We start from the raw sequence: 144179 nt of genomic DNA on the forward strand, positions 1-144179 counted from the left end.
AGAAGGTAACAGACCTGAAAGCACATAAGACGACAACAGTCCTGCCAGAGAGCAAGATTGAGCCATCTGAGTAACATAACATGAAAACTGTCCTACTAGAGGGCAGCATGCGTATTCTGGACTAAGATAATATGGCAACAATTCTGACAAAGAACAGAGCTTCCATTTTGCAAGAAAATAAAAGACAGCAGAGAAACAGCATGGTAAATCATTCACAGACATGAAAAATTGTCAGTCCCCAGGGAACATACTTGATCAGAGACAGACTGACAGCCCCCCTAGAGAGCCAGAATGCCCCCCCCCCCCCCCCCCCCGGGAGAAAGAAAGCTGTAATGTCAAGAGACAACATGCAAGCCCTGGAAGCAAACGCATGCCAGCAGCAATGCCTCATCCTGCAGCGATGCCAAAGTTATGTATAAGACAATGACAGCAGTCTCAGGCGAAAAAACAAAACGTGAGCTGACATCCAAAGGGCCTGCCCCATAAGTCTCACGCAAAGGAAACACTGACAAATAAGACTGCAATGCTTCATAGCTCAATGAGAAACAGAACTCAGCCAGAACACGCCGCAACCCCTGAGAGGGAAACGAGGATCAGCCCGTTAAGCGCCTACCGTGGCTGAAAAACCCTCACAGTTCCCCTCCCTTCACCGGAACAGTCGGGGAGAAAGTCGGGCCGGGAAGAACCTACCGCCCCGAACCCGCACCCCTCCCCTCGCTCTCCAAGCAAAAGAACCGCGAAAATGAAAGGAGCCAACAGCGTTGCGCTGAACAGGGAACTCTAGCACAAAATGGCGCCCGCAACAGCGAAATCGCACCAAACTAAACCTGGAATGTTCTACCATCGGAGTCCTAAAAATACGCTCCCCTGCCATTTCCAACCAGCAAAACAAAACAGCAAAACTCCAGACTTCGCGCCTTCTGTCTCGCTGCACCCTACGCCTGGAATAAACTTCCTGAGCCCCTACGTCTTGCCCATCCTTGGCCACCTTTAAATCTAGACTGAAAGCCCACCTACTTTAACATTGCTTTTCACTCGTAACCACTTGTAACCACTCGCCTCCACCTACCCTCCTTCCCGTTCACATTAATTGATTTGATTTGCTTACTTTATTTATTTTTTGTCTATTAGATTGTAAGCTCTTTGAGCAGGGACTGTCTTTCTTCTATGTTTGTGCAGCGCTGCGTATGCCTTGTAGCGCTATAGAAATGCTAAATAGTAGTAGTAGTAGTAGTAGTACATCCGTGGCGAGGGCCCCCCAACACGTTCCCCGCAGCGCTCCAACAGCAAGGAAAAACTGACACCCAATAGTAAGGAACAAACAGAGCCCAAAGTAAAGGTTACCGCGGTGTTAGAGCTGAACAGCCCTAACTTCCTCTGCTCTGCTGATGTCCGTTTCTTCTCTGCTCCTCTTCTGTCTCATCTTTTCTTTTTTTTTTTTTTTTTTAAAGGCAGGAGTTGCAACGATAAGCAGCATCTGAGCGCCCAGGAGACCAGGAGAGTTGCCAAGCCTGGCGACATACAGGGGTTAGGGGAGGGACCTAGCACCACCAGGTTTACCCCTTACTGGTTCAACCTTGCCACGAACCCCTAGCTCAACTAATCCTGAGGGAACAGGCTACGAGCAAATCTCAATCAGCTCAACTAATCCTGAGGGAACAGGCTAGGAGCACATCTCAATCCAGAGAGCTGCACAGAATATGTCTATCCACCTGCTGAGATAGAGAGAATACTGAGACTAAGCTGGCTGCACAGATCTACATATACCAAGAGTATGAGGTTCTCTCTATCTCCGCCTGCTGGTAGGGGGGACATAACCACTCGTCTTTGGATTGATCTGTGGGATGCTATGGAAGCTTCAATTTTACAATTTTTCCAGATAATCTCTTTTTGCTGCCTGGCTTGGCCAAAATTTTTTCCTTCAAGGGGAAATCTGCAAAACACACCACAATGTCTCTCTGACGAGATTCCCGCTGCGGTCCGGCCACTCTATGCGCTCTCTGGATATGAAAGTCTGGCAATTGACTTCCATCTTCAGAATTCAAAATAACCCACACAGTTCTTGCATCACTGCTGTACAATTGCCGACCCCATCCAACTCAGGGACTCCCTTAAATTGTAGATTATTGCGGCGTGACCTATTCTCCAGGTCCTCCACCTGCTCCCTGAGTTGTTGCAATTCCCGCATCTCCTCATTCACCACTTTATGCAGTTTCCCCAAGTCCTGCTTGTAGTTTTCCATCCCTTCCTCCATCTCACCAACACGAGTTCCCAAATCGCAAATGTCAGCCCTAATTTCTCTGAGGGCATTTTGTATATCCAGTCACACCCCTACCAAATCAGCCTTCAGTTCTTGAAACCAAGTCTCCATCTCCCTTTTCACGATTTCACCAAGCTCTGAGCTCCCCTCAGCATGTTCCTCCCCCGGCCGCTGCCGGACTTGCCGCCCATCTTTGCTTCGCTCCCCTCCGTCCCCTTCAATGCCACCGGAGTTTTTCTCCCTTGCTCTGTTGAAAACGGAAGGGCTCCAATCTCTTCTTTGGTGGCGTCCCTCAGAGACCTTTCCCCTTCAATGCACAGCTCAGGATGCCACTCACTTCTATGGGATATATTCACTCCGTTCAACCGCCACAACTGAGCTTTACAACAGATGATATTATTTTTAATGCTGTCCTTTAAGTAGCAACTCACTGTCCTTAGCACTCCACAACTCCTCTCCCTGCAGTGTCTTGGCCTCACACTTCACAAAATCGGCGATTCTTCTCTTCCCTCAGCGCTGCAGCCCAGACTGGGCTTTCACTTTCTCCCCTTAGAAAGCACACAACACCGCCGGGGCCTTAGTCAGTCTCCAGCACCGGCTACCGCCCTCCGATGGCGCCTCACGTTCCTCCTATCTCCGCTGCGGCTGACTTCCCCTTCGCCGACTCTCCGCTTTTGCCACTCGAAGTTCGCCAGTCCACTGCACCCGCCACGTGAAGGCGCGGTTCCTCATTCCCAAACCTCGCCACTCCACGCTGATGGCTTCTTCAACTTGACCTCTCCCAACCACTAACCACAGCGTCCATCATCGCCCAGCTCTCAGGGGGGTAAGTGCGGTCTGACCCCGCTATTATTTTTATCGCATGACTCTGGAGGGACTAGAAACACGTCCTCCTATTCCGGCGCCATCTTGGATTCCTCCTTCACCTCACTTTTAACGATGCCGGCTGTCGTTTGGTCTTCCGTCCTCCTTTTTTTAAATATGCGGAATATATTTGGCCTGGGCTTCCGAGGATGGTGTTTTTGAACAGCATCTACGCCTGATGTAAATTTTTGACCCTCAAAGCCGCTCCTCTTTTTCTTTTCACCATTCTCCTCATTTATCATAGTCTCCTTTTTAAAGTTAAATGTCAACATATTGGATTCCTGTGTATATTTATTTATTTGTTACATTTGTATCCCACATTTTCCCACTTATTTGTAGGCTCAATGTGGCTTACATAGTACCGGAGAGGCTTTTGCAGGCTCCGGTGTGAACAAATACAGGGTGATGTTGTGGTAAGATCAAGTTCATGTGGCACAGCCACATTAGGGAATCGGAGAACGAAAGAGTTGTGTTAAGTCATTACGTGCTTTAGTTTGGTTGTGTTGCAGAGATTAGGCATTAAGCTGGATTGGTAGGGTATGCCTTTTTAAACAGGTTGGTTTTTAGTGATTTCCGGAAGTTTAGGTGGTCGTACATCATTTTCAAGGCTTTTGGTAATGTGTCCCACAGTTGTGTGCTTATGTAGGACAAACTAGATGCGTAAGTTGTTTTGTATTTAAGTCCTTTGCAGCTTGGGTAGTGCAGATTTAGATAAGCGTGACGATTCGGATGTATTTCTAATCGTAAGTCGATCAAGTCTGTCATGTAACTCGGGGCGTCAATGTAGATGATTGTGAACTATGGTGCAGATTTTGAAGACAATGCGTTCTTTTTCGCGGGTTTTGCACTTTCAAATCACGTTTTACCAAATATAAGCCTAGCTGCCGTGTTTTGAGCATTCTGACGTTTCTTTAAGGTTTGTTCTTTATATCCCGCATAAATTCCATTTCAGTAATCTAAGTGGCTTAGTACCATTGATTGTATCAGGTTGCAAAATGTTTCCCCCGGGAAGAATTGCTTCACGCGTTTGAGTTTCCACATTGAGTTGAACATTTTCTTTGTTGTGGATGCCACTTGGCTCTCTAGTGTTAAGTTACGGTCCATTGTAACGCCGAGGATTTTCAAGCTGTCTGAGATAGGAAGGGTGTGATCTGGGGTGTTGATACTTGTAGGGATGTACACGCTGTATTGGGATGAGAGGATGAGACAATGAGTTTTTTTCGTTATTGAGTTTAGTTGAAATGCATTTGCCCATGAATCCATGATGTTCAGGCCAAGCTTGATTTCGTTGGTGATTTCTGTCAGTTTGGTTTTGTAAGGAATGTATATTGTGACATCGTCTGCATATATAAAAGGGTTAAGGCCATGGTTGGATAAGGACTTGGCAAGTGGGGTCATCATTAAGTTGAATAGGATCGGTGATAGCGGTGATCCTTGCGGTACTTCACAGTCTGCTTTCCACGGTGATGATATGTTTGAATTTGATTTTACTTGATATGTTCTTGTGGTTAGGAAGCCCTTGATCCAGTTAAGTATGTTTCCACCAATCCCGAACTTATCTAGTAATCTTATTAATATACTAGTAAAAAAGGCCGTTTCTGAAAGAAATGAAACGGGCGTTAGCAAGGTTTCCTCCGTAGTGTGTATGTTTGTGAGAGTGACTGTGAGAGAGAGAGAGAAAGTGAATGTGCGAGTGTGTATGTGTGTGTGACAGAGAGAGTGAGACTGGGTGCGAGTGTGTGTGCGAGAGAGAGAGAGAGACTGGGTGCGAGTGTGTCTAAGAGAGAGAGAATGTGTGTGTGCGATTGAGAGTGTGTGCCAGGGGCGCCCCTCCCTCCCAGTTTCCAGGGTCGTCCCCCCCCTCCGAGTTTCAGGCCCCCTCCCTCCTCCAGTGTCCCCCTCCCTACGAATTTTAAAAGTCATCTTGACTTACCTCGTTGGGGTTACGGCGGCCGCCAGCAGCGGTAAAAGGTGTGCAGGCTCGGTCCTTCTCTCTCTCTCAGCTGTGGTCCCGCCCTCATTTCCTGTTTCCGCAAGGGCGGGACCAAAGCTGAGAGAGAGAAAAGGGTCGAGGCTGCACGCGATTTACCGCTGCTGCCGGCCAACGTAACCCTGACTTGGTAAGTGAAGATGTGGTCCTGCCCTCATTTCCTGTTTCTGCAAGGGCGGGACCACAGCTGAGAGACAGAAAAAGGCCGAGGCTGCACGCGTTTTACCGCTGCTGCCGGCTGTTGTAACCCTGACTTGGTAAGTGAAGATGACTTAAAAATCGGAGGGAGGGGGCCTGGAACTGGAAGGGAGGGAGGTACAATGACACCCTCATGTTTGTGACGTTGCGTTGCTTTGCATGGCAACTATGCTGCGTCCCCTTCCCTCTCAGTGTTCAGCCCTCGACGTCATAACGTTATGACGCGAGGGTGGGACAGTGAGCAAGAAGGTTTAAGGCAGCATGAACCCTACGAACCCTTCAGTGCCACGGGAGTCAGCTTCAGAACGTTGGAGTTGGAAATTATTATATAGGATTATGGTTTACCATGTCGAATGCACTATACGTCGAATTGGAGGAGAAGGATGTTTTGGCCTGTTGTTATTTCCTGCTTGAATTTGGCTAGAAGAGTGAGTAATACTGTTTCCGTGCTGTGAAGGGAGCAAAAGCCTGACTGTGATTCGTGTAATATTGAGAATTTGTAATATGTAAGTTGTTTGGTTACCATGCTTTCCATCAGTTTGACCACCAACAGGATAGATGCTACTGGACGGTAGTTAGTGATATCGTTTGTTTTTATCTTGGAATCTTTTGGTATTAGGGTGAGTAGGATATGCCATTTCCTTAGGGAAGAGGCCTTGCTGAAGCATGTAATTTAGGTGGGATGTGAGGTCTGCTATGAAGCGGTCAGGGGCGGATTTCATTAGGTAGCTGGGACAGGTATCTAGTTTACAGTGAGTGTTGGAAACCTGCTAATCGCCTGGGTAAGAAGGGCGGTTTAACCAGGTCCGATCTGCCGGGTATTCTCCAATGGTTGGGTCCAATTCATTAAGGAAGTTTCAATGTCGGTGTTGTTCTGAGGTAGCATGTTGCATAGGTTTACAATTTTTTCATTGAAGTACTTTGCAAGTTTATCTGCAGATGGGATGTCTGTATTGTTGTGGTAGTGACCAAGTTGGTGTCTAGGAGTTTGTTCACGATTTGTATAATTTCTTCATGTCTTACTTCAAAGCTAATATCAAAATTGATGTTATGATCACTGTTATCAAGCAGCCCCAGCACCATTACCTCCCACACCAGATCATGCGCTCCACTAAGGACTAGGCCTAGAATTTTTCCTTCTCTCGTTGGCTCCTGTACCAGCTGCTCCATAAAGCAGTCCTTGATTTCGTCAAGGAATTTTACCTCCTAGTGGGCCCCAATGTTATATTTACCCAGTCAAATCGGGGTAATTGAAATCACCCATTATTACTGTGTTGCCCCAGTTTGTTTGCGTCCCTAATTTTCTTTAACATTTCTACATCCGTCTGTTCATCCTGCCAGGCGGACGGTGTACACCTTATCACTATCCTTTTCCCCTTTGCACATGGAATTCAATCCATAGGGATTCCAAGATGTGTTTTGTTTCCCTGCAGAATTTTCAATCTATTTGATTCAAGGCTCTCCTTAACATACAATGCTACCCTCCACCAATTCATCCACCCTATCACTACTATATAATTTGTACCCCATTATGACAGTGTCCCACGGTTATTTTTCCTTCCATCAGGCTCAGAGATGTCTATTATATCTAATTTTTCATTTAGTGCAATATATTCTAACTCTCCCATCTTATTTCTTAGGCTTCCGGCATTTGACTATAGACATTTCAAACTATGTTTGTTGGTCCTATTTACATCATGCTCAGTATTTGACAGTATTAATTTGCAATCTTTTGTCTGATTTTTATTTAAGGACACCTGCCAGCTTATTTTCGAAAGTCAAAGGCGTCCAAAAAGCGACCGAAAAAGGCATATATGCGTCTCCCGTAACCAAAGTGCGCCCAAACCAAATAATCGAAACACGACTTTAAAGATGCTCTCTGCGCGCAAACGCCCATCGACGGGCGACGTCATAAGGGGCGTGTTAGGGGCAGCGTTACCAGATAGACGTTTCAAAGGTATAACAGATAGCGAAATGGTTTGGCATGGGTGGGGACATGGGCATTCGTAGTGGACCTGAAATAAAACGCGACCAGAGTAAGGGCGAAATCGTCTTTAGACCCATTAGCGATTGTGTGGAGTTGGAGAGTGGCGAGATCCGTTGTTGGGAGAGCTGAATTGTTGTTTGGAGAGAAAGCTGAGAGTTTGTTGAGTACCTGTTACCTTTGTCTGTGTGCCCTAGTCCAAACGTTTTCACCCTCACCTGCGTCTTCTATGTTTTACCTTTTGAGCTTTCTCTAACCCCTTCCAGCCCCCAAACCAGATACCACTACTCCTTCCTCTATCTCCCACATCCTCTCCTCCTCTCCATTCACTGTTCTCAAGTTACTATTTGTATTCCCTTACTTCTGTAGTGCTGCAGCTGTGTGTGGGTCAGTGAAAGTGCCTTGCAATTCCTGCGTGTTTGTCGGTGGCCGGAGTGAGGCTCTGTTTGTTTGTCGTTGTTTTCAAGTGAAGTCGGTAGGGAGAGCTGAACACTGGTGGGGAAATGGAGGCACTAAATTCACTGGTGGCTTGCATGGTGGAGGAAGAGGACACACACCACAGGACGTACTTATGCCCCGAGTGTTCAGGGCCCGCACCACTTTCCTAGACCTCACTGACCAGCAGTGTCTCACAAGGTTCCAGTTCGTAGGGCGACCATTCAGCAGCTTGTGAGCAGCTGCAACCCCTCCTTCAGCTCAGGACCCGTAGGAATAACCCCATCCCTGTCACACCTCAAAGTCACTGCCTCTCTCTCTGCTCTGGCCACTGGGAGTTTCCAGTCTGTACTAGCTATTAACACAGGTCTCACCCAGGCTTCTATTCAAACTGTCTCAACCAGTTCCTTGCTGCTTTCCTTACCCACACTTCTCAATACATCACCTTCCCCAGCACTCCCCAGGCCCTGCAGAACAACATGGCTGCCTTCTACGCTGTAGCTCACTTCCCCTCAATCATAGGTGTGATAGACTGCACACGTTGCACTGAGAGCCCCCGGCACGAGAGGCCACTTACAGAAACTGCAAAGCATGAATATGCAAGTGGTGTGTGATGCCCAGGGGGAGATCATAGATGTATGTGCCCGCTACCCAGGGTCCACTCGGGCATCTTCCAGAGGTTTGAGCGAGGGAGTTCACATGGTGGATGGCTACTAGGTAAGTGCAGCATGGATCTGGCCAAACTATACCTCCTGCACAACCCACTATAACCCCCCCACCACCACAACCACAAGGTACCTGCTCCAAACAACACACACTCATCTTTCTCATTCTGCTTCTCCCCAAAGGTGACAGAGGCTACCCACAGAGGACGTGGCTCATGACCCCCATGGTGAACCCACAACCAGGGTCAGAAGAGACATACAACGCCAGACATCGCAGCACCCGCGGGATCATTGAGCGGACATTTGGACTACTCAAGAACCGTTTTCGCTGTCTGGACCGGTCTGGAGGGGAGCTCCTCTACAGCCCCCAAAAGGTGACAAACATCTTCATGTTACACAATTTGGCCTAGCGCAAAGGACAGACCCTCCCAGAGGAGCCACAGCCACCAGAGGAGCAGGCCCCAGATGAGCCGGATGAGGAGCCCCCTCCACCTCCCGCCCACAAAGCAGAGCTCACTGCTCACCAGCTGAGGGTCAGAGCCAAGACTCATCGAAACAAGTTTTCTGTGACAGTGCGCATCTATTTCTATCAATCACATAAGTATTTACAGAACACCACCCCCACCACCACCCCACCACCCCTCCCACCAACCCTCAACCTCCAGCATGTCCCATCACTTTCCCCATCCCCTCCCCCATCCCCTCCTACCCCTCCCACTGTGTTCCTTTGCAGCTAGTGCTGCAGGGGAAGTCTGTTCACACTCTCTGATGTGCTGCTCCCACTGTCCTCCTCTGTATCCACACAGCAGCCTGCTGCCTCGGCTGCCCTGTGAAAGTCCGGCCACCTTGTGGGCTGCAACCTGTGCACAGGACCCAGAATGGGAGCTGGTGGGGTGGGTGCTGCAACAGTGGCTGAGGAGGCAGACGATCTCAAGGTCCTCCTCTTAGCCAGTGGTTGCTGTGCATTGCAGGAAGTGGACGCCAGTTCTTGTGCTGCATCAGGGCTGGAGTTGGTGGTATGAGGTCACGGTGCAGGCTCTCGATGCTATGCTCCAGCCGTTGGAGTTGCTGGAGTATAGCATGTTGGGCCTGTACCGCTTCCTGGTGGGCCTTCCCTCTGAGCCTGGAGTGCCTCTTGGTGGGCTTCCCTCTGAGCCTGGAGTGACTCCTGGTGTGCCTCCCTCTGAGCCTGGAGGGCCTCCTGGTGTGCCTCCCTCTGAGCCTGGAGGGCGTCCCGCTGCAACTGTAATTTTGGCCGCCTAGTACTTGTGCATGTGTACATTGTGCCACAGCAATTCAGTGGCCATACGCAGTAGTTGCCTCCTCTGGTGGATGGCCTGTGCCGATGAGGTGCCTCCCTTTATGCATCTTCATCAGCAGAGGCTACAGGTGGTGCAGGTACACCCCTCTATTGCTGCTGGTGCACGTGGTGGAGGTAGAGCCTCTACTGGTGTTTCTGCTGCTTCTGCAGGTGGTGAAGGTAGAGCCTCTACTGCTGCTATAGTGCTTTGCTGGGACTGGAGGCCACTAGGGCCAGCCTCATCAGAGTCATCACCTGAATAGCAAAAGGAGTGGAAGTGTGTTGGTGAAAATAACCTTCTTTTGTTTTCAGCATTCATATACATTGCCCCACACTTGATGAACCAACAAAGAGATGGTGAGGAGGAATTGGATTGGCGCCGATGTGAAAGAGAGCCACACAGGCAGCTGGGTAGAGATGGTAGACAGAGACCTAAGAGAAGGACACCGCTCACAAATTGTGGACAAGCTTTTTGTTGTATATTTGTTTAAGTGAAGGACATTTGTGCATGTCTCTTTTACTACTGACTTGTTAGACTGCCTAGAACTGCTTATGACCAGGTTGCTGGCTCCTTTACTTAATGCATGTAGGCCACAGTGGCTACAGCACAGAGGTGTGGGAAGGAAATATGCAGAGTTTGAAGATGGGAAAAGAGGAGGAAGTGGGGAAGGGTCCCCAAGCTGTGAAGCAATGGTAACCTACACACACTACTACTACTAATCAAATAGAGCTTACAATCTAATGAAGACAGACAGACAGACAGGACAAGTAAGAGGTAAGGGAATGACTAAGGTGGGGATAGTGAGTAAGGGTACTGAGCAAGTGAGTAGTGGTTAGGAGTTAAAGGCAGCATCATAAAGGTGGCCTTTTAGTCTACATTTCAACACATTCAGAGACACACATTGCTGAAACTCCAACCCCCACCTCCCTTCCTCCTGTCCCCCATTTGTGTAACACAGTGTAGAGCAGCACAACAGATACCCCAGCTTCATAATGGTCAACCTACCTGAGCCCTCAGGCTGTCTTGAGGTGTCAAGGGCCCCGATCCCATGGATCCCCTCCTGGGGTAAGAGGCCGTGAATCCTGCGCTCCAAGGGGGTGAGGTTACCAGTGTCATCTGCTGGGGGGTTGGCACCAGCCTTCCCTCCTCACATCCCGCCTCAGCTTCCACCACTTGCGCTTGCAGTCTTCCCCGTCTCACCCACAATGAAAGACTTCTTTTAGCTGGTCCTTTACCGCCTCCCATTCCCGCTGCTTTGTAGTGGCAGCGAGCCTCTGGCCTGTGGGAGCGAAGAGATTGGTGTGTCTTCGCTCGATCTCCTGCACCAGTAGCTCCACTTCACCATCACTGAAATTACCCTTTCGGGTCGGGGGCTGACGTGGTGCCATTGTACCAATGCGATTCGAAAATACAGGGAGAGGGCGCCTAAATACTCGCCAGGGACGCCCATGTAGGAACGGGATAGGCGGGCCTGAGATGGGCGGACTAATTTCGATTATACACAAAATCCCTAAACATCCCAGCTGCTCTAGCAATTTGGGTCGCCTCATTTCAATTATGGGTGGAGAACTATGGGCGTTCACAGCTGCATACCCTTTATTGATGGCCCTTTAAAACACCATTCTCTGTGCTTGCACCTTTCCGGTTTTTCGTTACATTATGCGGTGGTATTTCAAAGTGTTTTAGCTTCACTTATTGTTTGCCACTGTATGCTGTTGTACACCTGCTTATTTTGGGGGTTCTTAATTTTGGCGGCGGCCACCATTTCTGTTTGCACTCTTCCACATCCCTTGAGCTGCTCCCTTACTGTCTCCCATTCTCTGTGCCTAGCTGTAGCAGCCAGTCTGTGGGAACGAAGAGATTGGTACAATGGCACCAAAGCAGGCGCCTACCAGTAAGGGTCATTTCACTGCTCCAGAAATCTAGCTACTGCTCCGGGAGACAAAAGACACACCAATCATCTACACAGTCTTGAATCAGAAGTTCAAGGTAAGCTCATACGTCTCAGCCACCTCTTCTCTTTCTCCTCATGATCAAGGACTCTCCATTCACTGTATGTACTGTGCATTCAACTGTTACCTCTCTTTTCACCAGGTTGCTGTGCAGTGGTTGTAGCAGTGATGGTTGGAGACCATCAGGGCTGTACTGTGTGGTTTAGCCGTAGGTCCTCAATGCTGTGGGCCAGCTGTTGGAGCTGTTGTACTGCTTTCCGGTAGGTTCCATCCTTCTTTATGTGGTGAACCCCAGTCCCCATTTATGAAGTGCCCACCCATTCTGAAGTTTGTTGCGAGGGGGAGGGGGAAATAATATATGCAATGAATGTCTTTACCACATTATCACAGTCCTACAATCCTCCATAGTTATGGAACAACATGTCTTTTTTTTTTTATTAGTATTTTCCATTACAGAACATCAACTCAGGTTAACAGACAATCTAAACATTTCGCATATAGGCAACATCAACCCCCACCCTCCCTCAGGGTATCTCAAACCTATATGTTTTCATTTCCAGCACCATAGACCCCTTGGGTTTATATGCGTCATCTAGTAAGGCCCCGCCATTCTACACAGGAGGACCATGTTCTAAGAAATCTCACCATTCCCCCTCGCCTCAGGGTTGTAAGTTTGTCCATTAGACAGCAATAGTCCACTTTAGCCAGCACTTGATCCACGGTGGGTATCGCCTGTTGTTTCCAATATTTTGCAATTAGAGTCCTGGCTGCTGGTGACAATATAGGCTAAAAGTCCATGACGAGAGCCACAGCCCTCTCTGATATGTTCAGTAAACACAAGCCAGGATCGAACACTATCTCAGGCCCCAACCCGTTTTGTAGTCTGTTCTGTAAGTCCTTCCAGAACTGCTGTATCACTGGGCAATCCCACCACACATGCCAAAAATGTTGCCCTCTGCCCCGCACTTGCGCCAGCAGGCTGCCGATCCATTTTTTAAAATGCGGGCCAGCCGACTAGGGTCAAATACCACTGATACAGCATTTTATATCTATTTTCCAGCAAAGGAGTAGCCACTGAGAATGTCAATAATCGTTTAAATATCCTTTTCCTATCCCTGGTTCATATGTAGTACCCAGTAAAGCCTCCCATTTATTCATGCATTTGTCCAATGGCTGAGTCTTATGTAACAAAGCTCTATAGATACGTCATATCCCCCCCTTTACCTTCCCCAGTTCTCATAGCTAATTCAAGCTCCATGACCTCTAGAGACAGGTCCTCTCTCGCTTTCTTCTGAACAAAATTCCTGATCTGCATATAGAAAAACCTGTCCCTGTCCCCCAATCCAAACTCCTCTTTTAAAGTGTTAAACGAATGAAAATTCCCATCTTCCCATATTTGGCCTAGCAAGCGTAGGGAAGTCGCTGACCACTGCCCATACACCCCTTCGACCCGGCCAGGCATGAAATCTGTTGCATAAATGATAGGTGTAGTCAAATGATATTTGCGCCCTGGAAACCAGGCTGCTCTACATCGTGCCCACTCCCCCAGAACCACCCTCACCTGACCCCTCAGGCCTGATATGAGGCCTCTCAACACCGGTAGTGGAAGCCATGCTACAGCCCATATTGGCACCCCCTTCAATCCCCACTGCACTGCATAAGTCCATAGCTTAGTCAGGCCCCTCTGTACAGTGGATAGCATTTGGAATAGGGCAGCTTTGTAACATAGGCTGAGGTTAGGTACTCCCATGCCCCCATCTTTCCTAAGCTGAAATAGTATACTACGTGTCACTCGAGGGGGCCTTTTACGTCATATAAAGGCAAACATTTTCTTGTTAAGTGTGCGAAAAAAGGTATGCAGAATGGGAACTGGCATGGCCATGGAATAGGTATAACAGCTTAGGAAGCAATGTCATCTTTACGGCTGCTATTCTGCCCATCCACATGTGCAGCCCTCCACATCTCGCCAACTCTTGCAAGAGCTCTCGTAGTTTAGGGATAAAGTTTTCCCCGGAATAGATCCCCAGTATCTGAGTCCAAGTTCACCCCCAGGTATCTAATATATCTAGAGGACCACTTAAAAGGGAAAGAAGATTGTAGTTTCTCTTGCTGCTCATCAGGGCATTGTATTGGCACGATCTCAGACTTTTGAATATTGATTTTAAGACCTGCAACCTGGCCATACCCCTGAATTATCTGCATCACAGCTTGCAACGAACTCTCAGGCTACAACAGCGTCAGCAGAACATCATCTGCATAAAGCATTAGTTTTGTTTCATATCTCCCTATTCGTATACCTTGTACCATGGGATCTTCTCGAATCAGAATTGCTAAAGGCTCCATAGCTAGTGCAAACAAGAGCGGGGACAAGGCACAACCCTGACTTGTACCCCTAAGCAGTTCAAAAGGTTCAGTGGTTGTGCCATTTATCCGCATCGACACAAAGGCTGTTGGTAGAGCGCTGCGACCCCGCAGAGGTACTGTCCTCTTATTCCCACCCTCCCAACAATTCAAACAAAAAGGGCCACAGCACGCTATCAAACGCCTTTTCGACATCCAATGACACAAAAAACCGCCGGATGTCCCACCTGTTTGATTCTGTCCAGTATATATTGTGCTCGTCTGGTATTATCAAGGTTTGCCTATTCGCAATAAACCCTGACTGGTCTTCACGGACCAGACGCGGCAGCACCTTATAGTCAGTCCCCAGCAGAGATACTGGCCGATAAGAGCCACAGCTCTGAGGGGTCTTTATGTGGTTTAAGTATTAATACCACCGCCGCCAATCGCCAGGACCGTGGGAGCCCTGAAATCGGCTTGAATAACATTAAACACTCTATGTAGAATGGGTGCTAAGAGGGAGTTAAAACATTTATAGAATCGATTGCTGTACCCGTCTGCTCCCAGGGCCTTTCCACTGGGCAAACCCTTGATTGCTGCAGTCACTTCCTCCAATTCTATGGGTGCTGATAGCATCTCCTGCTCTGTCCCCCCTCAAAGTTGGCATATCTATTTTGTTCAGATAAGTCTGTATAACTTCCTCATCCACGCTCTCTTCTGGCTGATAAAGCTTCTGATAATATTCAACAAAAATTCTCCTAATATCTTCTATTTGACCCCAGATCTGTCCATCTTCCGTTCTCACTCTACCAATAACATTTCGACTCCTAAGCTGCCGTAATTTATATGCTAATATTTTACTCGCCTTATTGTTAAATTCATAGTATTCCTGTTGTGTCCGCTGCATCTGCTCCTTAATAATCTTAAGATCCAGATCTAAGAGCTGCACTGTGGATCTATGCAGTTCCTCTTGCTGACTGGGCGTAGCCTGATTTTGCTTAACCAGCAGCTCTAGATGTTGTACCATTTGTCTCAGAGCTGTTTCTTTTTCCCTATGGTCTTTCTGCAAAAAAGACTGCAGTAATATCATGGTCCCTCTGATCACTACCTTCAAACTTTCCCATAAAATCTCTGGTGATGTTCCCGGGGTATCATTAAACCGCAGGAACTCCCTAAGCTCTTCTGTGATTCGTTGAACATTTTTTGGATCATCCAACACTCCATCAGGGAATTGCCATCTCTTATGCCTAGCAGCCACAGGGAATCCCCGTAGTGTTATAGAAATGGAAGCATGGTCCGACCAGGACCTTGTATGTATCTCTGAGGACTCTGGGATCAACAACATTTCTAACATGTAGCCTGCAAACTAGTTTCAAGGTGGCCACAGGTACTGCCTACTGAGCCCTTAAGTCATGGTGAGGGAGAGGGTTTGTGGTTACAGGCCCCAGCCCAAATTACTTGCAGGTGGCCACAACCTGGTGGCTGCAGTGGCCTAGTGGTTAGAGCACCAGCCTTGTAATCCAAAGGCTGCCGGTTCAATTCCCACTGCTGCTCCTTGTGATCTTGGCCAAGTCACTTAACCCAGAAAGCAACAAGGCAAACGACCTGCAAAATCCAACGTGGAGAACAAACCAGCAGATCAGTATAATATCCAAAATACTTTATTGAAGATACCATATGTTAGATAAATGCCCAACAAAGGGGCTGCGTCAGGGGCTATAATGAACAAACAAATTTAAAAATATGAGAAATTATAAAATATATCTATAAAATATATAAAACATCAATGTGAATGATAATCTACATGTAAACCATAGACATGAATTATAAACATTGAGAGTCTCTTTTGATTCAAAAATAATATAAACATTTAAAGGTATATTAAAATGAACATATAAAATTACATTAGACATTAATATTTATATATATTTTAAGCATTTCTATGTTATATTTTTAAATATATCAAAAAACCTCTACACTGTAAATTAAAAACATATACATTATAAATTACCAACAAAGAAAGAGCACCAGCATTTAATATGTAATGCACAAGGTACAGACACACACACCCTGTTATATGCAATATATACATTGTATATTTATTGACAAATGGGGACACATTTCCCCCCCCCCCCCCCCCCAACCCTACTAATCCCCCCCAACCAAGTCTTTCAAGGGCAGCCACGCCATGTGTGTAATGCCCTTTGTAGCAGGGTAATCAGCAGCACCACAAGCACCCTCAGTGGCCTATGGAGCTGCTCATTACCCTGCCTTATGGCTGCGAGCTCCTGCAGCACCTGGTTCTGGCCATCTACCAGCTGCTGCAGGAGGCGCAGGGCTGGAGCTGGCCCAGGGACTGGCACTACAGGTGGTGAGGTCTCCTCCATAATGGCCTCCTCCTCCTGCTGGCCCTCCTCGGCCTCCTCCTCCTCCTGGCCCTCCTCCTCCTCCTGCTGCTGCTGGAGACCTGTGTATGTAAAAGGATTGTGGTTGAGATAAGCACATCCAACATGGCTTGCATAGTGCAAGAGCTGGGTGGCCTGAGGCGGGGGATGGGGAAAGGTGTGGTGAGGCATGGCCTATACCCATGGGGACTGAGATGCATCAGATGACATGACAGGGAACCCTGGAAGCTGGTCTGACACAGAACACACAGGACATGTTGGCAGACCACACTCATTGGTCACCAGCATGTTTGCATTATGATATGTGACTAGGGTTGGCTGACCTGTGCTTGTTCTTTGTATTTTTTTTTTGGGGGGGGGAGGGGGTTTACCACATAACTTTAATATGAGGCAATGACATCCACTAAGAGTAGGACCTCAGGCAGGACTACCAGGAAACAGTATCCACCCACCCCAGAAAGGGAGATACTAAAGTGAGGCATGTCATCTCATTCATCTCGAAGGAGGTTCGTTGGAAGTTGCAGCCACACTCATGGGAGGGCACCTGCAACCTGAGGCCTTGATCTGGGACAGAGGTGTTATGACTTACTAGTTGCCTATTAGCCACACGGAAACTGATATTGTACAGTACATTTGCATTATTCAATAAATACATTTACAAATGAGTACAGGTGTCCTGTTTTGAAGACTTACGTTGAGCCCTCAGGTGCTGTCGCACTGCCCTGATGTCAGGGCTCTCCCATCTTACAGGCCGGAACCTCCTGCGCAGGGACTCTAAATCCCTGTGAATGCCGAACCGTCTGTAAGAAATACGTTTGTACAGCAGGAGTCAGGGGATGGTCCTTCTTGCATTCAGCACACAAATTCATTTGTACATCAAATAGCAGAGAGGCACAACACTGTGGGGGGGGGGGGGGGGGGGGGGGGGGGGGGGGGGGGGGGGGGGGGGTGGGAGGACATTCCATTGGTACAGATGATGTCATAGAGGTGGCCATGAGGCCAGAAAGTACCGTTTGTATGCATTATTGTAGGGAACCACGAGAACCTGTAGCTTAACCATAACACTTCACCACCCACCCCAACTTAAACGACGCCTTTCTTCAGATGTTTACTTGGTTCTTCTCTGTGGTCCATGATCTCGTTGTAACACCAATTTGTATCTGTTAACCTGAATTGGCGATGCCATAACAGATCTTTGTAAGCCACATTGAGCCTGCAACTAGGTGGGAAAATGTGGGATACAAGTGCAATAAATAATAAATAATAATGTGGGAATGGTTTTCCTTTGTAGTACATACATTTTATTACTGATTGTGCATGTACTCATTATCCTTGAATGCAGACTCCAGTTAGTGCTTACATTGATGACGGAGCTCTAATATGTGTAGCTACAGGAGGGGCACCTGATGGGGTGGGGGGGCACACACTTACCTTTCCAGCCTGTCCCTTATGCGGGACCAGGCTCTCTTTGCCTGTATCCTGGGGGGCAGGTGGTGGTGGTGAATGAATAGCCTGTGCCGGTGCCTAAGGCACAGCCGCACCAGCAGCAGGCTCTCGGCCTCACTGTAGTTTGGCTCTCTACGGAGCTCCTCCATATTTCTTAGTGAATAAGCGTTGCAAAACCCGGCATCGCCTTATATGGACGCCCTTGCATGACGGACGTCGTTTTGTGCACAGCGCCATATATGGATTACCATCCCATATACGGCAGAGTGAGCACGTGGACGCCGTTGTAAGCATAGACGTCCCTGACCTGCATGAATGGTTGTCATGCGTGCAGGCCCTTGATGCGTGCAGAGCTTGCCTTATATAGATCAGTATGAAGAATGCGAACGTTTTCACATATACACAATATGCATGTAGCTGCATGTTCCGTAGGTACAGTGCATGCAGTTCCGGACATCCAGATACGGGAAATATGAGGAACATTGGGTGGAGCAGCATGATCCTCCTGTATTTTATGCTTATGAACGTTCCTCATATTTCCCGTACCTGGATGTCCAGACCTGCATGCACTGTACTTGCGGAACAATGTACATTCTTTTACTACTAGTAAAAAAGGCCCGTTTCTGTTAGAAATGAAAAGGGCGCTAGCAAGGTTTTCCTTGGAGTGTATGTTTCAGAAAGAGCGTGTGTGAGAGATGGAGCGTGTGTGTCAGAGAGAGAATGTGAGAGAGAGAGAGAGAGAGAGTGTATGTGTTTGTGCGAGAGAGACAGTGTTTGTGTTTGTGTGACACTGTGTGAAAGAGAGGGACAAAGACAGTGAGTGTGTGAGTGAGAGTGTATGTGGCAGACAGAGAATGAGTGACTGCGTGTGTGGTGTGAGGAACCCCCTCACCCCTCCCTCTCCCCTGCCCCCTTGCAGCCAGGCATGTGCAGCGACCCTCCTCTCCCCGTGTTCCCCCTGCAGCCACCCATGTCCAACATCCCCCTGCAGCCACCCATGCCCATCAACCCTCCTCTCCCCCTGCTGCATCCTTCCTGTCTCCCCTGCTCCCCCTGCAGCCACCCATGTGGTCTCAGGCCCACCCCCCCCCAGCATCCCTCCTGTCCCCCTGCAGGCACGCATGTGCAGCGTCCCTCCTCTCTCCCCTGTCCCCCCTGCAGCCAGCCATGTCCAGCGACCTTTCAGTCCCCCTGCCCCCCCTGCAGCTACCCATGTCCAGCGACCCTCCTCTCCTGTGCAGCCACCCATGTCTGAGGACACTCCTCTCCTTTTTCCCTGTTCCTCCCCTGTGGCCAGCCATGTCCATCGACCCACCTGTCCCCCCCTGATGACCACCAACCCTTGTCCCCCTGCCCGCCCTGCAGTGTCCGTCCTGTATCCCCTGTCCCCCTTGCAGGCACCCATGTGGTGTGTGGAGCCCCATCCCTATCTCCCTGTTCCCTGCCCCCCCTGCAGCCACCCATGTGCAGCGACCCTCCCCTCCCCCTGCTTCCTTCCAGCCACCATGTCCAGCGAGACCCCCCTTCCCCCCCCAGCCGCGCAGCACCCAAAGAAAGCCCTTGTCCCCCCCTTCGCGCATCACCCGACCCCCCCACCGTGGCACATCACCAAGCCCCTCCCCCCCTCATCAACCCCCTCGCCACCCGCAACTGCTAATACAAACTGTGTCCGGCGGCTGCTGCTTCTGCTATTCAGCAGCAGCAGCCCGTACATAAAGAAAAAGAAAAAACCTCCTAAAACGCACCTCCGTTGAGAAGCATCTCACATTGGCTGAAGTCTCACCATGCGCTCCTCCTCTCCCCTCTGACGTCTCGGCGTTTCTCCGGGGTCTTCCGGCAGGGGCACCGACGTTGAGGGGAGAGGAGGAGCGGCTGCAGAGACGTCAGCCAATGTGAGATGGTTCTCCACGGAGGTGCGTTTTAGGAGGTTGTTTTTTGTTTGTTTGTTTTCTTTATGTACGGGCTGCTGCTTGCTGAATAGAAGCAGCAGCAGCCGCCGGACAGAGTTTGTATTAGCGGTCGCGGGTGGCAAGGCGGTCGATGTGGGGGGGAGGGGCTTGGTGAAGCGGCGGGGGAGGGGTTGGTGATGCGTCGAGGAGGGAAGGGGGGTAGGGCTTTCTGATGCCCCGTTGCACGGGTTTGTTGTGGCGATGCAGCGGGGGGGGGGGGGGGGGCACTTAGAGGTGCACCGTCGAGGCTGTTTGTGTGTTTCTGTGTGTGTGCGTTTGCGTGTGTGTGTTTGCATGTGTGTGTGTGCGTTTGCGTGTGTGTTTGCGTGTGTGCGTTTGCATGTGTGCGTGTTTATGTGTGTTTGTGTGTGTGTGGGGGGGGGGTTGCGGGTGGCTTTTGTGGTCGTGTGGTTGGGGAGTTTGCCAGCAGTCTGTAGCGATTCCTAGGCAGGGGGAGGAGTACGGAAACACTCCCCCTGCCTGGGTCGTTGTTTGTTAGAGGGGGTTGCCAGTTGGTAGGGGTGCCTTTATGGATCCCTTTACTCTCTGGGTTCCGCCCTCGAGGGCGGGGCAGAGAGACATGGTGAGTTGGATGGCTTCACCACCACGAACTTACGAACTGTTTAGGGATTTTGCAGATGCCTTCAGCAGGTTGTCTTCAGAATGTTGAGGTAGCGTTTTATGTACAGATGGGGCGTGGCTGAGGGCGGGTCTATGAGTGAGGGTGACTGGTCCTAGCCTATGAAGACTACAGGATTTTTGTGCTTCTCTGCCTTGGAGTGAGCTTCAGAACGTTCAAGGTGGGATTTATTAATATAGATACTTTCTGATTTGGTCATTTTCACCTGCGATAATCGAATGTGTAAGGGCGCCCTTTTTACTAACCTTTGTGCGCCCCTCGTTTGGAACTGCGATAATCGAATGTCGAAGAACGTCCATAGTATTTTTCGATTATACCTGCCTGATTTTGCACGATTTCGTGAGGACGTCCTAATTCGTACTTGGACGACCTTTCTATTATGCCCCTCCTGGTCTACTACAGTCTCTTTTGCAACCTCACTATTGGGATACCCTATCTTCCCTGTTTGGTGATATCTTTGAAAGATACCTTATCCCAAACCATGCGCTTTTGAGCGACTGTCGGCCTTCCCCCAATTTCTAAGGCAGAGATTGAAATTGGTAATGGTACCCAAGAACACAGAAGTGAAGACAAAGCCTATGATGGACTCCGATGGGAACGTGCAGATATCCATGGACCTCACAGAGGTCTATCAGGAACTCACCCGGAAGAACAAGGTGATCACAGACACGAGGGTTTCCATTTCGCTGAACCCGCAGGCAGGCACTGTTCCCCTTCAATTCCAATATGAGACAAGAGGAGCCACCCTTCTTTGGGACCACAAAGTAAATGGAATAACGCCCCACACTGTAGTCTTTGTGAGGCACCGGCTCCGCAGCATTGCGCTCCAACAGATGCTGGAGAGTAACTGCGACAGCCTGGCACTTTTGCCATGAGAAAGACATCAGGAATGGAGTGGGTAAGTCCAGGGAGTATCCCTTTACAACCACCTCCAGAACCCACTGGTCTGATATGATGTGGGCCCACTCGTTAAAAGGGACAACCTCTCCCCTCCCCCCCCAGCTCACACCACCAAAGGACCCGCGCTGTAACTCTGCCTGCATGGCCTGAAGGATTGGTTCTCCTATGGCCCTGAAAGGAGCCCGACTGAAAGGGCCTCCTTGAAGTGACATAACAAGAGCGTCCACCTTAGTGTACGCCCAGTACTTCTCCACCTCCTCAGGGAGGAAAATGCTTCGGGAGCTCCGCAAGGCCCTCTGAGAGAGAATCCCTCCTCCGAGGGGTCTGCAGCAGATGACTGGCACATCCCCTCTCTCGTCTCATTAATGAGGTTACATAAGTACATAAGCACCGCCATACCGGGAAAAGACCAAGGGTCCATCAAGCCCAGCATCCTGTCTCCGACAGTGGCCACTCCAGGCTTCAAGTACCCGGCAACCCCCCCCCCCCCCCCAAAAAAAAAAAAAAAAAAAAAAAAAAAACCAATTCTTAATAATGTTGAATGGACTTTTCCCTCAGGAATCTGTCCAAACCCCCTTTAAATTCCGCAAGGCCAGCTGCTGTCACTACATTTTCCGGCAACGAGTTCCAGAGTCTAACTACAGAGCTCCTCATAACAGAAGAGGCAGATCACACGGGATCGCTCCTCCTCCTCTTCCCATAGGGAATGTCTAAATCTGGAGAGCGACTGAGGATCAGAAAGGGCCTCCAGGTCTTCCCACGATATCCTGGAGCTGCTCAGGTCATCCACAACCCACTGATCAACCCTGCAGCTCTTGGCCCCCACAAGGGGGCCCTGGCAGGAAGTATCTGGGTCCCTAGGGGACACACCACTAGCCAAGGGGCCGGCTTCCTCCCGCAGGCTTGTTTGACCATTTTGGTCAAGTTCTGGAGTTAAAAAAAAAATCCCTGGGCCCCCCTTGCAGGTGGACCTGGGGTGGGTTGGGTGGGAAGGCTAGGCCCCCCTATCCACCTAAGCCCCCCACAAAACGGCTTCCATTCCTTTCTGGGTCATCAGGACTAGGGAAAAGCAGCAGCAGCTCTGGTGGCCCCTCCACCTCTCCCCCCCCCCCCCCCCCAGGGCCACCTCCAAAGTCAGAATTGGCCCATCACAGGAGGGGCAGACACTGCAGCATCTGCTTGCAGTTATGCCCGGCAATGTGAACAGGGCATGCAGGCCTGCCTAGTCACTCGAGCCAACTTGGGCCTGGGACTCTGACACCTCCACCAACCCCCTGCTCTCTTGGGTGCACTGTTCTGTTTTGCTTTGCAAAAGCTTTATCCCTGCACCCAGGAATAAAGCTAAGCCAAGCAAATCAATTAGGAGTCTTTTTTATGCCCAGTAGCTGGCGGGGGAGCCTGGGGGAAGAGCACCCAAACAGGGTGAGTGGGCAAGGACAGTTGGAGGAGGGAGATGGGGACCCGCACCCCTCTGGCAGAGTCCCATAGGACTCACAAGGCTCACCCAGTAGATGCAAAGAAGCACAACTGGGGGGCAGCGGAGTCAAGCTCCACACTCAATCAGGTCCAATCCAGAGCTTGAATAACCTGAGAGCAGCCTTTAGACTTAACCAGGTTGTGCAGCCATGGTAAGCCAGGGACAAGAGTACCAGACAGCACGACCTACCACCTGCTGAGGCAGAGAAAATACTGGATCTTTCCAAGGAGTACCACCAGTTAATACTGGTGAGGTCACTGGTAAAACTCAGTTTTCTGTACCTCCATCAAGGCCCACTTGTGCAGAACAGAACAGCGAGTGAGTGTGCGTACGTGTGCGTTTGAACAGGAGAGGAGAAGAGAGGGGACTACAGTATGTATGCAATTGCTTAATCACCATATGTATATTGTATGTATTTTGCTGCTGTTGGAACTGCTTCTCCCACAGAAAAGCATTAGGGCAGTGTTTCCCAAACTGTGCACCACAGTAATCTCTCTGGGGTGCTGCGGCAAATCCAAACCTCCCTCCTGCCCAAACCACTACTGCACACAGCAGCACAGCAGCGACAGAAAAACAAACAAACAAAAAAAAAGACAAGCATGGGATTGCAGCCGCCTTGAAGCATGTGCTGTCAGTTCTGCCTGTCCTCTACACCCGGAACTGGAAGTTGACGTCTGTAGGGGCAGAGGACTAGCAGAGCCGACAGCACATGCCTGAAGGCTTGTGCGGCCTTGCATTTTTTTCTTTTGTCGCAGCCAATGGGGACAGGGAGTAGACAGCGTTCGGGATTCAGAGGCAACTGCTAAGGAGGTTGGATGAAAACAGGAGACAGAATGAAGTCAAAAAATTGAAGCCAATAGGTCAGTAGTCTCTATTTCCATTCCCATTCAAAAAAAAAAAAAAAAAAGCAAGCAAACACATAAGCTGCTGCATCCGAGTTGTCATTCTTTATTGTTGATAGCATTTTTTATTTAATCTCACTTTTATTTTTAAACATGCTGGTTTATGCAGCACACAGATGTACAAAGAGGAAGTATAATAATGGAATACCTTCTCATAGGTAGAATAGTAATTTGTTATAAATAGTAATCAGTGTGTTATTTGGAGAGGCTGGCTATAGGGACACCCTAGCACTAATATATTTGTGCAGATAAAAACAAGGAAACCTGTGTGGCAGGGGGGACGGAGGTTGGGGGTGCCGCGAAAAGTTGTTCAGACATGAAGGGTGCCATGAACTGAAGTTTGGAAACCACTGCATTAGGGCATTTTTTGGAGGGGTTCATTTCTCTTCCAGCCACCCCCCACCACATGCAAGAACTTCACTTCTACAACACAGAAACTTCCTCCAGATCACCACCTCCCTTCCTCTGGCTCAATAGCATAGCCAGACCCGACATTTTAGGTAGGCCAAGTCAACATGGGAGGACACTACACATCTCTCTCTCCCAACCCTCCCCCTCCCCCAGGTCCAGGATCCATCTATCCTGACCCCACCTCCTCACTCCTTGTGGTTCAGCATCGCTCTGTTACCCTTGGTCCTCCAAATTTGCATGTATTTAGCCAGCAGCAATGAAGTCAAGCTGCCTGAGGCCAGCCTGGGGAGCTTCCCCTCTGCTGTGCCCCGCCCATAGGGCAACAAGGATTTGTATCAGAGGTACATCCATATTTTGAGTATTATGAAGACTAGACTGGCTGAGTGTGTCTCACAGAATGGATTTATCAATTCAACAGTGTAATTTAAACACACCTACACACACACATAAAATCTATTTTCCAACTTTTGACATTTCTGCCAAAAAAATCAGGCTATTTCTTTAAAAACTAACTGTTTGTCAAACCTGCCTTGGTGCTGAATTTTCAGGACATCAACAAATAGATATGCATAAAATAAACGCCCATGTACTAGTCACCAGTCAACAATGCATGCAGTGCAAATTTATGTGTACTTGTTGATAATTTGGAAAACCTAACCAGCTGTAGGGTCGCAGGGGACAGGTATGGGAAGCCCTCCAGCAACAGAACCAGGGCTTGATTAACACTACATTGTACAAGTCTCCTAAGACCTGTTACCTGAAAGTCTCAGTATCTTGCAGTTAACCTTGACATACCCGCACACCTGAAGTCTCTTTCTTTTCTGATATTTTCTTTATTGAATAACACAACAATGTACTCACAGTCAGTAGCTTAGAAGGATTGCCTCGTGGCACAGCGACTTCGTGATTCTGACAGTAGTTGCTTCAGTGGATGGAGCCAGAAATCTGAGAAACCCAGCTTTGTTGGTGAAAAAAAAACAGCTGGGTGTACAGGAGAGGATCAGAGCTGGTCTGCTGGAAAATGTTATATAAATATATGTCCAAGGTAAAAAACCAAGTTCAGAGCGTTTAACAGGACATGAGCTGACAAAGTAAAATGGAGACAGAATCATAGAGAGGGAGAAAGAGAGAGGGCCAGAAAGTAGGGCACACACAAGCCCAGAGGAGAAGAAGGTAAAGACCAATACAAACAGAGCCTGTCAATGTGGTGGCAAGAGTGGTTGCATTAACATAAACTACACTACACACAATGCCTAGCTCACATGACCTAGCAGTGAAATAATAACAAACATTAACCCATTCCAGGGTTCCACTGTAACTTAGACAAGGCTGTTAAAAGACAGAACAAGGCCCTAGGCAAACATATTTGTGGCTCCCTAACCATGCTCCCCTCCCCAAGATTTACTTCTTTTCTCACCTCACTCTGCTGCCATATTTCATTTCTCCAGAAGTAGCAGGGGAAAAGTGCAGAGCAGAGCTAAGCTGTGGGTATGATAGCAGAAAACTACAAACACTACTCTGGATACCACCAGTACCTTAGAGGGCTAAACTCTGATTTTCCAAGGTCCTCAGACAAAACAGACCAGGGTACTTGAAGAATCAGTTAGTCATCTACACACCATTCAGACCTCAAGGTCCTGCCAAGGAGCATCACTATTTGAACCCTCATCAAAGACTCTGGGCAAGTCACTTACCCTCCCCATTGCCCCATGTAAGCCGCATTGAGCCTGCCATGAGTGGGGAAAAAAAATTGCATAACATGATACTTACCAGCAAGCCTTCTCAGGAGTAACCACCACACTCTGGAGCTACGTCTAACTTGAGACTCCCTCTACTTCAGAAAGCAGGTGAAAGCCTGGCTCTTTTCCCAAGCCTTTTTAATACATGTGGTGACTGACTATACACGCACACAGACCAGCTCGCTGCACACACCTTGTAACTTTGGTCAGTTCTTCATATCTTGTATAACTGTACATAGCTACCTTGAGTTTAGCCACCCATCTGTTTATCCCAATTGACTTTGTACTACCCATTTGGTCCCCAACTATATATCTGCTCTTGGCCCTAGCTACACAGCAAGATGTTTCATTGTATTGTCGGAACAGTATTAGCATCATATCTGTTATCTGAATGTTCTAATGTGTGCTTATTAGGTGTTTTGCATTGGTATCATGCTGATAATTGTATTAATTATTTTTTATATATTTATTATAGGGGTGGGCATTTAGTGCATTATTAATGCAATTACATTTTTAACATTTTTAACTACAATTACACTTTTTAAATATGATCAAAATTTTTAACTCCTGCCTCCTGTTGTCCAGCATTGCTTTCTCTCCCCTGCCTATCCTCATTCACCTTGCCATAATGTAGCAATGGGAAGGCGTTGACGTCAGTTGCAAGTAGAACATGGGAATCACTGCCAGAGACCCTATAAAGAGCCAGATAAATGTGTGTGGGGAGGGATGCTGGTCATGTGTGTGTGTGTGTGTGGGGGGGGGGGGGGGGGGGGGGGGGGGGGGGTGTCAGCAGCAGGAGAGGAATGAAATGGGTGTCTGTGTGCCAGGGGTAACAGGTTTAATAGCAGAAGGGGAGACACTTGAATGTATGTACAGGGGAAGGATGCAGGAGAAGAGGAGAAAGGTAGGTACCTGTATGGAGGGGAGGGGGAACAATGTACTGTGGGAAGGAAGTGTGTGAATGCAACTTTTCTTTACATTCAACAGGTTTAAAAAATGCTCATGCAGTGGGAATTTATTAGTACCATGCCATCCAGCCCAGAGGTACAATTAATCATATGATTAAGATTTTTAATACCACGATTAATTTTGATTACAAATTTTAATCAATGCCCACCCCTAATTTAATAGCATGTTGTAGCCACACTGAGCATTTGTTCAAAAGGGTGTTTGGGTCAATTAAAAAAAAAATTGGAAAAGCATGTGCCCAAAATGTATGCTGTGATTAAGCGCGATTAATCGCTATTAAAATTTTTAATCATTGCCCACCACTAATTTATTAGGATTTATTTACCGCCTTTTTGAAGGAATTCACTCAAGGCAGTGTACAGCATGAATAATTTAAACATAAGTAACAGTTTTACAGGGGCAAAAGCTTCACAAATGGTAGAAACAAAATATTTAGTTTTCTTTGGTGCTTCTGAAAAGCAGTAATATGGAGTGTGACTGGAGCACTTGGGGCCATGACACATCTGGCACATTTGCAGCTTCAGACACTTCTGGTGTTCAAAGGAATTTGCCCATCTAATCTAATGTATGGGTAAATTCCCTGGCCTGAAAACTTCCCTTCACTTAGTATGCTAACTAGTACATTTGTACTAGAGGACTTCTTTCCCAGCCCAGATTTTTAAAGGAAATTCTATTTATGAGACTGTTCCCACCAGAGTCAGCAGAAACATATACAAGTGCACACACTCTCTAGCTCTTTTCTAGAACTATCCTGCTGCTAATGTGCTCATTCAGTGTCCCCAGCCCCCACCTGGGCAGGCCTGCCCACCATCATATACATTTTTTACATTTGCTGCCAGTTCTTTTCTTCAGCCTTCAGCAGATCCTCCACACTTTTCCACCATTCTTTTTAAATTCCTACTTTTTCAACAGTTCTCCCCATCCCAGACGCTTACAGGTTCCAGTGCGCCACACAGACAAGATTCAGCCTCCACCTCCTCCCAAGGCTCATGGCATATTATAAAAAGCACACTTGCTGCTCAGCCCCTCCTCCTTTGACTGTGACCAAAGCTGCTATCTCATCATCTGGATCCTACCAATGCCTCTGCACTTGAAGGGGGAGCACTGGAAACCTCAAGAGGGCTAAACTGAAAAATATTCAGACAGGTAACAAAACTTCTGGCTTTGAAACAGTTAACTTACCAATTTTAGAGTCCTGAAAAAAATACAGACAGTTGGCAATCCTAGCCTCCTAAATCCTGAGCACATCTGACAAGCCCCCCCCCCCCACCCTAAACTACTGGGCCCTAGGCACATGCCTAGTTGTGGTGGCTCTGTGCGGAACTGATAGTCATACATGCACATATACTGTATGCATTTCTTAAGTACAAAGTTGTATATAGTGAAAATACTCTTTTTCATTAATAATACTGAATGAACTACAATCATTTAACAGCTAATCTTTTTTATTCAAAATAGTGGTCTGACTCAAACCTTAAAATGAGAATAGGGTTTAAGATGCAAATCACTTTTTTTTCTTTCAGAAAACCCATGTCTACCAAGTGTCATACCAAGGCGATGGGCAATGGGCATTGCACTGGGTCTGTTAGAGGCAGGGGCAACCTGGGGGATCCAGAGCTATGTGCAGAGACTCAAACTGTGTTGCCTCATTTGCCTAAGCTAGTCACCCAATGGTAGGGCTGGCCCTGTCTGAAGCAGTTAATAGGAAGTGGAGGAATAGACTAATGGTTAGCATTAGCAAACCCAAGTCATATGCATTAGGTGTGGCATACATGCCAAGGCCTTGGAGCTCCCCAAGTGTTGTCACACCTTGAAGAACCTCAGTAAGGGCCACTGCTTGGTGGGTAGCCCCCACGTTCTCATCACCACTGCTTAGAAAATTCAAGGCTGGCCAAAAAGAGAATACCTAGTAAGGGGGTGGGGAAAATCTGGCAATGAAGACAGCCTGGAAAGGAGGGTGGATTCTGGAGGTGGCTAAATTGGGGACAGTACTGGTTGCAGGTCAGCTGGCCTTGGGACAGGGTGGGATGGAAGGGAGAGGGAATAAACAAAGGGAAAGTGATTGCTGGGAAGGAAGGTAGCCTAGAAGGAGGAGAACAAAAAGAAAGAGGATGGGATTTGACATACTGCCTTTCTGTGGTTTACTTATTAGAAACAGGTACTTATTTTGTACCTGGAGCAATAGAGGATTAAGCGACTTGCCCAGAGTCACAAAGAGCTGCAGTAGGAACTGAACGCAGTTCCCCTGGTTCTCAGGCTGTTGCACCAGCCACTAGACTACTCCTCCACTGGGAGATGATTGAATTGGGGTCCTGGTCCCTGGCCAGCCACACCTTAGAGGGGGGTGGAGGAGGCAAGAGGAACATTATTTCTGATGAGGAAGGCAGCCTGAAAGGAGCGGAGACTGGAGGTGCTTATTTTGGGGTTCTGATCTCTGGTTGTCCATCCTTAGTGATTTCCTGCAGCCTCTGCAGCTAGCGCTGAGAATGGAAAAAAGGAAGAGCTAGGGAGCTACTTAAGTCCCTGTTGTGCTTTAGTGGTTTGGTCCATGGTCTCTGCAGTTCTTAGGAATGGAGAGGGGAAGGTGGGGGATCTAGTCCCTGCCAGGGACAGCACCCAAATAGTCTTTGGCTTGCATTCATAATGGGAGATGAAGATGGAAGAGGGATAAAAATGCACAATTTGTGGTCAGTGCCTTGATAGGAGCCATAAGAGGACAAATTATAAGTTCACAGTTAGTACTAATTTCTCACTTCCATGCTACAGCAGATAATTGCACAAGAGGCAGGGGCAGGTTCCTTTGGATACAATTAAAAAAATGTCTTTTCCCTTACAAGCCTCACCTTTTACTTCTTAGGTATAGTTCTCCAAGAACTGATGGAAGAGTATTGGGTATCCTTGGCCAGTCTTTCTCAACTTGTTCAAGTCAAGTACCTCCTAAATGAAACACATTTTAACCAAGGACCCCCAAGCTCCGATCAGCAGAGTTTTTGAAACCAGGGCTTTTTTTGAGGGGGTACTGAGTACCGGCACCTTTTCCATTTTCTGCTAAAATTGACCCATGGACCCCAAGTTTTAATGAAAGAGCTCAGGCCCTACACACCAATTCTGCCTTGTCATAGATTTTGTGACTAGTTGCAGGGGGCCTGGCTATTGTGGGGTGTGTCCCTCAGTGATCACCCCACCCTGAAAGCTGGCCTAGCATTTGAGTACCTGCACCTTTTTTGCTAGAAAAAAATGCACTGTTTTGAAATAGACATTCAAAAAACTGACAAACTCTAATCACGAAATCTCTCTATATAAAACGCACCTCCAACGTTCTAATGAAGCCTCTGTTAGCCAACATTCTAAAGTGAAGGGGGTGAGATCGCATTGTGTCTGCCCCGCCCACGCGTCAAACGTGATGACGTCAAGGGCGGAGCAATGACACTCAACCAATCGCAACGCTCGGCAGCGAAGCGTCAGGGAAGGAGGCGGAGCTCTCGACGTCTAGCCTTCCCTTCGCTGTGTTCCGCCTTCTTCTGACGTCAAGGATGACGTCAAAAGAAGGCGGAACACAGCGAAGGAAAACCTAGACGTCGGGAGCACCGCCTCCTTCCCTGACGCTTCGCTGCCACGGAGGTAAATTTAAAAACAATAAAAAAAAAAAAACCAACCATGTTGGGGGGAGAGAAGAGGGTGGCCACTAAACAACAACAATGGGAGCGGGAGAAACGACAGCATGGATGCGAAGGGGGGGGGGGGGGAGAAGAGGGCGGCCCAGGCTGGGACATGGGAGAGAGAGGAGCATGGATGCAAGGGGGGGTCATGAAAGGGAGACAGGGGACTTGCTGCAAAAGGATGAATGGAGGCGGCAGGGGACAGAGGGGCATGGATTGGGATGGCAAGGCTCAGGAAGAGAGGGCAATTGCTGGAAAGGGATGAATGGAGGGGGCAGGGGACAGAGGAGCATGGATGGGCATGGATTGGGAGGGCAGGACTCAGGGACAGAGGGAAATTGCTGGATAGGGATGAATAGAGGGGACAGATGGGCATGGATGGAAATGGATTGCAGGGCAGGCCTCAGGGAGAGAGGGCAATTGCTGGATAGGGAAAAATGGAGGGGCCAGGTGACAGATGAGCATGGATGGGCATGGATTCGAAGGGCAGGACTCAGGGAGACGGGAATTGCTGGATAGGGATGAATGGAGGGGACAGATGGCCATGGATGGATATGGATTGCAGGGCAGGCCTCAGGCAGAGAGGGGAATTGCTGGATAGGGATGAATGGAGGGGCCAGGTGACAGATGAGCATGGATGGGCATGGATTGGAACGGCAGGACTCAGGGAGACGGGAATTGCTGGATAGGGATGAATGGAGGGGACAGATGGCCATGGATGCATATGGATTGCAGGGCAGGCCTCAGGCAGAGAGGGGAATTGCTGGATAGGGATGAATGGAGGGGCCAGGTGACAGAGGAGCATGGATTGGAAGGGCAGGACTCAGGGAGAGGGGAATTGCTGAATAGGGATGAATGGAGGGGACAGATGGCCATGGATGGATATGGATTGCAGGACAGGCCTCAGGCAGAGAGGGGAAATGCTGGATACGGAAAAATGGAGGGACCAGGTGACAGATGAGCATGGATGGGCATGTATTGGAAGGGCAGGACTCAGGGAGAGGGGAATTGCTGGATAGGGATGAATGGAGGGCACAGATGGCCATGGATGCATATGGATTGCAGGGCAGGCCTCAGGCAGAGAGGGGAATTGCTGGATAGGGATGAATGGAGGGGCCAGGTGACAGAGGAGCATGCATTGGAAGGGCAGGACTCAGGGAGAGGGGAATTGCTGGATAGGGATGAATGGAGGGGACAGATGGCCATGGATGGATATGGATTGCAGGGCAGGCCTCAGGCAGAGAGGGGAAATGCAGGATAGGGAAAAATGGAGGGGCCAATGACAAAGTGAAGGAGTGGAACGCCGGTACTACCTGAATACTACTGAGCAACAGGACAACCTCATGTTTTGTGCCTACTGATGGACTTTTACTTATGCACTCTACCTCTGCTTTTGGCTGTTTGGCCACACCTTATTACTGCACTGGACATTTGTGCCTTATCCAGTTTACGTTTACTAACAAGACAAGTTTGCTGTTTACTAATGTACAGACAGAATGCAGGGCTATTAGATATATAGCTTGTAACAGTAGTTTGCAAGGCCTATACAAGACCAGCTTGCACGTAGCAACGCCATCTGAATAGGCGACCTTGGAGGGTGCTGACACCCCCCTGCATTCCTGAGCCGCACCTTATCTCCTGTGCTAGAAAGGAGCATTGTGTGTGTACAGAATAAGCTGCTAAGTTTCGTTTTTCTTGCCAGTATCATTTCAGTGTTATGACGTGTGTACGTACTGGGACTACAATTTTGTACTGTAAGAACTACAAATGTTTACTGCGCATGACAGGTATGACGTGTAAGGGGCCAAATGCGCAGGCCCAGTAGGGAAGTATAAATGTAAGCGTCAGATGATTTATGACACACAGTGTCCCGAGGCTACTCGGTGCTGTTCACTTGCTAGCAATAAGTTGCCTTGTTTGGAACCAAAATTTGCCTTTCGTCTCCTGATTTCCCACCTGTTTCATTGGCGACCCAGATGGGACAGAAGTAGAAAGGGGAATCGGATTATATTCTTCCCCTCCCCCACTGCGGTCGGATCGGGTCATCGACCCCCACCTGAGAAGGTGGTGAGTGGCCACCGCTGATTTCAGCGTCCATCTCCCGGAGGAGGGCCGATCCACTCCGCCTGACTGTAGAGGGGGGCTGTGTGGTTCCGACAAGGCACCTTTTTCCATTTCAGAGAGAAGCGTACGACGGCGCAGCCTGCGACCCCGGCGGACAGGCGAGTATACTCTACGTAGTGACCGGCCCAGTAAGGACCGAAGAAGAGGCGTGATCACCCTCTTTTAGCCAGTGACTAATACGGACTATTGGTATCCGACTAGGTCCCGAAACTCACTAGGCTCCGGCGACGAAACCGAGCGGCGAACGAACGGGGGGGTTTCTTGTGGCGTATGAAAGTGTGTGAGTGGGCTTGCAGTTCCAGGCCGGGCGACCGCGTCCTGGTCAGGCCGAGTGTTGACCCTTCTGTGTCTGGTGGAACGAGACCCCTTACTCCTCCACCTCCCTTTTCCCCCTTTGTCCGTCACCTGTCCTTTGGCACTCAGGTTAGGATGGGCGGGGGTGGGTCTTCACCGTAGATTTAATGACGGAACACTTTAGCGAAGTGTTCGACCTAGATAAATGTAGCAGGGCCGGGATGATACAGAGATGTCAATTTATGTGGCCAGGGCTAGGAATTGCTGGATGGCCCCCGGAAGGGTCATTCGAGTATGAAAAAGTGGCGGCGGTCATGAATATTGTTATAATTGAGGGGAACCCAGGCTGCCCCGAGGACATTCCATACAAAGAAGCGTGGTTGGATGTAGTCCGGGATCCGCCGCTTGGGCCCAACGGAAGGTAGAAAAGGCCCGCCCTTATGTTGGTAAAGCAGAGAAAAGGCCGGAAAACCAAACTTAGAACCCTGGCCGACCATGCCTTCGCTCTCCAAAGCTCGGCAACCGCTGCCGTCCCGAAGGCCGCAGGGACCGCCCCCATACGGCTACCGCCCCTAGCACTGAAGCCACTGAGGCCACGCCCCCTGCTACCAGAGTTAAGGCAGGAACTACGCCCAGTACTACCAACACACTTTCTAGGAAAAAAACCCCCAAAGAAAACCGCAGGGAAAGTTCAGGGTTCGGCCGAGAAGAAGCCTCCAAAAGCCCCGATACTTGCTACGGCGGAAGCATACGAAGACGACATTGCGCGCCGCCCTATGCTCCTATGTACCCTGACCTACGGGCCTAGCAGAAGGCCCCGCTGACGCCGGGACTTCCGGGTCAGAGTCGGATGCCGGGGAGACGTCCCGCCCAGCCTCACCTGAGTCACCTGGCCTCGCAACCACACGGAAGAGTAAACGGGTTGTGAAGAATATTACTCGGTTCCCCCAATCGAGTCCGCAACAGGCCCTTCCGTCCAGCCGAAAAGGGGGAACCTCTCACTTATTCCCAGTCCGACAGTCCACCACCTATACCCCTAACCCGGCAGAAGGGGGGGGCCAGCCCATCGAATCAAACAGTCTATAGCCACGTTCCCTTCTCAAGTGCCGATTTGTATAACTGGAAATTCCATGGGCCGTCCTACGACCAGAAACCCGAGCAGCTGATAGAGCTGGTGGAAGGCATTATATACAGCTACAATCCAACTTGGGCCGACCTTAGGCAGTTGAGCGCCCACATCCTGACCTCTGAAGAACGCCGCCTTTTACAACAAAATATGGAGCAAGCCATCCGGGATGCGAATCCGGCCCATGCCAATTTACAGAACCTACTAGAACGGAGGCGCCCATCGCTGCCCCCACGTGGGATTACCGAACCGCCGAAGGCCAAACCTTTATCCGCCGATACCAACAGGCGTACCTGGCCGCCTTAAAGAAGGGGAAGCAGAAGGTTACCAACATGGGAAAAATCACAGTGTAGTCCACAAAAGGACGAGAGTCCAGGGGACTTCCTTGAACGACTTATGGAAGCATTCAGAAGGCACAGCCCGATAAATCCCGAAGACCCTAAGAATCTCCCAACCGTGGTTATGAGTTTTGTTAGCCAGTCAGCACCGGATATACGAAGAAAGCTACAGAGAACGGAGGGGTTCGAAGGGATGAGCCTAAGCCAACTGAAAGCTATAGCTGATCGCGTATTCGGATATCGCGACCAGGAGGAGAAGGTGGAGGCCCGGAAGGAATCGACCAGACGGATGCGGGAGAAGGCAGATGTGTTGGCCACGGTGCTGGAAGAACGAATGAGGTCTAGACCAAAGGGGAGGGCAGGAGAACAAGAGGAACGCGGTCCCCCATAGGGCGTAACCAGTGTGCAAATTGCCGACAAGAAGGACACTGGTGGGCTGATTGTCCAGAGGAGATACGGGACAACCCGAGAGAAGAGGAATCATGGGACCGGCAGAGAGAGGAGGAGACCGGCGACCGCACGGGGGCCCCTAGGCGAGGCCGTGGAAGGGGCCGAAGAGAGAGAGGACGGGATGACCGGAGGGAATGGCAGATGGCTGTGGACGCTACCCGAGACGGCACAGCATGAAGAAACCGGGAGGGCAGAGTCCCCACTGACCCTCTGGTGGAAATTCGGGTGGGGACAGAATCTATGAAGGCCTTACTAGACACAGGGGCCCAGCGATCTGTTATCACCACAGCCATAGCCCCAGCCACGAAAGAAACTATACCAATTGTGGGAGCCTCCGGGAAATCCCTTGCGGCCCCCCTCCTCAAAGAGCGCCAAGTCCAGATCGGAGGGACGATGGTGTCCCATCAGTTCATACACATCCCTGGATGCCCGGTCCCCTTGATTGGTCGAGACCTACTCTGTAAGCTCCAGGCCACCTTGAAGTTCAAGACTACGGGTGAAGTGGAAGCTCGCTTTGAAGATCAGCCAGTGACACTTATCTGTCCAGTAAGAGAAGAATGGAGACTACACGTTCCCCCAACTGTAGGACCCGGCGACTGCCGTTACGACCAGAACAACCCCTTTCGCCCAGCAGAGGCGAGCCATAATGGATGAAGTGCCTGATGTATGGGCAGAATTGAACCCCGGCGGACTGGCCGTTAACGCTATCCCCATCTGGATTTAGCTCAAACCAAATGCTCAAGTTGTCAACCAAGGACAATACCACATCCCTATGCAGCCCGGCATAGTATGCATACACATCTACAGAAAACTCCTTCAACAGGGAGTCCTTAAACCAATCAGATCCGCATGGAACACCCCATTGTTGCCCGTTAAGAAACCAGGAACATCCGAGTACAGACCCGTCCAGGACCTGAGGAAAGTCAACAACCAGGTTAGCCGACATAGTTGCCCTCGGTACCAAATCCATACTCCATCCTAGCCCAAGTGCCATCTCAGACCAAGTGGTACAGTGTCATTGATTTGAAGGACGCCTTCTTCTCCATCCCTCTTGCTGTCGACAGCCAAAAGTTGTTTGCCTTCACGTGGGAAGACTTGCAGACGGGAACCAAGCAGCAATATACATGGACCCGTCTTCCCCAGGGGTTCAAGAACTCGCCTACCTCTTCGGCGACCAACTCGCCCAGGACCTGAAGACGTATCAGGACGAGTATGGGCCGGTCGGTCCAATACGTGGATGACCTGTTGGTGGCCCGTGAAACGTACACGGACTGTGCAGAAGCTACCCTTACCTCTTGAAGACCCTGGAAGCCCAGGGGTACCGGGCCAGTCGCAAGAAGGCACAGATATGCGAGATCGAAGTCGAGTATCTGGGGTTTCGCCTCCGAGAAGGAACCCGAAGGCTCGGTATCCCCCGAACCCAAGCCATCCGCAACCAACCCACTCCTGCAAATAAGAAGGAACTACGGGCACTCCTCGGAGCCGCTGGATATTGCCGCATTTGGATTATCAATTTTGCCATCCTGACCCACAGTTTGTACGCCAAGCTGAAGGGGCCTGAACTCGAGGGCCAGGATCTCCAGTGGGAGAAAAGCGAACTGAAAGCCCTTCAGGACCTTAAGGATGCCCTTGCGGCTCCACCAGCGCTCGGACTGCCAGATGTGACTAAGCCGTTCCACTTGTTCATCGACGAAAAGAAGGGATTGGCACTTGGAGTCCTCACCCAACTGGTCGGTACCTGGCAACGCCCTGTAGCATACCTCTCCAAGAGCATGGACAACGTGGCACGAGGATGGCCGGGCTGCCTACGAAGCATTGCTGCTGCTTGTCTCCTGATACACGAGGCCAATAAACTCACATTCGGCCAAACACTTTTGTGACCACACCCCACACCATCCGCGGCCTACTCGAGAGCCACGGACCCAGATGGATGACCAACTCCCGATTGGTCAAATACCAAGCCCTCCTGTGCGAAAATCCGGAGGTGCGGATCCTGGACACGACCAACCTCAATCCTGCCACCCTCCTTCCGGCCCCTGAACCACCACTCCACGACTGTGAAGAGGTAATGGCCACTGTGCACTCGAGCAGACCTGACCTGAAGGATCAACCCTGGCAAGGGGGCATCACCCTTTTTTACCGATGGAAGCAGCCAGGTGATAGAGGGAATTCGAAGAGCTGGCTATGCGGTGGTATCTGAGGACCATGTGATCGAGGCTATGGCTCTGACACCCGGAACATCAGCCCAGAAAGCGGAGCTAATCGCCCTCACCAGAGCCCTCCTGTGGGCTGAAGGAAAAGTTGTCAACATTTACACCGACTCCAAATACGCTTTCCTCACCCTCCAGGTGCACGGAGCCTTGTACAAGGAGAGGGGATTTCTGACAGCTGAAGGGAAAGGACTTGCAAATGCCGCTGAGATCTGCCAATTACTCGAGTCGGTATGGAAGCCGAAGAAGGTGGCTGTGATGCACTGCAGGGCCCACACTGGAAGAACGGACCCTATCGCCCGGGGAAATCAGCGGGCAGACGACGCTGCAAAAAGGGCAAGTCAGCTCCCCTACTCCTCTCACCCTCCTGACCCCGTACTCGTCGTCCAGCTCCCTACGGAGACCCCTATTTACACCCCCCAAGAAACGGAATGGGCCCAACAAGAGGGTCTACAGTCACGCAATGGCTGGTGGATACTACAGGATGGGCGCATATGGATACCCGAAGTCTTGGCCTGGACGGTGGCCAAGGAGGCTCACGACCGCACCCACCTGGGAAGGGACGCCCTGGGGCGCTTACTTGAGAAGACCTACTACATCAACAAACTATCCCTGTGGACCAAAAACGCTTCCAGCCGATGCGCGACTTGTGCCCGGAACAACCCTCGAACGGGGCCCGGCCCTATGCCAGGACATGTTCTCCGAGGCACCAGCCCTTTCCACGTGTGCCAGATTGACTTCACACACATGCCCCCGGCGCGCGGCTACAAAGCTATCCTCGTCGCCGTGTGTACCTACACCGGATGGATTGAAGCCCAGCCTACTAGAACGGAAATGGCTAAAGAAGTTACCTCCCTACTGCTTCATCAAATCCTACCCAGATACGGCCTCCCAAGCAATAAACTCTGACAACGGTCCCGCCTTCGCTAGCGAAGTAACACAACAGCTCAGTACCAGACTGGGCCTCGATTGGAAGTTGCATTGTGCCTGGAGACCCCAAAGCAGTGGAGTAGTGGAGAGGGCTAACCGATCCCTGAAGAACCAGCTAGCCAAGCTATGCCAAGAAGCAAAAGCCAAATGGCCCGACCTGCTTCCACTGGCCTTGCTGCATCTTAGGTGTACCCCCAAGGCTACCGGCCTTACTCCCTACGAGATGATGTATGCTAGGCCACCACCACTACCCTCCTTTCCCGACTCCTTGCAGATACAGGGTGAGAGTTCCTTAGTGAAACAGATGAGAGCCTTACACCAGGTAGTGCAAGACATCCAGCAGTACACTGAAAGAGTAGCTCCCTTGGTCCTCACCAATCCTACGCACAGGTTCAGGGTGGGAGACGAGGTCTGGGTAAAAGAGTGGGATGAATCTGACTGCCTAAAGCCAAAATGGAAGGGGCCCTCCCTTGTTCTCCTAACGACCTCCACCGCTGTTAAAATTGCAGGAAGCCCAGTGTGGATACATTGGACCCGATTGAAGCCTGCTGCTCCCACTAGCAGCACCCTGAAGCGTTGGACTGCGCACCAACATCCTGACGCTCCATTACGGCTGACTCTAAGAAAGACGTGAACCACCAGATTCATGCCTGCCCAGCAACAGGAACTCAGTTTCTGGACCCACTGCGTTTTTGCTCTCTCTTTATCGCAGCCTTCATCGTGGGCCTCATTATCTTCTTGCTGCAAAAGCTCGGATACCTCCCACCACATATATAATGCTGACCATCTTCCTTCTCCTGTGTGCAGTTCCGAGCTATCATCCTGCCACCCTGAGCCTGAATTGCACTGAATGTTTGCGCCTCGTGCGCCACCGTATAGAGGGAGGATATCACCTAGTCACTACCCTCATTCACCAGACGCAGCCCCCGGAAGGCGATTGCCAGTTTCTCCCGACTTGTGCCCTCATCACTCCGAATGGCCTCCAACAGTTCCACAGATGCCTCCCAGGAAATCTCACTATCTGCCACAGCCCTACCAAACCAAGATACTACAATATCACCCTCAGCGTAGGACTACCTGCGTATGTAGCCGGACCTCCGGGAGTCGAGGGAGATGGCATTCTGTATTACATTAATTCTACTCGTATCCTTGTCGGTGGCATCCAAACTGTAGCAACCCTCACCTTCGACGTCTGTGCCGCCATGGACAAGCACCCTTGGTCTCGCAAGTGTGGTAGCCAGAGTTGGCGAGAGGCATACGTTAAGGACCACAAGTATGTCTGCCCCTTCAGTCCAGACATGAGATGCTGCTCCCCGTGGGTGTGGCTCCCATGCGCCGGCGACACTCGAGCCTCGGGCTGGGACCGAGTATGTGCTTATACGGGAGGAGGATATGCCGGATGCGCCGGCCTGGGCGAATTTCGTCGAGGTTCTGGTAACTATGTGTCCCTAGACTGGCCCATCCGAGGACACGACATGCCCTGGAGAGGAACGTGGGGCCTCGGCATTGACGGCGGAGGAATGGATCCGTTGACATATATTACCATATATCAGAGTCTCGAAACGAAGCCTCCTACGCACTACCAGACTACTGTTGTCGGCTACCAAGACGTATTTGATGAAATTGCTCGTGCTGAGCAGACCGAGACTAAATTCCCCATTTCCCCAGAAGCCCGAAATATGTTCCTCAATTTGGCTGAAACATCGCCCTCTCCCTCGGAATTGCCAACTGTTTCGTCTGTGGAGGCACCGACATGGGTGAACAATGGCCCTGGGAAGCGAGAGAGATCCGACAACACACATGGGATGCACTCAACACCACTAACATTACCTTTCCCCAACGGCCGAAGCCGTACGAATGGGCCCTGAGAACAAATATCATAGGTACCCTCTGCGCTAGTCGAGCGCCATCGAAGCGTTACTCTGTACCAGTGGGAGACTCTGCTTGTACGGGGGTTCTTCAGTATAATGGCAGCCGGACGACCTGGTGGCAAACGGACAACCTGCCCGCCCCGGAGCTATCTGGACAGAACCCACCTTGAACATGACATGGACATACGGAGGGAACGCCTCCCTCAAGTGGGTAGCCCCGGCGGGCTACTACTATATCTGCGGACGCAGGGCCTATGAACAACTCCCGACCCGCTGGTACGGTACCTGCCTCTTGGGCACGGTCCGACCTAGTTTTTTCCTTCTGCCCATACAAGTCGGCGAAACTTGGGAATCCCCCTATACGTGGAAAAGGGGCCTGATAACCCTACCCGACGAAAACGGTCTTTCCCAATCATCAAGCCCAAAGTCCAGATTGGAGACTGGAAGGACAACGAGTGGCCGCCTGAACGTATCATTCACTACTATGGACCGGCCACATGGGCTGAAGATGGTACATACGGGTACCGCACCCCTATCTACATGCTGAATCGCATTATTCGCCTACAGGCCGTACTCGAAATCCTTACTAACGATTCTGCCCTGGCCCTCAATATCCTAGCTCGACAGAACACTAAGCTCATTACCGCCGTCTACCAAAATCGCTTGTCTCTTGACTACCTCTTAGCCCAGGAGGGCGGGGTGTGTGGCAAGTTTAACCTCAGTAATTGCTGCTTACAGATTGATGACCAGAGCCATGTCATCAGGGAGATAACTGACCGGATGGTCAAACTAGCCCACGTCCCCGTCCAGACCTGGAACAGTGCGTGGGATTGGACTTCCTCCCTCACCAGCTGGCTCCCAACCTCCGGGAGCCTGCAAGGCCTCCTCGTCATGGGTGGCCTGTTCTTGCTGTCTTGCCTAATAATACCTTTGTCTCTCCCCTTAGTTTTCAGGTGTCTCCGCTCCACCATGGAAAGCATCGCTGACCGCCGTGCTGCTGCCCAACTTATGGCTCTCCAGATGTACTCCCTCATTCCCCAGTCTGATGAAGCTGACGATGAAGCACCTTGTGGCTGATGTGCACTTTGAACCCCCTGAGTCACTCAATGGGCCATCACCCTTGTGCCAGCAAAAGACCGGCTACAAAGGGGGGGGGATTCCACTAGGGGCCCTCCGTCTCAACCCCGGCGAAGCAACCAACGGCTGCGCAAGGGCTTAGGGCTCGCTTGTTGCCTCCCTCGCTAACTATCCTTGTCCTTTCTTTCCTTTTCAGGGTTCATGGAGGTGATACTCTCACCAGAATGGATGTTCAAGTATCAAAAGGGGGGAATGAAGGAGTGGAACGCCGGTACTTACCTGAATACTACTGAGCAACAGGACAACCTCATGTTTTGTGCCTACTGATGGACTTTACTTATGCACTCTACCTCTGCTTTGGCTGTTTGGGCCACACCTTATTACTGCACTGGACATTTGTGCCTTATCCAGTTTTACTGTTTACTAACAAGACAAGTTTGCTGTTACTATGTACAGACAGAATGCAGGGCTATTAGATATATAGCTTGTAACAGTAGTTTGCAAGGCCTATACAAGACCAGCTTGCACGTAGCAACCGCCATCTGAATAGGCGACCTTGGAGGGTGCTGACACCCCCCTGCATTCCTGAGCCGCACCTTATCTCCTGTGCTAGAAAGGAGCATTGTGTGTGTACAGAATAAGCTGCTAAGTTTCGTTTTTTCTTGCCAGTATCATTTCAGTGTTTATGACGTGTGTACGTACTGGGACTACAATTTTGTACTGTAAGAACTACAAATGTTTACTGCGCATGACAGGTATGACGTGTAAGGGGCCAAATGCGCAGGCCCAGTAGGGAAGTATAAATGTAAGCGTCAGATGATTTATGACACACAGTGTCCCGAGGCTACTCGGTGCTGTTCACTTGCTAGCAATAAAGTTGCCTTGTTTGGAACCAAAATTTGCCTTTCGTCTCCTGATTTCCACCTGTTTCAAAAGGGGCATGGATTGGAAGGGCAAGACTCAGGGAGAGGGGAATTGCTGAATAGGGATGAATGGAGGGGACAGATGGCCATGGATGCATATGGATTGCAGGGCAGGCCTCAGGGAGACAGCGGAATGCTGGATAGGGATGAATGGAGGGGCCAGGTGACAGAGGAGCATGGATTGGACTCACACTTTCACTCTGACTCTCAAACACTCACTCTCACATACACTCTCCCAAACATACACACTCCGAGGAAACCTTGCTAGCCCCCGTTTCATTTGTGTCAGAACGGGCCTTTTTTACTAGTAGAAAATAAAATTGCTTATTCTATCTTTGCTGTCTGGTCATTTTATTTTCTAATTGTGTTAGTCCACGCTCTGGTTTCTGATTCCTCCATCTCTTGTGATTTTCTCTCTCTTCTTCCTTTCACCTTTCTTCAATTTATTGTTCTGCCTCTCTGTCCAGGTTTAATTAATTCCTACTATCCAGTCTTATATTTACCTCTTTTTACTGCATCAAGCTTTCCACCTCTTTCCCTCACCCTGGCTTTCCTATTTGCATTCTTCTCACTTCCCACTCTTTCTCTCCCTAACCCTCAATCCAGAATCTCCTCTTGTATCTTTGTCACACACCGCCCCCCCCCCCCCCCCCCCCCCACTCAGCTGCTGCTGTTTCTTCAGACCACCAGTAGCAGCAACAATCTAAAGTAGTCTTGGGGCTGCAGTCTCCATGTGTGCACTGTTGGCTCTGCCAGTCCCTCATTCCCTCTGACGTCAACTTCCTGTTCTGAGGCACTGGACCGACAGCAGAGCCAACAGCACTGCAGCCCTAACACTGCTTCAGGTTGTTTTACTGTTGATGGTCTTAGAGAAGCAGCAGCAGTGGTGGTCTAATGGCCTCTTCGGGACAAGAAAGAATTCCACTCTTTCCTGCACACTGATGCTGACCTTCCCACTGCCGCTGCTTCTTGAAAATGGCTGCCGAGGCTTCAAGTGGAGGCCTCGTGAGACTTTGTGGAAGTCTTGCGAGGCCACTGCTTGAAGTCTCTGCAGCCGTTTTCAAGAAGCGGCAGCAGCGGGCAGGAAACAATGGGGTTATTTCATTCCCCCGAAGAGGCCACTAGACCACCTGGGCTACAAAGTAGGCCCGGGAGGGAAAGGGCAAGCTGCTCATGGATGGGAGAATAGAAGGGGGGCAAGCTGGTCATGGATGGGAGGGAAGGGAGGGGAGGGGAGAGAGGGACATACTGTACATGAAGGGGAGGAAAGGTAAGAGAGAAGGGGGAAATGCAATCACATAGATACAAGGGGATGAAAAAGATGAGGGGGACATGCGCTTATGAATGTTTGCTTTTTTGAAAGGTACATCTTTTCTAATTTGTATTTAGACTACAGAAGAAAATGCATTTCTGTTCTTTACCAATACTAGCCGTTAAGCCCGTTAAAACGGTGAGATTTGTGTTTTGCAAAATGTAATAATTCTCACCTCGATCCATCCATGTCCAGCAAACCTCCTCTCTCCCCTGCCCTCCCCTCCCCCGATCCATGTCCGCAACCCCTGCTCTCTCCCCTGCCCCCCCCCATGTCCAGCAGCCCTCCTGTATCCCCTGGCTCCCCCCCCCCTGTCCACCAACCATCCTCTATCCCCTGCCCTCCCCCATATCCAGCCACCCGCCTCTTTCCTTTGGCCTTCCACCCCCCCCCCCCCCCGTCCACCAACCCTGCTCTCTCCCATGCCCTCCCACCATGTCCAGCAACCCTCCTCTCTCCCCTGCCCTCCCCCCATGTCCAGCAACCCTCCTCTTCCCCTTGGCCTCCCCCCTCCTTTCTGCCCTGCTCTCTCCCCATGTCCAGCAACCCTCCTCTTTCCCCCCTGCCCTCCCCCCATGTCCAGCTACCCTCCTCGCTGCCGCACCCTCCCCCCTCCGTGCCGGGCCCCGTGCACTGACATGAGAGCACCTCTCCCCTCCATGTGAAAGCACTGCAGGCAGCAGCAGATCGCTTTGTTGCTGCCTGCAGCGCTTCCATACGGAGGTGAGAGGCGCTGTCATGTCAGTGCAGGGGGCCCGCGGAGGGGGGTGGGAGCGGTGGCGGCAAAGTCGGAGATGGGGGGGGGGAGGTTGGTGCGCCGGCGATATTGCTTTGTCTCCAGGCTCCAGCGACAGCGTCCGTTTCCCTCTCTGTTCCGCCCTCTGACATCATCACGTCTTGACGCAAGGGTGGAACAGAGAGGGAAGTCTCTACTGCGCATTTGCAGGTGAGTCGGTCACTTGTCATTTATATGATTGATTTTTCACTGTTTGTAAAATCTGGCTTTCTTGGGGAATCAAGGCAGTGGCAATCCTTGGTCGGCTGCCACCCGGGGCGGATCGCTGCTGCGTACACCCCCCCCCCACCAGTGCAGCGGGCATCCTCTCCCCCCCCCCCCCCGGGTGCATTGTTACCTGCTGGGCGCAGCCGCATAGCTGCTTCTACACACCCTCCAGCAGCGTGCCCCTGGGGCGGACCGCCCCGCCACTGGATCAAGGTACTGTGCAGCTGGGTGTGGGACGAAGGGGAGAATAAGGATAGGGACACAGAGGGGAGATGATGGATGGGATGGATAAGAAAGGCAGAGTAAAGATGGATGGTGGTCATAGAGAGAAGAAATGTCAAAAGGGTGTTTGGACCTTGGAAAGAAAGTAAAAAAAAATTGAAAAGCAGAACAGGGCCCAAAGCAATGCTGCGACAACAATGTTAGAAAAATGAGGGTTTTTTTTTTTCTAAATTTAAGAACTGTAACATGTCAGCTTTGGGAAATGTGCATATCTGTAGTCTTGCATTTCAGTTTCAATTTCTATTACTGTGATAGATTTTCTATATAGATCTGGAATGTGTTTGCTTGTTGGCAAGGTTTGTTTCCAGCATCAAAAAAAGAGCAGCTGCAGTCAAAGCAAAATAAGTGGTCCTAAGACTTACACAAATTGTCCCTGATTTGGAATTAGCTTCCCTAGCACCACCCATTACAATCACCTCGTGTTTGCGATTTAAACTTGGGAACATAGGTACAGGACACTTTTCTCCTGAAGTTTCTCTATGCTACTTCTTTCAGTTCTCTTCTCTTCCGGGCTTACATTACCATGGCAATCTTTTTGCGCGCAACGCTTCCCTATTCTCTGAAGCGTTCCTCCTCCTCTGTCATAGGAGTCGCTCACTCCTACTCAGGGACAGGCAGCGGTTTGTTTGTTTGTTTTTTTTTTTAATACTGTTTTCTGTCAGAGGTGTTCCTTTTAAAAGTGCCCCGTCAGTCCTTAGCAAGGAACTAATCTTCTTGTCCTAGTTGCAGCACGCTTTGTTATTCAGTGTCACCGCTTTACAGTCCTCCTGGTTCTAGCTTTCACTGGCTGCATTATAGGAAAAGAAAAGAAAAACTGCCGAAGTTTGCTTTAACTTCTGTTTTTCCTTAAATGATTAGCGGGTCAGTATTATCCATCTATGCTGAGGTAAGAAAATAAAAGTACGATACTCTCTCATTTTTTTTTTTAATGTAAATGAGATCTTTATCTTACTGGTTTCTTCTCCACATTCTAACAAAATCCAGCATTATAAAGCAAAACCAGTTTTATAATATCAAGTAATGCTGTACCCTACAGCTCTGCAATAATTCATATGTGCATTCTTGTCCATCAGGCATTGGACAGGTCTTAATACAAGACAAAACGCCAGGCAAGTTTGTCCTAAGGTTTTATTTGTTAATGTATATTCATTTGCTTGCTTAAAGTGTATGTACGTAATCTTTAAACATTTAAAACTGAACAAACCATTTTACACTTGGTTACAATAGAGGAGAATACAATAAGAAGACTCTGGATATATTCTTTGAGCCACTTGATTGCACACTCAAAGCTGCAGAATCCTATTAAGTTGTTTCAGGGGGAAAGATAGTGAGTTATATGGCTACTACTACATACCATTCCTTTCCTCTGTTTTTGCATGCTAGGTCTAGTAGTGTTCTATTGTGGATTAAAAACTGGTTAAAAGATAGAAAACAGAGAGTACGGTTAAGTGGACAGTATTCTCAGTGGAGAAGGGTAGTTAGTGGGGTTCCCCAGGGCTCTGTGCTGGGACCGCTGCTTTTTAACATATTTATAAATGATCGGGAAATTATAGATCGGTGAGTCTGACATCTGTGCCGGGAAAAATGGTAGAGGCTATTATTAAAAACCAAATTACAGAGCACATCCAAGGACATGGATTACTGAGACCAAGTCAGCACAGCTTTTGTGTGGGGAAATCTTGCCTGACCAATTTACTTCAATTCTTTGAAGGAGTAAACAAAGGGGAGCCAGTTGATATTGTGTATCTGGATTTTCAAAAGGCGTTTGACAAGGTACCTCATGAAAGGCTACATTGGAGGGTCATGGGATAGGAGGAAATGTCCTTATTTGGATTAAAAACTGGTTGAAGGATAGGAAACAAAGAGTGGGGTTAAATGGGCAGTATTCACAATGAAGAAGGGTAGTTAGTGGGGTTCCTCAGGGGGTCTGTGTAGGACCGCTGCTTTTATATCTCTCTATATAAAACGCACCTCCAACGTTCTATTGAAGCCTCTCTTAGCAAAGTGAAGGGGGTGAGATCGCATTGTGTCTGCCCCGCCCACGCGGTCAAACATGATGTCGAGGGCGGAGCTATGACACAACCAATCGCATCGCTCGTCAGGGAAGGAGGCGGCGCTCTCGACGTCTAGCCTTCCCTTCGCTGTGTTCCGCCTTCTTCTGACGTCAAGGATGACGTCAAAAGAAGGCGGAACACAGCGAAGGGAAACCTAGACGTCGGGAGCGCCGCCTCCTTCCCTGACGCTTCGCTGCCGGAACCGCCACGGAGGTAAATTAAAAACAAGAAGAAAAAAAAAAACGCATGTTGGGGGGAGAGAAGAGAGGGTGGTCAGTAAACTACAACAATGGGAGCGGGAGGGCAGGGGAGAAACCACAGCATGGGATGCGAAGGGGGGGGGGGGAAGAGAGGCCGGCCCAGGCTGCCACATGGGAGAGAGAGGAGCATGGATGCGAGGGGGGGTCATGGAAGGGAGAGGAGGGGACTTGCTGGAAAAGGATGAATGGAGGAGGGCGGGCAGGGGACAGAGGAGCATGGATGGGCATGGATTGGGAGGGCAGGGCTCAGGGAGAGAGGGGAATTGCTGGATAGGGATGAATAGAGGGGACACATGGGCATGGATGGATATGGATTGCAGGGAAGGCCTCAGGGAGAGAGGGCAATTGCTGGATAGGGAAAAATGGAGGGGCCAGGTGACAGAGGAGCATGGATGGCCATGGATTGGAAGGGCAGGACTCAGGGAGAGGGGAATTGCTGGATAGGGATGAATGGAGGGGACAGATGGGCATGGATGGATATGGATTGCAGGGCAGGCCTCAGGCAGAGAGGGGAAATGCTGGATAGGGAAAATGGAGGGGCCAGGTGACAGAGGAGCATGGATTGGAAGGGCAGGACTCCGGGAGAGGGGAATTGCTGGATAGGGATGAATGGAGGGGACAGATGGGCATGGATGGATATGGATTGCAGGGCAGGCCTCAGGCAGAGAGGGGAAATGCTGGATAGGGATGAATGGAGGGGGCAGGTGACAGAGAAACATGGATGGGCATGGATTGGGAGGGCAGGGCTCAGGGAGAGAGGGGAATTGCTGGAAAAGGATGAATGGAGGGGGCAGGGGACAGATGGGCATGGATGGATATGGATTGCAGGGCAGGCCTCAGGCAGAGAGGGGAAATGCTGGATAGGGATGAATGGAGGGGGCAGGTGACAGAGAAACATGGATGGCCATGGATTGGGAGGGCAGGACTCAGGGAGAGAGGGAAATTGCTGGATAGGGATGAATAGAGGGGACACATGGGCATGGATGGATATGGATTGCAGGGCAGGCCTCAGGCAGAGAGGGGAAATGCTGGATAGGGAAAAATGGAGGGGCCAGGTGACAGAGGAGCATGGATTGGAAGGGCAGGACTCAGGGAGAGGGGAATTGCTGGATAGGGATGAATGGAGGGGACAGATGGGCATGGATGGATATGGATTGCAGGGCAGGCCTCAGGCAGAGAGGGGAAATGCTGGATAGGGATGAATGGAGGGGGCAGGTGACAGAGAAACATGGATGGCCATGGATTGGGAGGGCAGGGCTCAGGGAGAGAGGGGAATTGCTGGAAAAGGATGAATGGAGGGGACAGATGGGCATGGATGGATATGGATTGCAGGGCAGGCCTCAGGCAGAGAGGGGAAATGCTGGATAGGGATGAATGGAGGGGGCAGGTGACAGAGAAACATGGATGGCCATGGATTGGGAGGGCAGACCTCAAGGAGAGAGGGAAATTGCTGGATAGGGATGAATGGAGGGGCCAGGTGACAAAGGAGCATGGAAGGGCAGGACTCAGGGAGAGGGGAATTGCTGGATAGGGATGAATGGAAGGGACAGATGGGCATGGATGGATATGGATTGCAGGGCAGGCCTCAGGGAGAGATGGGAATTGCTGGATAGGGATGAATGGAGGGGGCAGGTGACAAAGGAGCATGGATGGGCATGGATTGGAAGGGCAGGACTCAGGAAGAGGGGAATTGCTGGATAGGGATGAATGGAGGGGCCAGGTGACAGAGGAGCATGGATTGGACTCACACTTTCACTCTGACTCTCAAACAGTCACTCTCACATACACTCTCCCAAACATACACACTCCGAGGAAAACCTTGCTAGCGCCCGTTTCATTTGTGTCAGAAACGGGCCTTTTTTACTAGTATATTTATAAATGATTTAGAGATGGGAGTAACTAGCGAGTTAATTAAATTTGCTTTTGACACAAAGTTATTCAAAGTCATTAACTCGTGAGAGCATTGTGAAAAATTACAGAAGGACCTTATGAGACTGGGAGACTGGGCGGCTCTAAATGGCAGATACAAGAAAACAATTTCAAATTATAAAATCCCTCCTAAATACTGATCCAGTAACTTCTTCACCTTCAAACCGTCCTTCTGCTTATGGTTTGAATTCTTGCTGTACACTGCCTTGAGTGAATTCCTTCAAAAAGGCAGTAAGTAAATCCTAATAAATAAGTATAGTGACACAACATATAGGCCCCGAAATGGAAATGCCTGAATCTAGACCTGCTATTTGAAGTGTCCAAAGGGCATGGCACTCTGTCTTTAGAAACTGCTGTGTTAATGATGACTGGAGAAGCGTGGAGAACAAGCGTGTGGTGTATTCAAACCTTCACTCTTCATTTGTGTTTGTCATACCAGATTCCACACCCAGATACCCCAGCCAAAACCTATCCTGTAGCAACTTCCCACTCCCTCCCCACTGAACCCCTACTTGGCTGTTTGCCCCAGTTTGTACCCCTACATCTAGTATTAGTGTGCAGCCATTTAAAAAAATTACTGCGGGACCCCTTACTGCCTATTTAGGTGACATTAAGGGCTCCCGCGTTATGGACAAGCTAACCAGTTAGTGCAGCAGTAATGTGTGTACACTAGCTGATTAGTGCATCCACGCCTATTCTCTGCCTTCTCCCCCCCCCCCCCAAAAAAAAAAAAAAAAGAAGAATTACCATGCACAGATGGCAAAACTAACACGGAACGCTTTAGTGCATCCCCCATTAGGCCATTTTGCTGCATTAAACCCAAGATTATAAGAAGTGTCAGTGGGATTTGGACTGGGCTTCCCTGGTTCTGAGCCCTCTGCTCTAACCCTTAGGCTACTCCTCCATTCAGTAAGACATGGGGAGTGAGTACATAGATTTAGCAATAAGATCATCATGGCATGTGCTAATAATGAAAGGACGAGGAACAAATGGATTAGTCTTTAGTCCAGAGTCCAAAAGGTAGAATGTTATCTGCAATATGCCAGAACGTATTTCTGTCCCAGATACAAACTCAGGGGCTCTTTTACTAAAGGATATTAGAATCTGGGCTTAACACAGGCTTTTCCCACACACTAATCCCAGATTCAGTACAGCACTTTTTAAAACATTTTCAGTTTTGTTTTGTTTTTTGTACGGACTGTGAGCTAATCCTGTCAAAATATTTAGCATGGAAACACTTACTGCTTCCTATTTAGGAGATGCTAAGTACTCCTATGTTAAGTCTGCATTATCCAGTCAGCACATGCTAATCAGAACACACTAGATGAAAAATGTTTCCATCCCCATTCTCTGTGTGTGACATGACCCCTCTCAAAGATATTTAAATAAATAATGCACAGATATGTGAATAAAGGTAAGCCAGTTGATGCTGTGTATCTAGATTTTCAGAAAGCATTTGACAAAGTCCCTCGTGAGAGGCTTCTGAGAAAATTAAAAAGTCATGGGATAGAAGTCAGTGCTTTGCTGTGGATTAGGAATTGGCTACTGGACAGAAAACAAAGGCTAGGATTAAATGGCCATTTCTCTCAGTAGAGAAGGGTGAATAGTGGAGTGCCAGTAACGTATTTATAAATGATCTAGAAATGGGAATGATGAGTGATTACATTTGCAGATGACACAAAACTATTCAAAGTTTTGAAAACCATGGACATAGTTTGGGGGGGGGGGCAAGGGGGCATTGCCCCCCCCCCCAAAGGTCTGCCTGTCTAGCCTATCAACCTCCCTCCCCATGAGATTTGGTATTATTCTCTCCCCTCATGCACCTTACACCACTGCCCTAGTTTAATCTTCCTTGCCACCAGCAGCATTTATTTATTTTATTTATTTGTTACTTGTATCCCACATTTTCCCACTCATGCAGGCGCAATGTGGCTTACAGAGAATTAAATAAGAGTACAAAGTTAAAAGCTTAGGCAAGCATAAAAGAAGCAAATAGGAGAGGAGAAACTAACAGCGTGAACTAGGCAGGGTAAGGGACAAGGGATGCATCAATCAACATGGTAAGTTGAGGGGTAAGTCTTAGCAAAGAGGAATGTCTTTAACAACTTCTTAAAAAGGGCATGGTCCACTTGAGCTTTAAGGTGACGAGGTAACGTGTTCCAATGTTTGGGACTCCAATAACGGAAGGACGAGGCGAAGATTTTCTTGTACTTGACACCCTTACAATTCGGAAAATGGAGGTGGAGATAGGACCGAGCAGCAGGATTGGCATTTCTAGGCGGAAGGTCGATCAAGGGGAGCATGTAGTCCGGGGCAGCCCCATAGATGATTTTATGTGTTAGGGAGCAGATCTTAAAAGCAATGCGCTCCTGTACAGGCAGCCAATGAAGTTTAAAGCGCAGGGGTTCGGCGTGTGCAAAACGCCTTTCTCTAAGGATGAGCCTCGCCGCAGTGTTCTGAGCCGTTTGGAACGCTTTCAATAAGGAGGCCTGGCAACCCACATAAATACCACTACAGTAATCCAAATGGGATAGGACAAGCCAGTGGACAAGGGTACGAAACAAGTCTCTGGGAAGGAGGTATCTGATGTGCCGAAGCCGCCACATGGCCTGGAACATTTTTTTTGAGACCAAGTGTACATGATCAACCAGCTGGAGATGTGAGTCCAGATGCACTCCTAAAAGCCGCAGGCTGTTGGCAATCGGGAGGGCAGAGCCCAGAACTGGAAGCATTGTGTCAGATACATGAGCGTGCGTGGACGAGAGGATGAGACAATGAGTTTTTTCCCTGTTTAGCCTGAAGCGGAACACCCTGGCCCAATGTTCTAAAGTGGAAAAACAGGCATCTATGAGGTTGGCAACTTCTGATACTGTGGAGTGAAAAGGGATGTAGACTGTAATATCGTCCGCATAGATGAAAGGGTTGAGGTCCAGGTTTGCAAGTGCTGTGGCTAAAGGCATCATCATAATATTAAATAGGGTAGGTGAAAAGGGAGAGCCCTGAGGGACCCCACAGGAAGCATTCCACGGTTCAGAAGTGTAGGAGTTCACCATGACCTGGTAGGACCTTGAAGTCAAGAAACCCTTGAACCAATGCAAAACTGGCCCTCCTATACCAAAAGAGTCCAGTAGGTGGAGCAGGAGTTCATGATCCACCATGTCGAAAGCGCTAGACATGTCAAATTGCAGCAGAAGAATCTTCCGTCCAACAGATACAGTGGGGGAAATAAGTATTTGATCCCTTGCTGATTTTGTAAGTTTGCCCACTGACAAAGACATGAGCAGCCCATAATTGAAGGGTAGGTTATTGGTAACAGTGAGAGATAGCACATCACAAATTAAATCCGGAAAATCACATTGTGGAAAGTATATGAATTTATTTGCATTCTGCAGAGGGAAATAAGTATTTAATCCCTCTGGCAAACAAGACCTAATACTTGGTGGCAAAACCCTTGTTGGCAAGCACAGCGGTCAGACGTCTTCTGTAGTTGATGATGAGGTTTGCACACATGTCAGGAGGAATTTTGGTCCACTCCTCTTTGCAGATCATCTCTAAATCATTAAGAGTTCTGGGCTGTCGCTTGGCAACTCGCAGCTTCAGCTCCCTCCATAAGTTTTCAATGGGATTAAGGTCTGGTGACTGGCTAGGCCACTCCATGACCCTAATGTGCTTCTTCCTGAGCCACTCCTTTGTTGCCTTGGCTGTATGTTTTGGGTCATTGTCATGCTGGAAGACCCAGCCACGACCCATTTTTAAGGCCCTGGCGGAGGGAAGGAGGTTGTCACTCAGAATTGTACGGTACATGGCCCCATCCATTCTCCCATTGATGCGGTGAAGTAGTCCTGTGCCCTTAGCAGAGAAACACCCCCAAAACATAACATTTCCACCTCCATGCTTGACAGTGGGGACGGTGTTCTTTGGGTCATAGGCAGCATTTCTCTTCCTCCAAACACGGCGAGTTGAGTTCATGCCAAAGAGCTCAATTTTTGTCTCATCTGACCACAGCACCTTCTCCCAATCACTCTCGGCATCATCCAGGTGTTCACTGGCAAACTTCAGACGGGCCGTCACATGTGCCTTCCGGAGCAGGGGGACCTTGCGGGCACTGCAGGATTGCAATCCGTTATGTCGTAATGTGTTACCAATGGTTTTCGTGGTGACAGTGGTCCCAGCTGCCTTGAGATCATTGACAAGTTCCCCCCTTGTAGTTGTAGGCTGATTTCTAACCTTCCTCATGATCAAGGATACCCCACGAGGTGAGATTTTGCGTGGAGCCCCAGATCTTTGTCGATTGACAGTCATTTTGCACTTCTTCCATTTTCTTACTATGGCACCAACAGTTGTCTCCTTCTCGCCCAGCGTCTTACTGATGGTTTTGTAGCCCATTCCAGCCTTGTGCAGGTGTATGATCTTGTCCCTGACATCCTTAGACAGCTCCTTGCTCTTGGCCATTTTGTAGAGGTTAGAGTCTGACTGATTCACTGAGTCTGTGGACAGGTGTCTTTCATACAGGTGACCATTGCCGACAGCTGTCTGTCATGCAGGTAACGAGTTGATTTGGAGCATCTACCTGGTCTGTAGGGGCCAGATCTCTTACTGGTTGGTGGGGGATCAAATACTTATTTCCCTCTGCAGAATGCAAATAAATTCATATACTTTCCACAATGTGATTTTCCGGATTTAATTTGTGATGTGCTATCTCTCACTGTTACCAATAACCTACCCTTCAATTATGGGCTGCTCATGTCTTTGTCAGTGGGCAAACTTACAAAATCAGCAAGGGATCAAATACTTATTTCCCCCACTGTAGTTCTCGTCGAAAGTTAGATAAGAGGGTGACCTGGACAGTCTCCGTGCTGTAATGAACTCGAAAACCTGATTGCGAATGGTGGAGGATATCAAAATTAGTCAAAAATTCGTTGAGCTGAACATTGACCAGACTCTCAGCTTGATAACTAGAGGTATCGAAGCCACTGGGCGATAGTTAGAGATGACATCTGGCTTGATCTTTAAATTCTTTGGGATTGGAGTGAGAAGGATGTTTCCATGACCTGGCGGGAAAGATCCTGCGCTTAACATATAGTTGAGGTAACAAGTCAGATCTTCGATGTAACATTTTGGTGCGACTTTTAGGAGATGGGTCGGACAAACATCTAATCTACAGCTTTTATTTGTGAATTTACGTAAAGCAGCAGCCACCTTGTCGGGCAACAGGCGATTGAATTTGATCCAAAAGCGGTCAGCAGGGCAAGCACCCGAAGGCACGGCCAAGGATACCAGGAAGTCGTCCACATCAGAGAGGCAGCTGACGGTTGAAGACCGCAGGGTAAGAATTTTCTCCTTGAAGTAAGATCCAAGTTGTGTAGCTGAAGGAGGATCTACACTGGAGCGTTCTAGCTTGCGAGTATCTAGAAAGGTGTTTAGCAGCTGATATATCTGTCGGATGTCCCGGCCAACCGCAGGGGTGCAATTGTATTCAGCACAGCATTACAAGTGTGGTCCCAGTCAGAGAGGTAGGTGGGCGAGGATGGTTGCAGATCCAAGCCGTGACTATAGAGAGACCTCCAGAACAAGCTGGGGTCGATGACACCTCTGGTGTAATATTGGTGAGTCTGACGAGGCCGGAGGAGACCTGAGGTTTGCCAACGCAGGGTGAACTGCAGCTTAAAGTGATCCGACCAAGCCGTTTCCAGCCAGCCAATATCATGAAGAGAAAAGTTCTGATCATCTAAAAATTTAAATGAGAGGAGGTCAAGTGAATGACCCTTATGGTGAGTTGGACCAGAGATAGGACATTCAAGGTCACAAAGGTGGAGAAAATCCAGGAACTGGGATACTTCTGGAGAGGTGGGATTATCCAAATGGAGGTTGAGATCACCCAAAAAAAGTATGTTCGAGTTGTTCATGCAGGTATTGGAGATGAAATCCAGAAGCGCAGATTGACTGCTTCACCATGTTACAAATAATACCGGATACCAGAGCGTGGTGGTAAATGGAATTCACTTGGAGGAAAAAAAGGTGAGTTGTGCCTCAGGGATCTTTGCTGGGACCGATTGATACTCAATATATTTGTAAGCAATATTGCAGAAGGTTTAGAACAGGAGTGGACAGCCTGCGGCCTGTGAGACCATGGGAAATATACATGGAAAGATTATTATTAATCATAATCTTGGTGGTTTTAAATACTGTATTTTGCAAATATTTTCAGAATAGCCACTTTAGGAGTTATTTTTAAAGTTAAATTTACTTATTTATCACAGAAGGTCTATGGAGCTCCATGCATTTCCAGTTCTAGCATTATGCAATATTGCGGCCTGCCAGGGTTAGTACTGATGTTCATTTTGCCCTCTGTGTATAAAAGTTGTCCTCCTCTGGGTTAGAAGGTAAAGTTTACCTTTTTGCAGCCGATACCAAAATTTGCAACAGAATGAACATGAAAAGTGTTTTGCAAAAATTAGAAGAATGGTCTAATGTTTGTTAAAATTTAATGCGAAGAAATGCAGAGTGGTGCACTTGGGGAGTAGAAATCCAAGGGAGCTGTATGTCCTAGAAGGCAAGAAGCTGATATGCACAGACAGAGAGAGGGATCTGGAGGTGATAGTGTCTGAGAATCTCAAGACGACAAAACTGTGTGACAAGATGGTAGAAGGAAGATAACCAACGGGACACTGTCATACCAGGGTACAAATTATATCGCAGTATGAGGGTGGATTGAATTGATGGAGGAGGTAGCATTATACGTAAAGGAGGACTTTGAATCAAATAGACTAAAAATTCAGCAGAACATAAAACACATCTTGGAATCCCTTTTGATAGAAATTTCATGTGTTAAGGGGAAAAGGATAGTGATAAGAGTGTACTACTGTCCACCTGGCCAGGATGAACATACAGATGCAAAAATGTTATGAGAAATTAGGGAGGCTAACAAACTGTGTAATACAGTAATAATGGATTATTTTCAATTACCCCAATATTGACTGGGTACATGTAACAGGGCATGCTAGGGAGGTAAAATTTCTTGATGAAATCAGTGACTGCTTTTTGGAACAGCTTGTTCAAGGAACTCACAAGAGGGGGAACAGTTCTAGACCTAGTCCTTACTGGAGCGCATGATCTGGTGTAGCAGATAATGGTGCATCAGTAATCATAACATTAATCAGAATTGATATAATTTCTGAAGAACGTACACACAGAACATCCAATATGTTAGCATTTAACTTTCAAAAAAGAGGTGAATGTAAAAAAGAAAAGTAGCTGCAAAGGTCAGAAATTTTACAGCAGCATGGATGCTTTCAAAAATACCATCCTGGAAGCCCAGACCAGATATATTCCATTTATTAAAAAAGCAGGAAGGCCAAACGACAGCCAGCATGGTTAAAAAGTGAAGTGAAGGAAGCTATTAGAGCTAGAAGAAAATCCTTCAGAAAATGGAAGAAGGACCCAATTGAAAATAATAGGAGACAGCATAAAGAATGCCAAGTCAAATGCTAAGCGCTAATAAGAAAGGCAAAGAGAGATTTTGAAAAGAAGATTGTGTTGGAAGCAAAATCATATAGTAAAATCTTTTTTAGGTATATTATAAGCAAGAATGTAGTAAAAGAATCAGTTGGACCGTTAGATGACCAAGAGGTGAAAGGGGCTCTCGGGGAAGACAAGGCCATAGTGAAGAGTTTAAATGAATTCTTTGCTTTGATCTTCACCAAGGAAGATAAGTGAGAGATACTAGTGCGAGAAATGCTATTCAGTGCTGATATGTCAGAGAAACTGAATCAAATCTCTGTAAACCTGGAAGATGTAATGGGGCAACTTAATAAATTGAAGAATAGGCAAATCGCCTAAATCGGATGTTCCTTGTCATCAAGCAGATGAAGCCATTACGTATGGGTTATGTCCATCAACCAGCAGGGGAGATAGAGAGCACTCAAACTTTCACAGTGCCCTCTTGGCCAGCTAGCTCCACTGCCTCTACAGTATTCTCTATCTCCCTTAGCAGGGTGGCTGCAGCTTGTTCGAGCTCCAGAAAAATCTGCCGGGAGGTGGTTCCTGGCTTGCCAGTTGTTAACCGGGGTGTTGGAGGCTATAGCAGCTTCACTTTAAAGGCACATAGGTTAGCCCTTTCCCTGCCTTTCCCACTCATCTGAGCCTCCGGAGTCTTCAATACCTCTGCTTTCCTCACAGCTTAAAAAAAAAAAAAAAGTCACGTCGCGTTTTTAAACGCAGAGACGCTGGAACAGAGGTTTTTGACCTGATTTTCAGCAGGATCGTAGTTGTACACTAGATCCTTTGAGGTAAGAGTGTTTTCCAACTCCTCCGGGGTGGGCCCGCGATCAGGGCGATTTTGGCGCGAACTGCCATTTTGGATTTTACCGCCGTTTTTCGGCGATGGCTGCGGACATTGTAAAGCGCTGTTCCACTTGTGGCAAGTGCAAATCAGCAGCAGGGCTCTGTAAATCGTGCTGTATTGGCGTAGGAGCCGGCCCGAGCATGGCGAGCGATGTTTCTTCCCGCTCTGAGCTGGCAGCGGGCGCCATTTTGCTTACACCGCATGGCGCGGCCTCCGTGGACACGGAGAGACCTGAGCCGGGTGGGGCACCTCGAGTTGAGGTTATTTCAGGAGTGGCTAGCACCGGACAGGATTTGGGTGCCCAGGGTGAGATTTTCTCCCCGGATTTTGTGCTTTTGCTGCATAAAGCATACATGATGAAAAGAGCCCTTCCTCAAGGGTCGCCTGAGGCTCCTCTGATTGCCCCCCCCCCCCCCCCCCCCCGATGGATTCTGGCCTGGAACTGCCCAGTGAGGTTTTTTTCCCGGATGCTTGGCCTAAAGATAAGCGCAGAAGGGTTAATTCCCCTTCCGATTGTGGTGCACCTTCCCCCCCTCCGAAAATCAGGTCAAAAACCTCTGTTCCAGCGTCTCTGCGTTTAAAAACGCGACGCGACTTTTTTTTTTTTTTTAAGCTGTGAGGAAAGCAGAGGTATTGAAGACTCCGGAGGCTCAGATGAGTGGGAAAGGCAGGGAAAGGGCGAACCTATATGCCTGCATCCACTGTTGGTGGGTAAGGACAGGGAAAGCAAGGCAATATGTCCACATCCACAGAGGTATGGGTAAGGCAGGGAAAGGGCTAACCTATGTGCCTTTAAAGTGAAGCTGCTATAGCCTCCAACACCCCGGTTAACAACTGGCAAGCCAGGAACCACCTCCCGGCAGATTTTTCTGGAGCTCGAACAAGCTGCAGCCACCCTGCTAAGGGAGATAGAGAATACTGTAGAGGCAGTGGAGCTAGCTGGCCAAGAGGGCACTGTGAAAGTTTGAGTGCTCTCTATCTCCCCTGCTGGTTGATGGACATAACCCATACGTAATGGCTTCATCTGCTTGATGACAAGGAAACATCCGATTTAGGCGATTTGCCTATTCTTCAATTTATTAAGTTGCCCCATTACATCTTCCAGGTTTACAGAGATTTGATTCAGTTTCTCTGACATATCAGCACTGAATAGCATTTCTCGCACTAGTATCTCTCACTTATCTTCCTTGGTGAAGATCAAAGCAAAGAATTCATTTAAACTCTTCACTATGGCCTTGTCTTCCCCGAGAGCCCCTTTCACCTCTTGGTCATCTAACGGTCCAACTGATTCTTTTACTACATTCTTGCTTATAATATACCTAAAAAAGATTTTACTATATGATTTTGCTTCCAACACAATCTTCTTTTCAAAATCTCTCTTTGCCTTTCTTATTAGCGCTTAGCATTTGACTTGGCATTCTTTATGCTGTCTCCTATTATTTTCAATTGGGTCCTTCTTCCATTTTCTGAAGGATTTTCTTCTAGCTCTAATAGCTTCCTTCACTTCACTTTTTAACCATGCTGGCTGTCGTTTGGCCTTCCTGCTTTTTTAATAAATGGAATATATCTGGTCTGGGCTTCCAGGATGGTATTTTTGAAAGCATCCATGCTGCTGTAAAATTTCTGACCTTTGCAGCTACTTTTCTTTTTACATTCACCTCTTTTTTGAAAGTTAAATGCTAACATATTGGATTTTCTGTGTGTACGTTCTTCAGAAATTATATCAATTCTGATTAATGTTATGATTACTGATGCACCATTATCTGCTACACCAGATCATGCGCTCCAGTAAGGACTAGGTCTAGAACTGTTCCCCCTCTTGTGAGTTCCTTGAACAAGCTGTTCCAAAAAGCAGTCACTGATTTCATCAAGAAATTTTACCTCCCTAGCATGCCCTGTTACATGTACCCAGTCAATATTGGGGTAATTGAAAATAATCCATTATTACTGTATTACACAGTTTGTTAGCCTCCCTAATTTCTCATAACATTTTTGCATCTGTATGTTCATCCTGGCCAGGTGGACAGTAGTACACTCTTATCACTATCCTTTTCCCCTTAACACATGAAATTTCTATCAAAAGGGATTCCAAGATGTGTTTTATGTTCTGCTGAATTTTTAGTCTATTTGATTCAAAGTCCTCCTTTACGTATAATGCTACCTCCTCCATCAATTCAATCCACCCTCATACTGCGATATAATTTGTACCCTGGTATGACAGTGTCCCGTTGGTTATCTTCCTTCTACCATCTTGTCACATAGTTTTGTCGTCTTGAGATTCTCAGACACTATCACCTCCAGATCCCTCTCTCTGTCTGTGCATATCAGCTTCTTGCCTTCTAGGACATACAGCTCCCTTGGATTTCTACTCCCCAAGTGCACCACTCTGCATTTCTTCGCATTAAATTTTAACAAACATTAGACCATTCTTCTAATTTTTGCAAAACACTTGATTTGCTTTATGATGCCTCCTAACTGATTTTTCCTTTTTCTTGTTAAGGTATGTTGGGCTGTTTGGTAATTTTACCCTTTGTTTCTCACCACTGTTGTTGAGGTTTGTTACTCCCTTTGCTGTTCCTGTTTCCTATTGAGGAGTGACAGTTGTTCCCTTATATTTCTGAGAGAATGTGGTAAAGGCAGTTAGCTTAGCAGGGTTTAAAAAAGGTTTGGATAATTGATTAGACATGGAAAGCAACTACTTGCCCTGGGTTTTGTAGTATAGGTGATCGCCACGATTTGGGTTTCTGCCAGGTACTTGTGACCAGGCTTGGCCACTGTTTGGAAAACAGAATACTGGGCTAGATGGACAATTGATCTGACCCAGTATGGTTACTCTTTTATGTAAAAGTCCATAAACTGTTATTAAGAAGGACTTGGGGAAAATCCACTTCTTATTTCTAGTATAAGCAGCATAAAATCTGTTCTACTGTTGTGGGATCTAGCCAGGTACTGGTGACCTGGATTGGCCACTGTTGGAAACAGGATACTGGACTTGATGGACATTTTGGTCTGTCCCAGTATGGCAACACTTATGTTCTTATATAATCCTCTTCTCATCTATTCATCTTCTTCCCCTGCCATGCCTGGACATAGTAGTAAATCTGCTTTGCCCAGACCTGGTAATGAAATTCTTTGACTTGTTCTTGGCCATGGGAGTGGCGGGTTGTTGTGTTGGCTCTTTGGCCTAGGTACCAGGCACCCAGGGTTTTCCAGCCCTGCTGTCTAATAAGAAAACTGTCTTATAACAGTGTGCTTATAATGATGTTGTAAAATCAGTAGAACCCCCCTTATTCAATAATAGGGAAGGAGAAATGGAGATAGAGAAGGGAGATTTAGGAGATTGAGGCATATTTTCAAAGCACTTAGCCTTCCAAAGTTCCATAGAAACCTATGGAACTTTGGAAGGCTAAGTGCTTTGAAAATATGCCTCTATGTGGTAAAAAGTCTTACTTCTTTTGTAAACCATAGAGTTCAATGATGTTGCATTTATGAATGTCTGAATAGTCATGAAAGAATCCTTGATGCCATATTAGAAATGTTTGTTGCTTTATTAGTCATACTCTTTCCTTAGATAGGATGGTGCTGATTCTGTATATTTTATTTTCTGCATTATAGATGCCATGAGTGACAATAAAGCCACAATCCCAGATCCTGCTACTCCTCAGATAGAGACAACTGTCAAGCCTTTGCCTTTTAAGGAACCAAATTTTGTTGTAAGTTACATTTTCTGATCGTTCTTAAAAACTCATAATCATCAGTATACTTTATAAAGTAGAATTATTATTGTCTTTATTAGAATTAGACTGAGATGTACTAAGGTTTAATGAAAACGAGCAAGTACTATAAACAGTTTCCTGTTGTATTGTGAAATAGATTAACAAAGCTGGAGACTTCTACCATCTTTTGCCTTTGTATCAACACAATTCTCAGTCGATAAGCAAGCTTGAATCTGACACACAATTGGGTAGCTTAACTCATGACAGTGGAATGGAACAGTTGTCCCAGATATCAGAACTGATGCAACCTCTCCTGGATGCAGCAGTCCCTTCATTCTTCTCAATTATTTTTCCAGCTCTGCTGAATGAATGCTAAAACAAAACTCTCCCAAATTTTTCTGAAGAGTTTCTCTTCTTGTCTTACCAAAACCATCTTTGTTTTATTGTGTTGATTTATTATTTTTGTCTTTAATTCCTTAAAAAAAAAAAAAAAAAATTCCCCCCCCCCCCCCCTTATTTATTTAGTGATACAGAGCCATGGTGCAGGCCTTATCCAACTTGCAGCAGGAGAATAGTCAACAATTTTGCCCATGAATTGTGTGTCTTTTGTTTGTGACCCCTTCACTTGCACAAAACCTGTTATGTTGGTGACAGAATGTCCGCAAGAGCCTGAAAGCAGTGGCTTTTCAGGCTAAGGGAACAATGCGAGGAGGAGGAAGAAGATCAAGAAATCTACAACACGGAAGTCATCCAGATCTTTGCAATTCAGTAGATCCTCTTCCTTTTTTACTTTTATCCTCTCACACAGTGGCTTCAAAAGTCCGGTTCTGAAGAAAGTAGAGTGCCACATCTCTTTGCAGAAGGTGCAAGTCTTTGCTGAGACTTCTCAACTGAAGGGGCAGAACCCTTTAGCACAAATCAGATATGAGTAGTAACGGCACCCCAAAGTGCATGGTTTGAAGCCCACCTCTAAGGGCAGTTGTGTCTGAGAGAGATGGACATTAAGACGCGTGATGGAAGAGGCATTGGTAACCTTACAGAAGATCTGGATATCATCTGTATAGCAGAAAGGTGTAACTATGATCCAAGAGCCACAAAATCACACAGCACTACCCCCTCCGAAGGGACACCACCTTGTAAGTGGTGGAGGGGCTTCCGTGTTTCAATGACTTAGAGGGCTATGCTGAAGGGTTACCTATATCAGACAGGCCTCTGAGGAGAAACCAGACAAAGAGTGTCCCAAACAGGAGGATCCAAGATGGCATCGAGGGAGGACGTACGTTAGTTGAGTTCCCGTTTTATACCAGAATACCTGAAGAAGTATGCGCGCTCCCCAGAGAATGGGGAAGAAAAAAGGTAAAGCTGGCTGGGACTTCTCAGTCTACTTTGGAGAGATTTGGGGTCATAACGTCAGGGATATCGGTTCCTGCTTCGGGGAACAGCAAGGCTTTATCGCCGAATCTCAGTGGAGAGGGAGTGACTTTGAGTCCCCCTGTTGGCATGACCTCTCCAAGACCCGGAAACAGTAACGCTTCGCTATGGAGGTCGACAGTGGAAACGCCCGAAGTGGGTTAGGATTCTCACGTGATCCGAGGAGGGCCTGGCGCAGCATTGACTCCGGATAATAAACCAACTTGGGGATTGGAGAGTGAGCTCTTCCCTCCGAAGATATCTGGAGCGGTTTCTGTGGAGAAATTGGACCTGGTGAAGCCAAAAAATGTCATAATGGACGCACTATGGGAAGTGCTGCAGAGTGTGAATAATTCTCTTCTTTAGATGTCAAAAAATTTTCAGGAATAAATATGTGATTTATATCAATACTTATCTAACAAAGTGGAAGTCCAAGATATAAAAATAGAGACTTTGATTACGGAAATGGTTTCTCTACGAAAATCAGTTAATCTGGTAATGAAGGACAGTCATGTTTCTTGTAAAAAAGTGGAACTTCTGGAGAACCAATTAAGGAAAAATAACTTGAGAATGATAAATTTTCCTAAAATACCCTATATAGAGAGTTATATTACTAGTGACTTTTGCCTTTGATTTAGATAGGAACAATGTTTTGAAATTGTATTTCCGATACATGGCTGATAGTTTTTTGGGTTCAAAGATAAATATATTTCCTGATATATCAAGGGAATCGCAGACTAGGAGGTGTGAACTCTTGGCTTTTAAGCCAGGAATCATTACCCTAGGTGGGACCTTTTTAGAGAGATTCCCTTGTAAGTGTTTTATTTCCTTATTACTTATTTGTTGAACCCAAGAAATTACAAGAGTTTGTGGCGTTAAAAGAACAGATGAAGAACCCTCTGCAGCAACTTCCTTTAGTTACCACTGTACCGGCTGCAATTACCGATTAACCTTCCTCCCTCAGAAAATATGAATTTGTAAGATTAACGACGTGGTGTTTTTCTTATTTTCTTTGAGATTGTTTTCCTGATCTTGGATCCTCCAATTGTGGACAATTATATATATTGTTGAGAGAAAATGTTTTTTCTTTTTCCTTATATTAGTTTCTGTTTTTCCTTACATTTACGTGATAAATGTGAATGTAATTAAGTAAAATGATAAAAAAATTTAAAATAATAAAAAAAAAATCACACAGTACCACAAGAGTTGGCTCCAGCAGGAGAAGACGATACACTTCAGTGGCATGGGGGAGTAGCCTAATAGTTAGAGCTGTGTGCTGAGAACCAGAGAAGCCAGGATCAAATCTCACTGCTATTCCTTGCGATTTTGGTCAAGTATTTAACCTCGTGTTGCTTCTGGTACAAACTTAGATTGTAAGCTTTCCAGTAACAGGAAAATATGTACTGTACCTGAATATAACTTGGGCTTTTCAGTTTGGAGAAGAGACGGCTGAGGAGAGACATGATAGAGACATATAAAATAATGAGTGGAGTGGAACAGGTGGATGTGAAGCATCTGTTCACGCTTTCCAAAAATACTAGGACTAGGGGACATGCAATGAAACTACAGTGTAGTAAATTTAAAACAAATCTGAGAAAGTTTTTCTTCACCCAACGCATAATTAAACTCTGGAATTTGTTGCCGGAGAACGTGGTGAAGACGGTTAGCTTGGCAGAGTTTAAAAAGGGGTTAGACGGTTTCCTAAAGGACAAGTCCATAAACCACTACTAAATGGACTTGGGAAAAATCCACAATTCCAGGAATAACATGTATAGAATGTTTGTACGTTTGGGAAGCTTGCCGGGTGCCCTTGGCCTGGATTGGCCGCTGTCGTGGACAGGATGCTGGGCTTGATGGACCCTTGGTCTTTTCCCAGTGTGGCATTACTTATGTATAAAGAAAGGCACAAAGGCACAAGCAAAATCTCTTCACTACTTTATCTTTAAACACTTTTCTGGCTGCCAGGGAAAATCTGCTAATTAAATTGAATAAAGACATCAGGAGGCCATGCAACAGTGCTAAAGATAAGTATGGTGTTTTTTGCTTTGTATGTGTGAAAGGGGGGGGGGGGGGTCAATAAAATAATGTTTGGAGACCCCGCATTTCAACTTCTGTGTTCCAACCTCTTATAATTCCAAATTTACACTGAAGCCTGCAGAAGAGAAGACAGTACCAGCAGGTAAGAAGTTCTGTTTGCAGATTTCTTCCAATGTGGGGGAATCATTTGTAGGGTATTGGAGAGAGATGAAAATTTGGCCATAGGCGGCAGCTGTGATTTACTACCCCTCAGCTGTGCCAACAGTCTGCAAATATCTTAGCACACCAGATGGGAGCTTCTGATTTAGGTATTTCCTGGGCTGCACAGTATAGCCTTGTGGGAAGTGAATAGATCCTTTCCTGCCTGTTTCTGCATATAGTGTGGTGGGCTTCTCCTTGATGCTTAATAAATATTCTGAAGACAGCATGCCCATAATTAGCATCCGTTGTTGTCATCCACTTCCCCCTAGCACCTTGTGACAAAGTTTCTTTGTCTTTTTTTTAATCGTGTCTCACTATGAGAACATTTGTTTTCAAAGAATGCAAGTTGTGGTATAATTAAAAAAATATATATATACAAAATGAATGTTAATGTCATGCGATAATTAACTCAGGGACCACTGTACCTTGCCATATGTAAGAGCATATTTTTGTAGTAAAATTTAAGAGCTAGATGCATGTGTAATTTCATAGAAATATGGTGTTTCCCTTCTTGTGGCCCTTCTGGGGATGTAAAAATTACAGCATAGTCATCACATTTGATAACTGAAATTTACAGTTACAAGTAATTTAAAAACTTTTTTATTGCTTCTGGCATGGCTTTCAAACTGTAGAAGTATTTTATTTCTTTTGGCACAGTATACTCTTGTCATTTCCATTCTTCTCTCCTTGTTTCATTAAAAAGACTAAAGGAAAAAAAAAACATATGCTTACTTCAGGCAAATACTGCTGAGCTATTATTTTCCTCAAAAAATTGAACTCTAGCATATGAGAAAATTGCACATGTAGATGGCAGAGGCTCAAAGATGAAGTTATAAATATGGAGTAATATTCCAGAGTCTGTGGAGTCGCAGAAACTTCTCAGCTGGAGGCAAGGTTACACTTATTTTATACACCACTGCAATTAAATTGTACCTTTGAAGTTAGGTACAATCTAATCTGTGTACTAACCCGTATTAGTATCTAGGTTTTGATGTGGTCATTAGGGTGGTACCTAAATCCCAGTGCCCAAAGGTAATGAGACACACAATGCACATTAAAGAGACTGCAGTCATGCTAATGCCATGCCCCACAATTTGCATGTGACAGCCCACTATTTTTATCATATCAGTCTGCATTAACTACGTATTTGTGTTAATACAAACTGACATTCAAGCACATTCAACATATTTAAAACATATTAATGTTGCATTAGACTTAATTCACTTTAGTATATTGGCACTTACATTTTACCACGTGGTGATATATACCTAATTGTGCTGTAGTAACCATACTTACTGGCATATGATAGTATATCTAGTGTTAATACTAAATGAGGCATTTCCTTTTTTTGTTTTTTTGTTTTTTTTTGTTTATTTATATTTTTCAAAAGAAACAGAAGTGCAACATCAACAAGTACAATGTAATACCAATTTTTAAAAAAAGGTTCCACGGGAGATCCTGGCAATTATAGACCATTGAGCTTGATGTCGGTGCCGGGCAAAATGGTACAGGCTATTTTATAAAGAACAAAATTACAGAGCATATTCAAAAGCATGGATTAATGAGACAAAGCCAGCATGGATTTAGTGAAGGGAAATCTTGCCTCACCATTGTATTACATTTCTTTGAAGGGGTGCACAAACGTGGATAAAGGTGAGCCGGTTGATATTGTGTATCTGGGTTTTCAAAAGGTGTTTAACAAAGTACCTCATGACAAACTGCAGAAGGGGAAGGGAAGGAAAATGGGACTTGATATACCACCTTTCTGTGGTATTTTGCAACTACATTCATAGCAGTTTACAGTACCCTTCTCCACCACCGCCAACTCCAGGCTCCGCTCATTCTGCCTCGCCTCACCCTATGCTTGGAGCCCTTACGCCAAGCCCCCTCCCTGCCCATCTTCAAGTCTTTGCTTAAAGCCCACCTCTTCAATGCTGCGTTTGGCACCTAACTCTTACCGTTCAGGAAATCCAGACTGCCCCATTTTGACTGCCCCTATCGGACTGACTGTTCACTTATCTTTTAGATTGTAAGCTCTTTGAGCAGGGACTGTCCCTCTATGTTAAATTGTACAGCGCTGCGTAACTCTAGTAGCGCTTTAGAAATGTTAAATAGTAGTAGTAGTATATACAGGTACTTATTTTGTACCTGGGGCAATGGAGGGTTAAGTGACTTCCCCACAGTCACAAGGAACTGCAGTGGGAATCAAACCCAGTTCCCCAGGATCAAAGTCCGCTGCACTAACCACTAGGCTACTCCAGAAATTGGAGAGTTATGGGATAGGAGGTAGTGTCCTATTGTGGATTAAGAGCTGGTTAAAGGCTAGAAAACAGAGAGTAGGGTTAGTGGTCCATATTCTCAATGGAGAAGGGTGGATAGTGGGGTTCCTCAGGGGTCTTTGCTGGCACTGCTGCTTTTTAACATATTTATAAATGATCTAGAGATGGGAATAACTAGTGAGGTAAATAAATTTGCTGACGACACAAAGTTTTATTCAAAGTTGTTAAATCGCGAGAGGATTGTGAAAAATTACAAGAGGATCTTACGAGACTGGAAGACTGGTTATCTAAATGGCAGATGACGTTTAATGTGAGCAAGTGCAAAGTGATGCATGTGGGAAAGAGGAACCTGAATTATAGCTATGTAATGTAAGGTTCCACGTTAGGTGTCACCGACCAAGAAAGGGATCTAGGCGTCGTTATTGATGATACGTTGAAACCCTCTGCTCAGGGTGCTGCAGCGGTTAACAAAGCAAATAGAATGTTAGGCATTATTAGGAAAGGAGTGGAAAACAAAAATGAGGACATTATAATGCGTTTGTCTTGGTCCATGGTGCGACCGCACCTTGAATATTGTGTTTAATTCTGGTCATTGCATCTCAAAAAGGTATAGTGGAATTAGAAAAGGTACAGGGAAGGGCGACAAAAATGATAAAGGGGATGGGACGACTTCCCTATGAGGAAAGGCTGAAGCAGCTAGGGCTCTTCATCTTGGAGAAAAGACGGCTGAGGGGAGATATGATAGCGATCTATAAAATAATGAGTGGAGTTGAACGGGTAGACGTGAATCATTTGTTTACTCTTTCCAAAAATACTAGGACTAGGGGGCATGCGATGAAGCTACAAAGTAGTACATTTAAAACGAATCGGAGAAAATATTTCTTCACTCAATGTGTAATTAAGCTCTGGAATTCGTTGTCAGAGAATGTGGTAAAGGCAGTTTTCTTAGCGGGGTTTAAAAAAGGTTTGTATGGCTTACTAAAGGAAAAGTCCATAGACCATTATTAAAATGACTTTGGGAAAATCCACTGCTTATTTCTGGGATGAGCAATGTATGTTCCTTAACATTCTGCTAGACCAGACTAATGGATTGTGTCCTTTACCAGCAGATGGGAAGTAAAGAAATGTGCATTCCTTAGCGTCAGCAGCAGATGAATCCAGAAATGTTTGAGTTGTGTCCATCTGCCAGCAGGTGGAAATAGAGACAGGGCCAGTCTTAGCAAGTGTGGGGCCCTGTGCAGACCAATTTGATGGGGCTCCATCCTAGCCCCACCCTAGCCCCACCCCTCTGAACTCCAGGGCCCCCTCCCTCCGAGCTCCAGGGCCGCCACCCTTCCCTCTGAGCTCCATCCGAGCTCCAGGACGGTCCCCCTCCCTCCCTCTGAGCTCCAAGGGCCCCCTACCTCCCTCCCTCCCAGCTCCAAGGCTCCCCTCCCTCCAAGGCCTCCCTCTGAGCTCCAGGGGCCTCCCGCCCTCCCTCCAAATTTTAAAAATCATCTTACCTCTGGTTACATTGGCAGGCAGCAGCAGTGAAAAGCGTGCGAGCTCGGCACTTCAGGAGCCTTCCTTTCTCTCTCTCAGCTCTGGTCCCGACTCCCGCCCTCATTTCCTGTTTCCGCAAGGGTGGGAGGGCGGGACCAGAGCTAAGAGAGGGAAGTGAAGGCTCCTGTAGCGCCGAGCAGCTCGCACGCTTTTCACTGCTGCCGCCGTAACTCCGACGAGGTAACTTAGATGACTTTTAAAATTCAGAGGGAGGGGGACTGGAACTCGGACGGTTGGGGCGGAGTTCAGGCGCGGGGCTCCCTTGAGCCCGAGGCCCTATGCGGTCGCCTCTCCCTAAGACTGGCCCTGGATAGAGAGTGCTGGAATGCTCCTTGGTCAGTATTCTCTATCAAATAAGTAGAGATGGATGGTCTCTCATGAGCTCCTGGTCTCATCATTTGCCAGCTCCTGTTCTGGGTCTCTCAGTTCAGTAGAACTTTGGGTTGTGCAGCTGAGTGGTGCCACCTTTAGAGGTAGATCTGTGATTCCAGGTCCCTCCCCCACCCTTCTGCCCTTTCTTGCCTTTCCTCCATTCTTCTTCCTCCATTCTTTTAGGAATCATAACCAGATTGATTTCAAGACAGAGGCGATAGTGTCTTTTGCAGAGTGGTCTTGCAGGAAGGCATTGTCTTCCTCCCGCCTTGAAGGATAAGTTAATACTTGAATGCAAATTGACTGTCCTTTGGCTTACAGTTTAATTTTCTTCCCTTTCTCTATCTTTGTGTGTTCAGCTACATGTATTTCTATTTGACAATTATATCTTTTGAATTTTGCTGTGCTTTGTTCTTCCTTCCTCATTGTCTCATTGTTTAATGTCTGTCCTGTGCACTTGAGCTTTTTAATGTTCTGTTATTCAAACCTCCTTGTTGTAAACCACCTTGATAACCTTTGACATTTATGGGCTCATTTTCGAAAGAGAAGGACGCCCATCTTTCGACATAAATCGGAAGATGAACATCCTTCTCCCACGGTCATCCGAATCGGTATAATCGAAAGCCAGTTTTGGACGTCCCAAACTGCTTTCCATCGCAGGGATGGCAAAAGTTCAAGGGGGCGTATTGGAGGTGTAGCGAAGGCAGGACTTGGGTGTGCCTAACACTTGGACGTCCTTGACCCATAATCGAAAGAAACAAGGACGTCACTGACGAACACTTGGACAACTTTACCTGGTCGTGTTTTTCTTACGACCAAGGCACAAAAAGGTGCCCAAAATGACCAGATGACCACCGGAAAGAATCAGGGATGACCTCCCCTTACTCCCCCAGTGGTCACTAACCCCCTCCCGCCCTCAAAAAATATCTTTTGAAATATTGATTGCCAGCCTCAGATGTCATACTCGGATCCATGACAGCGCATGCAGGTCCCTGGAACAGTTTTAGTGGGTGCAGTGCACTTCAGGCATGCGGATCCAGGCCCATACCCCCTACCTGTTACGTTTGTTGAGGAAACAGCGAGCCCTCCAAAACCCACTAGAAACCCACTACCCACATCTAGGTGCCCCCCTTCACCCATAAGGGCTATGGTAGTGGTGTACAGTTGTGGGGTTTGGGGGGCTCAACACACAAGGTAAGGGAGCTATATATCTGTGAGCAATTTATAAAGTCCACTTCAGTGCCCCCTAGGGTGCCCGGTTGGTGTCTTGGCATGTCAGGGAGACCAGTGCACTACAAATGATGGCTCCTCCCATGACCAAATGGCTTGCATTTGGTCGTTTCTGAGATGGACGTCCTTGGTTTCAATTATCGTCGAAAATCAGAAACGACCAAGTCTAGAGATGACCAAATTTAAGTATTTGGACGTCCCTGGCGGTATTTCGAAATAAAAGATGGACGTCCATCTTGTTTCGAAAATACGGGTTTCCCCGCCCCTGGATCGGGACGTTTTGCAAGAACGTCCGTATCAAAACATGGATGTCCCTTTCGAAAATGCCCCTCTTAGTGGTATAATAAAGCTTTGGTACATCTTGATTGCTGTTGTAAATCGTTAGGTTTGCTAGCATCCTTGCTTTTTCTAGGAGGAAGTGTGGTTTCCTATACCCCACTAGGTATATGTCCCTGTTAGCTACTTCATTCATCTATGTTTACAAGGGTAAATTATAAGACCCAATGCAGGATTAAAATCTGTAGGCTCAGTCTTAGGTGTTTTGTATAACTTTCTGGTGCCACACTTGACAAAAATGTAAAATGAGCAATACAGTGGGACAAAGGCAGACAAAAGTTTCAGATTTTCATGTTGTCACTGTGTCATTCCAAAGGAAACACACTTGAAAGTCTGACAGAGGAAAGATTCCAAATGTGTTGATGTGGAAATTGCTTATAGAAATGGTTGAAATCTGTAATTGAATGAGCTAGCTACTAAGATGTTAATGAATATATGTAAAGCTGCACAGTCATGAAACAGGATCATTGGTTTTTCTTTTTTGTAAGTAAAATAATTTGAGCAAATAGCAGAGATAGCAATACAGATTAGAGAAAGGTGATGCCCCTCAAAATGCTGAGCTTCCATGTTCAGAAGCGATAATGTTCATTGACTCTGTCATGCTGTATTTTTTTTCCTAGCACTCTGGCATTGGTGGTGCAGCAGCTGGCAAGAAGAACAGAACCTGGAAGAACCTAAAGCAGATACTTGCAGCAGAAAGGGCATTGCCGTGGCAACTGAACGATCCAAGCTGTAAGCTGCTGAACTGTTTTCCATATTCTTAAAAATGATAAAATCCACATATATAACTTTCTTCAATGGGGACCCTAAATTACTTTTTATTACATAAAGGTTGCTCAGGTTACTTGAATTCCTGAGATACTGTATTGCAAAAACAGCATGAAACATTACGTTATATCCAACTAATAAGGGTTCTATGATTTCTACATGGATACTCCAAAAAATGTACTGTATATTGAAAATGTTGTATTAATAAACATATATTTATAGGAAAACAAGAGAGAAGCAAGCAATAGGGCTGCTGTAATCGCAACTACTGTATCAAAATATATAGTCCTCCTAATATAAAAAAATTCAAATGGAGCCATAACTATCCATCCAAATGTCATAAATTGGTGGTGGTATAACAGAAGATGGTTAAAAAAAATCAATAATAACAATAATGTAAAGCCAAAATGCAAATTAAATCATAGAACACTTACTAGTTGGATATACCTTTTTGTACTGTCAGTTCATTCCCCTTATTGCATTGTTGTAATGTTGCATTCTGTTTTTGCTTTTTGTTCATTCAATATTATGTGTTACAGTTGTCCTATTTTGGTACATCTCTGATAGCAAATTACTAAGGAAGCCTTTCCCTATGGCATCTATATATGTTATTTTTTGCATGTGCATGTAATTTTTTTTTTTTAATTTCTATTTTTTAATCTTTTAATTGTTATGATTTTTTGTATCTACATATAGACCCCTAAAGCAGGAATTTTGCCAAAACACAGGCCGTGTCATGTCCGTCAATAAACTTTGCTCCCTCTGATATACTTGTCTCACCTGGAGCCTACTGCACTTCATATCTCAGTTCAGTTTTCCCTCATCCGGATGAGATTTATGCTTGCAAAGGATGCTGGTAACACACAGCACTCCTTCCAATCTTCTCATTGTAAATGAGTGCCATGGCTGTTGCCAGCCATCTTTGCTCTAACTAAGGGAGAGTGTGCTTTCAGAATCCCCTTTAGGTCCTTGAAGCAGCCTGCAATAGGAAAAACGGAGTCATGGACTATCTTAAATAAAGGTTTGCTGTAAATCATCTTCTGTGATCCATTATCTTCTTTTGATCGCTACATCTGTGGATCAAACCTGCACCTTTTTGTGTTGTCTATGATTTATGCAGTATGTCTTTTGAAAATTCACTTACACCCAGACTCTATATATTGTGCTCAAAATTGCATGTATCAATTTGGGCACATGCCCAATTTGCATGCACAATTTAATTGAGTAATAAGCCAATTGGCACCAATAATTGGGCTCTATCAATTATTGGCATTAAGTGGCACAATTTGGATGTACACATGCATCTTGCTAAGTGCTATTCTATAAAGGTGCACTCTTAAATCTTTTACGTGCAGCTGAAAAGGGGGCATAGCCATGGGAAGCATTGGTGGGTCAGGGGTGTTCACTAAAGATGCGTACAGTATTGTAGAATTTGTGAGATTAACGCGAGGATTTACACTAGGTTTCAGTTGGTGTAAATTCTTGCACCAAAAGTTGGGTATGGATCCCAGTGTTGTGTGCTATTCTATAAATGGTGTCCAACTCGGAGCACCCTTTTATAGAGTAGTGCTCAACACACATTTTTTTTCAGCACCCCAAATTTGGACACCATTTACCAAATCTAACTCTTCCTTGTCATCAGCAGCAGATAAATCCAGAGACTTGTGGGTTATGATCATCTACCATCAGATGGAGATAGAGTACCAAACTGAACTCGGTCACATAGGATGGTATGCTTCTTGGTCAATCAGTATTCTCTGTCTCCAGCAGGCAGTGGATGATCTCTCACAAGCTCCTGGTTCCTCCTGGTTCTGTGGCTTTTGTTCTGGGTTCCCTGGTTCAGTTGAGCTTGGAGGTATCTAGGCTGGTAGAGGTGCCTGACTTAGGGTACACCTGATGGTGCCAAGTCCCTCCCCCCCCCCCCCCCCCCCCATACCCTTCCTTCCTCCTCCTCCTCCTCTCAGAACTTTAAAAAAAAAGTGCTGGAAGAGATCACATTTCTGTTCTTTGGCATTGTGGGGGAGAGGGAATGTCTCTGTGCTCCTGGAGCTGTCTGGATTTAGCCACCTGATCAGAGTCAGAAGGCCTCTGGGTACTGATAAGGCCAACAAAATTGCGAGTATGAACTTTCATTCTTCCCCTTTGTTTGGTTTGTACTGTTCGGCCACTGCTGTGGTACTTTGTTTCTTTTTGAGCAGCCTTTGTAGGAGTTTGTTTCTGTTTTCAGGACAATACCATTGGGCCAGTGTGGGAGCGAATTTTGCGCACTTTTTTTTTTTTTTTTGCAGTATCTTTCTTCAGTCGGCAGCAGCCATTTTGGTCACGGGCTTAAATAATGGATTTTTTTTTCCTTTTTTGGCTTTGTAGCTTTCGGGCCATTGTGGTGCTGGTTACCTTGATTGGCGGAGGTTTTTTGTCTGCCTCTGTGGTTTTGGGTGTTGGTTCCTTCTCACATGGTGAATTCCCACACAGAAGAAGCCTGGACCTTGCTGCTTCCAGGTCACTCTCTGCTTCTCAGCTGCCCTTGCAGCCTTCTTGGCAGCGGCCTTTTCCAGGCTGCTACTCCTGACTGCGTTTTCAGTCTTCAGCTCACTTCTCTTTCTGAGGCCTGGACTATGCTGGTGTGGGCTGTCCTCTTTTCCTGGGGTGAGTGTATTTCCTTCTCGCCTCAAGCTATGGGGCAACATCTCCTCACAGTTGCCTGGCCTGTTCTTTCCCGACTGTATAGTCAGCCTTTAGCTTGTGCCTGCGCTTTTGCTGCTCTGTGCTGGGTTTACTCCAGGTACTGGATTGTGGTGTTCCTTGTTTTGGTATCTGCGGCTCTATGCCGCTTGTACTGTTGTTTTGTTTTTTTTTTCTCTTTCCTGAGGCATGGCCTTTTTTGTCCTCTTTGATGTAGGGGCAGCTGGCAGCCCATGTCCCCTTGAGCATCTAGTGGTGCGCTGCTGTAACCTTCAGGGTACATCAACCATCCTGACATGGGCTTCCTAAGGCACCAATCCATTCTGCATTGGAAGCCTTCTCCCAGTTATGTGGTCTGTTTTTTGGTTCCTTGTGACATTATCAGCCTTCAGCTGCCAACTGTGTTTGTGGACTTAAACTTCAGCATATGACAGCATTTCCACCTCGCAGCTCTCTGCGCCTTTAGCCACTTTGGGGCCTTTCCGGCATGTGTGATTTGTCCTTCAGATGATTTAGCACTTGCACTATTGGCTTTCAGGCTGTTGTTTTACGGTTTGGAGTAGATGCCAGGTGGGATGCCCCCGGACACCTGGCAGATTGCAGCCTTCTGTTTTGCTGCTGATCGGTGGCAGACAGTTTGTGGCATCTTCACTGGCCTCTTCAAGTTCGCTGTTCCAGGGCCCTCTGATGCTGGCTGCCTGGCCTCGCTGCCTACTGCATACTGTCAGGTTCTTGCTGTCTCAAGTGCCCTTTCACCACTGGGCAGGCAGTGTGGTTGTGTCATTTTGCTTCTACAGGCACTCCTTTGCTCTTAGCTCCAGTTATGTCAGCCTCTGGCAGTTCCTGTGGCCATTGTCGGCTTTTGCTTCACAGTGACAGCTTCAGCTCACTGCATGGCTATGGCTGCTTGACTAGCTCATTGCTCGTTGCTCTATGGTATCGGCAGAATTTGGCTTTTTCGTAGCTGTTGAACTTCTTCCATTGGTACATGTGGAGCACATCTGCATCACTGTCTGTCTGTACAGCACATTTTCCCCTTTTCTACTTGCTGTGCTGCTTTGTATTTGGCTGTGGAGCATGGTTCTGGCTTCACCTGGTGGCCACATAACCATATCTAGCGTGGTCCACTTGTGCTTTACTTGTTCCAGTCTCTGTTCAGTTCCGTCTCTGGATGCTGTTCCCAGTTTCTTCTCTGTCAATGTGAATGGCTCCATGCGTGAATGGGAAGCAAACCCCGCCTATTTTGTTTGTGGGATGCTACCCTAGTCCTGACTCGGAACATGACCACCTGTGTCTTGTGGCCGGGCTCCTTTATGGGACACAGTTCCATTTCTGATGACTGGGTGCAGCTTCATCTCTGCCTAATGGGCTCAGCTCCATCGCTTCCCGTTGAGCGAGGCTCCATCTTTATGTGCTGAGCCTTCTATTCCTGGTGAGTGCAGTTCTATCTATGCCAGTTGGGCATGAATCCACATTTGCCTGGTGAGCATGACTCACTCTTTGCATGTTGAATGCAGCTCCATCTCTGCATATAGAATGAATCTCTGTCTCTGAATGTCTCTGTATCATCTCTGTATGTCTACCAAGGCTCTTCCTCTCTCTCTCTCTCTGAATTTAGTGCACAGCTGTCTGCACATAGAGTGCTGCACTATCTCTGAATGTAGAGCACAGCCCCATGTCAGAGTGTGGTGCACACTGCTCCGCCTCGGATAATCGGCAAGGCTCCATCTATGAATATGGATCATAGCGGTATCTCTGGGTGCGGAGCATAGTTTCATCTCTGCTTTTTTCGTATCACTCCAGTTGTCTCTGTGTATGGGACACAGCTTCCTGGGTTTTGGGGCACAGCTCCTCCTCTACGTGTATGCCCAACTCCACCTCTGAGCATGAGGTGAGGATTCATTGTAGCAAGTGAATCTTCTTCTCTGGTTATGCCTCATAGCGTCATCCTTGGAGTTGTCCAGAACTCTGGCTCTGGATGCGTAGTTCAGTTCCATCTCTGATTACGGAGCACTGCTCTTTGTCTGGCTCTGGAGTGCATCTCTGGATGAGGATCATTGTGTCATTCATGGAGGTGGCTGTGCGCCCGTCTCTGAATTTGCACAACAGCTTAGACTCTGTTTTATATCAGACTCTTAGACTGGTCTCTTCCTTGTCATCTGCGATTTTCCCACTTTGTTGGAGAATCTGTTCTAGCTGGGGATAGTGCCTCTGATGCTGTGTAGTGTACAGCTCAGCTCTTTCTATGCGGAATCTCACTAGCTGTTGTCATATTTCAGCTCATCCTATGTGTATAGGCTTCTGCTTGGCTCTGAGCCCAGAGCACAGTCTTGCCCATCCTGGGTCTCAGCCCAATCGTGCGACAGGATCCTCCTCGTTTACATTAGAGTTCTGCGAGCTTTCATGCTTGAACTGGCTCAATGCTTGAACTGGCTCAATCTCTGAGTGGTCAGCATGACTCCGCTTGGCATTTTTTACTTGGTTCCGTCGCTAATGTGAAGTCTTGACAGTGTTCTGTGCAGATCCCTTATTCGTGTTTCCAAGTCAAGGGTGACTTTCAGCATGGTTCCACCATTGTTGCCTGTGGTGTTTTCCACATTTCAATTTCCATTAATCAGCCGTTGTTTCCTCCATTCTTCAGGAGGGAAATCTTCCTAGGAGTTTGCATCTGCTGCTTTATATCACAGTTGCTGTGGAGCTTTCTGGTACCTTCAGGCCACCAGTGGATGTCTGGGCGAGTTCTTCCTTCTTGCTCCTGGTGGCCTGAAGGTGCAGTGCAGCCTCGTGCACCCATTGCTTGCTGGATTTGGGCACCTGTTGCTTGGGCATTTGTCCTCTAGGCACGTCTCCTCTTAATTTTCTTCTGTGAAGGTCCCCTACACGGTCCTTGTGACACACGTTTTCCAGACCTTGTCCAGTTGATGGTTTCAGCTACGTCTAAGGCATCCTTTGGGGCGTCAGTTCTTTCAGTGGCTGTTTCTGGTTCCTAACCTATTTATAGATTGCTTGCTATGTTCCATAAGTCTCTCTGGAATAATCATCTGCTGATGACAAGGAAGGAAAAATGATCTTACCTGATGATTTTCTTTCCTTTAGTCACAGCAAAGGAATCCAGTCTCACCCTTTCACGAGGGTCACATGACACTATCAGTTTAGTCTGTTTCTCTGCTTAGGTTTCTTGCTGTGGTTGCCTGTGCATAGTTCTTCTAGTTGACAGGTTTATGCCTCGTTTCTGTGAGGAGGGAGAAATGTTTGTCTTATTATTCCTTCTACTTTGTTATGAGAAATACTGACTGACCAGTGTTCAGTTGCTCTGTCTCCACCTGCTGGTAGATGGTCATAACCCAGGCGTCTCTGAATTCGTCTGCTGTGAATAAAGGAAAGAAAGGTAAGACATAATAATTTCTTTCTGTTTTTAATCTGTTTTATTCATGTTTTTATTCTGTTTGCAATGATCAGTTTAGATGTATCTATTTCATATTATTTAAATGTATTCATTTACTGTGTGTATTTTATGTATGTTATTTTTATGTTAGGACCCCTGACATAGGCACTTACCGAAACATGGCCATTTCAGGTCATCTATAAATTATTAACCTAAGTGTAGTACCAGTGACATTCTTATCTCCTTGGCCGTTTCCAGTTTTTGTTCTCTCTGTTTCTCCAGACCAGTTTTTTCTTTTCCTTTTCTCTTCTGTAAGCACAACATATACGTACAGATTATACTCTCCTCTCACCCCCTAGAATGCCCTATACATGACCCCTCTGCTCTGTGTCCAGTGCTAAAATATAGCTGACTTTTATATTTATAGCATTCTCTACATCATTCTATAACAGGGCATTTAAATTTACATGCCAAATATGCGGATAAATTTATAGAATACTGGCACTTCCGCTTGTAAGCACAAGCTGAGCACTCTGCAGTATTCTATAAAATACATGCACACCTGCCTTTGAACATAAATGGACGTGGGCATTCGCTGGGGAGGAGTATAGGTGGGGCTAAAATGTATGCACATAAATTAGCAGAATATTGTGTTATGTGCTAAAATGGTGTTTTCAGGTATGCCCACTTGCTCCAACCGTAGACCTGGTGTAAGTCACCACAACTAAGTGTAGGTGCTTTGATGCTGAATTATGCTAGCATTCCATAATGGAAAGTAAATGCATACTTTCTGTTATAGAATAATACACTACCTGCTTATCTTTAGAGCCTCACTGTGGCACCCAGTTATAGAATTGCCCATTTATTTATGTACTTGTTTATTTAAAGGAATTATATCCTGCCTGTCAAAGAAATCTAAACGGGTTACAGCTTCACCTACATGTTTGGAACATACAGACTAAAACATTATAAAACATCAATAAAAATTCAAATAAACAAGCAAATTCTAACAAACAGTTTATTCTAGCACCATAATCAAACAAAAATCATGAAAAACTTGTTGAAATAAAAAAGCTTTAAGATGTTTTCTAAAAGATAAGGAACTCATCTGCCTTAACTGATATTTTTAGATTGTAACGTGTTTTGCTTGCAATAAAAATGATTTAATCACAAACACTATAACCAAACTTGAATCAAAAGGCTCCATGAACATCGACATCTTATGTGCCTTATGCAATAAATCCCCTCCCCACCATATCCTACTACCCCTGTTGCACTCCTTTCATTGATGGGCTGCCTTTTAGTTTGTTACATGTGCATTTCATTTTATATTTGGAAATTTCTGCAGTGGAACCCCGATTATAATGCGCCCCACAATATCACAAATCCACATGTCTTGGCTCCCCTTTTTTTCATACAGCTAGCTGTCTTGGTTTTTAGGAAATAAATCTTTTGTAGTAGATCAGTTTTTGGTTCAGTTGTGTTCATGTTCTATTGACCCTACTATAATGTGATATTTTATGGATCCCAATCATAGCGTTACATCAGGTTTCCACTGTACTTGCTAACTAATATCTGTTGCTATGGACAGGGCCAGATTAAGTAATAGGCAAGCTAGGCACACATGGCACAAATGTTTTTCTTTGGGAGGGGGGTAGCTTTTTCAGCTCTTCTCATGACACTGGAAGTTAGGATTGCCAGCTGTGGGATTTTTTTTGATGATTCTATATATTTTTACATTAATATTCAGAAGCTAGAAGTAAAGGCCGACTGCAACTGGTTTTTTCGGTTTCGGACGAAAACTGAAACTGCTACGAATCTGTAGCTGAACAGTATTGCCTGGTTTCGGCTGAAACCAAAAACTAAAGTTTGGTTGTGTGAATGTGAACCAATGAGGCCCACTGGGGATTGTCAGAGCTTGCAGTCGGCAGCTCTCTGCTAAACCCACAGGAGATAATTACCCTAAGTCCCAGAAACTGCAACCACAGGCTGACAACTGGGATAACCATTTTAATAAAAGCTTCTCAACAAGTCTGGCAGGTTTTTCCCATTTTTCCCCAAGTCTGAGACGGGATCTTTGTGAGATTATGTAAAAGAAAATTGTGATTACCAGCTTTTTATGCTTACCCAAACTGTGCACAAATAACAAGAGAAAGTAGCATTGAGATATTTCCCATTATGTATTTAGTTAAAGGACAAGCATGATAAAGTTTACTAAAATAGGGTAAAGAGTCCAGACACTGGTCTACAATGCGAACGTTATACCAACCTGATACACAATCCAAAATAAAAAGCACATTGATGTTACTGAATTTGATGACTGTATGCTCTGAAAAATCACAATCAAAAGCAACACATTTCTCAAATTATCTCATTGTAATATCATTTCCCTACTAATACTATAAGCTTTACTAGTACTTGTGCTTGAAAACAATCACTGCAGGTTCCTTTCTTATAGAATTCAGTTTCTGCACGCCACAAGTTTGATTAAAATGTTGCTTCTTCATCATAGCAGAAGCAGAACAGACAACCAAACAGCAGCAGCGATCCAAGGAAGGACAAACACAGCAAGAGTTTATCCAGATGGCAACTTTAATGGATATGGGATCTGTTTCAGAAAAACTTTTGTCAAGGGTCACATAGGTTTCCACTGTACATTCAGAGATTCAAAGCATGTACTGCTTGGTTGTCTCGCATCTTCATCATACCCATCAGAGCCCGGAAGTTCTTTAGAATCACCCAAATAATAATTTACCTCCATGCAAAGTAGCCTTTGCACACATGGATCTCAGCTATTAAAAACTAAAAGCCACAGTGCTTTTTCAATGGCTGACTTTGCGCCACATTTGGAGTGACAGCTTTTAAAACAGAGAATAGCAGTTTTTGGACTTAATGGATTACAGGACCTGAGGCAACATGCTTTCACTAGAGGCAGGTCTTATTAATTACTTTGACTGGGTGACCAGAGAATTTAGGGAATTTCAAGCAGAAGGTCATGCCAGGGAGTAAGGAAGAGGTTGGGAGCTACAAGCCAGGTGAGCCTGACTTATGTGGTAAGTAAATTAATGAAAACGCTTTTAAAACAGAGAATAGCAGTTTTTGGACTTAATGGATTACAGGACCTGAGGCAACATGCTTTCACTAGAGGCAGGTCTTATTAATTACTTTGACTGGGTGACCAGAGAATTGGATTGAACTCTAGATATGGGTGTGTTTAGATTTATCATAGCCTTTGACATTGTCCCACATTCCCACATTAGAAACCTATGGAACTTTGGAAGGCTAAGTGCTTTGAAAATATGCCTAATTGACAACTAATAAACTGAGTGCCCTCGGTATGGACCCTAAAATGACTGGGTTGAATAGAAGGCGACAGAGGGTAGTGGTAAATGGAGCTCACTCTGAGGAAGCGGATGATACCAATGGTGTACTGCATGGTTCAGTTCTTGGACCAGTTATTTTTACATGTTTGTAAGTGATATTGCTGAAGGGCTGTGTGGTGAGTTTTGCCCTCTGTGGATGATACCAAAATCTGCAGAAGGGAAGACACCCCTGATAGTATGGATAATATGAGGAAGGACTTAGCAAATCAAGATGAATGGTCTAGAAATTTGGCAGCTTAGATTTAATGCTTAAAAAATGCAGGGTCATGCATTCGGGCTGCAAAAATCCAAAGGAACTGTACAGTTTAGGGGATGAAGAACTTTTGTGCACAAAAGAGGAGCAGGACTTGGGTGTGATCATATGTGATGATCTTAAGGTGGCCAAACAAGTAGAAAAGGCAACAGCAAAAGCTATAAGGTTGCTTGGGTGCATAGTGAGAGGAATAACCAGTCTGAAAAAGGGGGTGAAGAGACTCTGGTGAGGCCTCATTTAGAATATTGTATACAGTTCTGGAGACCACACCTTCAATAAGATATAAACAGTATGGCGTTAGTCCAGAGGGCAGCTACTAAAATTGTTGGTAGTCTTTGTCATAAAGTGTAAGGGGACAGACTTAAAAGTCTTAATATATATACAGAAGAAAGGTGTAATGCATGCATAAATGTTAGAATTCCCCCTTAAAAGGTGCAACAGAAGAGGTATAAGCAGCAGTCGCATAAGTTAAGCCTGCTGTTTTTGCTTTATTTGCAAATTACTATTACCAGCTGATGGACTGTAGGAATCACTTTAGTGTAGTTTTACCAAACTCCAACAGATTCCCCTAAAAATTATTCTCTTATACTTCAAGTGTCTAATATTAAAGTAGAAGGAAAAAGACCTCAGTGGATCTCATGGTTCCGTAGTAAGGAGACCACGGAAGAACCTCACATTCCAACCACCATCACCGGTCAAAAAATGTATCCATCTATTCATAAACCAATAGTGTGACACAATTCAGTTATCAATGAACATAAGCTTCATAACTAAATTACTTAGAGGCCCTTTTAATAAGCCATGTAAGCATCTACCCGTACCCAACATGCACCAAAATGGAGTTACTGCCCGGCTACCGTATGGCTCTTGCTGTAATTTCATTTTTGGCGCACATCCGAAAAATAATTTTTATTTTCAGACGAGTGTATCAGAGGCGTGCCAAGTGCCATTTGACGTGCATAGGTCATTACCGCCCGGTTACTACATAAGTCTTTACCACTAGGTCAAGGGCTGGCGGTAAGGTCGCAGACCCAAAATGGACGCACAGCACTTTTGATTTTGCCACACATCCATTTTCAGCAAAAATTTTAAAAAAGGCCTTTTTTACAGGCGTGCTGAAAAATGGATCAGCGCCCACCCAAAACCCGCGCTTACACTTCCACAAGCCATTTTTCAGCGCACCTTTGTAAAAGGACCTCTTAGCTTTATAAACTACTGCTCTCAAGCTCAACGGAGCTGTCCGTTTAACCAATAATGGCTTCTTTGGGAGCAAAACCGTCCACTCTATATCAGTGGAATGGAGAGCTGAGTTATAATTGTCTAGAAAACAGACAAACTTTAGCCAAAATATTGTTCAAACTACAGCAAATTAAAATATAATCATACTGACTTGCCAAAGAATTTAACAGATGCTTTTTCATCTTAGCATTCAAAGATGGCGCCTATAATAATGAAGACGCCGAGCCTGAAGAACCAGAAGTATTTAAGACATAACCTGACCCGGAGCTTCAAAAAATGCCTGCCAATGGCGGCATTTAAACCCTGTGGCTCAATCAATAGAGCACCTAAAAAATCGACACCAAAAAAACGTGCTTAGTACTATTCTATAAACCTCGCTTAACATTAAGTTGCAGTTATTTACACCAACTAAAACCTGGTGTAAAAGCAAACAACTTATTTAGGCGCTGATTGGGCATCTAATATAATAAAACGCACCCTCAACGTTCTGAGGACAACGTTCTGTGAAGCCATGAAGCCATCTGACGTCACTCCCAGGCTGAAGGGTTCGTGGATTCGTGGTGTGAAGCCTTCAAAGCAGCGAGCCCCACCCTCGCCTCAAACCAAACAAATCCGGAAGCGAAGCGTCAGGGAAGGAGGCGGCGCTCCCGACGTCTAGCTTTCCCTTCACTGTGTTCCGCCTTCTTTTGAAGGCGGAACACAGCGAAGGGAAAGCTAGACGTCGGGAGCGCCGCCTCCTTCCCTGACGCTTCGCTGCACGAACCGCCACGGAGGTAAAATTAAAAAGAATTAAAAAAAAAAAAGGGATGCATGGATGCGAGGGGGGGGGGAGAAGAGGGCGGGCCAGGCTGGGACATGGGAGAGAGAGGAGCATGGATGCGAGGGGGGGGTCATGGAAGGGCGAGAGGGGACTTGCTGGAAAAGGATGAATGGAGGCGGCAGGGGACAGAGGAGCATGGATGGGCATGGAATGGGAGGGCAGGACTCAGGGAGAGAGGGAAATTACTGGAAATGGATGAATGGAGGGGGCAGGGGACAGAGGAGCATGGATGGGCATGGATTGGGAGGGCAGGACTCAGGGAGAGAGGGAAATTGCTGGATAGGGATGAATAGAGGGGACAGATGGGCATGGATGGATATGGATTGCAGGGCAGGCCTCAGGGAGAGAGGGCAATTGCTGGATAGGGAAAAAATGGAGGGGCCAGGTGACAGATGAGCATGGATGGGCATGGATTGGAAGGGCAGGACTCAGGGAGAGGGGAATTGCTGGATAGGGATGAATGGAGGGGACAGATGGGCATGGATGGATATGGATTGCAGAGCAGGCCTCAGGCAGAGAGGGGAAATGCTGGATAGGGAAAAATGGAGGGGCCAGGTGACAGAGGAGCATGGATTGGAAGGGCAGGACTCAGGGAGAGGGGAATTGCTGGATAGGGATGAATGGAGGGGACAGATGGGCATGGATGGATATGGATTGCAGGGCAGGCCTCAGGCAGAGAGGGGAAATGCTGGATAGGGATGAATGGAGGGGGCAGGTGACAGAGAAACATGGATGGCCATGGATTGGGAGGGCAGGGCTCAGGGAGAGAGGGGAATTGCTGGAAAAGGATGAATGGAGGGGGCAGGGGACAGATGGCCATGGATTGGGAGGGCACGGCTCACACTCTCTCTCTCATATACAATGTCTTTCTGACTCTCACTCTCACACACTCTGTCTCACACAGTATCACATTCACTCTCTATGTGCCACACAGTCACTCACACACTCGCTTGGTCTCATACACTCACTCTCACAGAGAATCTGTGTCTCACACACACTCTCTCTCTTGCCCACACACACACACTCTCTCTCACACTGTGTCTCACATACACACTTGCACACACTCTCATTCTCACACACACTCTCTCACAAACACACTCACACCCAGACTCACTCTCTCTCACACACACTCACACTTTCACTCTGACTCTCAAACAGTCACTCTCACATACACTCTCCCAAACATACACACTCCAAGGAAAACCTTGCTAGCGCCCGTTTCATTTGTGTCAGAAACGGGCCTTTTTTACTAGTATTCTATAACAGTGCGTGTAAATTTTATGAACGCCCATGACTCGCCCATGCCCCTTACATGGCCACACCCCCTTTTGAGATCCATGTCTGATTTACGCACATTGAATTCTAATTAGTGCCACTTAGTACCAATTGTTAACATCCAATTATCAGCGCTGATTGGCTTGTTACATAATTAAATTCCATGCACAAATCAGCTACGCGTGCCGATTAGCACGCAGAACTCTAGTCACCATATATAGAATCCGGGGGATAGCTTGTAGCGAACGTTCTACTCATAAAATTATATAGCTGTGGCAAATATTTTCTTTTAAATCTCAATGTGAATGCATCAGTGCAGACCACAGAAGTCCTATAAATATGAGGCCTTTTGTGCTTATTCATGATAGGGTGACTGTTTTTCATCTTTGAACATTGTTCTTGCCTTGAACATTTTTGGTGGAAAGACAGCTAATTACATCAAAAGCATAAAACATTAACAGAACTCCTATAGTGCAACAACTATCATACATGGGGGCACGAAAAGACTTTTTTGCTTTTTGAGAGAACTCTGGCAGTTTCAGTTCATTTGGCACCAAGCACATCCTGTGACTGTGTGGCTAGATTTAAAGCAGCTGTTCTTATCTTTTTGCTACATCAGTCCAGACAATTGGGTTGTAAACCACTTTGCTATATATGTTGTGAAAGGTGTAATATCAAGTTTGATAATAAACATACAGATAAACATAATCACTTTCAGTGATATCACTAATGTAAGATTGGTGTAGTCCTGGAATTTGTCAGTATTCTCTACCTACAGCAATTGGTTGCAGTCTAGATTGGTGTAGCAGCAAGATATGGGGCCTAACTCCCTGAGAAATGGGTTGTTGCCCCTGGTTCATGGTGCTGATCTATTGCCTAGCTAGACACTCTGAGATGCTCCATGGACCTTCCCTTTATTGATCTTGGGAGGGGGAAGGCCATATAGAAACAGAGAAAATGACATCAGATAAAAGCCATATGACCTATCCAGTCTGCTTCCTCACCTTAAGAGATTTCATATGCTTGTCCCACGCTTTCTTGAATTCAGGTACAGTCCTCTTCTCCACCACCTCCATCAGGAGGATGTTCCATGCATCCACCACCTTTTCTCATTACTAATTGTGTTTTTAGAATGGGGTTTTACCATAAGCTTTGAGAAAAGTTTACTGATTAGTTCCAGGTCTGCGCCAATCCTTAAACTAGTGATGATGTCCCTGAAAGTCAATGTTATCTGCCTCCATCTGCTGATTGAGGTACACATGACCCAATTGACCTGACTGTTCTAGCAGGACTCAAGAAAAGGATATTAGCAGGTAAGAACCAATTTCTCTGTTACTAGCTGTTGAGCCCGTTAAAACGGGCTATTGGGTCGCCGCTGCCCCCTCCCCCCGAGGTCGCCGTTGCCAGTACCCCGCTGGTACCCCCCCCCCCCCCCCCCCGAGTCGCCGCCGCCGGCCCGTCTCTTCACTATTCAACTTACATCTCCGGAGCAGGCAGATCAGCTGAGCTCCCGTCGGCCTTCCTTCTCTGCCTGTGTCCCGCCCTCGTGTGAGGTAACGTCGGCGACGGCGGGACACAGGCAGGGAAGGAAGGCCAACAGCAGCTCAGCTGATCTGCCTGCTCCGGAGATGTAAGTTGAATAGCGAAGAGACGGGCCGGGTGGAGGGGTGTCGGCGGCGACTCCGGGGGGTACCAGTGGCGGCGACTCCGGGGGGGTACCAGTGGCGGCAACCTCGGGGGGGGGGAGCGGTGGCGACCTCGGCGGTTCCCTCCCCATTGCGCAGTTTCCCTCTCTATCCCCCCGCCGTTTATATGTTTGAAGTGTCAGCACTTGGGCAGGCAGATTCAGCTGGTTAGAGCTAAATATCACACAAATTGCCTCCAATTGAAAACTCTCCCTCTCTTTGGCTTGCTGAACCATCTCTTTCCCCTTCATCCTACTCTTCTGCTGCATGACTTATCCACCAACGTCACTACACTCGCATAACCCCTCTTCTCACATCACTTCATTAGCTCTGTTTCTGTATACAGTTCAAACTTCTCTTACTGACCTACAAGTGCATTCATTGTGCAGCTCCTCAGTCTATCTCCTCACTTTTCTGTCCCTACACCCTTTCTTAGGAGCTCCACTCATTGGGTAAGTCACTCTTACCTGGGCTCTTCTCTTCCATCGACAACTACAGACTCTGTTCCTTCCATCTTGCTGCACTGTACATATCAAATAGGATTCCTGTTATGCTCTGTCTCTGGTCATATTCAAATTCAGGCTAAAAGGCCAACTTTCTTTTTTGTTGGCTTGTCTGATCTATAAAATATTTAGTCCAGAGTATCTGGGTTAAGCTATTTGCATACCATTATCTCATTTTTCTAGATCAGGAGACTCCCACCTTCTTCACTTTCCTTCACTAGTGGGTGTTAAATACAAGAAATGTACAGACTTATCCGGCTGTTAAGATCTGGTCTTCTCTCCCCATTTCATTGAGAAAAATGCCAACATACTTGAGTTTTTGTAAGAATTTGAAGACTTACTTATTTCAAAAGTATTATTGTTAATTATTTTTGTTTTTCATTTCTTATTGTAACCCACTTTGAACCACCTAGGTGAGATTAAGCAGGATATACAACCCATATCTCATTTACCCCATGCTTAGGTGTCCGCATTGGCACAACCATAGGCAGAAACTTAGAAAGAAAAGTCCTTCTGATTAAGATCCTGTGACTAGTTTTTAGTAGAAATTGCACTTGACTGGCTGGGGTTCCATATCACATCACACCTTTTTTGAGCTGCTTTTAAATCTTAACCTCCTGTTTGCTTGTTTAATATTTGTTTTAATAATTCCCATAATAAATGAAACACAGTCTCTTATTTGTTCTGTTTGTTTTGAATAGATTTTATGCTCTGTCGTTTTATTTATTTGAAACATTTTTGTTCCACATGATCTAAAAAATATTGGTTGATTACAAGCGTAGCATGCATAGTTCGACAATTAATTACAAATATACAATATAATAAAGCTACAAATTTTTCACTATATAACTAGAACCCTAGAAATGTTAAGTAGTAGATATAATAAGACGGCCAAATACCTACCGAGCAAGGACTGTCTCTTACTAGTTGCTCCAGGGCTAGTATTAGGGGGTGGCAAATACGGCAGTTGCCCTGGGCCCCCATTCCACAGGGGCCCCAAGCCTGCCTCAAGCCATAGGAGTATATAAATACATAAGTGTTGCCATACTGGGACAGACTGAAGGTCCATTAAGCCCAGCATCCTGTTTCCAACAGTGGCCAATCCAGGCTACAAGTACCTGGCAAGGTCCCAGAACAGTACAATACATTTTATGCTGCTTATTCTAGAAATAAGCCATGGATTTTCCCCAAGTCCATTTTTATAGTGGTCTATGGTCTTTAGAAAGCTGTCCAAACCTTTTTTTAAACCCCACTAAGCTAACCACGTTTACCATATTCTCTGGCAGTGAATTCCATAATTTAATTGCATGCTGAGTGAAGAAAATGTTTTTCCAATTTGTTTTAAATTTACTACTTTGTAGCTTCATCGTATACCCCCTAGTCCTAGTATTTTTCAAAAGAGTAAACAAGCGATTCATGTCTACCCATTCCACGCCACTCATTATTTTTATAGACTTCTATCATATCTCCCTTCAGTCTCCAAGCTGAAGAGCCCTAGCTGCTTTAGCCTTTCCTCATAGGGAAGTCGTCCCATCCCCTTTATTATTTTCATCACCCTTCTTTGTACCTTTTCTAATTCCACCAATCTTTTTCTGAGACGCAGTGATCAGAATTGAACGCAATATTTGAGTGCAATCACACCATGGAGCAATACAAAGGCATTACAACATCTTTATTTTTGTTTTTCATTCCTTTCCTAATTTGCTTTTTTAGCCTCTGCTACACACTGAGCTGGGGGTTTCAACATATCATCAACGACAACACCTAGATCCCTTTCCTGGTCGGTGACTCCTAATGTGGAACTTTACATTGCTTAGCTATAATTTGGGTTCCTCTTTCCCACATGCATCACTTTGCACTTGCTCACATGAAACGGCATCTGCCGTTTAGATGCCCAGTCTCCCAGTCTGGTAAGGTCCTCTTGCAATTTTTCACAATCCTCTTGCGATTTAACAACTTTGAATAACTTTGCGTCGTCAGCCAATTTAATTACCTCACTAGTTACTCCCATCTCTAGATCATTTATAAATACATTTAAAAAACAGCAGTCCCAGCACAGACTCCTGGGGAACCCCACTATCTACTCTTCTCCTTTGAGATTACTGACCATTTAACCCTACTCTCTGTTTTCTATCTTTTAACCAGTTTATAATCCACAATAGGACACTACCTCCTAGCCCATGACTCTCCAATTTCCTCTGGAGTCTTTCATGAGGTACTTTGTCAAACACCTTTTGAAAATCCATAAGTGCATAAGTATTGCCATACTGGGAAAGACCAAAGGTCCATCAAGCCCAGCATCCTGTTTCCAACAGTGGCCAATTCAGGTCACAAATACCCGGCAAGATCCCAAAAAAGTACAAAACATTTTATACTGCTTATCCCAGAAATAGTGGATTTTCCCCTAGTCCATTTAATAATGATCTATGGACTTTTCCTTTAGGAAGCTGTCCAAACCTTTTTAAAACTCCGCTAAGCTAACCGCCTTTACCACATTCTCGGGCAACAAATTCCAGAGTTTAATTACACGTTGAGTGAAGAAAGATTTTCTCCGATTCGTTTTAAAATTTACTACATTGTAGCTTCATCGCATGCCCCCTAGTCCTAGTATTTTTGGAAAGCGTAAACAGACACTTCACATCTACCCGTTCAACTCCACTCTTTATTTTATAGACCTCTATCATATCTCCCCTCAGCTGCCTTTTCTCCAAGCTGAATATCCCTAGCCGTTTTAGCCTTTCCTCATAGGGAAGTTGTCCCTTCCCGTTTATCATTTTCATCGCCCTTCTCTACAGCTTTTCTAATTCCACTATATCTTTTTTGAGATGCGGTGCCCAGAATTGAACACAATATTCGAGGTGCGGTCGCACCATGGAGCGATACAAAGGCATTTTAACATCCTCATTTTTGTTTTCTATTCCTTTCCTAATAATACCTCACCTTTATCCACATGTTTGTTCACCCCTTCAAAGAAATATAATAGATTCAGGAGCCGGGACAGAAACTTGGGAGGGGATCCCAAAGCCCATTTATAGGCAAACGTCAGCCCTGATTTGTGCTATTGATATGATAAGGAGGACGAGGAGTAGATTTGTACCCACAATGATTTTCTACAGACAGATATTATCCAGATAAAGAAAGGGATGGAGGGAACATTAACTGGTTAGATTGCATAAACTTGTGGAAATTGATTACAGATTTCACTGTACTTTATTTTCCTTGTAGAATATTATTATTCAAGACTGTGAAAATGAAATTCTCTTATCTGTTGAAATGCAATACATTCATTTTTTGGAACACTCAAAAAGAGTGAAAAATAAATATGCTGTGGGTGAAAATAACATCCAAACGATGAAATGCTCTGACTAATCTTTGCATATTTGTTTGTTTTTCCTATTTGACAAACTTCCAGACTTCAATATTGATGCCCCACCTTCCTTTAAACCAGCCAAGAAGTACTCTGATATTTCAGGACTTCCTGTAAGTATTTTTGTTCTTTTTTTAAATTACATATTTTGCTGTATACCATGCAATTACATACTCCCTCTGTTAATATTTTTTAGACTTTCAAATTATTTTTCATTCATTGAAATTCATGCCTTGCAATTTACCTTTGATAATTGATGTGTGTGGTTCATACATCCTATAGTGATATATTGGCATAAATGACTGTGGCCCTTATTTTAGAAGCATCCCCATGTGTAAATGGCAGCATTTATATGTGTAGAGAGGCCTGCACATGTAAATGGCATTTCACAATAGGTCATTTACACGTGGGCCCTGTGTACTAAGGTGCACTAGTTTTTTTTTTTAACGTGTGCTAAAAATTAGTGCACAGTAACCATGTAGAAACCCATAGGAATATTTTGGGCACCTACACAGTTTGCGCACGCTAATGTTTAGCACACACTAAAAACGCTAATGTACCTCTAGCACAGCATAGTAAACAGGGCCCTATGTGTTTATATATCAAAGAACATGGGTAGGGTGAGGAGAGAGTGTCCTGGGTGGGCCTACAATATACATGGATTGCCCATTTCACAAAGAGAATCCACATCTGTATTGGAAAACATAGACACTTGCTTTTACAGCTGCCCCGAGGCGCATATAAATGTCTGCAGTAAGGGGGTGTTTCTTCACTTCTAGACCCCACATTGATCATCTCCTCTGACATCTGATCCCACCCCAACTCCAGCAAGGCATCCTCTTGGAGGAGTTGTCACGTGACGGGAGTTGCTACATCAGAAGGGTTGTCACGGTGGAGGGGGGGGGGGGGTAAATGCATGCTGGATTCAGGACCCTTTGCAGAGGAAGCAGCAATTTTAGAAAATGACTCCTATGTATATGGGGAGGGGAAGGGATTTATCTGTTTGTTTTTTCCCAAGTGCAGCTTTCTAAAATTGCCACTCTCTCTGTATATGGAGGGACTTACATGTGCACTCTTGTACCTCTTTTACTGTGATTGGCTCAGTCTGTTCTATAATGGAATGATAATTCTCCATCTCTTGCCCTGTAGTTGTGAATTCCTCCTACATATAAAATCTGTCTGCACACATGTATGTAGTGCCAATATACGTATACTGTTGGATCGTGGATGCACAGTAGGGGGTGCCCACTGTTAAATCATATCTGCTACAGTGGGTTCAGGTAAAAGAGAAGGTTATCAAAGAACATGAGTAACAATGACTTCTAAAAGGGCCTTATAATAAGCTGTGTTTACGTCTTTTAGTGCAGGTTTTAATACCCATTAAAAGGGAAATTTTATTTATTAGGATTTATTTACTGCCTTTTTGAAGGAATTCACTCAAGGTAGTATACAGCAAGAATAAGTCAAACATAAGCAATAAACAATTACTGCAGTAAAATATTCAAATAATAATACAAAGTATGGCACAGTATGCTGCATCCAAAAAAAAATAATGGGGAAACCAATCCTTAGTGGAGCGCATGATCTGTGCAGGAGGTAATGGTGCTGGGGCTGCTTGATCAAAATACGATCAGATTTGATATCAGCTTTGGAGTAAGTACATACTTTGCCTTTCTTATCAGCGCTTTGCATTTGACTTGCCATTCCTTATGCTGTTTCTTATTATTTTCAGTCAGATCCTTCCATTTTTTTGAAGGATTTTCTTTTAGCTCTAATAGCTTCCTTCCCCTCACTATTTAACCATGCCGGCTGTCGTTTGGTCTTTCTTTCTCCATTTTTAATATACGGAAATGTATTAAAAGAAAGGCAAAGAGGGACTTTGAAAAAAAGATTGCGTTGGAGTCAAAATCACATAGTAAACATTTTTCTAGGTATATTAAAGCAATAAGGTGGAAAATAAACGGAGCAGATCGTTGACAAAACAAAACGTAATTTATTAGTAAAAACCAATGGAATATACACACACAAATAGCCCAAAGGTAATGTGCAGACAATCTTATCTTTATTTGTTTTATGACCTGGCCTAAGTAATGTCTCCCTTGCAATGTTGGAGGCCTTCTGAAAACCTTCTCTTATACATTTTCGTGGGTAACCCTTTTCTGTAAACCATCTAAACATATCTTTAGATCTAAATGTATATGTTTTTGGATCTGAACATAACCGTCTTAGCCGCAGGAATTGACTGTAAGGTAGATTAGTTTTAAGATTTTTGCTGTGGCAACTTTCATAATGCAAATATTTATTAACATCTGTGGGTTTGCGGTAAATGTCTGTGATGAATTTATTCTGTTTGATACATATGTTAATGTCAAGAAAAGGAATGATTTCTTTATTGAAATTCATGTGAAATTTGAGATTGATGTCCAAAGTATTTATCCAATTATGAAAATCTTTTAAATCATTTTCTGTTCCTTTCCAGATCATAAAGACATCATCTATATACCTTTTCCAAAGAAATATATTGTCCATATATCTATTCCCTGACATAAATTTCTTTTCAAAACTTGCTACATATAGGTTCGCAATAGATGGTGCGAATGTGGCACCCATAGCTGTTCCCTTAATCTGTTGGTAAAACCTACCATCAAACGAAAAATAATTCTTAGTGAGTGCTATCGTAGCCAATTCGATGATAAATTGTACTGGGGTCCTAGATTGTATATTTTGTTTGAGTAACTCTTCTTTAATAATTTCAATGGATTCTTACTGTGGGACATTGGTGTATAGACTCTCTACATCGAGGGTAACCAAAATCATGTCTTTACTTGGAATAATTGTTTCAAGTGTATTGATCATATCCGCTGAATCACGTGTATATGATGGAATCTTATAAACTAGAGGACGTAGAAATTTATCTATGAAAATGGATAGTGGTTCTAGTAGCGAGCCACAAGCTGATACTATAGGTCTGACTGGGGGTCTGGACAGGGATTTATGTATCTTAGGTAGAATGTATATAGTCGGTATAACGGGTTCTTTTACAAATAGAAAGTCAGCTTCCTTCTCTGTTAGGTATTGCGCATCCTTACCTAATTTAACTAGTGTGGAAATTTCATTCTGAATGCTCTCTGTGGGATTTTTCGTTAAAACTTTGTAAAAGGTAGTATCATTCAATTGTCTATGAACTTCATAAACATAATCTTCCCTATTCATTACAACTATAGCTCCACCCTTATCTGCCGGTTTAATAACAATGCTATGATCTCTTTGTAATTCCTTGACAGCAGCACTTTCTTCTTTTGTTAGATTATAAAAAACTCTTTTCTTACCTTGTTTCTCTAATGCTGCTATATCATTGAGTACAACTGTTTCATAGGTCTCAATCAAATGATGAGTATTACCGGGTGGAAGCCATCTGCTATTGTTCTTGACAATTGAGTGATCACTACAGTCTGATGGTTTTTTTGAAACTAACTCCATGATTTTTAATTTCCGTATAAATCTGAAAATTCCACTCTAGTTTTGAATACATTATATCTTGGTGTAGGTATGAATGACAAACCTCTACTTAGAACATTCTTCTCAGTGTCAGTTAATACTCTACTTGAAATATTATATACCGTACTTAATACCTGGTTGTGTTTTCCTGTCCGTGTCTATTCTGAAAGAGACCACCTCTGCCTCTACCACGACCTCTACCTTGGAATGATGTATATCCTCTAGGATATTCAGAGGTAGAAGTACCTGTTGTAGATTTCTTTTTCCAGAATTGACCTAGATGTTGCATCTGTTTATCTATATTAATTCTTGGAGGTGTAGTATATAGTGAATCTGATAGGTCGAATACATCATCTTGGTCATGTCTAAGGTGTTTTCTCTCTCTAATGGTTTGAGGACTTGTAGGAATATTATTTCTTATTGCTTTATTGTATAATGTATTATGATTTATTATCTTACGAGAGTTATCTATCCGTCTGTTTGAGTATCTGTGTATACTTCTATTCCTCTGATTCTTTTGTCTATGCCATGGGTACACATTGAGGCATATTTTCAAAGCACTTAGCCTTCCAAAGTTCTATAGAAACCTATGGAACTTTGGAAGGCTAAGTGCTTTGAAAATATGCCTGATTGTGATTTTTATAGTCTTGGTCATCTCTTTGGAATTTTTCAAACTTAATTAATCTTAGGGCACGCTCAAACTGATCTTAAAATCTTCATAGAGGAGATCAAAACAAGTGTAATTTTCTTTTAGAAATGTTAATTCTTTGTCTAACTCCTCTTTAACTTTTTGTTCTTTTCCCTTGCATGTTCTAAAGAACAAAATCATAAGGTCTAGAGACCACTTGTTTAAGATGGCTTCCCATTGTAACATGAATGTCTGATCGTCATTGAACATGGTAGACCCTTTATTTATACGTAATCCTCTCAGGATACGTTTATATCTACAGTATTCTAGCAATGATGACCCATGGAGTTCTGTCCGCTTCCATCTTTTACTCAGCTTCACTGTTTCTTCCCAATGTTTAAGATAGTCCTCCAGAACATCAGGTTCCTTGAAAAAGGGGTCTGGTGGTAGCATATTCTGAAGACAATCGTCATTGAAGCTTAAAACATCCTTCCAGGGTGAGAATGACATGTTGCCTGTAAAAACAGGCTCCACAATGCCCAAAAGGGAGGGTCCAAGAAAGCACAAAGGCAGACAGTCTGCAAACTCCAAGATGGAAAATAACGGAGCAGATCATTGACAAAACAAAGCGTAATTTATTAGTAAAAACCAATGTAATATACACACACAAATAGCCCAAAAGTAATGTGCAGACAATCTTATCTTTATTTGTTTTATGACCTGGCCTAAGTAATGTCTTGATGAGAGTGTGAGCGTCACTGTTCTCGAAGCTTCGAGAACAGTGACACTCACACTCATCAAGAAGCCCAGGAGTTTTTCTCAATTTTCCTAAGGTATTGTTAGGGAAATCCAGTGTTTGCACAAGACTCTCTTTATGAGAACCAATAGCACTTTGCCATACAGGGACTCCTGAGGCAGGCCTGAACGGCCGAAACACGACTCGTGTCGAGTCCAGTTTTTTAAGAATAAACTCTTTCTGTGAACTTTTTTCTGAGTCCAGTAGAAGTTTGTTTGGCGTCATCCATCTTGTCACCTTCGCTTTGTTCTTTTCTTTGCATTTAAAGGGTCATAGGTTTAATAGGATACCTATGCTATAAAGAAAGTAGGTGCCTACTTTTTTTTTTGTTTATAGAATAGCATAACTGGATATATGTGTACGTATGCTGTTAGGAGGGAAGACATAGAACTGGTATGTGTTTGCGCCTAAATGCTAGACATACACATGTAAGTTAGAATCCCACCCATACTCTGCTTATCTGTACCATTACCTGTAAAATGTGTGCTTTGTAAGATATACACGTATTTTAGAATTGTGCTTAGGCAGATTTGCGCATGTCTGCGCACATACAGTATGTGCATGTATACAATTATTTTGCAAGTTATTGGTGCATAAATATTAGCATCCACTTCTTGGATTACCCCAACGTACCTTAACTTTGGTAGTTAATGCAGGTTAAGTACAAAACCTTAGCACAGCTTAGTATTTAGGCCCTAAAACGTAATCCCCTACATTCTATAAATAGTGCTCAAAATTGTGCTTGCAATTTAATTGAATAACCAGACAATTAGCGCCAGTAATTAGCCACTAACAATTATTGGTGCTAATTGGCAATGATTTGCATTTAGGCATGCATCTTCATAGTCTGTATTCTATAAAAGATGTGGGCGTAAATTCAAAATGGGGGCATGGCCACAGGAGGGACATGGGCAGGTTTTGGTGTATTCCTACAGTTTGCGTACAGTATTAGAATATGGCAGATCCGTGCCTAATTTTATGCACAAAGATTTAAACCAAGTTTCAGTTGGTGTAAATCCTCACATCCAAAATTGGGTGTGGTTCCCAGCGCTTAGCGCTATTCTAGAAACGGCACCCAACTTGGAGTACTGTTTATAGAATAGCAATTAGTTATCATTTTGTGGGCGTCATTTACTGAATTTAGCCCAGTACTTCTGTTTGGTATAGGAGAGTATTACTCAATACATGAACTTGAAAACTAGTGTGTGGTAGGTTCATATGTATATGATTCTATTGTAATATCAGTAACGGCATTTTAAACTCTTTCAGCACTAGTCAGATTGTGACGTAATACAGAGCTCTACAAAATAGTCACTGAGGACCTAGAACAAATCTACAATGTTCAGCACTAACTTTTAAATCTGACACAAGGACCCTTTCTAGGAAATGGCAGCACCATAAATATTTCAGTGGGCCCTAGAACATCAACACACTTATTGGAAAAACTGAACAAGCCAGAATGCTATGTATCACTACATAGAAAATCCATGGTAACAGAATACTGGGCTTCAGTCACACACACAAAGGACTCAGATCAACCCTCATCAGATACAGAATAAGTTGTCACAAAGTGAAAATAGGAATATGTAGAAAACTTTGAACTGAAACTGTAAGAAACCACATTCTGCATGCAGTACAACATGGTTCTGGCAGATGTACAAAACCTGACATATTCCAATCACTAAATAGAAAGTAAGATTATTTTTTTTACCTTTATCTGGCCATTTTACCATTCTAATTGTGTTGGTTCTAGGCTTTAGTTTCTGCTTTCCTCTGTCTTATCTTAATTCTGTCCATTTCTCATTTCTTCTCTCTCCATCTGCCTTTAATTCTTCCCCTATGTCGCTAACATTGATCTCTTCCTTTCAGTTTTCTTCCATTTATTTTTCTGTTTCTTTATCCAAATTACAATCCAATCCTTAATTGTCTTTTTTTTTTTTTTTAATTTGAGTTTATCTAGAGCTTTTCATCTGTTTTCTTCATCCAGCCCTCCCATTAACCATCGCTCTCACGTTCCTGTCTTATTCCTTAGTCTTTCACTAACCCTTCCCTCTCGCTTCCCCGTCTCACTGGTCCCCTCATGTCCAATCTGTCTCTCTAACCCCTCACCTAATTTCTAGCATCTCCCCCACCAGTGTACAGCATCTCCTCTGTCTCCCTAGATTCTTCCCTCATATGTTAAGAATTACTTGTCTGTCTGCCTATCCTTTGCTCCCTAGGCCAACATCTCTAAATCACCTCCCTTTTCCAGCATCTCTCTCTCCCTCCTCCACCACCAATATCCAGCATTTTCTTTCTGTCCCCCTAGCCCCCCCAATACGCAGCATCTCTGTCTGCATAGCGCCCCCCCCCCTTTGTGGCCAGCATATTTTCTCTCCTTGTATTACCCCTTCCCCCACCATGGGTTGATTCAAGGCCGATTGCAGGTCATGTCTTCACCCCCGTTTACTGAACCTGTAGTCACCACTGAAAGAGATAGAAAGTGCAAGGCCTAGAGCTTGCACCTGTATGGTAGGCGCAGAGTGTCACATCTCCACAAAATCATGAAGTCTGTAAAAGCAATTAGCATTGTAGGGTTTAAAAAAGGTTTGTACAAGTTCCTAAAGAATAGTCCATAAACCATTATTCAGGTGGATTAGGGAAAATCGGCTGCTTATTCCTAGGATAAGCAGCATAAAATCTGTTTTAACTCTTTTGATCTTGCCAGGTACTTGTGATCTAAATTGACCACTGTTAGAAACAGAATACTGGGCTTGATGGATCTTCAGTCTGTCCTAGTATGGCAACTCTTATATTCTTATGTACATTTACCACCACCCTCTGTTAGCTGTCAGTTAACCAGTTTCTAATCCAGTTCACCACTTTGGGTACTAACTTAGCCTCCTATGAGAAACCATGTCAAAGGCTTTGCTGAAATCTCCGCAGACTATCTCTAGCACATGTCCTCAATCTAATTCTCTGGTCACCCTGTCAAAAATGTTCGTTCTGGAAAGCTTTATGCTATATATGTCTGTAAAATGAAGAGAGCTAAAGATTTCATCTGAAGACAAGTGAGCTTTTTAAATACCACAATTGAATTTTGCTGAGTTAATTTCTCCTCTTATGTATTGAGGGGTCTTTTTACAAAAGTGCGGGGAAAAAGGCCACTTTTCTGGCGTAGTTAAATGGCCAATTTCTCTTTAATTACTGGCTGCATACTAATATTGACATTGTCACATTGCCATTAGAACAAAGTGTGTGAGCAATTACCAATACTACTACTACTTAACATTTCTAAAGCGCTACTAGGGTTACGCAGCGCTGTACAATTTAACATAGAAGGACACTCCCTGCTCAAAGAGCTTACAATCTAGAAGACAAGTGAACGGTCAGTCCGATAGGGGCAGTCAGGATTTACTGAACGGTAAGAGTTAGGTGTCGAACGCAGCATTGAAGAGGTGGGCTTTAAGCAAAGACTTGAAGATGGGCAGAGAGGGGGCTTGGCGTAAGGGCTCGGGAAGGTTGTTCCAAGCATAGGGTGAGGCGAGGCAGAATGAGCGGAGCCTGGAGTTGGCGGCGGTGGAGAAGGGTAATGAGAGGAGGGATTTGTCCTGTGAACGGAGGTTTCGGGCGGGAACGTAAGAGGAGATGAGGGTAGAGAGGTAGTGAGGGGCAGCAGACTGAGTGCATTTGTAGGTAAGGAGGAGAAGCTTGAACTGAATGCGGTATCTGATTGGAAGCCAGTGAAGTGACCTGAGGAGAGGGGTGATATGAGTATATCGGTTCTGGCGGAATATAAGACGTGCAGCAGAGTTCTGAACAGATTGAAGGGGGGATAGGTGGCTAAGTGGGAGGCCGGTGAGGAGTAAGTTGCAGTAGTCAAGGCGAGAGGTAATGAGAGCGTGGACGAGAGTTCGGGTGGTGTGTTCAGAGAGGGAAGGGCAAATTTTGCTGCTGTTAAAGAGGAAGAAGTGAATACGTAATTAATAAGTGGAAAGGGCTCACATAATAATCATGCGCTAAACAGCACGCAGTATGCTAACTGATCAGTGCTAGCACGCCCCCTTTCCATCCTGACGTGCCCCCTCTGCCATAAAAATACATTTATTTTTAGCATGTAGTTTGTGCATGCTAAATTCAGATTTACTGTAGCACCTCCTGCAATAAGGGGGTCTTTTACTAAGCTGCAGTAGCATTTTTACCTCGCAGTACAAACCAGCTGGCGCTAAATTCCAAGACGCCTATTATATTTCTATGGGTATATCAGCGTTTACCGCCAGCTGATTTCTACCACAACCTAAAAGCTCTACCGCAGCTTAGTAAAAGATTCCCCAAGCCCTTTTAAGAACATCATCATTTTTTAAATGTGTATATTAGCTTTAATGTTCAGGTAATTTTTATGGATGATTTTGTACGCTAAACCTTCCTGTAAGGCTTTGCAAAATATTTAATTTGTATTGTAAAATTATAAAGCAATGCAAATTAATCTGCAGTATGTGCAAAGAGCATCATGCTGTCTTGTTGAGTAAATCAGTAAGATGCTTATCCTCTTCCTTTTTCTGCAGGCAGCTGCAGTTGGTTCTGGCTGTGGACTGTCACGGCAATGATTGGATTAGTTTGAAGAGGCTAAAAATAGGGGTGGCAGTTGGCAGCGAGCCATGTGTAATTATAAATAAAGGGCCAACATTCAGTGGCAGCGAGCATCTTAATATAAATGCTTGCATTTAAAATATGTATATTCAGTGCCACTATACATGTAGCCAGCAGCACTGAATATGCATATTGTGAGATCACTGCAGCCACCTGTAAAAAGTTCATGAGGTCTAAATAGATAGCTTGTCCGGATAATTTTTCTGTGTAGTGTCCAAAAATCCACAAGTAAGTAGTAACGCCACTCTTATCATTTCCCTGTCATGACCATGTGTTGACGGTGAAATTAATAGCCCAATTTATAAGGCTGCCTAAATGAATATAATTAGCTGATTTGACGATAAGCCAAGATCCCATTAGATTAATGTGACTGCAGTTCAGCTATTCCAGATTTTTGGAAAATTGGAGCTTATCTGAGGTGATTTTATACCAGAGCCTCCCGAACTGTGTGGCTGGACCCCAAATGGAGTCACAAAATTTACCCCAAATGCAAGTTTTGTGACCCCATTTGGGTTCATGACCTGGATGGGCTTTGCATTGCTGCATCATTATTCTGTAGCTCCAACCATGAGGTCAGAGCCACAAAAAGATTGATGAGCACTGCTATATGCCTGTTTTATGCTGTTATGAAGCTACCAGTATTTTTTTTTTTTTAACACTGTCAGATGTCAAGAAACACGTAACCTTTGTAAATATTCATTATTGTGTTTTATTTTGTAGGCAAACTATACAGATCCACAAAGCAAGCTGAGGTTCAGCACCACAGAAGAATTCAATTATATTAGAATGCTGCCAGCAGATGTTGTTACAGGCTATTTAGCCCTAAGAAAAGCAACAAGCATTGTTCCCTGAAAGGCTATACTTTAAAATATTTGATATCGTCAATGCATTAAATAAGCTGAAGCACCCTGTTAGATCCTCTCTTTTATTACCCTTTTTGCAACGTGATTGATTCACAGGATCTTAGTGTTCTCTGTCTCCAAAATTGTTTCTATTGTGTGCTAAATAAATGAAAAATGAATGTATTGTTTTATCGTTTATTCACTTGATATACCACCTCTTTCAAACACAAGTCAAAGCAGTTTGCAAAATACCAAATTTTTAAAAAATTAATTAATAGGAAAAGGAGTGCCATAAATTGATAGGAAAGAACTGAGAAACAGTTATCAAATAGTAATAAAATCATTCATACTAAATGATCAACTGGTGCTCTTCAGACTGATGGGCCCCAACTGCAGGGGCCAATTGTTCTAATAGCCGATGTTAAAAGTTAACACCACCAATTATAAGTTGCGAACTTGAGCTAATTCAGCTTTTTTTTGTGCCATCTTTATTATCGTTTACCAAAAGCTAAAAATGTTTTTCTTTTTAAACATATATGTGCTCATTTTCCAAGCACATAGACTTAAAAAGTTACTTGGTAGCCTATCCAGCTTTTTTTCGAAAGAGAAAAACGCCTATAGTGCGACCTAAATCGGGAGACAGACGTTTATCTCGCAAAGGCGCCCAAATCGGTATAATCGAAAGCCGATTTTGGGCGTTTCCAACTGCAGTCCGTCGCGGAAACGAATAAAGTTGACGGGGGCGTGTCGGAGGTGTGGTGAGGCGGAACTGAGGTATGGTTATCGGCCGAGGAGAGATGGGCGTCTTTAGCTGATAATCGAAAAAAGGCGTTTTTACCGTGATTTTGGGTCACTTTTTTTGGACCCTTTTTTTTCACGAACAAGTCCCAAAAAAGTACCCCAACTGCCCAGATGACCACTGGAGGGAATCGGGGATGACCTCCACGGACTCCCCCAGTGGTCACTAACCCCCTCCCACCAAAAAAAAACCCATTTTACAAACTTTTTTCCCAGTCTGTATGCCAGCCTCAAATGCCGTACCCACCTCCATGACAGCAGAATGTGTCCGATCCTGTCACAGCCTTTCCCTGGGTCAGATGTGGCTCTCTGGTGCAGTACAGGGTCACATCAGCATTGCATTGTCGTGGGTGTAGGGTATTGGGCTCCGTGATTTCATTAGCTTGTGTTACAGTCTCATGATGTTGGTAGTTGGTAGGCTCTTCTCCCATGGTGCTTTTCCCCCTGCCTACTGGGTCAGAGTGTGCCCTGTTGTGTTTCCTGTTGTAGTCCATGCGGTAGTGGCCATTTTTGTAAGCCAGTTTTAGTTCCCTTTCCTGTGTTAGCCACGTTACAGAACTTAGTTCTTACCTTGAATGTGGCTGAAAGAGGGCATTCTGCCAGCTCTGACCTACTGCTCATCTCAGTACCAGGGAGACTCGTTGGCAGTGGGGCACAACCTCTGATCTGCAGTTAACTGTGATTAAACGTGGTTATTCCAGTAAAGGACATTTTCGGAGAGATTAGTCTTCAGGTGTCAACTGGTGTGCCAATGTTATATATCAGCAACCAGTCCTAGAGGCCTGTGTGTATGCAGGTCCCTGGAGCACTTTTAGTGGGTACCGCAGTGCACTTCAGCCAGGTGGACCCAGGCCCATCCCCCCCCCCCCCCCCCCCCCACACACACACCTGTAACACTTGTGCTGGTAAATGGGAGGCCTCCAAAACCCACTGTAACCACATGTAGGTGCCCCCTTCACCCCTAAGAGCTATGGTAGTGTACATTTGTGGGTAGTGGGTTTTGGGGGAGGGGGTTGGGTGCTCAGCACCCGTGGTAAGGGAGCTATGCATGTGGGAACGTTGTCTGAAGTCCACCGCACTGACCTCTAGGGTGCCCAGTTGGTGTCCTGGCATAGTGTACTACGAATCCTGGCCCCTCCCACGACCAAATGGCTCGGATTAGGACGTTTTTGAGCTGGGCGTTTTTAGTTTACATTATCGCTAAAAAAAAACAAACACCCAGCTCAAAAACGTCCATTTTTTCGAAAATACGGTTCGGCCCGCCCCTTCACAGAACCGTTCTCGGAGATAAACGCCCATGGAGATAGGCGTTTCCGTTCGATTATGCCCCTCTAAGTAACTTTGTAAGTCTATGTGCTTTGAAAATGAGCCTTTATATAGGCTAATTTTCTAAAGCAGGCAAAGCTTTACCTCTGGAAAAAGTACTTTTAAAAATAAAATTGCACATCTGAAATTCATGTAAAGTTAATGTGCAGTACAGCCTGTAAATGCTTAACTTTGCCCATACTGCATCTAAAATAACCCAGAAAATGTGTGCGGAGTAAGGAGCAGGTGTAAATATAAGCATGTAAATTTGCTGAAACTTGCACAAGGAAAAGCAGGTGTGTACTTTGGACTAGAATAAATTGTTCCTAAAAATTTGGTGCCAAAAAATAGCGCTTAGCATATACAGGGGCCCTTTTACTAAGGCGTGCTAAAACATGGCCTGCGGTAGTGTAGATGCATGTTTTGGGTGTGTGCAGAATCATTTTTCAGCGCACCAGTAAAAAATGCCTTTTTAAAATTTTTGCCGAATAGACATGCGGCAAAATGAAAATTGCCACGCGTCCATTTTGGGTCTGGGACCTTTCCGCCAGCAATTGATTTAGCACACTACCAGAACCCTCATCCACACTCTTATCACCTCTCGCTTAGACCATTGCAACTTGTTTCTCACAGGTCTCCCACTTAGCCATCTCTCTCCTCTTCAGTCTGTTCAAAATTCTGCTGCTCGACTAATATTCCGCCAGTGTCGTTATGCTCATATTAGCCCTCTCCTCAAGTCACTTCACTGGCTTCCTATCTGTTTCCACATACAGTTCAAAATCCTCTTATTGACCTATAAGTGCATTCACTCTGCAGCTCCTCAGTACCTCTCCACTCTCATCTCTCCCTACATTCCTCCCTGGGAACGCCGTTCACTTGGTAAATCTCTCTTATCTGCACCCTTCTCCTCCACTGCTAACTCCAGACTCCGTTCCTTTTATCTTGGTGCACCATATGCCTGGAATCGACTTCCTGAGCCGGTACGTCAAGCTCTATCTCTGGCCGACTTCAAATCTAAGCTAATAGCCCACCTTTTTGATGCTGCTTTTAACTCCTAACCCTTATTCACTTGTTCAGAACCCTTATTTTATCATCCTCACTTTAATATTCCCTTATCTCTTGTGTCCTGTTTGTCTGTCCTAATTAGATTGTAAGCTCTGTTGAGCAGGGACTGTCTCTTCATGTTCAAAGGGCCCATCAGGTTCAGTTTATAGAACTGCACCAAGAACAGAGACTACATTTAGGCATGACCATTTACACCAATGAAAACCAGGTATAAATCCCCATGCAGTAATTAGGCATGGATCTCGCTAATTCTATAATGACATGCATACATTTTAGGAATACACATGACCCCACCGATGCCCCATAACCATGCCCCCTTTTTGGATCCACGCACTAGAATTTACGCCCACCTCTTTACAGAATATGCCTTCATATTTGTCTACCTTAATGTCTCCTTATACTCCAACCCACACCTTGTGCTCAGCCCTCACCCATCACCTTTCCCTCCTGCCCGTTCTTTCACCTTGAGTCCACTTGGCACTCAGCTTTTTTCTGCTTAGCCCCCTCCATTTGCAATGCCCTCCCCCCCCCCCCCCCCCCCCCCCCAAACGCTGTGCTGAGCGTTCCTAACCCCGTTTTCAGTCAGTTTTGAAATCTCATTTCTTCTCCTTGCCCTTTTCTAGCTTGGCTACCGCACACTGACTCTTGGCTTTCTGTCCTGGAGTACTCACTCTGCTCTCTCTTTGCTCTTGATTTTGATGCAGTTCCTTTCCCTCTCTTTATTTTATTGTAAACTGCCCTGATATTTCATGAAGGGCAGTATATCAAGCCTGTTTTAAACTAAACTAAAAAGATGCATGTGTAAATTCTAATTAGTGCTGATAATTGCCCAGTTATTGGCACTGATTGGCTCGTTAATTAAGTTGCGTGCGCAAATTGGACGTGTACAAATTTGCATGCGCAACTCAAAGCACCCCTATATAGAATTCAGGGGTGTATTTATATCTGCAGTTACAAAATTATTCTATAATACTGATATGTATCTCTAAATAAGTGTGTACTTTGATGGAAGTAGAAATACTGTGATATTCTGATGGAGTGTAAATTAGGAGACTGGCCATCTAAAACGTAGATGAAATTTAAAGGGCATTTCTATAACCTAGACATTATGGGCTATATTCAATTAATAGTGCCCAAATTTGGGTGCCGGGAAAAATTGGTGCTTAGTCAAGGGCACTCAAGGATAAGTGCCCTTGATAGAATAGCATATAGTGCTGATTCATGGCAACTAAAATAAGGTCTTTCACAAGTATCAATAAATGCCCTCTTAATATAGTGTACTATCATTAATCTGAATTTCCTATGTTATATAAAGCTATATAAATGATCACTGTTGTATATATTTTTTATACTTTTTTATTTTTTTTTCTTCAGACCATCAGAGGTAGAACATAGTTCACTGGCAGTACACTATATTGTAATTTACATATGGTGACTTAATTCATACCTTTCTTGTCATCTGTCTTAGATGTTCATGTATATATATATATATTTTATAAGAATTTTGTATTTTCAAAAGTAACTTCTAAATGTATTATTAAGGAAATACAAATCCTTTTACTTAGCTTTAAAGTTTCAATGTCTTGTCAGACTGAAAAGTGAGGTATGCAGAAGAACTGTGCCCCGCAGCTTTACCATTACTGGGGGAAACAGAAAGATTTGGGAACATTTTAAATGCGGAACATGTCAGATTTGTAAAATTACCATTCAAACTAAAATCTTCAAAGATGTTCGAAATAATCAAGAATATCCACTAATTCACCACACTAATTGCAGAACTGATTTCGTTGTGTATGTTATCCAGTGCCCATGTTACAAACTATATGTGGGAATGACAACTAGACCATTCAAAACCAGAATGTTGGAACATAGATCTAACATTGTGAGGAGAAACATGAAGGAGCCACTAGTAGAGCATTGCACTGCCATGAAACATTCCTTTGAAGATCTCAAATGTTGCATTTTGGACAGAATGGAAGGAAAAAATCACAGAGGAAGCAACAAGAAATTGCTGTTACAACGTAGGGAGGCTGAATGGACTTTCAAATTAAAAATGTTAGAACCTGAAGGTTTAAACAGTAAGATTGACTGGCATGTATTCTATTAAGCTCACAAAGTAGGTAACAAGAAAGTTTAAAAATATTCAAACAGGTATGTTGCTTTAAGATCAGCTGTTTTGCGTAGCCTATTTAAAGGGAGAAGTGTTTGACGCAAAGACGCCATTTTGTTTGAAGCTAAACAACTGAAAGTGAACCAGGGGCTCTCTATACTGCTTACCACATGCTAATCTGGAGTTACCACTGGCCCAACATGGGCACCAGCGGTAGTTCCAGCCACCACATACACCATTTCCCGCTCTATGGAAAATCATCCCGTATTTTGTAATGTGGAGCTAACCCAGCGGTATTCAGGCAGGGCTGTGTACTACCCAGTTACTGCCGGGTTAGCGCAGGAGCCCTTACCGCCACCTCAGTGGGTGTTGGTAAGTGCTTCCCCTCGCATGGCTATGCAGTAAGAGCAATCTTACCGCATGGCCATGGCTATTTTCACCTTTTATTTTTTTTACCCGCTGCGGTAAAAAGGGCCTCAGTGCACGGCAAAAATGACTCCCGCCGCTAGTGCAGGGCCCTTTTTACCGCAGCTTGGTAATAGGACTCAAGAGTTTAGAAATGGCCCTATAAAACGGAGAGCTAGTATTTGAAAGGGAGTTATGAAGTCCTTTGGTCAGACATGTTGTACTCTTTATTTCTTTTAAGACCGTAATACCATCTTGTAGTGGTATATCTATTACTTGGAAAGGTAGAATTAAGATTGTTTGGAGAAGTTTATTTGTGTCATAGAGGAAAAAGTCACTAACCTGTTTAATACATCAGTGGTTTTGATTGACCATTTAGTACCTAGAGATTATTAAAGATCTTAATATTGTAGCACTACAATCAAAAAGAATGAGAGCGGAGGCAGAATATCAACTTCTTAAAATATATTTAAAAAATCACTCCACTTAGAAACAATGAGAAGCTAAGGAATATGAGTATAATGAATGTAACAAATGTGGAGGAAACTGCCTCAGAATTTCAACACTGTGTCTGTTCACAGTTCCTGCTCACCATCATAGACATAAAAAAACAACCTCCACCATTCGTAACATTGTTAATTTAATACTTCAACTTTAACATTCTGTCAATAGCAAAATACGTTTTACAAAAAAAATTTGAATTTTTGAAATTTTAAGTTTTTATTTTAAAAAAGAAATAGAACATATTTTTAATCTCAGTTCATCTTCTCTCCTTTCAAATCTCAACTTAATTTTTTTAATTCATTTTCTCTTATTTAGTTTTTAAATCCCAGTTCATCAAACCACCCAATGTTGTGGCACCAGTAGTTTTGCATGGGAAGAAATGTTCAAATGTCAGTCCTTGGTTCTCTGAAGACGTATTACATCTTAAAAGGTTAGATAGCTCAAAAGGTGGTGATATAAATCAAAATAGTAAAGGAATAAAGCCCCTGGAGGGGGGAATTTGTCATTCCACTACGGTAAGATGCAAGATGTGAGATCCACTGAATTATAAGTGACTAATTAAATTGAACAATAAACTGAACTAAGAAGATATATCTTGGGGAGAAGACTGATAAAGCCAGTGGTCTGCTCAATGTTGGGCTGGATGTTACCATCTATAGACATTATCATCATCATTGCACCTCATAGCCCTTATGGACCATCAAAGTCAGTGGTGAGAATTGACCTTGTCCAAGGTCTTTTTTCTGTCCTGCATCATTTGTACTGCACTTGCCTGTTCAGATCCTGTGTGATCTTTCTGTTGCTTACCATAATCCACAAACTTATTCTTATTTTCTTGTAACACTTCATTTCAAAAGCATTCAACTTCACAGTGTCTAATTTGTTTGAGTCCAAAACTTGCATGTATGTAGCAATATATAGGGGTTGATATTCAATAATTCAGTTAGCGCTACAAAAAAACGCATAAAGATAACCACATATTTCTTTCCGCAGATTTTCAAAACCAGATTATAGCCGGTTATTTCTCTCAATATGCCCAGCTAGCTAATCGGATAGGCACATAAGTGACCCATAAATGCATTTCAATATTTGGACTTCATGCCTCAGAAGCCAATTAGTGTTGAAAATGCTGCACACAACACGGTGATGGTTTGGCTGCTCATCTTTGAATATTGCTTGGGACATGAACTGTACCAGCTGTGCTATGTGCTCACAGAAGGCCAATATAGGGCACAAAAAGAGAGGGGATATGAGTATTGGGGCTACTTGCATATGGGCGTCCTGCACAGAGTTGCAGATGGCACATTAACTGGGTATGTGCAATAGGTGGTGGTGCAGCTCCTCTGCTCCGATGCTAGTGCCCTCTATGGTTGGGAATTGTACAGGAAGCATGGGTCGGAGAAAAAGACTGCCCAACGTCTCTGAGGATGAGACAGAGCGGCTTTAAGAATAAGCGTTGCCATACTAGGGCAGACCAAAGGTCGGTCAAGCCCAGTATCCTGTTTCCAACAGTGGCCAATCCAAGTCACAAGTACCTTGCAAGATCCCAGAACAGTAAAACAGATTTTATGCTGTTTAATAATGGCTTATGGATTTTTCTTTTAGGAAATTATCCAAACCTTTTTTTAACCCTGCTTAGCTAACTGCTTTTACCACATTCTCTGGCAATGAATTTCAGCGTTTTGTTAAATGCTGAGTGAAGAAAGGAAGGAGGAGCCTAATAAAGATGGTTGCTGACTGATTTGAGCTGTGAGACGCCATCCTTTACCTTGTTCATGGTAAAGTGCAAATCAAAAACTCAGGTTTTTCTGGAGGAGCCCGGGATGAGTACTTCTGAGGTCGGGCAGATGAATGCCTTCGTGGTTCTGGGTGCAAACACAAACTATGAAGTTAGCTTCAGCTAGGGGTAGCGGCATGGCGGAGGTCTCACCTTACCCCCTCGAGGCAATCATTCTCTTTTTGGAGCAACAAAGCCCTCCTGAACAGCTGCTACCGCTGGCTTCGGTTTATGACACTGGAGCTGAGGAAGCAGCACCCCAGCATCTGAGTTTGAGGAAGAGGAAAAACCTGTGGCATTGGGGCTGGGAGAAAAGTCATCAGTTTTGCAGGAGAATGCAGGGTTTGGGACAGACTGGAGCAGAGTCTAGGAAGGATTTTTCAATATTGCAGCTGCAAGGTACTGGTTCTTTTCCCTTGTCTAGTGCTGGGAGCAAGACTGAAGTTGTACCTTGCAGAGGCCAAAGGTCTTCGATTTGGAATCTATTTGGGAAGCAATTTCTGTTCTCCAAACTTCTCTGTGATCTCAGATACATAAGTTTGCACATAGACTTCATTATACCGGATTTAGCAGCCTCGAAAGACAAAGTATCTGTTTTGGTTAGTAAGATAGAAGCAGTTGAGACAAAGTTGGAATTATTAGAAACCCAAGGAGAGCCTTGGATGAAAGATAGTATGAAACTTCGTGCGAAAACAGAGAACATGTAAAATGTTGTGATGCGCCAAAATCTTAGATTAATAAATTTTCAAAAACAATATGCTATATCTGCACTGGACATGTTTAAAAGATATCTCTCTGAAGTTTTGAAGGTTCTGTAATCCTCAAATCCACCGACATCAAAGATTTATTACCTTCCTGTTACTAGGAGGCAAGAGCAACCTAACCAACAGAGTTTTACCTATGGGTACATTGGATGTAACTGTTTTCCTGAAACAGTCGGATTTGGAGATCCTGGCTTCTGCTACGTTATTAGTTCAGTTAGCAGTGGAATCTGACAGGAAATGGCTTTGAAAGCTTTTCTTTAAATATAAAGATGTTTTGTTTATGAACGATAAGAATGTATCCTGATGTATCTAGAGTGATGCAGAAGAGAAGAAAACAATTTTTGTTACTGAGACCAAAAGTGCTTCAGCTAGGGATGACTTTTGTCCTTAGTTTCCCTTGAAAATGTGTTGTCACCTTTCAAGGTCTTAGATATGTTTTCTTTGATCCTGGGCTGCCTACTACTTTTCTAATAAATAAGTCTGCAATCTCTGCCAACACTCCTTAATGATCGTCCTCCTGTACGTGCTTCATAGAGGAAGACTAGTGTCTGTTCTGCAGTAACCTCTCTACTTTCCTAGTATAATTTTCCTTGCTTCAACTCTGCCAGTGATAGCGCCTCTTCTTTTTATAGTGGACTAATGACAGTAGCTGTATATTATAATGTTATGGTTCTTGTTTGATAGCTCTTATATGAATGGGGCTTTTATTTCAATTTCTCATCTTTATTGCTGTATATGCTATAATGTTTATTTGAAATGGATTAAAAAAAAAAAAGAAATATTTTCTCTGGTTTGTTATAAATTTACTACTTAGTAGCTTCATTGCATAGCTCCTAGTCCTAGTATTTTTTGAAAGAGTAAACAAGTGATTCACATCTACCTGTTCCACTCCACTCAGTATTCTATAGACCTCTATCATATCTCCCCTCAGCAGTCTCTTCTCCAAGCTGATGAGCCCTAGCCACTTTAGCCTTTCTCATAGAGAAGTCACACCATCCCCTTTATCATTTTCATTGCCCTTCTCTGTACTCTTTCTAATTCCGCTATATGTTTTTTGAGATTCGGTGACCAGAATTGCACCCAGTATTCGAGGGGTGGTTGTACTATACAGTGATACAAAGGCATTATGACATTCTCATTTTTGTTTTTCATTCCTTTCCTAATAATTGATATAGCATAATTGCTCACACCTAGAGTTAAGCACCAAAATGCAGACTTACGCTAGTATTCTATAATGGAAAGTACATGCAATGTTGTTGTTATAGAGTTGGTGCATAGCACTCAAATATTTTCCACCCGCCCTTTACTGAAGTGGGCCCTAACCCCCGAATTCTAAAAAAGTTAATAAGAATTGTGCATGCAGGGTGGTGCTGAGAAAGAAGGCACAGCTCTGGCAACAGGGCTGTAATGCCAACCTCAGAACCTCCATACAGCATTTGAGGAGTGTACAAGGCTACCTACAAGGGTAAAAATGCATCCCAGAGCCTACCTCCTGGTGTGGTTGTAGGCCACACCTTGCCAGTGTCTGACTAATTGATTGCTCATGCCAACCAGTTTCAGGGTGGAGAGTTTGGGACATGTGATCCCCCAATTTTTTTTAACACGTTTGTGTTGGACCCTGTGTACTAACGTCTGTGCTTCAAATGCCATTATGCATCAGAATGGGCATCTCAAATATTACAGAATGTCTTTGTCGGTGCTTTACAACCCAGTCCTCAGGGCACATCTAGTCAGTCAGGTTTCCATGATATCCACATCGGATATGCATGAAATAGATTTGCACATACTGCCTTCTTAGTTTGCACTCATGAAGTCCTGATGACTGGGTTAAGAAGCACTGCTCCAAGTGTCTTACTGCATGGCTGATGTGTACCTATCCCTGTGCTAAAAGAATCCTGTACTTCAGACAGACTGCCATATGTACACTGCCATGCAGAGAATGAAAGGGTACAGCCCCAGGAGGGTTCTGTGCTGCACATCTCTCAAAATATTCAGCTCTGACTCTCACAGTGATGTTTTCCTTCCCAGTGAAACTTCTTTGAAGTGTTATTATTTGATGTAGTTATATTTCTGCAACTTTCTTAATAAAAATGATTTAAACATAAGTACGCTGTACATGGTGACCGACACTTCCCTGAGGCAGCATGAGGAGTGGAGGAGATGTTTGGGTGAAAGCCTTGCTGTTGCAGAAATTGTGATAGAGTGTGAGATATTAATATTGACAAAGTGAAAATCAGAAATGGGAGGATGGGAGAACAGAGGCATGCAAAGCTGTATAATGCAAATGTGAGCATAATGTAACCCCAAAGGGTTAATTTTTGAAAATACCTGTGTGTATGGGGGGATGTATTTGGGCCGTACCTTGCCCTGTTTCCTTCTTTGGTGGCCAATGGAATCCTATTTGGGGGTCCAGTTTGCCTCTGGGGGGAGGGGTCCAGTGAGGAGACACGCTTTCTGCATCCTGTTTGCACTATCCCAGTCCGGAATGAGGGCTTCCTGGCCTGGCACGCTGAAGAAAATGGCCAGCTGAAGCCTGGCCTGGGGTTCTGCGCTTGCATGGTTTTTTGTGCATGTGCAGAAGCATCCTGGGACCAGTGCTAGGCCCAAAAAGAATCTGGGGCCTACATTTTGAGCCCTGTCCGACCAGAGAACCGCTTCTTTTGTGGTTGTAATCCGCTACCACTGGGGGTTCATTGGGACCAGAAAGCAGAGCTTCCAAGGGGTCCCAATTTTAGTACATGCCTCAGCCCCGCCCTACTTTGCCTTGGCTCTACCCACTCTACATGGCTCCGTCTCCTGGCACACCTCAAACCCATGGCCATTTCAGAAAATATTTTATTTAATAGCCTAATACCCTTTTCAATTAGCTTTCAGAGGCCAAAACCTCCTACCTCAGGTCAGTATAATACTGTTATGGTATCCTCTCCTGATCTGAGAAAGGAAGTGTTGGTCTTTGTAAGCTAATCAAAAATGTTTTAAAATCGGTGAAGGTATCACCTTATTTTCTATTTTATTTGCATTTATTAAACTTTATTAACACAGCTACATTACTTTATCCTAAATTAAAAATAAAATTATTTTATTTACCTTTGTTGTCTGGCCATTTACTTTTTCTAATTGTGTTGCTCCCAGTCTCTTGATTCTGCTTTCTTTCGTCTTCTCTTAACTCTCGTGCTAGGGTTTCCTGTCCATTTGTCATTTTTCTCTCCTTTTTCTTTGTTTTCTTCAATATTTTTCCGCCTCTCTCTGTCCAAATTTAATTCATTCTTACTATTCATTCTTTAATGTCCTTCTTTTTACTTCATTTACCTATAGCTTTCCATCTTTTCCTCACCCTTGTTTTCCCCATGCCCCTTCCTTTTATTCTCCAGTCTTTCACTACTCTGTTCTCTCCCCTTTTCCATCCAGCAGCTCCCCTCTTTTTCTCCCAATCCTTCCAGTGTCTCCCCTCTTTCTTTCTGCATCCTTCCGTCCATCATCTCCTCTTTTTCTCCCTACCCTTCCATCCAGAATCTGCCCTCTTTCTCTCCTTATCCTTCCATCCATCTACCCCCTCCCGATCTTTCCATGCAATGTCTACCCTCCTCCCGATCCTTCCATCCTGTGTGTCTCTCTCGCTCTCTGTCCCCTTCATCATGTCCCCTCTCTCCCCATCCTTCAATGTCTCTCCTATTTCTCTCCCTACCTTTCCTTCCAGCGTCATCCCTCTTTCAGACAGCATCCTCCCCTTTCTCCCCATCCTTATCTTCAGCAGCTTCTCTCTTTCTCCAGCCCTTCTCCATGTCCCCTCCTTCTCTCCCTATCTTCCCACTCTCTCCATGGCATTCTACCTTCTGCCTCCCGCTCCTCCTTCCACCCGATATTCATTTCCTGGCCACTGCTGCTTCTCCTGTTGAGCAGCAGCAGCCACAACAACAACAAAAAAAGAGCTAAGAAAAATAATTTTAAAAAACAAGTGCAGGGCCGTAGAAGCCTTCAGGCATGGGCTGTCTGCTCTGCAGCCGCTCCTCTCTCCTATCTGTCCCTGGAGCGGCCGGATCAGGAAGTCGATGTCAACTTCCTGCTCCTCCAGGGGCAGAGAGAGGAGCAGCTGCAGAGCCGACAGCCATGCCTGAAGGCTGCTGCAACCCCATGCTTGCTTTTAAAAACTTTTTTTTGTGGTTGCGGCCGCTGCTGCTGAACAGGAGAAGCAGCAGTGGCCAGGAAACGAATACCAGGTGGAAGGGGGAGCTGCCAACAATGTCTCAGCAGGAGACTTTCCCGCTTTTGGCGGGAGTGCGGGAGATAACCCGCCAAAGCGGGAGTCTCCCGCTGAATGCAGGAGACTTAGCAGGTCTGTCAGAAAGGGTGGTTACCATGTAAGAAGGCCCTGGGGATCAAGGTAAGGGGTCTGGTGACCTGAGGAAATTTTACTTTGTGTGTGTGTTTTTTGGGCGCATGTTCCAGGGATGCGAGGGGTTAGTTATAGGACCTTAAGAACTTCCAGAGGTTTGTTGGGGGGTGAAATTTGGGGAAAAATTCATTTAAGAGATGAAACCCTAGGGTAGTGCTTGTAAGGCCTGTGGTGATTTCCTTTGGAAATTCCTCAACAGAGGATGTATCTGGGATGTTGTATTTCTGAGGGATGTCTAGGGGTTTTGTGAAATATTAAATTGTTTTATTTGAGGAAAATGTGTGACGTCTTTAGAAAATGTGTATTTTTGAAATTTAAAACCACCAAGGTATTGATATAGTTGTTCTAACAAAAATGTGTGAAAGTGTATTTTTCCTATTATTCCCTATGGAAAAAGTTAAAACCAAAATAGAGTTTGGGTCAGTTCAAAAAGGATTCCACAATGCTAATAATAATAATAATATGGTGAAAAAAATTGAAGGTTCTGTGCAAGCTATGTGATTGGTTAGGCCAAGTCAGATGACCCAGCTGAGGCAGCGTTTCCTAGGAAACAGCTCCCCTGAGCTTAGAGCAGAGGTAGCCAAGAGAAGCAGATGTGCTGTGGTGGGCTGAATGTGTTGAAAACTATTTTAAAATAGTTTGTGAGACATTGTAAGTGCTCTGAATGTGATTAACAATAATTTTAAGGAACTTTTTGGTCCAATACTGGGTGAGTGAATTTAAGCCTGAGTAAGTTAGGGTGTAGTAACCAAAACAAAAGAGAATATATTATTTATTTTACAGACTTATATGTCTGAAGAATTGCTGAGTTGGTTTGAATGGCACTTGAGAGAATTGACTGAACATAGAACTTAGAACTGTATGAGTGAGTGAGCCAGCCTATGTCACTGTTTGGTTTATTTTATGAGTGTATGAGAACATCTGCGAGTGTCGAGTGAGTGTGTGACATCAAGAACAACCGAGCTCTTTCCTGTAGGGAATACGTTTGAAGTGTAGGTCCATAGAAGTTAGGGTATAAAATTATTTCTTTTATTTACTCTAGTTAGCAAGGCAACAGTTTATATAAATAAACCCCAGAAAAAGCTGCTGGAATAAAGTAAGAAGAGAAGGTTTTGCCTCCTTTTATTTCAATTAAAGTGTGAGGAAGTGAGTGACATAGTAGCAGGCATCCCTAAAACCACTCACTCACTGAGGTTACAGTTCAGCAAGAGAGAGAGAGAGAGAGAGAGAGAGAGAGAGAGAGAGAGAGAGAGAGAGAGAGAGAGAGAGAGAGAGAGAGCCTTTCCTTTTGACACTGCACTGCTCTCCATCTGTATTGTGTGAGGACTCCATGCCTTGCCGTCACTCACGTTACCACATTAAATTAGATTACAGGCTTACAGAAGAAGATCAGTAGAGATCTTCACAGCTGTCTAAAGGCTCCCACGCAAGAAAGACCAAAGTGTGCATGTGACAACAGATTCCTACATCTAAGTGAAATTATATCAGCACAACACCAGTACTAAAGGGACTTTGTTTGGGAAAAACATAGTTTAAAGCAATGTTTCCTAAGTCCAGCCCTGGAGTACCCCCTTGCCAGCCAGGTTTTCAGGATATCCACAATGAATATGTATGAAAGAGATTTGCATATAATGGAGGCAGCGTATGCAAATCAAGATCATGCATATTCATTGTTGATATGCTGAAAAGCTGACTGGCAAGCGGCTTCCAGAACCTCCCTCCCACATTTTCCTATGTCATTGGTACCTACAAGTACCAAGAAAGCCGGCTCCTCCTCAGCACTATCAAAATCATATCTAGGTGACCCTTGAGGTCCGCCACCTTCATTGGCATATGTCTCCCCCCAGGAAAGATGATGTTCTAGTGCTCACTGTAGTGTTTAAGATGCTTTCCTTTTCCTTGTGTGACTCGTAGAAATGACTGCTTATGGTATGGTACAATTGCTCTATAGGTCCTGAGTGTTTTGTATTCTCGGCATGCCTAGTACTGGATTTTGGAGGGGGGTGTTAAAAAATTACCATCCCCGGGTGTCAACTACCCTACGTACACCACTGCTACAAGGACAACTCTTTTCTCCTGCATTCTATTTCAAAACTACTTCCCATAGGCTGGGCTCCCTCCCACTCAGGGACATCCTACCACTTCAGCCCTCTAGCAGAGACCTCCCTCCCCCCCCAGGGTTCTGGAAATATCTATCATTTGGGGTATTACATGAAGTTTACATTTATTATTAAAACATCTCACCTTTTGGACTTAAAAGGCCTGTCAAATAAGTATTTCCTTGTAGCATTGACAGCAGCTGTAGCTGCCTGCCTGGGGTGTGGAGGAGCATCATCTGTGAAGCTTAACCCCCTGTCAGGATCACCAGTGATCTCCTTCTCAGTAACAGCAAGCCCTCTTTCAGTGACAATATTGTAATGCATACAGCTTGCTGTGAAAGTATCACATACTTTTTGAGGGCTGCATAGGAGTACAGCTCTGGTCCTGTTGAGGCACCTGAAGCAGCTTTTCAGGAGTCCAAAGGTGTGGTCTATGACAGACCTGGTCCACCAATGGGCCTTCTTTTATTGCTCTTCCTGAGACATGATTGGTTGCCTGATGGGTGTCATGAGCCAGGTCTTGAGGGGATAGCCCCTGTTACCTAGAGTGTGGAAAGAAAGGAAAATAAATTTTGCACATTCAGGTTGTACGAGGTAATGTGCATTGTAACACATGTATACAGTTTGCACTATTGAGGTTTCAAAAGTATGGATAAGATGGAGCATGTGGGGCAGGCATTGTATGAACAGTGTTTCAGCTGGTATGTTCTCCTGTCCCCTTGTAGCAGAGAGAACTCTCAATGGAATGTATGTGTACAGAAGGGCCAAGAAAACAAATAGGCAATCAATCTACAAAATCCAGCACAGAAAAAAAGAAGCAGTAGATCTCAAAAGACTCCAAGATGTGAAAAATGCACAAAATGTTCAATTTATTCACCATTAAAATAAATACATAAATAATTAAAAGCCATATCTTCTGTATTCTATTTTTTATGATATCTTTAGATTTATACCAATATGTTTTTGTATGTTTATTGACAGTTCTGTTTCAAGCCCCTGACACAGCCCTTTGAGAGGGTGAAACATGGCCATATCGGGCTTTTAATTATTTATGTATTTATTATTTTAGTGGTGAATAAGTTGATCATTTTGTACATTTTGCACATCTTGGAGTTTTTTGGGGATCTACTGCTTTTTTTCCTCTTTTTTTGTGTATAAAAGGGGACAACATGATACAAAGTGAAAGTATTGCTTTATGAATATGCTTGATATATTTGGAGAGATGTTGATGATGATTCCTAGATGGTATACGAGTGCATAGGTATGCAGAGGTAGCCCCTACTGATCAGCCAAGCATCCCCTAGAAGGCGGCTAAATGCCATTTTTAGCCGCATAACCCCTGTCTAACTTTTTGAATATTGACCCCATGGTCATCAGTCATGTCTAGTATTCATAGTTTGGTTATTGTGTTAATGTTTTGCTGTTCCATATTGTGGTCAAGCAAGCTCTGAATGCACTATTCAATTTTCTAATCCTCCATAATATTTCCTTGTTACAGTTGTTATCTTTGGTTATCACTCTTCCCAGGTATATAAATTTGTCTACATATTCCAAGTACTCACCTTCTATGAACACCTGGGTCCTATTGTCATTACTTATCACCATTACTTTTTTTCTTATCCCTGTTGATATGAAGTTCAAAGTCTTCACCAACCTTGTATTTTTCTGTCAATTGCATTTGCAGGTGGTCCTCTTGCTCTGCCAACAGATTTACATTGTCTCTAAATCGCAGATCCTTAATGTGTCTTCCTTGTGTCACCACATTTCAATGTGCTTTGTGAGCTGGTCACCCTTCCAGGCTCTGGCCAGGGCTGACCCTGCTTAGCTTCCTTCACACACAGTCACGGTTGGGCTCTACACTTCCCAGTAATTCACCCGGACTCTGCCTCAAACACAGGGGAGTTCTCTGCCTCTTCTTCACCTTCCACAAATGTTCACTAACACCGGGCTTCTTATAACTAAAGGTTTTATTAGTTGCCATTTAACATAATCTTCCTGGCTTATTCCTTCTTTAACTTAAACATTTCTTCTTCAATTCAAACATTTAAAGCAGTTCCTCAAACTTTCACAGTTCAAACAGCCAAACAATAGCATTTACATTTCTTTCTCAGAGAGTAGTGCAGCTGTTACCTTTTCAGCAGAGAGCTTCAAAAGTCCACAGAGTTCCGCCAGTACCTTCAAGGGGATCTTCTTCCTCCAGCTGCCAGGTCTCCAGCTCCTCCCTTCTCTTTCACCACACAGGCAGGTATAATGTGGTTAATTAGCTTCTCCATCCCTTTAGGCTCTTCCCCCTACTTCCAGGCAGGACCCAGCCCATAACCACCCACACCTGTTTCCAGCCCAGGACTCTCCTTGGTCCTAGCAACTTCTACCTGGACATTCCCCTACTGGCTCCTTCTAGTGTCACCCTGGACATTTCCCCCCCATTTCTATAGAAACAGCGCCATCTAGTGGCCTACCCAGGATAGGACAGCCCCTTATTCTTCACTGCTTGGACTTCCATTTTGTCCATAATCTTCTCCAGAATTGTTATGAATAACAGTGGGGACAGTGGATCTCCTTATCTAGTGCCTATTGTTGCTCTTACCCATTTATTCTATCCTTTCTTGGCCTTTACAGTTATCTCTAACATTCTGCATACATTTCATGTCACCCTGATCAGTTTCTCAAGTATTCCCATACTTGCTGAAACCTGCAGTGTTCTGCTTTGTCTCCTGATAGGCTGTCTCTACGCATGAGATTAGCATGCAGTTAACCAGAGTATAAAACATCACTGTGAAGACCCAGGACTCTTGAACCAAATCTTCTTTAATGCAAATTCAAACAAAGGAAAATAACATACAGTTCTGTAGTGGGGCACAAGAGTCTCTGTCCTGCAGATTGGGAGTCTATTCTCAACTAGCCAAGAGCCTAGTTGGCTAGAGGGGCTAAGAGACTTCCAGCTCTGTGCTGGGAGTAAATGCTGTAAATACTTTTAAACTGGTAAAAACCTGGTTATTTACAATGGCTTGAAGGAAGAGTATGCCATGAGTACAGCAGTCAGCTTATAGTTCTTACACACACTCAACCCCAAAAAAGAAAAAGAAGAGGTGGGCTCCAACCCACATACACAGGGACAAGAGCCAGCAAATAGGAAAAGTCCCACAAGGCATAGGGAAGAGGAACAGGTGCTCAGGAAGAGCTTATCACAAGAGACTACAATTACATCACTTTGTAGTCCTATCTACTGAACACAAAACACATATAAGCAACAAGCACCCTTCCTCCTTTAATATGGGGGCAGAACATGGAGTCCTTCGTGCTTACCAAATCAAATGCTTTCATGAAGTCAAAGAAGTAATGGTAGAGGTTTTAGCATTTTGTCAGCAAATAGTCAAAGCATCAGTATCTGCTGAACAACATAAGAATATAAGTACTATTATTTTTATTAAAGCCTCCTTGCTCCTCCCTCAGGTTTCCTTCACGTGCATTTATCAATTTCTCCTACAGAATGATTGACTTCTTTTTGCATAGGTGTGGTATTTGTGCTATTGTTCTGTAGTTTGAACAGTTCATCAAATCTCCTTTCTTTGGTAACACCATCAGAATGGATCTGCGCCAATCTTTTGACCATGTGCCTGTTTCCCAGTTTCATTACAGGTCTTCCATACTTCCTTGACTATCCATGATCCTCCTGTCTTAATAAATTCTTCAGGTATCTTGTCAGTTCTGCAACTTTTCTTGTTTTTCAACTTCCTGATTACTCTTTCGACTTCTGACTTCAGCATACCATCTCTGCTGCTCACTTCCTTTGGCCTGCCATCTCTTTACAGTTCCTCCAAGACACCACTGCCATAAGTGTTTGTATCCATATAGAGCTCTTCAATGTATTCAGCCCATTTTTGAGAAGGATGATATCATGTTATTTCCCGTGTTGTTTGTAGAAGCAAGGAACTTTTTAGCAGGGCCAGTTTTAGACATGGTGGGGCCCAGGGCAGAAATTAAGTAGAGGACCCCTGATCCCCTTTCCTCCCCCCCCCACCCCGATCTCTCCACCTGCATTGCTACTACATGATCCAGGCATCTCTTACCCTTCTCCCCATCACAGTTTGTGTTCCTCCCTTCCCCTCACCTTGCAGTCTTCTTTAAAAATGTATTTCCCTTCCCAGAGGGGCCCTGGCAAATCAGCCATCCACAGAAGCTGCCTCCGGCTGCCCACATGCTTTTCCTCTGTTCTGCGATCCGCCAAGGAGGAAACTGGAAATTGTGTCAAAGGGGGGTGGATTGCAACAGAGAGGGAAAGCTTCGAGGCAGCTTGTGAAGATGGCTGCTGTACCAGGGCCTCTCTGAGAATGGAAATACATTTTTAAAGAAGATTGGGAAGGTGAGGGAAGGGAGGAGGAGATGGACTGTGATTGTGGGGGGGGAGTGTGATGGGGGGAAGAGATGCCTGGATCATGGGACCCCCTGGAGCTGTGGTACCCAGGGCAGCTGCCCTGTTTGCCCCTCCACCCCCAATGCTGGTTCTGCTTTTTAGCAGCTTTTTGCGTAATACATTGCTTTGCAATGAGACATGTTAACTGTACTAATGTATTTGTCAGCAGATTTTATGTAGAGAATGAGACAAAGGAATGATTAGTTGTTGATTGTATTTTCATTTGCTAAATTCTTTACTTATTGGAGCATAAAAGCCCACTGACTCCTTCCCAAATATTAGAAACTGATGTTGCAAGGTTGTGGCACCCATTTGATATGATGCAGAGGCAGTATAATATGCTGCTGCCAGCAGAATATCTTTATTGCACACCAAGGCAATTTAAGAATTATATAGAAACAAATACCCACATCAGTGGAAAATCAATACTAAAAATTCCTCACAATTTAATCACCTGCTAGATCACAGAGGTCAAATTAGCTAGAACCTTCACATCAAGACATATTGATCCATAGGGATGGTCATAGCTCTGCTGTCTCATCTAGTTATAGAGAAACTATACTACACGCAACACAAATAATTTTAAAAAGGTAGAAATGATCTCGTTTCTAGTAGAAAACTAAAATAATGGAAAGTGAAAGAGTTGCCTAATGGTTAGAGCAGTGGGCTAAAGAAAAGGAAAAAACTCACTGCCTTATCCTGTCATCCCAATATACCACGGACATTCCCGCAACTATCAACACCCCAGACCACAGCCTCCCTGTCTCAGACAGCCTGAAAATCCTTGGCGTCACACTAGACCGAAACCTTACACTAGAAAGCCAAGTAAAATCCACAACAAAGAGAATGTTTTACTCAATGTGGAAACTCAAACGCGTGAAACAATACTTCCCGAGGGAAATATTCCGCAACCTAATTCAATCGATGGTACTGAGCCATATTGACTACTGCAATGGAATCTACGCAGGATTGAAAGAGCAAATTCTAAAGAAACTTCAAACCGCACAAAACATGGCTGCACCGGATTACATGACAGACCTAATCAACCCACCCGCCAGAAACGTATCTGCATCTACACGAACTCACCAAAATCGACACTACCCAAGCTGCAAAGGTCTTAAATACAAATCTATGTACGCATCCAGCTTTTCTTAGATCACACAATTATGGAATGCACTACCAAAAGACCTGAAAACCATATACGACCACCTACACTTCAGAAAGTCACTCAAGACCCACCTGTTTAGAAAGGCATACTCCACAGATCCAACGTAAAGGCCTAATCACTGCGACACAACAACACTAAAGCTCGTGATGATAATCACCGAACTCTCCCGTTGAACGATTCCTCTATGTGGTTCTACAACATGAACCTTACCCTACTACAACTTCACCTTGTATTTGTATACACCGGAATATGCATCTGCGCTCCGGCACTATGTAAGCCACATTGAACCTACAAAGAGGTGGGAAAATGTGGGGTACAAATTGTAACCAGGTCACCCTTCCAGGTGAGAGCCGGGGTCGACCCTGCTTAGCTTGGCTAGCTTTTCCCCAGTATGAGCTGCAACCACCACCTTGCTGCACTGCTTGGCCTAGTTTAACTGCTGCCCAGCTGACCTGCGCCCAGGATCAGCTCACGACTGGGACACACAAACTCCAGCAGTCTTATAGTTCTTGAAAACCACAGGTCTTTATTCTCTCAGCATCTTTTAATACAGCTTTAATCTTCAAGCAGTTTCTTCATCAAGAATGCAAGAGTCAGTTCAGTTTTTTTTCACATTCAGCTTATTAACACAGTTCAATCTTAACTCAGAATATCACACCCAGCAAACCTTTGTCTTGCTCCCAATTGTAGCCTCCCCTCATCAGCACTATCTTCTACCCTTAGATAGTTTATGGGTTAGCTTCTTCCACCAGTGGCTTCCCCACTGGATTATTTTATCCTCTCCCAGTATGCACAGCTTGGGCCACACTCCCGCCACCAAAGCCTTTACCTTTCCTGAGGAAGTTTGAGCAAACCCTCCAACCTCCATGCACTCCACTTTACCTTCTCCTTCTACCTCCTCTTTATTCCACTCCATCTCCTCCTCCCCAAGCTCCACCAGCTGTTCCCCATCTCCAGGATCAGACCTCATCTCCCAATCAGTCACTCCACCCTCCCCCTCCTGGGAGTTCAGCTGACCCTGCACTGGCTTCTGGGAAGTGTAGTTTTTCTCCTGTATTACAGCTTTCCCTGGCAGTTTGATCCCTAGAGGGCGCCTTGTTCTCCTAGCTGGGCTGAATGAACGGGGATGATGTCGGCTGAAAGACCCACTATCCCCTTTCCCTCGCACCAGCCCTCCAGAGTGCTCACACACCCCCCTGCTCAAACGATTGCCAGTCTTCTCCTGGCCTGTACTGGCAATTCGCGAAAGAACATCTGCGTTTGTCAGAAATTTGCCTGATCTATGCTCCACCTTGAATTGATAGGGCTGTAAAGCCAGATACCACCTTGTGAGACGACCATTACTATTTTTCATCTGGCCCAACCACCTCAAAGGCGCATGATCCGTAACCAGAGTAAATTTCCGACCATCTAAATAGTAATGGCACATCTGCACGGCCCATTTTATCGCTAAACATTCTCTCTCTATGGTTGAGTACCTGACCTCATGGGGGAGCAGTTTCCGGCTCAGGTACATCAGGGGATGTTCCTGCCCCTCGTGTACCTGAGACAACACGGCCCCCAAACCTACCCCCGAGGCATCAGCTTGCAGTACAAAGGGCTTATCAAAATCCACGGCTCGCAGCAGGGGTTCCTGACACAGGGCCACTCTCAACTCATTGAACACCCGCAGCCCTTCCTCATCCCATCGTAGACTGTTGGGGGACCCCTTCTGAAGTTTATTAGTGAGGGGTGTAGCAATGGAGGCAAAGTGGGGTATGAACCTCCTATAGTACCCCACTAGGCCCAAAAAGCTCCTTAACTGCTTCTTATTTTTGGGGTATGGAAAGTCCTGGATACTCGCTACCTTATCCCAGAGCGGAGTTATTTGACCATTCCCCACCCAGTATCCCAAATATTTAACCTTCTCCTGCCCAAAACAACACTTTTGCAGATTCAAAGTCAAACCTGCTTGACGGAAAGCCTCTAATACCGCCCTCACCCTTATAATATGCGAGGGCCAATCCTCACTCTGAATGATAACATCGTCCAGGTAAGCCGCCGCATATTGCTGATGCGGTCTTAACACCTGATCTAACAACCGCTGGCAGGAAGCTGCCGCTGAATTAAGACCAAACGGCATGCGTTTAAATTGATAGAGCCCCATGGGTGTAGAGAAAGCTGTCTTAGGCTTGGCCTCCTGAGTCAGAGGGATCTGCCAATACCCTTTTGTCAAGTCCAGGGTGGACAGATATCGTGCAGTACCCAAGCGATCCAAAAGCTCATCAATACGTGGCATCGGATAGGCGTCGGCATCAGAGAGCGCATTAACTTGCCTAAAGTCAATGCAAAACCGCCACGTACCATCGGACTTGGGCACTAACACCACAGGACTCGACCATGGACTGACAGATTCCTCAATGACCCCAAAATCCAGCATCTCCTGTACCTGTCGGACCACCTCTTGTTTCTTTGGGGGTGAGAGACGGTAAGGTCTCTGTCTGACCACCCGGCCCGGCTCCGAAATGATATCATGCATGATAAGGTGAGTTTCCCCTGGGCAAGGAGTCAGGACATCCCGAAACTCCTCCACAAGTGCCTGAACCTCTTTCTGCTGACTCCCTGGCAATGTAGTAGCAATCTGCGGTTCTCCTGCCTTAAATATCTCCGTGATCTGTGGTCCTAATTCTTCCTCAGCTTCCCCCTTAGCCTGACCAAATAGTCCCCTTCGCTCTTGCCAAGGTTTAAGCACATTTATATAGGTCTGCTCCCGGCCCTGCTCATTCCTTACTAAGTAGGTGACTGGACCTAACTTCTTTTCTATGACCGCAGGACCCCTCCAGCGTCCCACAAACTTATGAGTTGAGTCTGAAACCATGATCAAGACTTTGTCCCCCACCCTCAATGCCCTCTCCACCCCTTTCCGGTCATAATAGGCTTTCTGGTAATCCTGACTCCTCTCCCAGTGTTGCTGAGCCCCGCGGCTCAATTTATGCAACCGTTCCTTCAGCTTCACTAGATAGTTCACTACATCCCGATCCTCCTCTTCCGGAGGAACCCACTGCTCCCTTAACACGTCCAACACTCCCCGGGGTGATCTCCCATACATCAATTCAAATGGTGATACGCCCAGAGAGGCCTGAACATTCTCCCTACACACATACAAAACAAATGGTAACAATAGATCCCATTCCTCATGGGAGGAACCTAACCCTTTCCTCAACAACCTTTTCAAGGTTTTATTGAATCTCTCCACCAGGCCATTAGTCTGAGGATGGTAAGCTGCGGTCCGAATATGCTGTATCCCGAAAGCCTCCCACACCTGGGCCAGGGTTCGTGACATGAAATTGGTCCCCCGGTCGGTAATCATTTCCCTAGGAAACCCCACCTCACAAAAGATCCGAATTAGCTGGGCCGCAATAACTTTCGCTGAGGTGGTACGAAGCGGCACGGCCCAGGGATACCTTGTGGCCATATCCATGATCACTAGAATATAGGAATACCCCCTTCGGGACTTATCAATGGGCCTGATCATATCCATTGCCATACGGGTAATAGGAGTCCTTATACGGGGAAGGGGTTGTAGGGGCACTCTGTTCGGTATTTGCTCTGATACCCTCTGACACTGACTACAGGAGCTGCAAAATTGTTCCACCTCTTTATACACCCCGGGCCAGTAAAATCTGTTTAATACCTGTCGGAGAGTATTCTGAGCCCCCTTGTGACCCCCTAAGATATGATCATGAGATACCCGTAACACCAGATCCCTAAACCCCCTCGGTACTACTAACTGTTTCTGAGGTTCCTTCCCCCCTGCTACACAGGACAGCCGATATAGCAACCCCTTGTCCCTAACAAACCGAAGGAAGCTGGTTTCTCCCTCTTGATCTACCCGCTCCCACGCATATTGCAATGTCTGGTCATCTTTTTGCTCTTTGGGAAAATCAGGGAATCTCTCTAACACCTGTTCCGTATCCCCTGGGAACCTCCCCTGATGAAGGAGCTCTTGACAATGCTGCCGCCTTTGCTCCTGACCTCGTTTCTTTTGCTGACAGCCTTTCCTTGTCTTCCCCGGCCGCCCCATAACCTCTCCCTGGAATGGAAATACTTGTGCCAGGGACAGTTCCTGCTCCTTTCCCTGCCTCTCCTGGGCCCGGGTAGATACCAAGGCTTGCTTACCCCCAAGGCAGTATGTGAATGGAGCCCAATCCCTTCCTAAAATGAGATCCTGAGGAAGCCTAGGAAGTACAGCCACCCACACCCACTGAAGACCCTCCTGGTCCTGTATGTCTACTAGCCGGACTGGATACCTTGAGGAGGCCCCGTGTATGCACTGAATAGCCACAGACCGGTCTCTCTTCCTACCCTGCTGACCCCCTTTCCGGGCAATCTGCCCCCACAACTTCTGGGAGCACATTGTCTGGTCCGCTCCTGAGTCCAAAAGTCCTTCCACCGGGACCCCTCCTATCTTAACCCAATGCGTAAACTGGGGTTCCTTAGAGGGGGTTACCTGAGATATCAGCCCCAACTTGGCCCTACAGTCCCTCCTCAGATGTCCCGACTTCCCACATCGGTAGCACACTCTATCATCCTCCTTAGGACCTTCCTCCCTCCACCCAGATCCTTTGAACATTTTACCCCGGCCACCCCGCCAGACACCCTCTCCCCCCTCGGAGTATTGTGACTCCAGGAAGTATTCAAAGCCTTTGATAGCTTCTTCCAGAGTCTCACATCCCTTCCTGATCAAATTAACCCTGACACTCTCCGGTAGAGCCTCTAAAAACTGCTCCAGCACCAGATCCTGCAATAACTGGGTCACTGCCCTCTTATCAGGCTCTAACCATTTGATAGTCAAGTCCATCAGCTTCTGGGCCAAGGCCTTCGGAGTCTCCCCCTCCCTCCACCTCCAACTCCGGAAGCGCCTGCGATAAGTTTGTCTGCTTACCCCATACCGGTCCAAAATAGCCGTTTTCAGCTTTTGGTAATCCACCACGTCCCCTGGCAACAGGCTCCGAAAAGCTGCCAGGGCTTCCCCGGACAGGGCGGGAGCCAGTCTGATGGTCCATTGTTCTTGAGGCCAGGCAGCCGCCAATGCTACCCGCTCAAAAGTCCCCAGATAATCCTCAATGTCGTCCTGCTTTGTTAATTTGCCCCAAGGCAGCCAATTAACCCGTCCAGGCTCCAGGCTTCCAGGCACAGCTCCAGTGGCTGTAGCCTCCAATGAGGTGCTCTCTTTCCTCGGTAGGGGTACTGCCCGTAACAATTCCTGCACCACCTCCAGCACCGGTTGTATCTGTGCTCGAGAAGCAGCCAAGGAATCCTCTAGAAGTCTCTGAGCCATTTCCTGCTGCTTTTGGAACTGGTGGGCCATAAAAGACAGCAGCTCCTTCGACTCCATGTCGCCTTAGCCACCGGTACCTGAGAGAAAGGGAACAACAAAGAACACTCTCCAAGTGCGGTATTACACAGCTCTGGCCCTCTATATCCCCCTCCTCCTGGTTACCCGAGTCCCGTATATGCTTACCGGAACTCGGAGCAATGCACGCTTCTTTCGCCGGCGGGTTGTTCAGATTATCCCACCACTGCCACCATTCTGTAACCAGGTCACCCTTCCAGGTGAGAGCCAGGGTTGACCCTGCTTAGCTTGGCTAGCTTTTCCCCAGTACGAGCTGCAACCACCACCTTGCTGCACTGCTTGGCCTAGTTTAACTGCTGCCCAGCTGACCTGCGCCCAGGATCAGCTCACGACTGGGACACACAAACTCCAGCAGTCTTATAGTTCTTGAAAACCACAGGTCTTTATTCTCTCAGCATCTTTTAATACAGCTTTAATCTTCAAGCAGTTTCTTCATCAAGAATGCAAGAGTCAGTTCAGTTTTTTTTCACATTCAGCTTATTAACACAGTCCAATCTTAACTCAGAATATCACACCCAGCAAACCTTTGTCTTGCTCCCAATTGTAGCCTCCCCTCATCAGCACTATCTTCTACCCTTAGATAGTTTATGGGTTAGCTTCTTCCACCAGTGGCTTCCCCACTGGATTATTTTATCCTCTCCCAGTATGCACAGCTTGGGCCACACTCCCGCCACCAAAGCCTTTACCTTTCCTGAGGAAGTTTGAGCAAACCCTCCAACCTCCATGCACTCCACTTTACCTTCTCCTTCTACCTCCTCTTTATTCCACTCCATCTCCTCCTCCCCAAGCTCCACCAGCTGTTCCCCATCTCCAGGATCAGACCTTATCTCCCAATCAGTCACTCCACCCTCCCCCTCCTGGGAGTTCAGCTGACCCTGCACTGGCTTCTGGGAAGTGTAGTTTTTCTCCTGTATTACAGCTTTCCCTGGCAGTTTGATCCCTAGAGGGCGCCTTGTTCTCCTAGCTGGGCTGAATGAACGGGGATGATGTCGGCTGAAAGACCCACTATCCCCTTTCCCTCGCACCAGCCCTCCAGAGTGCTCACAAAATGTAACAAACAAATAAATAAATAAGAAACAGGGGAGCCTGATTCAAATCCCACCACAGCTCCTTGTGATTTTGGGCAAGTCATTTAACCCTCCACTGCCTCAGGTACAAACTTAGTCCTTTTACTAAGCAGCAATAAGCACTAACGCGTGCTTACCATGCGGAAAAATGTACTGCTGCGGGACACGCTCAAGCATCCCATAGTACTTTTGGCATCTACACACACTTCCCATGCACTAAAAGTGGAGTGGAGGAGTAATCTTGTGGTTAGTGCAGCAGAATTTTATCCTGGGGAACTAGGTTCAATTCCCACTGCAGCTCCCTGTGACTCTGGGCAAGTCACTTAACCCTTCATTGCCCCAGGTACAAAGAAGCAGTGGCATAGGAAGGGGGGGGGCGGTGGGGCGGTCCGCCCCGGGTGCACGCCGCTGGGGGGTGTCGGCGCCTCGCTGGTTCCTTGCTCTCTCTGCCCCAGAACAGGTTACTTCCTGTTCCGGGGCAGAGAGAGCAAGGAACCAGCGAGGCGCCGACACCCCCCCAGCGGCGTGCTCTCGGCGGATTGGCCCTCCCACCCGCCCCTCACTGCCTTCCAGGTATGTTCTCACGGGCGGGCGGGCGGGGGGGTGTTGTGCTACGGAGGGGGGAGGATGCGTCGCGCTGCACCCGGGGGGGGGGGGTGCGCAGTGGCGACCCGCCCCGGGTGTCAGCTGCCCTCGCGATGCCACTGCAAAGAAGTACCTGTATATAATATGTAAACCACTTTGAATGTAGTTGCAACACTGATATCTGCCCTGCCCACCTTACAGATCAGGCAGATCAGAGTTTGGGACAGAAGGATGTAGTCCAAGCATGCATGGACACCATGGGAATGGGAAAAAAGTGTAATCAAATTTTCCATATGAAGCAGACGCCAAACATCTATGACCTCTAGGTCTCGAACCAAGATGTTGACCCTCTTCCCATCATGATCTTTCATGGGACATCTGGAAGACCTGCAGTCCACTGGCGGGGGGGGGAGTTGCTAATGATATTGAAAAACAAATAAGCAAACAAATATCCAGGAAAAGAGCTCCAGTACTCTAGTCACTAATGGGCTGATGATCAGAAGAAAATGCAGGCGGTAGAGGCTGTTAGCGCCATACTAGTGCCTGCTTTTGCTATCGCCCCATGATCAGAGCCCCTGAGCACATGAAACAACGTGCTTGCGGACTCTGAATGCAACTAGCATGCAAATGCATGCAAAACAGGGCTCTTAGTGCAAATAGCATATAAATGAATGCTAAACCTATTCATTCCCAATGGTCTGTGACCAGCATGCCAAACCCTACGCCATCTCAGAGCTCATGTTAGGGTTTGCAGACCATTTGGGAGGAATGGTGAGCCTTGTCCAGCATTCATTTGCATGCTAGCAGGCCCCCCATTCCCCCCAATGCAGCAGCCCCCTGCTGGAACCTCGACCTGACTGATGACCCCCCACCCCCAAGCGACAGGGGGGGGGACAGGTTCAGGGGGGGCTGGAGATCTGGTGGGTCTCCAACCCCACCTAACCCCCCTCCAGCATTCCTGAGATGTCCTTTGTGGCCCAGTGGGCCACGGTCAATCCCCCCACCCACCTGGTAGTCTAGTAGCCCTTCCCCACCCCCCTACCTTAGGTTGGAGGAGGGAGGTGGATACACTGGACAGGGCTGGGCGCTATGATTTTGCAGGTGGTGCCGATGGAAAAGGAGAGAGGCCACCTCACTCCTCCAACTTAAGAAAGGAGGGTGGGGGAATTGACTGCAGCCCCCTGGGCCACCAGGGACTTCTCAAGGAATGCTTGAGGGTTAGAGGGGGCTGGAGACCAACCAGATCTCCAGCCCCCGCTGAACCTGGGTCGGGGGACCTTCAGCCCCCGTTTTGCCTGACTTAGGGCAGGGGTAGTTGGGGTCTGGTGAAATGTTAAGTAGTAGTAGTAGTAGTGATCCTATGGACTTCCAACCCCTGTGTTTGACAGCCCAGACCTGTCAAACAAGTGCAGAAGGATTGTGCCTGAGCGCATGGTCAGTCACAATCCTCCCGCACTTCTACCCCATGATCAGAGAGAATTGTGTGCTTAAATTTGCATGCAATTATCTCTGATCATAGGTGCAGTAAAACCCCGCGCTGTTCCAGTGCTATTTTTAGAGCACTGTTTGGAACAGTGCGGGCTTTTGATCATCTGCCCATAAGTGATTTAGCAATACTAAATTGGTACTTGTAGCCAGGATCCTGTAATTTAGAATATATTTGACTGGATGATAACAGGTAAATCCTTCATAATGGGAACCTTATTTTAAAGAGATCTAGAATTCTCCAACATAATTTCCAGAGTGAAACCATCATTTTGGACAATCCTGGTGGTGCCCGCCGGCAAAATAGACACAGACCTGAGCACAAACAACTGCATCACTGTGATAGCCTTCAGATTAAAACTGTGATAGCCTTCAGATTAAAACTTACAGCATAAAACACAGCCATGAAAAAAATTACCTTGCAAATCGAAAGCTACACATTCTTGAAGTTTTTCCACTGCTGTGAGAACTAGCTGCAGTTGAATCACACAACAGACCAAATGATTGACCACACAAAAGGCTGAAATATACTGTACTATTTCTCATAGACAGAAAATAGAAGGAACACCTTAGTAAATGTTCTGCAGAGAAAGTATTAAACCATAATGTATCAGCAGTGATTCCAGTTTGTGAGGTTTGATTTTATCTTGTTTAGTTTATATTATTACTTTAATGCTGGGTAAGGAAAAGGGTTATAAGAATAACAATGTGACAGAAATAATTTAAAAAGCACTAGACATTTGTTTTATCAGAGTCCACAAAATGGTATGACATGTATCAAGATAAAATGAATTCTTAGGATAGAGTATACAATTCCTCAAGGAATAAGGATTTATTAGAAATCTTGATATACCATTTATTGGGGTAGCTCTAGCTTAGGTGATAACAGAGGCATAACACCAAGGAGGTTAAAGGTGAAGTGAGAGAGAGAGCAGGATAAAGGAAAGTTAATTAAACTAAGCTGTAGAAAGTCTGTAAAACAGAGAGAAGGAGGATGAAGCAAAGAAATAGAAAAAAATGATCAGACATAAACACTAAGCACAAGACCAGCAGAAATGACAAAGTAAGACAGAAGGTGAAATTCTTAAAAAGATTGACCTTTGCAAGGTCAATAAAAAGGAGGACAAACAAAACCAAGCATAGCATTAAGCAAACACAGAACCCAGGGTTAACATCATCTAGTTAAATAGCTTGGTGGAAAGGCATGAGATGTGTTTATTTTTTGAGGAAAGTTCCTTTGTGCTGTTTCTTGGAGAACATTTTGGTTTGGTAGTACTAAAGGGTTCTTTTCGTCAAGGGATACATTTTGTAATGCTTATATAGTTGCAAAGTGCATGGGAACTTTTTTTGTATTCCTAGTCCTTATGTTCAGGTTTCATTTTGGAAACAATATGGTATGCTGGCACAAGGTGCTTACTTCTGTTCCTATTTTATTTTCAGGCATTGTAGTGCTTATTATTCCCCTGAGCTAAATGTGTCCCCTGTCAATGCTTCTTTTCTTTTTCATCCATTTCAAACTATACATATTGTAAAAACACACACAGTGGGCCAAGGTAACAACTTAGTTTTTCAGTTAAATGCCTTTGAAAATTGTGTTTATGGGAACAGTGCCCTGTTTATATAGCCTTTTGTCACATTGCAAACAGTCAGTGATGATAAAACAGTGATATATGTTCACATAATAGATCACAGAGAAAGTTGTACAAGGGTTTGATATAAACTATGGTAAAAGATGCCAGACTTATCAGACTTTAGCGAAAAAGATTAAAGAGCTAGCCTAGTGGCTCAGCAGCTGTGCTGTATATTTTCATGCATAAACTGGAAGCTTGATTCCTGGGTCAGGTCTTCAATGAGCCAGGGCTGGGAATAATGTGGAGGAAGCACTCACAGCCTATGTTGGTCAGGCAGTCTTAGTCATAGACACCTAGAGGTCAATATTCAAAAGATTTGTCTGGGTAACTTCAGAGCTACCCAGACAAACTAAATTTTCAAAATTGTCGATCATTTTGGATTTGTCATAATTTTCAAAATTGTCAATCATTTTGGATTTGTCATCGCTCCTATGGAGAACTACCTGGTTGCCATATCAGACTGATTCATATTAAATATGTCTAAGTATGAAGCTATCTGGTTTGGTCACCTGAAATCTTCCAGTCTCACTGCTATTCAAGATTTGCCTTTACAACTCCAAAATTCTATTCATATGTGGGGGTGTATTCTTGAAACTTTACCTTTCAAGTCTCACATTTCAGCAGTAGAATAAGGGCAATGAAACCTTGGCTTGCAATTTCTGATGTTAAGCTTTCACTGTTCCCTGGTGATACACCCTGCCGGTCTCAGACAGCCTGAAAATTCTGGGAGTCACAATCGACCAAAATCTCACATTCGAAGATCATGCGAAAAATACAGCAAAGAAAATGTTCTACTCAATGTGGAAACTTAAAAGAATCAAACCTTTCTTCCCAAGGGAAGTATTCCGCAGCCTAGTACAATCAATGGTGCTCAGCCATTTAGATTACTGCAATGCCATTTATACCGAATGCAAAGAACAAATCATTAAGAAACTTCAAACCGCTCAAAACACAGCAGCCAGACTCATATTTGGGAAAATGAGCCAAACCCCTAAGACAAAAACTACACTGGCTACCACTAAAAGAACAAATTACATTTAAAGTTTGTACCCTGGCACACAAAATCGTTCACGGAGAAGCTCCAACCTACATGTCAGACCTTATAGACTTGCCTATTAGGAATGCAAAAAGATCATCACACACATTCCTCAATCTCCATTATCCTAGCTGCAAAGGGCTAAAATATAAATCCACATATGTGACCAGTTTCTCATACATCTGCACGCAGCTATGGAACGCACTTCCTAAGGCCATAAAAACAACGCAAGACATAACCATCTTCCGAAGACTACTGAAAACAGATCTCTTCAAGAAGGCGTACCAGAAGCATCCATCTTAAACACCAAATAACAACACTATACACAATCTATACTAAACCGAACTCTTATCACATGACTGATCTACCTCTTTGATATCAATGATTAAGCAGTACCACTTTAACCTTATGTCGAATAGGGTCTCCCTATAGTTGATGACTTAATGTGTGTTATTATCCAATTTATTACTCAGGAACCTTCATATACTACCTAATTTATTCTTCTTCCCCATGTATGTATGCACATAGTGTATATACATACCATGTTTTGTTCTATACATACCATGTTCTGTTCCATTCATGTTATGTTCCATGTTTGCTACCAGGCATGTATGCACCTTAACACAATATCATTTGTAATTCTGTTACCCAGAAATGGCAATGTGGGATACAAATGCTACAAATAAATAAATAAAAATAAATTTTGCAGCTTGACCTTTATTGGACTATTTTCCCCATAGTCATCTTCTTTTGTTGGGGGTGATGTCCCAGGCTCATGCATTTTGACTTGCCACCCCATTATTTAACCTTGGCAAAAGGGGTGGCAAGTCAAAATGCATCAGCTTGGGGAATCATCTCCAGCAAAAGCAAGATGCAAGTGAGGAAAACAGTCCAACAGACCACCTCAGTAACTCACTCATCTGCAACAAAGTACAGGAGGAATCCAAGGACAACTCAAAATAGCTGGAAAATAAGGAGTACAAATGCTTGCAGTCTAAGCACAAACTTCCATAGCTGCAAGTCCTAGTGTTGGAAGAAAATATAGAAGTGACTTGTTGAACCATGACTCTTTAATAGTGAACAGCTTTAGCAGAAAGATACCAGGGGGTTACCAACTCACCACTATCAAGACCATCCATATTCCTGAGACAGATATCCCCCATGAGGGAAGGGTTGAGGCAGAGGCTAGGACAGAGGCATAGGCATATACAGATACCAGCAACATTACAGCAGAGAGTGACACAGAATGTACAGTTGGAAATGAGTATTCCTATTTTCAGTCTTTCAGATACTCCATTAACTGAAGTAGAATCTAAGGTTCTTAAAAAAAGACTTTCTTTTGTACTAAAAGTTAAGTATAATGCATTTCAGACCAGAACAGATGTATTTAAATTCAGTCACAAATTGCAAATCGTCCATGCGTTTTCTCACACCTGAATTCCATATGCAGATGTATCTGTTGTCAAAAATCCCTCATCATGAATTCCTCCTGGACCCATCAATCTGTTCATATAGGCTTTTAACTATGTATCGAACAGGATCTGAAGAAATTAGAATAGAAATTCACGCTTCTACAATATGACCAGGATTGAACAAGAGGTTGTTAAGACTTTGGCCAGCAATCAGAAAATCATGATTAAACCCACCGAAAAGGGAGGCGACATAATGATTATGAATTGCAGAGATTATGTTAATGAAATAGAGAGGCAACTTAACTACCAACAATACTATATTCACTCCAGTGTGATCTGACCAAGACAATACAAAAGGACATCATTCAATTGATCGATATTTCTTCAAAAATGGGGATTTCTCAATGCAAAGGAGAAGGATTTTCTATAAGTACAAAACCTAGTTGTTCCCACATTATATATGCTACCAAAAATACATAAGTCCCTTGTTAATCCACCGGGCAGACCGATAGTCTCTGGTAATGGATCTATTTTAGAGCCACTATCAATTTTTGTGGACTTTTTCCTAAGTCCATTTGTCCCACTTATCCCATTGTACGTTTGTGATACAACACATATGATCAATATACTACAGGATTACGATGGTTCACTCACAGATACCATCATGGTCACCTTAGATATTGAATCCCTTTATACCAACATTCCACAACTCGAAGCTTTGACAATAGTAGAGAAAACACTTCAAGGCAGAAGCACACACAGATGTATCCCAAATCACCTTATTCTTACATGCACAACTCTCAAATTAACCAAGAATGACTTTTGTTTCCAGAACACCTTCTATCAGCAGGTCAAAGGTACCACGATGGAGGCCTTCATGGCTCTGGATTGGCAAATCTTTACATTGCTAATTTCAAACAGAAATATCTGGATGATAACCCTTTTTTACATCATATCAAGATCTACAAGAGGCATATAGATGACATTTTCATTCTTTGGCAAGGTGATACTGATACTCTGGAATCATTTTACAACTGACTCAATATGAAAGATCCAAACGTAAGATTTCAAATGCAGTACAACTCTCATGAAATCCATTTTCTTGATTTGACCATCACAAAGAATGATTATCACTTTAACACAACTATCTATAGAAAACCTACAGATCGGAATGCATTTCTACACTTTCCCAGTTATCACAATCCAAGCCTGAAGAAAAATGTACCTTTATGCCAATTCTTACATCTTAGATGCATATGTTCAGATTTCAAAGACTTTAATGCACAAGTCAACATGATGTCACAAAGACTTATCAGTAGAGGATATCCCGCACAGCACTTGCAGGCTGGTTACACCAAAGCCCTAGTAGAAGACAGACAGGATCTTCTCCAAGCAAGAAATTCCAAACACCGAATATCATCTGCACTCTTAAATTTTCTCATCTAGCTAAACAGATACAACAAACTATTCGATGCCATTGGCATATATTTGAGGTACTGGAGTGCTTTAGAAACAAGAGACTTGTAATAGCTTACATGTAGATAAAGGTGAGCCAGTTGATATTGTGTATCTGGATTTTCAAAAGGTGTTTGACAAAGTACCTCATGAAAGACTACAGAGGAAATTAGAGAGTCATGGGATAGGAGGTAGTGTCCTATTGTGGATTAAAAACTGGTTAAAAGATAGAAAACAAAGAGTAGGGGTTAAATGGTCAGTATTCTCAATGGAGAAGGGTAGTTAGTGGGGTTCCCCAGGAGTCTGTGCTGGGACCGCTGCTTTTTAACATATTTATAAATGACCTAGAGATGGGAGTAACTAGTGAGGTAATTAAATTTTCTGACGACACAAAGTTATTCAAAGTCGTTAAATCTCAGGATTGTGAAAAATTACATGAGGACCTTATGAGACTAGGAGACTGGGCGTCTAAATGGCAGATGACTTTTCATGTGAGCAAGTGCAAAGTGATGCATGTGGGAAAGAGGAAGCCGAATTATAGCTACGTCATGCAAGGTTCCATATTAGGAGTCACAGACAAAGAAAGGGATCTAGGTGTCGTCGTTGATGATACGTTGAAACCGTCTGCTCAGTGTGCTGTGACGGCTAAGAAAGCAAATAGAATGTTAGGTATTATTAGGAAAGGAATGGAAAACAAAAATGAGGACGTTATAATGCCTTTTTATTGCTCCATGGTGTGACCGCACCTCGAATATTGTGTTCAATTCTGGTCGCTGCATTTCAAAAAAGATATAGAGGGGCATAATGGAACAGAAACGCCTATCTCCATGGGCGTTAATCTCCGAGAACGGGTCCGTGAAGGGGCGGGGCGGATCGTATTTTTTAAAAGAAAAAGACGCCCATGTTTTATTCGTCAAGGTGTGAGCTGGGCGATTTTGCTTTTCAGCGATAATGGAAAATGAAATCGCCCAGCTCAAAAACGAATAAATCCAAGGCATTTGTTCGTGGGAGGGGCCAGGATTCATAGTGCACTGGTCCCCCTCACATGGCAGGACACCAACCGGGCACCCTAGGGGGCACTTTTACAAAAAACAAATAAAAGGTAAAAGAGCTCCCAGGTGCATAGCACCCTTCCCTTGGGTGTTGAGCCCCCCAAATCCCCCTCAAAACCCACTGCCCACAAGTCTACATCATTACTATAGCCCTAAGAGGTGAAGGGGGGCACCTACATGTGGGTACAGTGGGTTTGGGGGGGGTTGGACGACTAATAGCATTAAGCAGCACAATTGTAACAGGTAGGGGGGGGGATGGGCCTGGGTCCACCTGCCTGACGTCCACTGCACCCCCTAACAACTGCTCCAGGGACCTGCATACTGCTGCTTGGGAGGAGGGTATGACATTTGAGGGTGAAAGTAAAAAGTTGTGAAACATCATTTGTTGTGGTGGGAGGGGGTTAGTGACCACTGGGGGAGTCAGGGGAGGTCATCCCCGACTCCCTCTGGGGGTCATCTGGTAATTTAGGGCACTTTTGGGGGCCTTATTCGTAAAAAAACAGGGTCCAGGAAAAGTGTCCTAAATTCTAGCTCAAAACTGTTCCATTATCGGCGAAGGGCGCCCATCTCTGTTCGCCCGATAACCACGCCCCAGTTCCTCCTTCGACACGCCTTCGACACGCCCCCGTCCACTTTGTCCGCATCCGCGACGGAGTGCAGTTGAAAGCGACCCAAATTCGGCTTTTGATTATACCGCGTTATTCGTTTTTGTGAGATAAACGCCCATCTCCCGATTTAGGTCGGAACTTGGGCGTTATTCTCGTTCGATTATAAGCAGGATAGTGGAATAGGAAAGGTGCAGAGAAGGGTGACGAAAAAGATAAAGGGGATGAGATGACTTCATTATGAGGAAAGGCTAAAGCGGCTGGGGCTCTTCAGCTTGGAGAAAAGACGGCTGAGGGGAGATATGATAGAGGTCTATAAAATAATGAGTGGAGTTGAATGGGTAGATGTGAAGTGTCTGTTTATGCTTTCCAAAAATACTAGGACTAGTAGGCATGCGATGAAGCTACAACGTAGTAAATCTACTATAATAAAAAGCACCTCCAACGTTCTGAAGCTGACTCCGTGGCACTATGGCAGTGTAGGGTTCGTAAGTCTGTCATTCAGCGTTTCATTGGCTCTCACTGTCCCGCCCTCACGTCGAAACGTTATGATGTAGAGGGCACAAGACTGAGAGGGAAGGGAACGCTCCATAGTTGCCAGGCAAACAAATGAGACATCACAAGAACGAGGAACCAATCAAAAATGTGAAAAAATTGCCCAACATGCCTGCCCAGTCCGTCATTGCAACACAACACAAACCCATGGTGGCGGGAAGCGCGCGACACCACTGACAGTAGCCTGACTCAGAACAAAGTTATCCCGCCCTCTCTCAACTGTCAGGTACAGAGCTTAGAGGACGGAAATGGAGCAACCGCATAGGCGTAAGGCAGTGCAGTGGACAGTGAAGCAGATAAACATAGAATAACTGTCTCTCACAGAGAACTGGAGAAAACTGAGGTTGGTGGAGGGAAACAAGAGGATGACAGCGGCACGCATCAAAAAGGCAAACACCATTCCTCTGTCACACACACCAGCAGCCGAGTCCCGTCAGCCCCCCACAGACAGAGAAGGGGCCTGATCCCCCTCCAAATCACCAGCCACTCCCTCACAGTTCGCAAAACCCCTGCCAACCCTCCCCCCTCCAAACATTCACACACACATAAACCAAGATGCAACAAGCAACAGCTGATCGTTTCCCTTCCAGCATCCCTCCTTCCCTTCCTGTGTTCCACATCCGCATAATTTAAGAAAAACAGGAGGAGGACAGCGGGATGCATCAAAAAGGCAAACACCATTCCTCTGTCACACATAACAGCAGCATGTAAACAACAATTATATTCAGAATACAACTGTGGAAAAATTAATGGCAGTAAGTTATTACCTTGCTAGTGCCCATTTCATTGTGTTCAGAAACGGGCCTTTTTTACTAGTTTAAAATGAATCAGAGAAAAGTTTTCTTCACTCAACATATAATTCAACTGTAGAATTGATTGCTAGAAAATGTGGTAAAAGTGGTTAGCTTAACAGAGTTTAAAAATGGTTTGGACGGATTCCTAAAGGAAAAGTCCATAGACCATTATTAAATTGGTCTTGGGATAAGCAGCATAAAATGTTTTTTTTTTTGGGGGGGGGGGGGATGTTGCCAGGTATTTGTGACCTGGATTGGCCACTGTTGCAAACAGAATGCTGGACTTGATGGACCTTTGGTCTGTTCCAGTGTGGCAATACTTATGTACTTACGCACTTATAGTTGTTATTTTTTTTTATTTGATAGCTTTTTTTTATTTATTTGAAAGCTTCCCATACATATATATCATGAAATAAAATTGGAAATCACTAAAACAGCAGAAAAAATTATTGAAGCTGTTAGAAATAGCAGTAATAAACTATCTGTATTTTGTGCTCATTTTTCCACACTCTTCTATATAATACAGTAATACATGGCAGGGAAAGAAAGTGGCGATTGAAGAGGAGAAGAGATAGAGAGCGAGGAAAGTGGCGGACGGGGAAAGAAAGGTGTGTCAGCTTCGTGCTTGCATGAGTCTGGCACAGAACGGGCACAATGGAGAGAAAAGTGAGGAGTTTATGAAGAGTACAACATGCGCTATTAAAAAAAAAGACAGGATGCCTCTAATGGAAAGAGTGCTAATGCTGTCCGGGGAGTGAGTACCGATGCCCATCACTAAAACGAAGGATGTGCGTGCTATGATCATTAGAGGGTAATTACTGAGTAAATGCTGTGTGGAGACAGTTAGGGCCCCTTTTATTAAACCATGTGGCAAATGCAATGAAGCCCATTCATATTGAATGAGCTGTGTTGCATTTGCTGCGCCGGGAATCACTAGTGCAGCTTAGTAAAATGGGACCTTAGTGACAGCGGTTCTGTGGATTTGTTGACATCCTCTCCAAATGACACAATGATTATGATTTAGGATCAATTGCTGTTCTAACTGCTGAAAGGTTATTTTGTTGTGTTTGCTACTCTGTGTAAATTCATGTGCTGCACACGCCAGCATGTTTCTAATTATAACTGAGATAAAATAACAATGAACCATGACAACATGGATGCAGCAACTGATAGTTTGTTTTGGACAAACCAAAATGGTGGCTGCTGGGGGAACTGGCTTCAACTTTTGGATGTCATGCCATCTCCTGTCATTAAACCTCCTTGGTTTCAACAATATACAGGGCATTACAGTAGTAGAGATATGACGTTATGACATGGACCACCATGATCAGATTTGTCTTTTTGATATATATAGAGAGATTTTGTAGTTGTTGCAGGTGACAGAAGCAGTCTTAAAAGATTGAATTTGAGGGATCAAAGTCAGTGTTGAGTCTAGGCAGTTTTCCACGGTTCCTGACTGGTAATTTTAAATGGTATTTTGGAGTCAGGTACCTGTCTGCGTTTGCTAAAAAACCTACAGAATCTATTTTACTTGTGTTCAGGCAGAGTTTGTTGTTTTTTGCTCATTCCTGAATTTCTGTTAAATAGACAGTCAATTTACTCAAAGCTGTGGGTAGTTCTGGTTCAACAGGTATATCTGTAGTACCCTGCAATTCAGTGCCCAAGGTCATAAGTGCCAGCTCTGTGGGTGATTGAGCTAGTTCCTTAACTTTGTTTAGTGAACTACAATTTATGTTGAGTTGAGCACCCCTAATATTTTTGAAAAGTTTGCTCCTGTTCCCAAGGTGCTGAACAGAACTGATTGTTGTCTGTCTAACCATGTAGATACTGTTCTACTGATATTTAGTGATGATATTATGGCCCACAGTGTCAAAGTCTGCTGAGAAATCAAAAAATGCTGTTATTGAGGTAGATCACCTGTCACAGTTTCTTTGGAGATTCATAAGCAGGGATACAAGAACCGTCTCTGTTCCATATCCAGGTCTGAAACCAGAATGACATGGGTGGGTCAAACTAGTTTTGTTTCATCTAGCCAGTCACTGAATTGACCTTAGACTGTTCCATAAGTTTTCAAAGGAAAGGTATGCTAGATTATGGCAAGAGTTTTTCAGCTTGTCCTGGTCAAGGGAGCTCTTTTTCAGTAAGAGAGGTACACCACAGCCCTTTTTAGCATTGTTTGGAACTGCCCTTCTACAAGAGAGGAGTTAACAATTTTAGTGGCTCCTTCAGCGAGGACTCTGCTTGCTTGCTAGCTGTACTATCTTTGCTGGGCAGGAGTCAAGAGGGCAGGACATCTGCTATGATTTTTTCATTACATGACTTTTCAGTGTAGTAGAAGCCCTTCCCTTTGGAACTCCCCCCCCCCCCCCCCCTTAGCATCACTTCCTAGAACGTTCCTATGAGAAGTTTAAAACTGGATGAAAAACTTTTCACTGATGCCTTCAATAACTAGCGCCTCCCCTTCCCTTTTTTCAAACCCACCCCAAGGGATATATCTAGGGCTGCAGAGACTTGATCTGCCACACTATTTCCTTTCCCCTCTCTATCCTATTGAATGATGTAGATCCCTTCATCTTTCTCATTATACCTATATTTTATTGTCAATTGTAAACCACTTTGAAAAGTTCTCTGAGAGCATGATATATCAAACCTTAATAAAACTATAAACTTGAAATTTGAAACTTAGATGTCAGCCATAGGTCTTTCAAGATTTTTGTTGAGAGCCTCCTCTGTTTCCTGATTGAATGAATCCCAGAGGATTAAGGGAATGTTCTCCTCATTTCCTGGCAGGAGGCTCGGTGGAACTGCCTGTAGATCCTGATGGAGACTTTTAATTTTTCTGGCAAAGTATGTGACAATATTATTGCTAGTCACTTATGACTATGTAAAAAAATACTATCTTTGCATTATTTTTCATCTGATAGTCCTTTTGTTTTAGTGTGATGTAAAAGGATAAATGTTTGTTATTTTTGTACCCCATGCTTTCTCACTCATGGCAGGCTCAATGTGGCTTACATATTGTATACAGGTATTTATTTGTACCTGGAACAACGGAGGGTTAAGTGACTTGCCCAGAGTCACAAGGAGCTGTCTGTGCCTGAAGTGGGAATTGAACTCAGTTCCTCAGGACCAAAGTCCACCACCCTAACCACTAGGCCACTCCTTTCCTATATAACCATTCCACCCCACTCATACATTTTAAAACTATCATAACCCTGCTCAGACATGGAGTGGACGAGTAGCCTAATGGTTAGAGCAGCGGGTTGAGGACCAGAGGAGCCCAGCTCAAATCCCTCTGCAGCTCTTGTGATCTTGAGCAAGACATTTAAACCTCCATTGCCTCAGGTACAACCTGAGTTAGTAAGCCCTCCAGGAATAGGCAAATACCTACTGGACCTAAATATCTATTTTAGTAACTACGTGTTTTTCATTGGAATCAGTGGGTCAAACTACCATTTTTGGTGGTGTAGTGCATGTCCAGCTTTGTGATGATACTTGCAATAATCTTTATCAACCTTGTTTACTAAAGATGGTCTTGATTAATGTTAGATCTATTAGATCAAAAATTGGTCAGATGTATTATTTAATTCAAGATTTGTCTCTTTACTGGCACTCTATTACTGAAATTGAATTAAAGATAAGTGATAATTTAATTTTAACACTGTTGACTTTAGAATGTTCAATGTCAGGAGTTACAGCGTCTCACTTGCACATGCAGATTTGTAAAAAGAAAAAGTGTTCATTTGGTCTAGCCCTTCATAGGCTGAAGCAGTTAAACTAGTTTACATGTTATATGTTATAAGTTGAAAGATGCAAAAAAGTTGTGCAAATCTCTGTTGAAGCAAACATATCAGGCAAGGCAACCTTATATATAACAGGAAAAAGTTATACTAGGAATATAAAATAATAGAGAATGATAGCTACCCTACGGCCATTTTATACATTGTGAGCAAGCTGCAGGGGTGCTCTAGGGCATGGATGGCTTTAGTAAACAATCTATTGGACACGTGTTCTATCTGACTATTTTGTTTCAACGATTAACTATGTAAGACAGGGAGACACTAGAGACCAGTTACATTGTGAAGATATGATTACTAAACAGTCTTTCAGGATGGATTCTTTGGTTTTGCTGTCTTATATATCAACTGTATCACCTCTTTCTGTTATTAAACTTGCTAATTGTTCTCAAGACCCTCTACCCACCTATTAGGCAAAGGACTGTGGTATGGAATTGATCACCATTTTGAGACCCTTTGTTAATACTTCTCTCAATAGTGTCGTCTTACCCTTGTATCTAATAGAAGCTATAGTGCATCCTATCTTGCAGAAATCAAATTTAGATATCAGTGAGCTTTTTTCATACAGACCTACTTAAAAACTGTCAATTTGGGGGGAGTTTATTGACAGGAATGCAAATTCATCTTAATTTAGGAGCTTAAAAGTTATGCCTATAAATTTACCCCCTGATATTCAAAAGCATTTAACTGGCCAGGATCTGCTCTTAGCCAGTTAAATGCCCCATAAGCGGCTATCCAGCGATGTTCAGTGGGAGATAGCCAACTATCTCCCACTGAATATTGCCAGTTAGTGGCTAGTGGCTAGCCTGTTATATCTAGCTGCCAATTTCTAGCCCCACTTTTGCAACTCTAGTTGGCCACGTGAATAGGTGGGATATATTTGGCCAGTTTAAACATAACCAGCTAAGTCTGAATATCAACTTAGCCGGTTATGTTCAAACCAGCTAAAACGTAACTGGATATTTAATGCCAGTGACCAGAAATGGCCAGGCATTGAATATCCATGTTTAGCGCTGACCATGGAAGTTAGCCAGGCTAACCTCCAAAGTCTGAATATCGGCCTTTTAAGCTTGCCATTCATTTGCCTAGATTTATGAGTCTCCATTCAGATTCTGTATAGGTTGTCTAAAGCTCGGCACGTAAATTTGGGTGCAAATCACAGATCCGCATGAAAATTAGTTAATGAAGTGCTAACAATCAATAATTGGTTTTAATTGGCCATCATTAGGAGTTATACATGGATCTACCTTACGCCCTATTCTATAACATGTGTGCCTAAATTTTACAGCGCACATCTCCAAAGGGGGACTGCCTATTGGAGGGGAATGGGCGAGTTAGGGGTGTTCCTATAACTGTCATTAGTTAGGAGCTGTTAAAGTAGGATGTTACTTGTGTTGAGATATGTCCATGACACATTTACGAAACATGGCCCATGCCGGTCGGTCTGCAATTCTCAGATAAGTGTTTGAACATTTGATGTTTTAATAAATAATTGAAGGAGTGAATGATTAAATTTATTAAAATTGAAGTAAAGATGAAAGTGTTAGTACTGATCCACTATGGTGACTACCCACTGAGGAAGCAAGGCAAGTCTTCAGTTGTTCACTCTTGTGAAACGAGTCACTACTGAGGGTTCTAAAAGGATCTGAAGAGTTAAAGAAGTTCTGAGCCATTGGAATGTTTTTTTTTTCTGATTAGATAGGAGCCAGCATTTACACCAGCTTTAGGCAGGCTTAAATGCTCATGCCCAAAGTTATGCATACGAACCTATTCCTCTGATCCCATTCCCACCCACCTTCTTAATGCCATCTCACCTGCTCTTATTCCTTTTATCTGTCACATTCTCAAACTCTCACTTTCCACTGCAACTGTCCCTACTGCCTTTAAACATGCTGTGGTCACACCTCTCCTTAAGAAGCCTTCACTCGACCTTACTTGTCCCTCTAATTACCGACCCATCTCCCTCCTCCCTTTTCTCTCCAAATTACTTGAGCGTGCTGTTCATCACCGCTGCCTTGATTTTCTCTCCTCACATGCTATTCTTGACCCACTACAATCTGGTTTTCGCCCTCTCCACTCAACCAAAACTGCGCTTACTAAAGTCTCCAATGACCTATTACTGGTCTCTATTCCATCCTCATTCTTCTTGATCTTTCGCTGCTTTTGACACTGTCGATCACAGCATACTCCTCGATACCCTGTCCTCACTTGGATTCCAGGGCTCTGTCCCAGTGGCGTACCTAGGGTAGTTGACACCCGGGGCCGGTCATTTTTTAACACCCCCCCCCCCCAAATCCAGTACTAGGCATACCGAGAATACAAAACACTCAGGACCTATAGAGCAATTCTACCATACCATAAGCAGTAATTTCTACGAGTCACACAAGGAAAAGGAAAGCATCTTAAACACTACAGTGAACACTAGAATATTAATTCACCTATTGTAAAACGAAAACAGACAGATTAGTACAGATCGTCGATCCTGCACAGTCAATGCCAACCGAAAGCCATGTCTTTTTCACAAACACAGAAACATCCTAATCCACTATAGAATAAGTAATCATAAACTTTCTATTTAGACAAAAATTAAACTGAACCCCCGATGCCAGACTCTGCATA

The 144179-nt window shown here is 45.2% G+C and overlaps 1 protein-coding gene across 1 annotated transcript; it reads left to right on the forward strand.

Annotated features, from left to right (window-relative positions):
- The first annotated feature begins 45129 nt into the window (after positions 1 to 45129).
- On the forward strand, positions 45130 to 100084 carry INO80C (INO80 complex subunit C). Its single transcript, XM_030190014.1, has 5 exons — positions 45130 to 45312; positions 60629 to 60726; positions 70757 to 70868; positions 89542 to 89609; positions 99768 to 100084. The coding sequence occupies exons 2-5, from the start codon at positions 60634 to 60636 to the stop codon at positions 99897 to 99899; spliced, it is 405 nt and encodes a 134-aa protein (XP_030045874.1). The 5' UTR covers positions 45130 to 45312; positions 60629 to 60633; the 3' UTR covers positions 99900 to 100084.
- Positions 100085 to 144179: the final 44095 nt, after the last annotated feature.

Source organism: Microcaecilia unicolor, chromosome 1 (assembly GCF_901765095.1).
Source record: "Microcaecilia unicolor chromosome 1, aMicUni1.1, whole genome shotgun sequence".
Classification (NCBI taxonomy): domain Eukaryota; kingdom Metazoa; phylum Chordata; class Amphibia; order Gymnophiona; family Siphonopidae; genus Microcaecilia; species Microcaecilia unicolor.

Bases quoted from the DNA above. Each gene is read 5' to 3' on its own strand.
- INO80C (XM_030190014.1), top strand. From the start codon at position 60,634: ATGAGTGACAATAAAGCCACAATCCCAGATCCTGCTACTCCTCAGATA. The intron at 70,869-89,541 runs GTAAGCTGCTGA...ACAAACTTCCAG, and splicing joins GCAACTGAACGATCCAAGCT to ACTTCAATATTGATGCCCCA. The intron at 89,610-99,767 runs GTAAGTATTTTT...TTTATTTTGTAG, and splicing joins CTGATATTTCAGGACTTCCT to GCAAACTATACAGATCCACA.